The 144,179-nt window shown below is 43.8% G+C and overlaps 1 protein-coding gene across 2 annotated transcripts; it reads right to left on the bottom strand.

The window, feature by feature from the left end:
* Window positions 1-27,000: 27,000 nt before the first annotated feature.
* On the bottom strand, window positions 27,001-97,770 carry LOC147443508 (Molecular chaperone Hsp40/DnaJ family protein). Of its 2 annotated transcripts, none has more exons than XM_086526318.1 (11): window positions 97,187-97,767; window positions 63,776-63,844; window positions 30,893-30,988; window positions 30,671-30,804; window positions 30,391-30,586; window positions 30,134-30,309; window positions 29,862-29,991; window positions 29,121-29,281; window positions 28,878-28,975; window positions 28,687-28,798; window positions 27,001-27,319 (listed from the first exon to the last, which is right to left on the bottom strand). In XM_086526318.1, the coding sequence occupies exons 1-11, from the start codon at window positions 97,583-97,585 to the stop codon at window positions 27,274-27,276; spliced, it is 1,617 nt and encodes a 538-aa protein (XP_086382444.1). In that variant the 5' UTR covers window positions 97,586-97,767; the 3' UTR covers window positions 27,001-27,273. The 2 variants fall into 2 exon arrangements, with proteins under 2 accessions (XP_086382444.1, XP_086382443.1); XM_086526317.1 differs by lacking the exon at window positions 27,001-27,319 and adding an exon at window positions 27,336-27,628 and having other exon boundaries at window positions 97,187-97,770.
* Window positions 97,771-144,179: the final 46,409 nt, after the last annotated feature.

The following is a 144,179-nucleotide window of genomic DNA, read 5'->3' as shown; positions in this document are numbered from 1 at the left end:
TACCCTCCATCACTCAAGTGATGAGGATCAAAGGTGTTTTATGGCATAGGTTTCTGTTTCACTGTACCAAATGTGACATGTGTAGGTCTGAGTCAATGTTTTGACTTTTATTGTGCATACTCGTTTGCGAATTGCTCTTGCTCTTTATTTTTTTGTTTTTTGTGAGTATAAAGCTTTATATGTACATTCCCTAAGATTGGAGATATAGAGGTCAGGGAAAAAGGTTGAGAGGGAAGCAAGTGAATGATGGATGTCCACAAACACTCCCCCCTTCCTTGGGTAGATCATACCGTTTGAAATGAGCTTGTCACCCTTTGAAACCAATTGTTCCAGTTGGTAATAGGTGAGGATTTTTGCCAGTAGTTTTCTATTACCCTAGGTGCCTTGTCAAGTTGCAACGGTGGTAAGGTACTCTCCCAGAATCGAACTTGAAGTGGTTCATTAGGTGATTCTTGAACACTCGGAGGTGTGGATTCTTTTGTAGCTTCATGGAGGTCCACTACTATAGATGGAGGCTGTGTAGAAGCTTTTACCTCTATGGATGTATTACATGAGGAGCTAGAATCTTCATGGGACTCCCCTCTTCCTGAGCTAGGTGGAACAAATCGTTCTTTCTTTGGTACCCAAACTAGCTCGGGAGCAGGTGTGTAGTATTCTGTGATTTTTTTCTTTCCACGATCATTGATTCGTTTTGGAGCTACGGGATTGGGCTCACTTGGGTCAGGTGATAGGTAAGAGCACAATCTACGTTTTGGCACCCAGATTTGATCATTTCCTTGATAGTAGCCTTGGGCTTCCAATAGTCGTTTAGGGATCCATCGCAACATTTTCTTACTTTTCTTGGAGCGAGTGGTACGTTTCTTACAAGGCTTCTGTCTTTTAGCACTAGCTATGGTCACTAAAGAAGCTTTAGGAACCCACTTGTATGTTTTCTTCGTTACATTAGGATGAGTCTTGTCGGAAGCGATATGCATTGCTTGTAGCATATTTAAGGGTATAGGCATTTCATCCCCCTCAGGTGTTACCCAGGTCGTCCCCCTATTTCCCCAAGTGTCTATGGTTGATGCTAGGTGGATCCAATCCACATTGTCTGATTACTTCATACCCGGTAACACATCCATGTAAGGAGAATCTTGGCCAATGTCTGTATCCTTCTTACAAGTGTAACAATATTGTAGTGGGGCCGAGTGAACTGTGGTGTCAGAGCGATGATCAATAATGGTTTTACTCCCTAAGGGGTGTACCTTACCAGTCACCAAATCCACTCTAAGGACAGAGTCTTGGAATTGCAAATAGACATGATTTTTAGACCAATCATGAACCATTTGTGCTTCCCTCATGAATGGTCGTCCTAAAATCATTTCATATGACATAAGGTGTTTAGAGAAATCCATTACAATGAACGTATGTCGTACCTTGTGTCCTAGAACTTTGATCTTAAGATCCTGGAGCATCCCCATAGGTTTGGCTATGGTACCATTTGCCATCTTTACCACAATGTTAGTAACACTGAGGCGGGGTTTTCCCATGGATTCCCAACAATCTTTTGTAACGATGCTAACTCCCGCACCACCATCAAGAATTCCCTTTATAGTTAATCCCTTGGTAGTGATGGGTAGGGTCGCATTAGACTCGTCGCCTTCAAAATACTGCCCTAATTCGTTAATGGGTACCTCGATCACAGACTCGTGTCCATCTAAGTCAAGTGATTGCACATGATTTTCCTCATCAATCATAATCGAGTCAGGCCTATTTGGTTGCGCAAACTGCGGTAATCCCGTTCGTAGCTCTCCGTTAAGGAATGCTCGAAGTGCAAGGAATAACTCAGGATCTCCATACAGCTTTGCTATGATCGTGGTTCGGACCTCAGAAGACATGAAGTCCACTAGTTTGGCAACATTCATTGGCATTTTGCAGGGTGTAGGTCCTTGACTAGGAACTGGTGAGGATGGAATCTCATATTCCTCAATGGGATCAGGTATTCCTTCGTTAAACATCCTTTCCAACAAGAAGGGTGTATGCTCACTTTCTGATGTCCTGTCCTCACTCCCTTCTTGGATGATACTAGATATGGCTAACGGTCTATGGTTCATGTGGGGTGGATGAACTTGCGTGGGAAACACTGTGTCATGAATTTTGACCTGCATGGGTTCTGGTTCTAGTTTCCTTTGAGTCTCCTCCACTAAACCTCTTAGATGTTTCACCTGCTTAATCTCGTCTACAGGGTTTGGGTACGTCCCAATCTTCTTTTTACGATTCTTCCCTTTTTGCCCCTGCGGTTTATCTTGGGGGTCTTGGATTGGATTTGGAAACACTTGTGGTGTTTTCAGAGGCTCTTTATGATTTTCTCTTATTCGGTTTTCATTTGGTTCCATGTTACGGTTTTCTTGTCGGTCTTTCCCTTTGTGGTATTGGTTCTAGTCTCCATTGTCTCGACTGAATCTGAATCATCCTCGAGGTCATTCATATACACGGGGTCATCTCCTGTTCCTATGTTTGTTTTGGAACTTGGCTTTGAATTTTCCGTATTCTGCGACTTCTTCCTTCGTGTCTTCTTTTTCTTTGCTTGGATAACTGACGCGGTATCTCTCTCTTCGAGGATATGTCCTGGCCCTTGAAGCATGGACCGTGTAATCGCATAAGCGGGTGCAACGGGTGGTATTGGCGATGTCACACTAGCAATTTCGACCAAATTCAGGGGTGTGATTTTAGGCGCATTTGGGTTATAGGGGCATTGGGCAATCAAGTGATCTATGCCACAACGATTACATGTGAGTATTGGCATTGCAGACGTGCTCCCTTGATTCATTTGCATCTGTGCAGCATTCTTTTGCAGCCTAATAGGGCACTCCGCTACTCGATGTGGTCCACCACACTCGTAGCATTGAAGAGGTGGCCTCCTAGCTGGGTGTTGATATTTTGACCTCTGGATGCGAGAGCAGCAGCTTGATAAACCGGCTTGACTTGTCCCCAACAATCTTCCATGTAGTATATAGGACACTCTTCCAATGTATCAAGTCCGTAGGCAATACTAGTGTCTATTTCCTCCTCACAGCCATCTGCATAAGCATTTGATGGCTCGCAACCCACTTGGTTCATAGGGGCGACTCTTGGATGCGGGGGCTGCGGTCCTAGCACAGGAGGTGGTAACGGTGTAGCTTGTACAACATTTTGAGATCTAGGGACCATGTGTTGCGGTAGTTGCTCAACAGGTGGAGTAGGCATCAATACAGGAGCTCGAGGCGCATCCGTCCAGGCTACAGGTGGTCTATTTGCCATCATACGTTTGATCATTAAACAATCCTTAGCTTGGTGACCATACCTACCACATGCGTTGCAAGTTCCATTAAATTTTACTCTAAACGTAGGGCACTCACTAGTGCTATGTGGACCTAAGCAAATGGAACACCATTGTTGCTCCCTTCTTGGATACATGTGACTATTTTGAGGGGGTCGATTATCCTTAAGAGACTCTTGGATTGCCTTGGTGAGGTCTGTCAAGAATGTCTCAAATACCTTTGGCTCATTGGCAATGGGCTTTGCAGTCATGGGTTCATACTCAATGGCTTGTGAGCTAGTGGATCTCGTGTCAGTAGACACCCTCATGCCTGCTATCATCAAGTTGTCCTCTAATTGGATTGCATTGGCAGTGACATCTTCCCAGGTTGTGATACCTCTAATCACTAGTCCATTATAGATTCCTTCATTCCTCAACCCTCGAATGAATCGATCAAGCAATTGGTTATTGTTGAAGCGCTCATTTACAGGGCAGCGAGAGTTTAAGTGCTTTAGACGACTAATGAAGTCCCTTACTGACTCTCCTTCCTTACGTTCGGCCTTCTGTAGCTGAGATGCTACACCCCAAAGCACACCTTCTCGTATGTACTCCTTTAGAAACAACCTTCGAAGGGTAGGGTAGATTGTTTTCTCGTCCACCCTTAGGGTCCTATACCAATCTCCAGCCTTCCCACTTAATGTCAAGCTTAAGGCATTGCACTTATGTAGTTCGTTGTGTTCCCCTAAGGAATCACATACTTGTTCAAACACTTCAATGTGTTTCCTAGCATCTTCGTCCCCATTGAATTTTTGCGTGAGTTTGGCAATTTGTACTGCCTTACTTCTAGGCTCTCTATCAGATGCGTGACGCATATTTTCCGCGATAGATCGACCTATGGTTTGAGCAAACGCTGCCAAGTCACCTATGTGAGGAGGTAGGGCCAGTGGAGGTACTCTTGGAATCATATGTGGGAGAGGAACGGGTACCGGTCTTGGCATATGTGTGGATGATGCAGGATATGGAACATAACCGGGCATAGGTCCACTCGGATAAGAGCTAGGGAGCGGCACTCGAGGAGCATAAGCAAGTGGTACTATTGGAGGTGTGGGGGCCATGTGTGCATAAGGGGCTAGAGGCACATACGGTCGAGGCCCCATATTAGGTACTACGACACTAGGTAGTGGCACTGCGCTAACCGTAGATGTCATCGGTACATTCTCTGTCAGGCTTATCCCTGGAGTGAGCACTGGGTTTTCCTTAATAGAGGGTTGAGCCAAGTTAGGGAAGCTAAAGTTTTCGCTCGGAGGCTCAGATTGCATAGAGACCCCAGGTGAAATGACGTAAGATGGGTCCATGGGGCTCATTAGAGGAGTCTCCATTTGAGATAGAGTAGGCTGTTGAGCCTTGCTCGTATCCAGAAATCTCATGGGGCCAGTTGAGAGTATATTTACCCCTCGGTTTTGCCTTTCTGATTGAATAATGCCATGGATAACATTACAGATCATTTTCTGTTGATCTTCGATGCTCGTGGCACTAGAGGTGGATTGTACAATCTCTATCCATCCTACATGGTAGGCGTGGCCAGAGTGTAGATCCGTCAACACCTCAGTGTGGAGGTCGTATGTCCAATGATCATTAATGAACAATCCTTCTAGAGTCGACGTGTTAACGGTTTCTTGTGAGGTAGAAGCAATGTTGCTCCCCGTGGTTTTACTTGCCACCAACGGTACTCTAAAGGGAACTTCTGAAGGAGGCAGCTCAACAGGGCCTTCTTGGTAAGAAGTTGGTAGGATATCCACATGGACACTCTTTGGGGGTGTGGGGTCCACGTGCGATGTGAAAGGAGATTCCACTTCCCCACCCCCTTCGCGTGCTTCATCTGCATTAGGTTCCGAGCGAGTAGCTCTACCTAATGTTTCCATGAAACGGCTAAACATACTAGTACTAGGCTGTGGAGCTTCGGGAGGTGCATGGCCTTCTCTCTCAGTGTTTTGGGTAGGGTATGCTTCCATGATTTCTGAGTCGGAGGAGGAATCACTAGCGGCTATTTTAGGGTCTTGGGTGGTGCTACCTTGTGTCCCCGCTGAGGGTCTAGAGCTTATCGTGGATGGGTAATGGGTGTCCGTATGAACAGAGGCACCCTCAATATGCTCGTGTTCTAGCACCCGCCCAGAGCGTAAGTGCATGTGCTTTTGATACCCTAAGGTGTCAAAAAGCTGCTCTAGGAGGCCTTGTGACTAGTTTTTAGCGTGTTTTTTGTTTGTTTTTTTGCTAGATTTTTTAGAGCGTGTCGTGGAATGGGCCGTGTGATAGCTCAAAACGAGCGTATCGGTCAGAGGGTCGTGCCGTGCTTTACAGCCCTCCGTTTGGTCACTCTATGCCCTCGGAATCCCTAAAACTGTCAATTTCCAGTAGGGAACTAGGCCCAAACTAGAAAGTCTAAGGGTGCAAGTGGGAAGAGAAAGGAGGAGAGTGGAGGACTTGTCCCACATGCTCTCATTCTCTCTTGAGGGAGTAGGGTATATATATAAGAGTGAGTCTAGTATATATCATAAGACTGGGGACTGAGGCCTGCGCCTGGGCTTGGGCTTGGGCTTGGGCTTGGGCCCAGGCTTGGGCTTGGGAAAACGATCCCGATCTATCTTTTATACAAAACGTGCCGTCCGTTTTAAGAGTCACGTTTTTTATTTTCGAAAAATATCGCCGCCCACTCGCGTTTTTTTATTTCCGAATTTTTATTTTCTTTTTTTTTTCAAATTTTCTTTTTTTTTATTTTTGGAGAAAAAATAAAAAACTTTTTTTTTTTTGTGCAGAAAATACAGAAATTGAAAACGCAGGTATGCAAAAAATGCAAAAATTGCAGAAATTGCAGGAAAAAACGCAGAAATTGCAGAAATTGCAAAAAAAACGCAGGAATTGCAGAAAATGCAAAAATTTAAAAAAACGCAGAAATGCAGAAAATTGCAGAAATTGAAAACGCCGAACTTGAAAATGCAGAAATTGCGGAAATTGAAAAACGCAGACAATAGCATAAATTGAAACTTGACAGCAATTGCAGAAAACGCAAAAAACAGAAATCTCCACACACTCCTTCCCTGCCTTTCCTATGATAGAAATTGCACCACAAGGAAGCGTAAAGTGCTAACCGAGCTTAGTGTAGGGCATATCCCCGGCAGCGGCGCCAAAAATGTGCGCTCCTTGCCGCACTGTCGAAGCAAGGGACTTTCCAATACACCGTATGCGAGCCACAAACGGCTCCAAGCACACAACAAGCCTAAACTAGCAAGCTCAAGAAAACAAAGGGTGTGTCACTCATTGCTCTACGCTCGCCTTCGTGGTGGATTCCTCGCCGCGATGAAGAAGAAGCTGCAGTCGTGCCGCGCTCAACCGCTTCGCCACCGTCGTGCCTTCGTAATGCTCGATCGCACACACACTCTCCCTCTCTCTCTCTCACACACACACACACACAAGGAGGTGAAGAAGAAGAAGATGGAGATGGAGCAAGAGCACTCTTCAATTGCACAAATGAGAGAATGAGTAAAAATTAGGTTTAGTTGGCTTTTATAGGAGCTCACCCCATTCACACTTGGGCGCCCATGCTTAACCAACTAATCCCTTGAATGTCCAAGTTAAAGTGCGCCTCTCATCGGCGATCACTCTACCTTTCCCTATTGGTCCGACAAGCCCGGTACCTGACTCTACCAAATACATAATACGCGTCCATCGTAGGTGATGGGTGTCCGTGTGCCGAGAGGGTTAACAGGTCAACTCTTATTCTCAATCATAGTCTTAAGGCATTAAATTTCTCCTAACCTTAGCAACTTATTGTTCACAAGTGAGTAAGGCCCACAATTAATAGTTTCGGAGTCCAAATGACATGCTGAAAAATCCTAGAGTGTGTTTTAGAAGTCAACAAACTTATTACTAAGATTAATAATCATGTATCTTAACGTCCCCATGCCGTAAATTATTATGGATTATTACAATGCCACTTTACGTTGTTAAGAAATAAGACATAGCTAAATAGATAATTGAGTAGATTACTTAATGGAGAGAGACAGATTTATATACACGAGATTATAGAGTAGAGAGAGAGAGAGAGAGAGAGAGAGAGAGAGAGAGAGAGAGAGAGTACACACGATATACGTGGTTCACCCAATGTGGGCTACGTCCACGGGAAAGCAGCCACTCAATGGCTTTAGTACTTCAAAACAAGAAGTAGTTTACAAAGGGATTATACCCTTAATGGAGCTCCCGCCTTGCTTCACTCTCACCACCTCACACTCACCTTGTTGCATCAACTTCACACTATGAAATGTGTGTAGAAATGGCCTCCTTTTATAGGCCAAAAGGGCTGCCCTCTCTTATGAAAGACAGCCATGTGTAGCCGCCCTTGTGCGAATAAGTCCAAATCGGACCCTCCAATCCGCCCATGTGTGGCCGCCCTTGAGAAGACAAGTCCCCTTTTGAATTCGGCCACCGGCCACCGGCCATTGGCCATTGACTACCGGCCACCGGCCAACCGACCGGTTGTTTTCCGACCACTTTCCGGCCGCCGTCCGGCCATAATATTCCGGCGAAAAGGGATATTCCGGCGAAAAAGTCTCGGGGGCCTCCGCCCCCGAGGCCTCTAAAGTTGCCCCTGATTCTTGTCCGTGAAAATTTTGGTTTCCGGTGATTGATTTTCCTTCACGCACGATGGCTTCTCTTCATAATGGGGGCCTTACAAATGTGCGCTTTTACCACAGAAAATTACAAGGGTAAATCAGGCTCCATACTTAACAATCTCCCACTTGGAGACTGATCTCCAAACCAAACCTGTGACTGCTTTCTATTCTGGCTTCTTATCCTTGAATGCCGATTGAAGATGAGCAAAAGCTCAACTTCTCCTTGTTGACCACCTTTGTGAACATGTCTGCAGGATTTTCACTTGTATACACCTTTCCTAGCTTTAGTTGTCCCTCTTCCAAAAGAGTGCGTATGAAGTGATATCTCACCTCAATGTGCTTTGTCCTTGAGTGAAAGGCTGAGTTCTTCGCAAGCTGGATAGCGCTTTGGTTATCACTGTACAAGACACAATTGTCTTGTTTGAATCCAAGCTCTTCTAAGAATCTGTGAAGCCACAGAATTTCTTTGCTTGCCTCCGTCATTGCTACATACTCTGCTTCCGTGGTAGAAAGTGAAACCACTTTCTGCAGCTTTGAAGCCCAGCTTACTACTATGCCTCCAACCGTGAACACATAGCCAGTAGTGCTCCTTCGAGTATCTTTGTCACCTGCCATATCTGCATCAGCATACCCTTCTAGAAAAATATCAGTTCCTCCAAAATACAAAGCATTTGTTGTTGTCCCTTTTAGATACCTAAGTATCCACTCCACAGCTTGCCAATGCTCTTTACCTGGGTTGTCCATGAACCTACTCACAACTCCCACTGCATGTGCAATGTCTGGCCTTGTCCAGACCATAGCATACATTAGAGAACCTACCGCTGCAGCATATGGAACTTTAGACATATAGGCTATCTCCTCTTGTGTCTTTGGACACATATCCTTCGTTAGTTTAAAATGACCAGCCAAAGGTGTAGAAACTGGTTTTGCATTTTGCATTGCAAACCTTTCTAGTACCTTCTTGATGTAATCTTCTTGACATAGCTTTATTGTCTTCTTCGTCCTGTCCCTTGATATTTTCATACCAAGTATCCTCTTTGCAGCACCTAAATCTTTCATTGAAAAAGATTTGGACAGCTCCTCTTTTAGGTCTTTGATGTCCTGCATGTTAGCACTTGCAATCAACATGTCATCAACATACAACATTAGGATGATGATTTTCCCATCTCCCAAATTCTCCGTGTAGACGCAGTGATCCGAGTTGCATCTCGTGAATCCATGATCCAACATCCATTGATCAAACTTCAAGTACCATTGCCTTGATGCTTGCTTTAAACCATACAAGCTCTTCTTTAATCTGCAAACCATTTTCTCCTTACCTTTTACTTCATACCCCTTTGGTTGAAGCATGTAGATTTCCTCCTCTAAGTCACCGTGAGGGAATGTCATATTTACATCCATTTGCTCGAGATTTAGATCATGAGCAGCCACAAGGCTTAAGACAAGCCTAATTGAGTTCATTTTTACAACAGGAGAAAATATTTCATTGAAGTCAATACCTTTCTTTTGAGAAAAACCTTTTACCACAAGCCTAGACTTGTACCTTTTCTTCCCACCTTCTTCTTCCTTTAGCTTGTACACCCATTTGTTTTGAAGTGCCCGCTTACCTTTAGGTAACTCAACCAACTCCCATGTTTGGTTGCGATGTAGTGAGTCCATCTCCACTTGCATGCTCTTCGTCCATTCTTCTTTGGATTCATGTTGCATAGCTTCTTCATATGATTCCGGCTCTCCAGAATCTGAGATCAAGAGATGGTTGAAGGAAGGAACAAATCTTTCTGGAGGTCTACTTGCTCTTGTAGATCTTCGGGGAATAGGTTGAGGCTCCTCATTTGGTTGACGTTATTGCACATTGTCACCGTTTGCAGTCCTTGAGTCTTCACCGTCCTCAAGCTCCATGTACTCATCACCTGTTTCTTTTGTTTGTTTTCTTTCCAAGTAATCTTTGTACATATTTTGTTCGTTAAAAATTACATCCCTACTCCTTAAGATTTTACCATCTTCAGGATTCCATAGGCGATACCCAAAGTCTCCTTCTCCATAGCCAATGAAGAAACACTTTTTGGACTTTGCATCTAACTTTGATCTTAGGCTTCTATCTATGTGCATGAAAGCCTCACACCCAAACACTTTGAGAAATGCATAATTCACCGCTTTACCTGTCCATGCCTCTTCTGGAAATCCCCCATCCAATGCCGTTGAGGGTGACCGATTGATTAAGTACACAGACGTACTTACAACTTCCGCCCAAAGCTCAAGCGGTAGGCCTGCATGTAGCCGCATGCTTCGTGCTCGTTCCATGATTGTCCCGTTCATCCTTTCCAAAATCCCATTTTGTTGAGGTGTCCTTGGGGTTTTCCTTTGCCTCCGAATGCCATTGCTAGCACAAAAGCTTTCAAAAGCTTGGCTACCATACACACAATCTTCACAGAACTCTAAGTCCACTTCTTTCAAACCTGGTAGAAGCTTCTTTGTTTGAAGGATTTGCATTCCTTTGGCACTCATATGCCCAAGTCGGTAGTGCCACACCGCACTGTCAACTTCTGTAGTTACTGCACAAGCTGAAGGTCGCGTGCTAACAATACACAAGTAAAGTGTACCGACTTTTTCACCCTTGGCAACCACCAAAGATCCCTTTGAGATCTTCCACCGTTTGTTTCCGAATGCAATGTTGTGACCTTCATCGTCCAATTGTCCTGTAGAGATCAAATTTTTGCGAAGAGAAGGAACATGCCTAACATCTTTAAGCTTCCATTCATTTCCGTTAGCAGTTTTGACAGAAACTGTACCTTTGCCGACAATCTCACAAGCTTCATCATCTCCCAAGTATACATACCCAAAATTACCTTTGGTGTAGTCTTGGAAATGTTGCTTGTGTGGTGTCGCATGGAATGAAGCCCCGGAATCTACTATCCAGGAATTAGACACATTGTCTAATGAGAGAATTAGAGCATCTTGCTCTACTTTACCTGCCACATTGGCCTCCGATGTTGGCTTGTTGTCTTGCGACTCTGTCTCCTTCTTCTTCTTGGACCAGCAATCCTTCTTGACGTGGCCCTTCTTGCCGCAGTTCCAACATTCAAGAACTGACTTTGTGCGTGACTTGCTCCGCCTTGAGCGATCACGACCCTTTTGGTTTTTAAACCTCTCCTTAAGCCTTCCTCTTGTTTCCACTGATAGTGCAGCACTTGATGATTCTCCTGTGCTTCTCCTTCGCATTTCCTCGCTTAGGAGAACACCCACAACATCATCAAACTTAAGAGTATTTGTGCCACAGATAGAATTACTTACAGCCATCACAAGGCTGTCCCAACTATCCGGTAGAGATGATAGTATAAGGAGAGCTTGCACTTCGTCATCGAAATTGATTTTCACTGATCGAAGTTGACTTATGTTTGTGTTAAAGTCATTTAGGTGTTCTGCAACTGAACCATTCTCTGCCATCTTTAGATTGAACAAGCGCTTCATAAGAAATACCTTATTGGATGCCGATGGTTTCTCGTAGAAGTCGTCAAGTGACTTCATCAAGTCCTCAGTGGTCTTCATCTCCGAAACATTGAAGGCCACCGTTCACGCCAAGCTTAACCGGATTTTTCCCAGTGCCTTTCGATCAAGGACAATCCATGCTTCATCTGCCATTGTTGCGGGCTTCTTCGCAAGACCGCCTAGTGGCAAATAGAGGTCCTTCTGGTAGAGATAGTCTTCAATCTGCATCTTCCAATGTTGGTAGTTTTTGCCGTTGAACTTCTCAATCTTGAGCTTTCCTTCCTCCGCCATAACTCCCACTCAATTCAAGGAATCCTTTCCTTGAGATAATTTAGCTACGAGCAAACCTTGCTCTGATACCAGTTGTTAGGAAATAAGACGTAGCTAAATAGATAATTGAGTAGATTACTTAATGGAGAGAGACAGATTTATATACACGAGATTATAGAGTAGAGAGAGAGAGAGAGAGAGAGAGTACACACGATATACGTGGTTCACCCAATGTGGGCTACGTCCACGGGAAAGCAGCCACTCAATGGCTTTAGTACTTCAAAACAAGAAGTAGTTTACAAAGGGATTATACCCTTAATGGAGCTCCCGCCTTGCTTCACTCTCACCACCTCACACTCACCTTGTTGCATCAACTTCACACTATGAAATGTGTGTAGAAATGGCCTCCTTTTATAGGCCAAAAGGGCTGCCCTCTCTTATGAGAGACAGCCATGTGTAGCCGCCCTTGTGCGAATAAGTCCAAATCGGACCCTCCAATCCGCCCATGTGTGGCCGCCCTTGAGAAGACAAGTCCGCTTTTGAATTCGGCCACCGGCCATTGAATTCGGCCACTGGCCACCGGCCATTGGCCATTGACTACCGGCCACCGGCCAACCGAACGGTTGTTTTCCGACCACTTTCCGACCGCCGTCCGGCCATAATATTCCGGCGAAAAGGGATATTCCGGTGAAAAAAGTCTCAGGGGCCTCCGTCCCCGAGGCCTCTAAAGTTGCCCCTGGTTCTTGTCCGTGAAAATTTTGGTTTCTGGTGAGTGATTTTCCTTCACGCACGATGGCTTCTCCTCATAATGGGGGCCTTACAAATGTGCGCTTTTACCACAGAAAATTACAAGGGTAAATCAGGCTCCATACTTAACATACCTAACCTTTGTCTAATCATAAAGATCTTGAATGAACGTTGATTTCTAATCCGATCATTCTGTTAGAACCTCTATAACTTAACAAAAATGCAAACCTCAAATACTTTTGCAAATCAACTGAAATATTTTTTTATTGATAAATCTTGGGTATGTTACAAACTCCCCAGTTTGGGGATTTGAGATGACCTCATCTCGAGAAAAAGTGAGGATAGTCCTTCTCAGGATGGCTTCATCTGTCCATGTTGCATCTTCTTCATGATAGTCCTACCACTGAACAAGATGTTCTCTCAGAATTCTATTCCAAAGGATGTTCTCTCGAGTCCCAAATTCTAAAGGGTTGGAGCTCCAAGATGTTTTGAGCGGGATGTTTTGGGGGATGTCAAGTGGCTAAAATTTACCAAGAAGTTTAACTCTCTCAGCCTTAATCCTTTGTCACGTTAAGCATTGGCAAACATAGCATAGCACACTGCCTTTTGCCCAACCCAATAGAAGCTTTTGCGTACCTCGTTGAGGGTCTTTTCATATCTTGGGTGTCTTGAGGTAGGACTATCATGGGCCTTGACCAAGATAGACTTTTTTAGGTTAGGATGCTTTCATACACATAAACTATCTCGGTAATAGAGACAAGGTTCATCATATGAGAAGTATTGCATTGAAGGTATATTCTTTGATTCTCTAGATCAAACGAGGCTAAGGTACCTTTGATACTCTGGATCAAATCTTCCTTAATCCTTTCAATGATTGGGTTGTTGGGTATACATATGAGGCTTAAAAAGGGTTTTTGATTGAGTGAACCTACAACCATGTTTTAGTTTCTGGGGCAATAGATAATGTCAAAGTCATACTCTTGCAAAAGTTCTATCCATTGTCTTTGTCGCATATTCAAGGCTGCTTGGGTGAAGATCCACTTTAAGCTCTTATGGTCGGTTATAAGTCAAAAATTCCTTCCCAATAAGTAATGTCTCCATAGTTTCAAAGTGTGAATGATTGCCATTAATACTTCTCCAAGTACTATACCAATAGCATCAGTGATGACGACTTCAAAAGCCTGGTTGAAATCTAGTAGCTTTAGGCACGGTGTTGTAGTCAATATTGCTTAAGTTTGTCAAATTTTCTTGGTTTAGTGGTTCCCAATTTATCTTCACCCCTTTCTTTAGAAGGTTGGTCAAGCGTGAAGCGATCAACGCATAATATTTTATAAATATTCTATACTAGCCCGTGATTCCCAAGAATCCTCTAAGCTTGCTTACATTAGAAGGCTCGGGCCATTTGACAATGTCTTGAACTTTTGCTAGGTCCATTGAGATTCCTTCATACAAAACAATAAATCCCAAATATTCAATCCTTGGAGAGAAGAATGAACACTTGCTCATTTTTTGCATACAGTTTGTGTTATCGAAGGATATCCAAGTCGCCTTTGTCATGTGGCCTTCATGTTCTTTTTCATCCCTTGAGTAGATTAGACTATCATAAAAAAAGACAAGGAAAAAATTGTCTGGGTAGGGTTTGAAGATATCCTACATCAATCTATTGAATGTAGCCAGAGCATTAGTTAGACCAAATGACATTACTATAAATTCAAAATTTCCATATCGGGTATTGAAAACTATCTTTGGGATATGTGATTCCTTTATTCTAATTTGATAGTAAACAGATCTAGATCTATCTTTGAGAAGATCTTGGATCCATGTAGCATGTCCAACAATCCATCGACTCATGGTATAGGATCGTTGTCCTTAACTATTACTTGGTTTAGTTCTTTGTAGTCAATGCAAAGTAATATAGTCCCATCTTTCTTCGTTTGGAAGAGTACTGGTGCTCCCCAACTTGATTTGCTTGGTCTAACAAATCCATGTTCTAGAGATTGATGAAGTTGCTCCTTCAATTCAATGGCCTCTAGTAGCACCATTTTATAAGGTCTCTCTCATACGGGTTCACTCCCTGGGAGAATCTCTATCTCATGATTAATCTCTTTATTCAAAGGAAGAGTGGTGAGGTCCTTTAGGAAAAACATCTGAATATTCATGAAGAAAAGAGAGTTTTGTATTTCTCGATTTTGGATTGATCTTATTTAGCTTGACCAAAAATCTTTGTTTTCCAGCTCTCATACCCTTGAGTAGGCGGTTTGCTTTAAATTATGAATCCTTGGAATTCCATTCTTCCCTTGCACTTCAACTTGCCTTGCCTGATTATCTCTAAAGCTCAAACTACCTTGGCCATAGTGGATACTAACCTAATTTCTAATTAGCCAATCCAGCCCAAGAATCACATCATACATCCCAATTGGGAGGGTTCTAAAGAAAGGTGACATAGCGTGCCCTCCTTGTTCAAATCCATAGTTCCCATAGAATGTCAGGATACTATGGTTTTTGCATTAGCCAATTCTATTGTCATATATTTAGCTTGTTTTCTATTCAAGTTCAACTCTTGCAAACATTTTGGGGATATAAAGAATGAGTATTGCCATAGTTGATGAGGAGATTAAAACATTTACCTTGATCGGTAACTAGTGTTTGAATAATAGCAAATTATCTTTAAGCTCTGAGGTTGTCAACAGATACATAAATAGTTTTTGTCTCTTATTCTACACCAAGGGTAGACTCTCCTATAGCTGCATGTGCATGGGCATTCCTACCTTGACCTCTTCCAAAGGCCCTGGCTGCTCTTCCTCACCCTCTACCTCGCCCACCGTTATGTCCAAAGGGGTGGTGTCTTTGGTCTACTTCAATTGCTAGTACTACTCTATTAGTTATATGTGGACATCTCTTTCGGTAATGTCTCGACTCTCCACATTCAAAGCATCAAACATCCAAGCGTGGAGGATTTTGGCCATTAGCGACATAGTCTCTTCGTGGTTATCTATCAATGGGAAATCTTCTTGGTTGCCTAGCACCATTAAAGCTCTGATTCTATTTGACTCTCCTTCTAATCCCCTGCTCCTTCATTAAGGTCTTAGCTCATACTAAGGCATCTTGTACAACTGTAGGTTTCATGGCTTCTAGTCATGAGATGGTTGGTTCCCTTAAGCCTTGATAGAAGCCAGCTACCTAATGTTCTATGGTCATTGCTGGTGCGTAATGTTCAAGATTTACAAACTTTAAGTAGTACTCTTCTAAGGATAAGATGTATTGTTTCAAGTTAAAGAACTCATTCATCTTTATTGCCTCATGGACAGGAGGTAAGTATATTTCCTTTAGTATTTGTTTAATTTTCCTCCAACTATGGGAGTTTTCCAATACTCCCATGTCACGACAATTTTTCTTCCACCATAATTTTGCTTTCCCTGAGAGACGAAACATTCTTAGCATCGCTTGGTTTGCAGGAGCAGCAGAGAAGTAATCATCCATAGATTCAATCCATACTTTTGCATCCTTCTCAATATCATCACCTTCTCCTTTAAAAGGACGTGGTTTCATTTGCTTGAGTAACAGCTTCTACACATGATTTATTGTGTATATATCATGGTTTTGAGGGTTTTCCAATATAGGAGTGATTTGAGAGTTCCCTTGACTGTATGCATATATTAACATATTATAATGACATCAATGTTTATAATAACTCAAGACATTAAGGTATTTTTTTCAAACTTAGGCTTATCTAGTCTACTAAAAGCTCAATCACATGACTTAACCAATCATGACTTATCTAGTCCACTAAAAGCTCAATGATTTAACCAATCATAACTTACCTAGTCTACCAAAAACTCAAACACATGACTTAACGAGTCAAATAAGTTTTTTGAAAAAACAACTTGATCTCATATTCATCAAATAGTCATTTAGGGTGGTTTACAGAGATCTCTCCATGAGTAATATATTAGAGGTTTCAACCATAACTCTGAAACATATTAGTTGGCATGTCATAATATTTCAGTGGGTCCGACCATGGGTATAGAAAATGATACACACGAGGAAGCTCGAAGTAGCCAATGAAAAAAAATTTCTTCAAGGTCAGTCAAGTATGATTGTCGATAATAATTCAATTGGCAGGGATCATTGATGTCACTTTGTTATAAAGCCATTGATTACGTATTGTGACTCCATCAGGAGCCATTACGATTAGTGGGGCTTCATAAAATTGGAAGTATTGAGTCAACTTCAAGTCTTCAGCCCATTTGATTTGGTGTAGGTCAATTTCCAAGTGTTCAATGTGATGTGCTCGGATGGAAAAGGTTGATCCACAAACCCAAATACTTATATATAACCATGTATTTGGTGGGTCAAAATTTATATGAGGTGCAAAAATCGTGTCAAGAATGAGGAACACGTTCTCTCGAAATTTGAAGCTCAGTGACTAGCAAACAGTGTGGTACATTGCACAAAAGACAGTTAAGAAATCAGTGTCCATAAATTTGTGCTACAACACAAACATGATAACAGTTTCAAGCTATGCCTTCATGCATTCAACCCCAAGAATATTGTAGACTATTGAGAATCCAAACTTTTAATCTAAGGCTTTAATACCAATTGTGAGGTATCCAACCAATTGATTAGGGTGACTTCATAGGCGGCCTTACTTTATTCTCAAGTTTCATTGAGGACACCCGACTCCAATTCAATGAATGAAGGAACAAGTAATAGAAGAGAGGAAGTCCTCTATCCATCATTTTTTGTAGATGTAAGGGTTTATGCACCACAAGCCAGGTCGATAAATCAAAGGATCATAGTGGGAGCTAGTTCCTGAATCATGAAGATACAATCTCATTGACATACCTAGGATCTCTAAACAATGCCTTTTTCTCCACGTTGAAGAGGCAAGGCTGCCATTCATAAAGTCCTAAATGTGATATCAGACTTATTCTTAAAACTAACAAGTATTATTATGAAAATAACCCGACTAATTGGGTCTATCCATCCATAGGCATAGCTCCGTTTGGATACTAGTCTCTCACTTTCCACACTGCACTCACCCATTCCTCATGTTTTTTATTACAGTGTTTTACGTGTACAAATAGGGTTCCTTTATTAATTCCAGGCACAAGTTCTTTCATATAGCCCTTCAAACATCACTCAGAAATTCTTTCTCAAACAAGGTCTAATGAGGACGGTTCTATATTTCAACAAAAAAGAATTATCCAATTTTCTTATGAGTTTGCCGCTACCTATAGAATTTCTTTGTCTAAACAATAGAGCCGTTGCAAAGGATTTACTTATTTGCTAACCACAAAATACGTAAACTTTTCCAATTGCTAACTACAAGGGACGTCTTGCTAATCGCAAGGCATCTCGCTAACTGCAAGGCAAAAAAGAGAGCTAATAACCTCAGCTTATTCTCCGCTAACCGCGGTATCATCTCGCTAATTGCGAGTTCCATCTAGACAAAAGATATTACTTCTCTCAACAATCATTCTCTTTAAGTGATTCTTCAAACATGATAAAACTCCCAATATCAAAGCAATTTATCAAACAATTCTTTTACTAATCTACAAAATTAAATGCTTGTTTCTTGTGATACAATCACATTTCTTGGATGGTTTAAGGGGATTCCTGGGCTTTGCTTATCAAGTCAGCATATATAATGATGCAAAACTATAAATTTAACTTATCAGACTAGCAATGTATTCGAATACCTTCCGCATTGGAGGCTGGACAACTTCAACCTTCTTTCGCATCCGATACCTCCACTTGAGCTACGATTGGAATAGTTGACACCTTCCTTTGTACCTTCTTTGGAGGTAGCACAACAAGAGCATCTTTGGATCTTCTTGTCACTCACTTTCTTCCTGTGAAAAGAAAAGTTATTGCATCCTTGATTCCCGAGAAGAAAGCGCTAAAAATAATGAAAAACAAGAAGATAAGTTCGCACGCGTTCATGGCTTTATAGGTATATACTTTTATTTATATTTATATTTGTGCACGATTCTCAATGTGGAATTAGAAGACTCTAATTTTAGGAGAAAGCTTGTCTATTTTTAGGAAAAAAAGAAAAGGAAAAGGAAGCTCTAATCTTATCTTACCTCTTTCAATTCATCCCAATTGTGTGCTTTGAGGCATCCTTGCTCTCAGAGTTTATTTGATAGACTGCTTAAGCTCTACATTCGAATTTAATTAAGTCCACTAATCACCCCCTCCAACTTTAGGTTTGTGTGTTTGACTTTTGTGTGTGTAAACACCTTGCTAGCCCAAGCATAAAGCTTGTTTTCCTTGAAAGCTTCACATCTGCAAGGACCTGCCTTGGTGGCTAGCTTAACTTGGATAAGCTATTCTTGGGCGGGCAAGTCATGTATTCAACATTGGCCAATTTTCGAATGAGCATCGGGACGGACTTCAAACTGGCGGTCAACTATGCTTCATAAGGGTTTCGACGGGTCCGGCCAAACGCTGCGAACCGAACATTTTTGCTACTAGTTCTTGCCTATTGGCCAGTGCCCGTGCTGTGGGTCATCTACGATCTGCCAATTGCCTATGGGTAAAGAACCACCGGCTGACCCCTTGACCAGTCTGCCTTGCAAGGGGCATTTTCCCCAAAACAACCTAAGCATTGAGGCTCTTTTTTTCTTAAAGAGAAGTCCCACGCTAGCCAAGCCTATCCAAGGGGCTTTTTCCATTGCATCCACACCGAGCACCATTCGTAATTACAAAGAGATCTATTCCCACAATATAGCTTCTACCCCATGCCTTAAGCCTATGGTAGAAATGTATGATACTTATGTGTATGAAGGCACAACACACACACACACACACACACACACACACACACACACACATACACACAATGTGCACCATTGTTGAAATGTATGCAATATTAGTGAGCAAAAGCATGATATGCACGGGACTAGACATTGCCATTTTATAGAGTAATACCTTCCCAACAACTATCACACACATTGGCTCACAGATGATGAGCACTACATTTGACATGTATGTGTACTTTGCACCATTACCATAAAAGTTGCACCCTCGATAAATCGGACCAATGAACGACATCAACAAAATGACATAACAAATGACAACATGAAGATGAAAAAGTCAAATGAATCCAACGACATGAAGATGAAGAAGATGACAACAATGAAAATTATTTTGAAGAGGAGACACACAAAAACCTCTTCACAAAAAATGAATGAATGAACAATATTACACTACCTATATGACTACTAGTGAACCTACTAAGTCTCACTTGTGAACCATAATGATAAATGTGGTAGAGAACTACTATGATGTATCATGGGACATTGAACCATGGTCGCTGAATTTGCTGATAATTGTCACGATGTATCCAATAAGAGTACACCATGACGTGACAAAAAAACACATGAAGTCTTTGTAAACCCCAAGTTTGGCTCAAGGGGTCGATTGTTAGGGTAAGCCCAACTTATGGCACCATATGGGAATACCGTCTAGCCACCTAGGAAGAGATGAATGATGACATGTCCAATAGCAAGAGGATGCAACCTCTCTAGCTACTGATTATAAAGCACTAAGCCTATACTAAAGGCTATTCTCTAATCAATCAATTTCAGTTTGAGCATTATCATTGTCTCTCTCTCTCTCTCTCTCTCTCTCTCTCTCACACACACACACACACACACACACACACACACACTTGTCATAGCCTAATTTTAACCTCAATATCCCTAACCCCAACCCTAACACCATGGTTAAGCTAAGGCTTCACCCTCCATAGCCTAATGCTAACCATTGGTAATTAGGCAGTATGCTTCCGCATCTAACCCAACATACATAAGAGCTCAAATCTACCTTAAAGCCAACTCCATAGAGTTTGATTAATGTGTAGCCGATCTTGAGGGCTCAAAGAGAGAAGAGAGACAAAGAGAAATGAAATGAACAAAAATGTTATATTAAAAGTCTTCAAAGGGCCAAAATAACTTATGAGACCCAAAAAGTTACATTTTGGGAGAATCTAATAGTGTCTAGAAAAAAAACAAGAGAAACTAAAATAGCTAAAATAGAATTGTAGAAAACTATCTAGGGGTGACTAAGAGCACTCTAGCCAAAACAAAGATACAATCTCACGAGAAATAAAGAGAGTAAAAACATCATTGATATCATAGTTTTTCGTGTCCCAAGATGTCCAGCATCGGTCGTTGGTGAATCTTGTTGATGTCCTCCATGGTAAGTACTTTGACGTAGCGTCTCCCATGCTATAGTAGTGTAGTTCTTGATCTTCTGCTATAATCTTTGTCGATGTTGTGATGCCCCTCGTAATCATGGGCATCTAGATATTTTGAGACAAGGATGACTTTATGCCAGACTATGTAAGGGGATTAGCCACTTCCATGACGCATGGTAAGTCCTTCCTCATGAGCCATCACATTATGCACACACACATACTTACAAAACAAGACATGTATGTGTACTTTACACTATTATCCAAGAAGGGTGCATCCTCAACACACCAAACCAACGACATGAAAATGAAGATGACGAATGACAACATGAAGACGAAAACTTATGAAGCCAACAAAATAAAGATGAAGATAACGACCAGCAACGACGACAAAGACATGAAGAAATTTTTTGGAGGGGATACACCTGATTACCCCTTCACCCAAAATGAATGAATGAAATTCCTTGTACTACCTAAGAGTGGTAGTGAACCTACTAAGTCTCCCTTGTGAACCATAGCGATGAATCCAATTGAGAGCCAATATGATGTAGCATGAGACATTGAACCAAGATGATGAATCAAATTGAACCGCCATGATGTATCAAGTAGATAAACCATGTTAGCCTAAAAGTACACCATGACAAGAATCCATGAACCAAAATACATGAAGTCTTTGTAAAACCCCAAGTTTGACTTAAGGGGGAGATTGTTAGGGTAAGCCCAACTTGTGGCACCTTGTGGGAAAGCCCTCTAGCCACCTCTAGGAAGAGATAATTGCTGACATGGTCCCATACCAAAAGGATGCAATCCATCCAACCAATGATTGTAAAGCACCAAGCCTATATAGAGGCTCAATTGCACTTTGAGCAGTATCATTGTGTCTATACTCTCTCTCTCTATGCTCTTGATATTGGCATAACCTAACCCTAATCAAAATCTCTCTAACCCTAACCCTAACACCATGGTTAAGCCAAGACTTCGCCCTCTATAGCCTAACGCTAATCATTGGTGATCAGAGAGTACGCTTTTGCATCGACTAACCCAACAATTAGTCGATATATGGCTTATCCTGGCAAGCATCATTGGATAGCAATGACACACATCCTCACATACTTGAAGGGTATAGCAAGTAGGTGTTTACCCTTTGGTCACAGCGATGCAACATTGGATAGCGATGAAACACATCCTCAGATACTTGAAGGGTACAAGGAGCATGTGTTTATGCTTTGGTAATAGCAATGCATCTAATGCTAGTTAGACGGATGCACGTTATGTGGAATGCAAAGATAGTAAGAGATCTACGTCTGGCTACATTTTCATGTTTACAAAAAAAGCCATGGGAGATAATCTCTCCAAGATTATATGTTGCATTGTCAGATGATGCTAGCAAGGAAGCTATATAATTGACATGTTTAGTGAGAGATTTAGACATTCAGTAGGTTTGAGTATTGCATTGTTATAGTGAAAGTGTCATTGCATCAACAAAGAATCGTGTTTCACTCTAAGTCCAAACAAATCGAGGCGCTCTATCATCTCATTCAAGATAATTGGCAGATAAGCGACTACAAATGACAACCCTGCGGATGCTCTTACTAGGAGCCTAGCTACAGAGAAGTTTGCACATTGCATCGAGTTGATGGGTGTAGGGTGAAGCTTTTGATGATTCATCGTTGTATATACTTAAATGTATCGACTCGCTTTAGTCCTAGCCACTTTGACCACTATTGCCTTAGATGGGAGATTCGGGGGTAAAGGTCAATGTGGCCACACTCATCACATTAACCCTATCTCTTGTTCATATACACTAAAACAAATAAGGCAATAGCTCATTAGTTAAGAGTTGACTCCATCCACTCTGTGTGCTCTCCTGCTTCTCCTTCCCGCACGAGGCACACGGCCTTACCGGGGGGAGGCAGCTAGCTCTACATAAATAATCTCTTGTGGTATTGAAGCTTTGGCTCTGATCATCCAAGATATCATAGAAAGCAACTACCTTTCCATACATCTCCATTCCTCAATCCTATGGGATACGGAATGCCCCCATATCTGCACTCCATAAAGCATAGGTGGAGTCACCAAAGTATTTAAAATACAAAGCTTCGTTCGACCTTCCTAGAGTTGAACCTACAAACTCATCCTCTCTAGTCTCCCCAAAGCTGCATATACTCTCTATCATTTGTATATTATACCATAATCTGACCATAGGTAAAGGTGGGTGCTAACCTCTTGGACCTGGTCTTGCCAAGGTCCACAAACAAGCCACTATCCTGAGCAAAAATGTGCAAGGCATTCAAGTCACGTTACATTTTCTTTGGGGAGTCACAAATCACCACAATATCATTGGCATAGCAACAATGGAATCCATGTCTCTACCAATTGTGCTCCTCTATCACCCTTCCTCTCTATGTAACCTAAAACCTCATCCACGGACATACCAAAAGGGTAGGGAGAAATGGGCAATCTTGTTTCACCCCAGTAGTGAAGTGAACCGGCTCAGATGTCCCCTCAAAGTGACTACTTGCCCCACTACTATTCTGTATAAAGCCATGACCCCCCAAATCAGTTATGTGGGCACTTCCATCTCATGTAGTATGTGCATCAATCTAGATGTGGGACTTGTTCAAAAGCTTTGCAAAATTCTACAAAGCTACAACAAGTCCTTCTCCCATGTGATCAGTGCTCCTCAATAATAGCTCTAAGTGTCGAAAACCCCTTCGTGAAACCTTCTTGTAATGGTGCTCGTATGCTCTCTCTCTCTCTCTCTCTCTCTCTCTCTCTCTCTCTCTCTCTCTCTCTCTCTCTCTCTCTCTCTCTCTCTGCCCATCTACTCAATTATTGCTCAAGAATGGATGCATACAACAACCTAACCACAATCATGTTAGTGTGATAGTTCCAAGGTTCCATAGGATCTCCTGCCTTGAAGATAAGCACAATAGCGGACCTACTCCAAGTGGAAAGGAGACGCTCGCATATGGCTCGATTGAGCATCACTGCTAAAATATTTTGCAAGCATATCTAGCACGTATAAAGTGCTCTCCCACCAAGCCCTCATGAGCATATGCCCTTTCAAACCTCATTCTCTCCATAGCTTTCTTTACCATCCCGGCAGTAAAGCAAGTGCGTGTTTGTGGGCATGAATTTGGACGATTTGGTAAAGGTGACTATTCCAATGCTGTGTACAGAGATGTTGCGTACTCATCCCAAGTCTCAGTGGAGATAATGGCTAGGATTGGAGAGTGCTCATGAAAATGTATATGTCCCTCATTTGTGTCAGTTGACTCAAAAAATAGCTAGTATAGGTACCGAGTATAGGTACCGCTCTAGTTGAGCAAGATAGGCCCTCTTCTTCCGTCACACTAAGCACCAAAAAGATACTTCGTGATTGAAGGTAGTTCGTGATTGTTTGTACCTAGTGACCTCCAAGAGTCCCTCCCTCTAAAGTCTTACTCTCGTCTCTCCACATTCCTCATCATACCTACTGTTTTGGGGCATGCTTCCAGAACATTGTCTATGCTTTGGCTGAGTGTGTGGGTATGCCTCTATTGTTGCATCACACAATGTCTCTATCAATATTTGGGTGAGCTCCTTTAGTGGTGGTCTTGGCTCCTCTATGCACAATCGTGTGTGAATTCCATCTGTGTAAAGGCAGTCAAACTCTAGAGTGAAGGTGTAGCCAATAGATTTAAACAATTTGTTTGCAATGTCATAGAATATTGTTTGTGAGTTGCCCGTCCTAGCATTTTAAGTCCCTCATAAGGATGATATTCCCTTGCTAGGAGAATTCCCATATGTCATCATCTAAAACCAAGAAAGGGGACTATCCTCTAGACATCACATATACTAAAATACTTAGAGCAAGATAGCATATAGCAACATAATATTTGCCAATCTTTGTCCTCAATCTCACCCACATGTATCTAACCTGCTCATGCCAGTGAACAATGCGCAAGAGTGGTTGTAGCTCCTCTCTGACCTTCCACCCTTCTTCTCGGACCCTTGACCAACTATAGTTCCTGTTTGGCATGTTGTTGCCCATCTCTTGCCCTCAAGTTTGCAAGACTCAAATCCAAACATTCAGGTTTAACAATCCCTGAAGTATGTTAAAGTTTCAAGGGATCAATGGGATTTTATCTCGACCGGCGACAAAGTCTCAAGAAAACCTTGACTTGTATAGTAAAGAGAAAATGGAATAGACTTCATCTATTTGGTCAATAGGGGTTACTTGCGCTCAGTAAGTCTTGAAGGTGACCCTGAACATGCCTTACTTCAACCAGCAGGTATACTCATTAGGACACCAGGTCTACGAGATAAGTGCTTTAAGAAGAAAAATCTAAGGGAAAATATTCAATAGGTAGCGTAGAACCTCGACATTTAAGCCCAAGGATTGAATTCGAAAGAGTACCTACTCTCACCTAAATGTGAAGCTGGCAAATCTATTTGGTGTACACTACTCCCACACCCATGTAATCAACCAAGCTTCTGCCAATGAACCAAAACAGTTATTATGGGTAATAAAGGCAGTCATTAAAAGGAAGACCGCCCAAAAGCAACCCAAGCTTTTATTGCAAAGTAGACGCATGTAGGCCTACACCCTCCAAGACATTACCGAGGGAACTTTCGGCCCCAACAATACCTCACTCGAGGACGAGAGTTTTCGGCGGGCGGAGGGAGAGGGGTGGGGGGGGGGGGGGGGGGGGGGGTTAGGCCTCGGTTGAGTCACGGCTCCGAGGTGACGGCGAACGTCCGATCTTGACAAACTGTGATGCAGGCGTACGATGGACCCAATAGAGCGACGCACAATGGGGCATAGTCCTGACCCTAACATTTCTCCTCAACTCATCGTATAGGTACTACGGATGCATGCTTGGGTTTGAGAGGACCCGGTAACAAGTGACCCCCTCCGTTCTTCAACGTGGAGGTAAACAAGGAGTCCACCTTGCACGGGGACTCTAGACCCAAGTGAGACAGGGCACCCAGCTTGCAAGCGGGGCTCTGTGAGGCCATCGACCAATCGTCAACGATTCTCATCGACAAGCGTCAGCAAGTACTTCACACGAAGGCCTCGATGTCCTATTTGAGATCAGCCATGCACACTCATGAACGCGCATGGAGGCCTTGATGGCCTCTCCAAGATCAACCATGCACATTCATGAACAAGCATCTGATACGCTCCTCGTTCGCAACCGACCGCTATCAACAAATTTCGGTCCGGCCAGCCCAAGGCGGTCAAGGGCATTTTCGTTGATTTTTCAAGTTGGTTTAGAGTGGCATAAGAGGCTTCCAGAGGGACATATACATATATATATATATATATATATATATATAATAGAGAGAGAGAGAGAGATTTTGTTAACATCTAAGGTTTCTCCTTTGTTTGCTCCTCCTCTCTTGCTGACAGCTTGGCATATGGGTAGGGGTGTGCTTCCGTGAGTGTGAGGGTGTTTTGAGTAGATATTGTGTGGGTGTGAGGGTTCTCTTGTATGTGTGAGCTTTTTTCTGCTTTGAACGAGGGGGGGGGGGGGGGGGGGGGGGGGGGGTAAACATCACCCAAGAGTTGTTGGGGTGTTGTTGCTTCGGGCGTACCTGACAACTAGGGGTTAGCTACCAATCCACCCTCGATTCTCATAGCCTCCACCCATGGCTATGAGTTGCAGCTATTGGTCTTAAAGCAAGTGTAGCTTTGGGGCTTGTTGTTGGCACTGGGTGACCGCCACCTCGCCTAGTCTTGGTGCCTCTCTGGACTTATCACTGATCTCAATACCTGTTCAACAGTTTTAAGCTTGTTGTGTGGCAGCAGACCTCTCTCTTCTTCTGCAGATGGCCAGGGCCTTCTTTATGAGAAATCTTTTTCCTGACCTTATGTTAGCTTTTATCACCTGCTCAGTCATAACAATTTTTAAATTTTTTCAGTTTATGACCATTGAGCGCAGTTGTATAACAGCTTTGTGTTGCCATGGCCCCTGCCACACAAAGCTTTTGCTACAAGACATTAGACATGGAAAATTGAGTGGTCTGCACAATGTATTTTCACAAAATTGATTCATCAAATAGGTTCTACCTACACTGCATCAAATAGGTGAAATCACAAAGAAAATAGCTTTCAATAAAAAGGTGAGTGTGCTGCATACGGATGTATCCTTGGATGTGCTCTTTACAAAGTGCAGGCAAGAGCCACTTCGCAGTCTGCTGGCGAACCCAATATCATGACATCCTCACACGAGGTACCAAATCTCGCAATTCAAGCTCACTTCATTAAAACAGACATTCATTTCAATACATCATCAAGTTTCATCATATTGGCATCAAAAAACGCTTTGCAAGCTAGACCTTACTGACACTAAAACTGTAAATCTGGGACCAACATTCACTGCTAAAAATGCAAAAAGATCTGTATTATACAAAAATGTATATGCTACAACCCTGAGTCTGACAAAGAGCTCAAGATTACTTAGCAAAGAATCTCAGATGTTACTCCACAGAAATCAGTATACTCAATCACTCATCTTACTCTGAACAAATTCTTTCCCATTGCTGGAGGCCGAACCCCTCTTCAGAGTTGAACGAGAGAACGCCGGACCTTACAGTCACAGAGCTTATTAGCTGCCTTCAACAAGTTGTTGTGTCTAAAGACTGTCCCTTAGCCACTTCAAAACCCCAGTTGCAGCCGATCTTTCGTAACCAACGTCCAAACATCCAAGGAAAACAAAAATCCAAAGGTTCAGACTTCTGTTGATTAATTCACTATCCTTCTTTGTGGAGCCAGCATACACTTTTACATCATTTTATCTCTCAAGCAAAAACCTTTTCCACACCCAAAAGAAAAACCTTGAGACAGCAAATAAAGCCATGGAACTAAGAACCGGCAGGAAATAGAAATAAATGAGATGAGAGGTTGAAAAGCTTGATGCAGGGCAAAAGTCTTCTTGTAAAACCAATGAGTGCATGCTGATGCATCCGAACTCAGCTCTTGATCCTCGCCTGGTAAGTTGCCATCAAGTCCATGCAAACAAAAAAAAATGGCAGGACGACCAATGGACATTGTTATCTAATGGAAAGGGGGCTTCACTTTGCAAACATATAAGCAAAAACTCATAAAACTTCCATAACATGGTACATAATACACATACTAACTGTGAAACACAAAAGCAGCTAATTCAGGGTCACCCATGACTAACAAGGGGATCACATCCAAAATAATATGCGCAGTTAAGCCTGGACTTGATATGCTCTACCCATCACTTGAATCAACTGCCAAACTAAGGGTGAAAAGTACAGCCAACCCTATATGGGACCCCCACAGACACTTAACCTGGCAACACCGTGTGGTTTCAAAAATAAAAACTTCATGTTCTTTCAAGCCTTGCAATGCTTTAATTCTGGAGGTCTAAAAAAGTTTACACAGAGTACTACAGCTGCATGAAGAGCAGACCTAACAGTAGTGTCTTTGCTAACTAGAGCTTGAAGAATTGAACTTTTAGTGGAGATTAAGAACGAATTAAAAGCTAATAGAGATCTTTGAACACACAAAAAAAACCTTGAAATTTAAAGAAAAAAGAAAATTTAGTAAATTCCTACAAATATATTAATTACTTGTTAGTGCTGAGCAATGAAACAACATGCTAAGAATATTGGCAAACATTTTACAAGAAATCTCAAACTTACAAAAAATCTCAAGAAAAGGCACTTATTCCTAGATGAATCCAGGATAAGCCCAGATTCACCCTTAGGGAAAGTGCAAGGTAGTCACCCACAAGACAATATAACCATCGGCTCCAGCATGCATAGTATTGACTAAATACCACGACATTCCTACTTACGTCGTCAGTGCCCAATAGTGGGTGTAGAAGTAGGTACTAACATATGCTCCCAAACACAGCACACACCACGCACACAAATACATGAGCATACATCAACACAAAGTTCAGCGCACTGAGTTTCTGTCATGACTCTGGAGATCCAAGGGCAGACTCAGCCATAATGAAGCCTAGCACTAAAAAGAACATTAAATCGGAAAAATCACAAGAAAAGGCACTTACCCTGCAAGCTTCTTGAGAGATCCCCAAAGCCCTTCGCCTTCAGTGTTGTCACCAACAGCTCCATTCTCAATTTCTTTTTTACCAGAACTTGAGTCAAAATCATTTGACATGCCTGTAAACATTGATCCCATTGAACGTTTAATTCAACAAGGCACAGGCAAGTCTAGCCAGTCATCCACAATTTCACTTACGTTGTACCCTGCTTGAACGAGTCTTTGAGCTGCTGACTCGAGTTGCATTGGCTTTGTAAAGCTCAGCAAGGTCCTCCACCAGTTCGCGCTGCGTGTCACTGCTCAAGAAAACAGAAACTTCTCGTGACTACCAACAGTAAAACCTTAATTGGAAATACCTGATAAGCTTTCAATCACTTGAAAGTAACCATCAGAGTTGAGTAGGTGGAACACACATCTAACAAAGGCCAGCAAGTTGCAAACCTGAGTCGCGTTGGGATAGACACTTTCACTGTGAAGAGATGGTCTCCTCTCACTGTAGGTTTGTTCAGTTTTGGCACACCCCTTTTTGACAAGACAAGGACATCTCCAGGTTGTGTTCCTGCTGGTATTTGAAGATCTGTCAAACCATCCACAGTTTTCACCTGTCATGGCAAAGGCAGAATTTGTCTGAAAAAAAAGCCTTGATTAAATGAGTGAATTTAAAACTACCCTTAAGTTGGCTATTGATGCAACTTTCATACTACAGACATTCTCTTAAACCATCCACAGTTTTCACCTGTCATGGCAAAGACAGAATTTGTCCGAATAAAAAGCCTTGGTTGAAATAAGTGAATTTAAAACTACTTGTAAGTTGGATACTGATGCAACTTCCATACTACAGACATTCTGTGTCCCAGCATTAGACAATACACCATTCATCCCCCTGTTTTTCTACAAATTTTGAAATATATTGCTCAAGAGCCCTCAATCCCTCTCCAGTTTGAGATTCTCTCTGCCTTTCATGCGAAGATGTTGCTCGATTCCCTGTTTTTCTTAGAAACGTTTCCTCCTGCTTTCCAGAATCAAACACATTGAACACACATTTCTTCACAAACTGAGAAGATATAACTCTTGGGGAATGAGGACCATTCAAAACTAATGGTGTAAGGTTCAAAAACACCACAAATCACAGATAAAATCATCATTTCCAAGTAAAGGATAAAGAAAGTCAAGGCAATTGACCTGCATAACCGCTCCAAGGATCGCATCTGTGAAATTTATTGCCACGCTCGAGTATAAATTGATGCCATCCCTTTGCATATTTGGCACTTCCTTCACATTCAGATATACATAAAGATCTCCTGGAGGACCTCTGCACAGCACATGATTATCTTCATCTAACTCCATCAGGAATGTCCGCAAAAAGACTCTCAGGCACCCATTTATATGCAGTGTGCACTCATGCCACCTTTTCCGTATGAAGGTAGCAAAATGTTATTGCAGAAAAGTCTTACCCTCTTAATCCAGCGTCTCCTTCTCCACGTACACGTAGAGTGCTACCACTGTTGACTCCAGGAGGCACCCTCACTTTAATTAATTTCTTGACCTTAATTCGACCTTCCCCTCCACATTTCTTACAATAACTTGTTATGACCTCACCTTCACCAGCACATGTAGGACATATGGAGACCTGTAGAGCATCATGGAACCTTGATTAATAGAGCCCTATATCAAACACCTGATCCAACCCAACTCGATGTTATGTCAACACCTGTGAAAACATTCCAAATGCAGTCCTACTGGTCTGCATTACTTGGCCCTGTCCTCCACAAGTTGTACATGTCTTCTGGCTGTTACTCGACTTTGCACCACTTCCGTTACACAATGCGCATGTCTCTAAATGCGATGCCTCCAAGCTTTTCTCCGTGCCAAAAATTGCCTCCTCAAACTCCAATGTTACATCAAATCTTAACAAATGACAATCCATGATTTAGGACACATTAAAAGAGACACATAAGGTGTATAGCATGTGCTTTAAACAGGATTCTAACCTCAAGTCCTCCCCCTGGGTCGGCATACCCCTGCTACTTGTTTGGAAGGATGATGGCCCCATGCCACCCATTCCGCTGAACCCGCCACCCATGCTAGTTCCAAATATTGATTCAAATAGATCAAAGGGATTTGTCTAGCATAAGCAGAAAAACGCCTATTATTTGAGGTTACTAAAGAGATGTTCTGTGTATCAATAGAATAACTCTAATTGAAGAGATTACTGTGTAAGTCCCTGCCCCATTGCCAGCAGCAGCTCCCTTGATCCCAGCTTCACCAAATCGATCATAAATTGACTTTTTGTCATCATCAGAGAGAACCTAAGATGGACAAACCAAAGAAAGCAGCCACAAGAAAAGTTTCTTATGAACGTTTTCTATAAAGAGCAAGCTCAACAATGTATATAGAAGTGTCCAAAAATGAAAGAGCAACACGGACTCAATAAATCAACCTCTCTCTCTCCCTCTCTCTCTCTCTCTCTCTCTCTCTCTCATTAACGTGAGGCATGGCGGCTCTTTCATGAGCACTCCCCCCCCCCCCCTACCATTACCTCTACAGAGGCCTGGGGCCAATACGCATCATCTCTATTGTCACATGACACATCCAACCCTATGTGTACATGGACAAGCTATAGCATGAACAAGGTTCAGTCAGTCAAGTCAGTCTAGAATACGAAGTGATCTGGCACTTTTGTGAGTCTGTTCGCAGACCGTGCATGTCCAGACACTTAGAGTAGATGCATATCCTCTGGTTGCACACAACATGATCATCAACATTACAATTAGATTCCAGTCAGAGCCCATCACTAGCATTTTTACAGTGCATAGACCTATTTTCCCTATTTTTAACATTTTTCACTTGTTATTTTTAAGCGACTTTTGTTGGAAAGTAGGTAGGGCAATTTGGCTAAGTTTGTATAAGTAGAAACCTAGCACTAGCACTTTTTGGCAGAAGAGGCAGCAGGAGCACTCGCTCAACAGGCAACTTTTCAGCAGAACCCCCAACAAGCCCTAGCGTTTTTGCATCACAGCAGAAGACTAGCGTTTTTGGACCAGATCAGCCAGTGTTTTTGCATTGGCAACAGCTTGGCATCAGCAAAAAGCAGAAGACTCCCAGCGTTAGCAGATTCTCCATAGCAAGACCATTTTCAGCCCTAGCGTTTTTGCATCTGCAAGACACTTCAGTGTTTTTGCAGATCTTCGCGACAGAATCCCCACAAGCATCAGCGTTTTCAGTTTTCAGCAGTTAGCACCCGCAGAAGAAGTCCCGAACCTCGTAGATCTCACCTTCCCGCAACACTTCCTCGCCGCACGGTGGGATCCATCAAAGTTTACAGTTTCAGCCCGGAAAACGCAGATTTCAGCATCGACATTTTCAGCGGATCGTCGTCGTACCGTCGTCATCGACATAGAGTCAGAATTCAGTAGATAAAGATTTGCAAATTTCAGCCATTAGCAGTCTCAGATTTCAGCCCGTCTCGTCGTCGTCCTCATCGTTGTCAACATCGTCGACAAGTCCAATTATTGTAGAGATTTGTGCAATCATAAGTAGACTGCTCTCGCCATAGAGAGTGGGGCCTTCGGAGGCGGGTTTGACAACATTTCTGGTGTCGTATTCTCTTCTCTCTCTATCTCTCAGTCTCAACACCTTCACTCACAGTGTCCATTCACTTTGTTTGTGTCCATTGCACTCTCTCGTTAAAGAACGGAAGGCTCTCCCTTCCGTAAGTAAAAGGAACCCTTGAGCACAATTCGGAGCACTCATCTTGAGCAAAGTTCAACATTCATTCCGTTGCACCTAACATTGGTATCAGAGCTTTGGCAGTGTTCTGTATCACTCAAGGAAAGAGCCACAAGAACCACATAATTTTTTTTGCTTGTTGAGGTCGCACGAACCCAAGTTCACTTAGGCGTGTCGATTCCTAGTCGTGTTTTTGAAGAGTGACCTGAAACCCAAGAAAGAAGGGCTTGTCCAGCCTCCCCTTGTGCCTCTTTTCACTCATTGAGAGCGGACCGTGCACTTAGCGGCCGGCCAATCGACGTAAGGTGGGAAAAAGCAACCTTGGTGTGAGCGCAAGGCCGCCAAGGGGTGCGCCTGCGGAAAAGAGTAGGACTTGGGTGAAGAGAAGATCCTTCTCTTACACAGATTGCAAGCTAAAGAAGAACCTTAAGAACCTCAAGACTCGCAAGAACCTCAAGAACTCAAGAACCAAGACTCCCAAGAACCCAAGTTCCTTGTGAACTTAACAACCCAAGACCACAAGCACCCACAAGAACCCAAGACTTCAGTGGATGGTCATCACTCGAAGCGGAATGGATACTTCACTTGGAGGTGGTGAGCATGGGAGTGGTGAAGAAGAATTTTTCTCATCGGGAGGTTTTTCCGACCCTTCCCCATCTACGACAAGGATTGCACTAACTCCTATGGAGGCTTTCGACAAGATGGTGATGGACATGAACTTAGAACGCGAAGCAAGAAATGCAGAAAGAAAAGCATGAATTGATCGTAAGTATGAAGAAAGAATGGCAGCCATAGCACGTGAACGCGACAAAAGAGAAGCAGAATTTAATCGCGTGAACAAAGCAAGACAAGCAATGAAGACCGACACATGAAAGAGATGTTGCGACTCTTTTCGCAAGTGCAGGCACAGATGCAAGAGATTCGGGAAAAGGAGACTCTCTCAGTCTCTTCTTCTCCAAAGCAAGACACACAGGAATTACATGATTTGCATGATGATAAGCATGATGAATTGTATGATGATGATGAGCATGATGATTTAAATGACAATGACGAGCATGATGATTTGCATGATGATCGCGATGTGATTTCTCACGAGCACAATGATTTGTATGATCAAGACGTGATTCTTCACAAGGATGATGGTTTAGTTGATGCTTTTTCTAGCGAACCTAACCTCGTTACAGATTCGATCAATCACGAAGAATCGATCTTGGCTTTCGAGTCAAGGTCTATAGCACTCCCACAGGCAGATTCGATCCCGAAGAACCAATCTTGGCTCTCGAGCCTAGTGAGACGTGCTCAACGTACAAGATGTCATGCCTAGGAAAAGGGATCACATAAAGACGCTGACTAAAATACAAGAAACGATCATGAATGAAACATTCGAACAATGCGTGCTGACTAATCATTCGAACACATAGTACTTCCTGTGGGGGTTCTTTGGACCTCATGAATGAGCACGGATGTATGCGGATTATTCATGAAAAGCTCAAAAGTATGCAATCAAGGAAGTCACATTTCATGTCTCTTCCTTGACACGACACAGTTGTAGAAAGAGCACATGAAAGTATGAGCACCAAGCATGGGCATTTCTGTTGTGAATTGCCACAGTGGATTGATTTAGATCAGAAAGAAAAGATTCGATCTCGTTGTTTGCATGTCTTGGATGAATGGGTTGGCACTCCATCTATTTGTTCATCTACATTGCATGCACAGTCTTTTGAGAAGACGAGATTTTTTCCAATCACTTTACATGGAATAGGTATGTTCAAGGTTTTGTGTTGGAAGTGGTTTCAGGAATTTTCAGCCATGGAGATTCTTAAAGAAGGTAGACGCATGACTCTAGACGATGTGGAAGTATTGAAGATGACTTTGTGTCGCTTTCGGCGTGGCCCAAAGAAGCAAGCGTTACAGACCTTTATGAAGTTCAAGTATCGCATGACCCACACATCAAAGTGGCCAGGCGAAGAGTCCTTTCCAAGATTCCGGATGTTATTGGCGATCTCCCTCGACGCCATAAAGTTCGGTACCAATACCTCACTTTGAAAAGGAGGGGATGTCACGTGACACATTCAACCCAATGTGTATGTGGACAAGCTACAGCATCAACAAGGTTCAGTCAGACAAGTCACTCTAGAATACGAAGTGATTTGGCACTTTTGTGAGTCTGTTCGCAAACCGCGCATGTCCAGACACTTAAGAGTAGATGCCTATCCTCTGGTTGACACAGCATGATCATCAGCATTATGATTAGATTCTAGTCAGATCCCATCACTAGCATTTTTCAGTGCATAGACCTATTTTTCCTATTTTTGACATTTTTCACTTATTATTTTTAAGTGACTTTTGTTGGAAAGTAGGTAGGGCAATTTTGCTAAGTTTGTATAAGTAGATGTCACGTGACACATCCAACCCTATGTGTCCATGGACAAGCTACACCACGATCAGGGTTCAGTCAGTCCAGTCAGTCTAGATTTAGCAGTGATCTGGCACTCTTGTGAGTCTATTCGTAGACTGTGCATGCCCAGTCACTTAGCATAGATGCATATCCTCTGGTTGCACACAGCATGATCATCAGTATTCCCTTCAGAATCATCAGATTCAGTCAGGGGAATTTTCCAGTGCATTTAGCCTATTTTCCCTATTTTTGACATTTTTCACTTATTATTTTTAAGTGACTTTCCAACAAAAGTAGGTAGGGCAATTTTGCTAAGTTTGTATATAAGCAAACCCAAGTTAGCACTAAAAGGCAGAAGAGGCAACAGGAGCTCCAGCTCAACAAACACCTTCTCAGCAAAAACCCTGGCGTTTGCAGATTCCCTTCACCGCCAGACATTTCCCTCTCTTGGCATTTTCAGCCTTGATTTTTCAGCCTTGATTGATCGCCATCCTCATCTAGCCCTAGCGTTTCCAGTTTGGCATCGCCACAGTACCCTACAGCCTAGCGTTTGCAGATCGCCATCAGCAGTACCAGATCCCCTAGCATTTTCCATTGCTGCCATCGCCAAAACTTCCCAGCTACCTAGCGTTTTTGCTAGCGTTTCTCAGATCTGCCAGCGTTTGATATTTTCAGTCAATCTGCAGCAAAAGAGGCAGCGTTTTCAGCAGTTAAGGACAGCAGCAGATTCAGCCCTAGTTGGCTGCAGAAGATAGCTATTTTCAGCCCATAAAAACGCAGCCAAAACAGTCATTTTCAGCCACCGAAACAGCCCCGAAATTCAGCAGTTAGAAGACCAAAGATTTCAGCCCTAAAGTTGTCCTCGCCATCCCCGTCGTCGTCACCGACATAGTCTCAGGTTGCATCAGTCCATTGCATCGTCATTGTACCACTTTGTGCAATCATAAGTAGACCACTCTCGTTGACGAGAGTGGGGCCTTCGGAGGAGGGTTTTACAACGTCTCTGATGTCGTATCTCTCTTCTCTCTCTATCTCTCAGTCTCATACACTTGCACGCACAGTGTCCATTCACCTTGTTTATGATCATAGCATTCTCTCACTAAGAACGGAAGGCTCTACCTTCCATAAGAACAAAAGGAACCTTGAGCACAGTTCGGAGCACTCATCTTGAGCAAAGCGCAAACAATCATTCCGCTGCACCTAACATTGGTATCAGAGCTTTGGCAGTGTTCTGTATCACTCAAGGAAAGAACCACAAGAATTTTTTTTTGCTTGTTGAGGTCGAACGAACCCAAGTTCTCTTGGGCGTGTCGATTCCTAATCGTGTTTTGTTGAAGAGTGACAAGAATCCCAAGAAAGAAGGGCTTGTCCAGCCTCCCCTTGTGTCTCTTTTCACTCATTAAGAGCGGACCGTGCACTTGGAAGCCGGCCAATCGACGTGAGGTGGGAAAAAGCAACCTTGGTGTGAGCACAAGGCCGCTAAGGGGTGCGCCCGCGGAAAAGAGTAGAACTCGGATGAAGGGAAGATCCTTCTCAAATGCGATTTGCAAGCGAAAGAAAACCTCAAGAACCTCAAGACCCTCAAGAACTCAAGAACCCAAGAACCCACGAGAACCACGACTTCAGAATGATCATCACTCGAAGCGGAATGGATACTTCGCTTGGAGGTGATGAGCATGAGAGAGACGAAGAAGAATTTTCCCCACCATGAGGTTTTTCCGACCCTCCCCCTTCCCCATCTACGACACTGATTGCACTAACTCCAATGGAGGAGTTGGAGCTGTTGTTTATGGAACAAAATTTACAACGCGAAGCAAGAAATGCCGCAAGAATGGCAGCCATAGCGCGCAAGCACACTTGGAAGCCAAAGAACGACAAGCCAAATTGGATCGTGAATTCAAAGAAAGAAAAGCAGAAATGGAACGCAGACACGCAGAAGACGAAGCAGAAAGACAAGCAGAGAACAAAGCAAGACAAGCAGAATTTGATCGCGAGATCAAAGCAAGAAGGGAAGAGCTCTTGCGACTCTTTTGTCAAGCTCACGCACAGATGCAACAGAATCAAGAAAAGGAGACTCTCTCAGTCTCTTCTTCTCCAAAGCATGACACACACGATTTGCATGATTGTGTGAAGCATGATGATGATTTGGATGACAAAGATAAGAATGATGATTTGAATGATATTGCTAAGCATGATGATTTGGATGATAAAGACCAGCATGATGATTTGCATGATCAAGATGTGATTTCTCACAAGCATGATGATTTGCATGATCAAGATGTGATTTCTCACAAGCATGATGAGTTGCATGAAGAAGATGTGATTGTTCACAAGGATTATGTGTTAGTGGATGCTTTTTCTAACGAAGCTAATCTCGTTGCAGAATTGATCAATCACGAAGAACCGATCTTGACTTTCAAGTCGAGGTCCACAGAAACCCCACAGGAAGATCCGATCAAACAAGAAGAACCAATCTTGGCTCTCGCACCTAGCTCCAAAGAACCCTCACAGGAAGTATTCTATGTTCGCATGATTGATACGCACACATTGTTCGAATGTTTCATTCGTCATCGTTTCCTGTATTTTAGTCTGCGTCTTTATGTGATCCCTTTTCCTAGGCATGACATATTGTATGTTGAACACGTTTCTCTCATGGATGAGCACCAATGTATGCGGATCTTTCATGAAAAGCTGAAAAGTATGTGTGTACATTCCATGTCTCTTCCTTGGCATGACACAATTTCCGAATGAGCACATGAAAGTATGAGCACCAAGCATGCGCATTTCCATTGTGTTTTGCCACAGTTGATTGCTCTAGATCAAAAGAGAGAGATTTGATCTCATTGTTTGCATATGTTTGGTGAACGGTTTGTCACTCCGTCTCTATATTCATCTACATTGCATACACAGTCTTTAGCGAAGACAATATTTTTTTCCACTCACTTTACATGGAATGGGTATGCTCATGTTTTTGTGTTGGAAGTGGTTTTAGGAATTTTCAGGCTCGGAGATGCAGAGTTACCCGGAACGCGGAACGGGAACGGGAACGGCGACGGGCCTCCCTGCGGAACGAGGGAACGGGAATGGGCCCGGAACGGGAACGGCAGGCTAAAAAAACACCCAAATATTATTTTTTTTAGTGTTATGTGTTTGAATACAAGTAGTATTAGAGTCCTTTGACTCTAATACCCACAAAATTGAAAAAACACGATTCGAAGACCATTTAACCTTATTATGACTTGATTGGGATGTGAGGCGCCTAGAGTACATAGCCAGATGAACAACAATGAGCAAACACAATGCCCATAGTACATACACAATGCTCTCAAATAATTGCAAGCGTAGTAGTCAGAGATAACACTTTGGAATTAATTATGGCTAACATAGTAACAAGCCTCAAGGGCCGCCAACGGCCAAGGTGCTACAAAAAAACCAAAGGGGGGCAAAGTTCAAACCAAACTTCAGTGACCACAATACCAAAAGACTGAAGGTGACAAATACCATAAAGATGCTAGTAGCTACAAATGGCAAAGAGGGCAAGGCTCAAGCAGCCATACAAAAAGGTGGATAAATGGCAAAGACTCAAGACTCAAGAGCCACTAGCCTGAGAGGCCTCCCAATCCGTAGTAGCCGGCTGTAAATCATGCACATCCTCCCATTCCTCATCATCGAGGTCTAGGTCCGGCTCGATCTCAGCCACAGATGAAGTACCTGGTGTTGGTGGATGTGCATCTCCACCCGCCTGAGAAGCCTCTTGCTCCATCTCCCACTGTGTAAAAGGATCTGTCTGTTTGTCTGTACTCTTGCAAAGCATTTTCAAATTTGCGCTGACGAAGACAAGATCATTAGCCTTCTCCACTCCAAGCCGATTTCTCTTCTTGGAAGCAATGTGGCTAAAGGTACTCCACAATTGCTCCAAGCATGAGGTACTAACTGACTAGCTGAGAATACGGATCGCCAATCTCTGGATCTCAGGGCCATCATAGCCATAGTCCTCCCACCAAAGCACTGAACCTATTTTCCTGCGATCAATCTGAGCATCTGGACTGCCAAATGACCCCCGCATCTCTCTGTACTGTCTCAGCTGATCTCTGACAATGCGTCGCTCATCTCTGTCTAGAACCATCTTGTTTAAGATCTCTGTAAATTGGTTCATGACTTCCCTATCTGTCTCTTGCCCTGCACCTTGGAACTCTGGATCCACCATGTACGCTGCCCCGTGTAAAGGAGAGGCATATGAATTCCACCTCGAGCTGCAAAGCGCATGGATCTCCTCATATCGCTCTGCGTTCGGCTCAAGCTGTGCAAGCTGCTCAATCATGCGGTCCATTGTCTCATAAATCTTGCCAATGCAAGGATCCATGCCATCCAGAACTCGAAGCAAATGAACCACCGGTTTTACCTGTGCATCTAGACTCTTGAGCTCCTTCCAGAACTCAAGATCCTCTGCCTTATCCTTGCACAAAATCCCTGCAACTGTCTTTGCATAGGGGGAGGTGGTGAACTCATCACTGATGAAGACCTGTCAGACCGCATTTTGACATTCAGACAGCCTGCGTACAAGAAGAAAGTTGAATGCGAAGCGGGTATCTGAATACTTTAGAAGCACTTTGCCGCCCAATCTCTTGAGGTACTCACTCCGAACCAAGTTGTGATTGTTGATGAAAGTAACCATCTTCACTACATCAGCAATGACTGGAGCAATCCAGTCTAGCTTGCCAATGTCTTTTAGAAGGTTGTTCAAGCAGTGTGCCATGCAAAAGCACACTGTCACATGCGGATAGTGGCCCTCTATGATAGCTGCTGCTACCCTGTTTGATGCCTCCCCATCTGTGACAAAGGCCACCACGTGTTGCTCACCGATGGTTTCTATGGCCGCTGTCCACTCTGCAGAGAAGACATCGGCGGACTTGCCACTCTCAGTGGCATCATGAGAGTGCACAAAGTACATCTCTCCACTGGAGTATGCGACGAGACCATGGATAGATCTCTTCCTTGTATCGCTCCACCCGTCAGCAATGAGGGAAACACCATGTTTTGCCCAAAGACGCTGAATGTTGAGAGTTTCTTGCTCCACGATAGCCTTCTCTGATCGAGCAAGGTGGTTCGGAGAGCCTCTGAAGATGGCGGCACATAGCCGGTGCCATACTCTCCTATCCGTTGCACCATGACTTTCCAATACTCCGACCTATTTCGATCAAACATAGAAGAGGTTAGTATCAAAAAAGTGGAAACGACGATAACGGAAGAAATGAGAGAGAAGATTGATGAATCATAAAACAATGAACATACCTCGCTGCGACAAATGGGATATGGTTGTGATAGAAGAATCGGGCCACGGCCGCATCCACCTCTTCCTTCTTCTTTGGGTCCCAAGAGGTGGCAAGGGTCTTTTGGCGACGAATTGGACCTTTTGAAGATGCACCAACACCTACACCGGGTAGAGAGGAAGAAGGGAAAATGAGGGTCTTTGGATCAATACCTTTGCGTGCCGGCTTGGCTTTATGGTTGAATTGCCGATCCTTTTCCTCGAGCTCCTTCCTCTTCTCGATGGTTACGTTGGCACAAAATTTCACCTCATGTCCCGGCACTCGAAGAAAGTGTGCCCTCACTTTGTCATGCCCCCCTTTCCGCGTGTAAGAGCATAGCTTGCATCCCCATGCACGAGAACCTCCCGCCGCCGACAAGGTGCCCTCAGAGGTCACTTCATCCCACCACGACCATTCCTTCGCCTTTTGAGTGTTGCACGCATGAACGGAGGGGGTTGAACGAGAAGAAGAGGCCATGGATGATGGATTATCCGTGAAGGAGAGAGCTTGATCTTGAACTTTGAGAGAGAGAGAGGGATTGAGAGAGAGAGGCTTGCCGCTTGATTCCGTGAGAGCTTGAGCCTTGAGCCTTGAAAGTTGAGGGTTAGAACTTAGAAGTTAGCCCAAGAGAGAGAGAGGTTGAGAGCTTGAGCCTTGAGGCATGCCGCGGCGCCACACTATGGCTTGAGAGTTGAGAGCAAGCTAGGGAGAATGAGCTTGGCTTGAGAGTTGAGAGCAAGGCTCAAGCAAGGGAGAATGGGCCTTGAGGCTTGATGAGTGTGTGAAGAATGGGGGAGGAGGGGGGCATTATATACTTTTTTCACTGCTGAAAATGGCCGTTGGCTGCCCAACAGTCATTTTTTTAAATTTCAAAAACTGCCGTTGGGGCCGTTCCGGCCTGTTCCAGTGGTCCTGTTCCGGTGACAGCTTTCAGCCGGAACGCCATTCCGTTCCGACGCGTTCCAGAAACCTCCAGGCGGCCGGAACGCCGTTCCGGCGTTCCAAGGCCCTAAAATGCCATTCCCCGGTAACTCTGCGGAGATTCTTGAAGAAGGTGGACCTACGTCCATAGAAGAAGTGGAAGCATTGAAGGAGACTCAGAAGACTTTGTGTCTCTTTCGGCGCGGCCCAAAGAAGCAAGCGTTGCAGACCTTTATGAAGTTCAAGTACCGCACGACCCACACATCAGAGTGGGCCGGCGAAGAGTCCCTTCCAGGACTCCGGATGCTATTGGCGATCTCCCTCGACGCCATACACTTCGGTACCAGTACCTTACTTTGAAAAGGAGGGGATGTCACGTGACACATCCAACCCTATGTGTCCGTGGACAAGCTACAGCACGATCGGGCTTCAGTCAGTCCACTCAGTCTAGATTTAGCAGTGATATGATACTTTGTGAGTCTATTCGTAGACCGTGCATGCCCAATCACTTAGCATAGATGCATATCCTCTGGTTGCACACAGCATGATCATCAGTATTCCCTTCAGAATCCATCAGATTCAGTCAGGGGAATTTTCCAGTGCATTTAGCCTATTTTCCCTATTTTTGATATTTTTTACTTATTATTTTTAAGTGACTTTCCAACAAAAGTAGGTAGGGCAATTTTGCTAAGTTTGTATATAAGCAAACCCAAGTTAGCACTAAAAGGCAGAAGAGGCAATAGGAGCTCCCGCTCAACAGGCACCTTCGCAGCAAGAACCCCATCAGAACCCTGGCGTTTGCAGATTCCCTTCATCGCCAGACATTTCCCTCTCTTGGCGTTTTCTGCCTTGATTGATCCCCATCCACATCAGCCCTAGCGTTTCCAGTTTGGCATCACCACACTACCCTACAACCTAGCGTTTGCAGATCGCCATCAGCAGTACCAGATCCCCTAGCATTTTCCATTGCTGCCATCGCCGGAACTTCCCAGCTACCTAGCGTTTTTCAGATCTGCCAGCATTTTGTATTTTCAGCCAATCTGCAGCAGAAGAGGAAGCGTTTTCAGCAGTTAAGGACGGCAGCACATTCAGCCCTAGTTGGTTGCAGAAGATAGCTATTTTCAGCCCATAAAAACGCAGCCAAAACAGTCATTTTCAGCCACCGAAACAGCCCCGAAATTCAGCAGTTAGAAGACCAAAGATTTCAGCCCTAAAGTCGTCGTCATCACCGACATAGTCTCAGGTTGCATTAGTCCATTGCATCGTCATTGTACCACTTTGTGCAATCATAAGTAGACCACTCTCGCCGACGAGAGTGGGGCCTTCAGAGGAGGGTTTTACAACGTCTCTGGTGTCGTATCTCTCTTCTCTCTCTATCTCTCGGTCTCATACACTTGCACACACAATGTCCATTCACTTTGTTTATGATCATAGCATTCTCTCACTAAGAACGGAAGGCTCTACCTTCCATAAGAACAAAAGGAACCTTGAGCACAGTTCGGAGCACTCATCTTGAGCAAAGCGCAAACAATCATTCCGCTGCACCTAACAGTAGAAACCTAGCGCTAGCACTTTCTAGCAGAAGAGGCAGCAGGAGCACTCGCTCAACAGGCAACTTCTCAGCAGAACCCCCAACAAGCCCTAGCGTTTTTGCATCACAGCAGAAGGCTACTGGTTTTGGACCAGATCAGCCAACGTTTTTGCACTGGCAGCAGCTTGGCGTCAGCAAGAAGCAGAAGACTCCCAACGTTAGCAGATTCTCCACAGCAAGACCATTTTCAGCCCTAGCGTTCTTGCAAATCTTCGCAACGAAATCCCCGCATCAGCGTTTTCAGTTTTCAGCAGTTAGCACCCGCAGAAGAAGTCCCGAACCTTGTAGATCTCACCTTCCCGCAGAAGTTCCTCGCCGCACGGTGGGATCCATCGAAGTTTACAGTTTCAGCCCGGCAAACGCAGATTTCAGCATCGACGTTTTCGACGCGTCCTCGTCGTACCGTCGTCATCTACATCGTCATCGACATAGAGTCAGAATTCAGCAGATAAAGATTTGCAGATTTCAGCCATTAGCAATCTCAGATTTCAGCCCATCTCGTCGCTGTCCTCATCGTCGTCGACATCGTCAGCAAGTCCAAGCATTGTAGAGATTTGTGCAATCAATAGTAGACCGCTCTCGCCATAGAGAGTGGGGCCTTCGGAGGAGGGTTTGACAATTTGTCTGGTGTCGTATTCTTCTCTCTCTATCTCTCAATCTCAATACGTTCATCCACAGTGCTCAGCACTTTGTTTGTGTCCATTGCACTCTCTCACTATAGGAACGGAAGGCTCTCCCTTCCATATGTCACAAGACGGGCACAACGTGCCAATAGAAAAGAACAGACTGAACAGACTTTTAGCACTTCAATAAAAACACAGAGAGAGAGAGAGAGAGAGAGAGAGAGAGAGAGAGAGAGAGAGAGAGAGAGAGAGAGAGAGAGACGACACTTGACATGGAGTGGCGGAATTCCACCCCAGAGAGTATTGGCCCCAAACCTTGGCGCCCCTTTCGGTATTTCTTTATATTGCATCAACACAGTACAAGCCGGTACTCCAAACTCTGCACCTTCTCTAGGAAGCATGCCAAAGAATGAGCGCTAACCTCTTATTTAAAGGCCCTTGGCCTGAGAAGCAGTAGTGAAAAGCCTTCAAACTTTAAAGCATCTACTCCAAAAGCAAAGCCAAAAAGCTGTCAGCGTAAATCACGGAAATCCGTACAGCTGCCACATCATCAGCGAGCGCAAAACACGAAAATCCGTACAACCTGCCACGTCATCATGGCAACGCAATTTTTGGAAAACTGCCATGTCATCAGTAAGCGGGTCCTGCTTTATTTTAATCTTTATGTCACTTGGGGTCCCATCGGACGGGGTCCCCATAAGTTGGTAGGATTTCTTCTTCTTAGGGTTTAGGCCCCTCGGCCGACATCTGCAAGTTGATTCCCTTCTTCAAGGCTCTGACACGTCAACAGTTTGTGACATTTGCCCTTCTTGAAAGAGAGTAATCGTCCACGATTACAGCATATCTGCAAAACAACTCAAGTTAGCTCAAAAATTTCCAAGGGTCATTCCGAGGGACAATCAGTTTGCTCTTTTTGTTAAGGAGTTAGCTTCTTCTTTCGGCTCTTTTGATGAAGGAGTTAGCTTCTCCTTTCAGCTCTTTTGATCAAGGAGTTAGCTTCTCCTTTCGTCCAGATCGGAACTCTTGATAATCCGGCGTAGTAAAATTAGCCATCACACCCACCCCGTACTGATCTTCCACGGGTGTCTTGATACACTAAAATTACATACCTGGGCAATCTCATCCAATTAGGAATATTCAGTGGTTGGCACATCACAATGCAACACAAATGCCCACATATGCATGTTACAAGACATAGAAACATAAAGCTGCCGATGAACACTCCTCCCGCATAACCTAACAAGGTCCGGGCTGGGAGATATTCAACAACTCCCTCATCACTCCTCCCGCATAACCTAAAAAGGTTCGGGCCGGGAGATATAAAGGCCTTTTACAACCAAATGCCCCCCAAACCGCAGCCTGCATCGTTTGGAGGTGCTGAGAGTAACCACTGCTCATACTTCTTAATACTCCTCCCGCATAACCATCCAAGTCCAGGCCGAGAGTCACAACAACAATCATTTTACAAGCATACAACCAAACGCTTCCCAGCCATCGGCCTGCGTCGTTCGGAGGTTCAAACAATAGCAAAACAACATTTCTCACTACTCCATCCGGAAGTAAAATCACCAATCATTGAAACCAGTATTAAAACCAGAGTCAAACATTTCAAATCGGCACCAAGACAAGTTCAAAACAGATACCATCCATTTCAAACAAATTCCAAACAGGATCACCAAACAAGTTCTCAAACAGAACTCAAAAACAATCTCGACATCAGCCGAGCTCGCAAAAGTCAACTGACTTTCCATCCTGAAACCTGCAACAAAAAAATTAGGGTTAGGTTCCTTGCATAAGGTCGTAGCCGACGACAGCATGGTCCATCAGCTCTTGGACAGACAATGTTCCTCTCGTGATGATGGTAGTCCTAAGATAGCAATCGCACTGGACCTCCAAGGTAATCTGCTCGTGAAGAGACATCTACTGAGAGATGTCAAGAAAGTTCAAGTTATAATCTGCTAGGGTTTCATGGCAAGCATTTCAAGATACCCCACTCTGCCAGAAGTTGCACTCCGAAGGAAGATGTCAAAAACCATATAACTTCGGACAAAAGTTTTCTTGAAAGCTTGCCAAGTCCTTGGAAGTGTGCGGCTTGGTAGCTGTAGACATCAACATCTGTATGGCACTCTCTCTGAGAAAACGGCAGCTCGAAACAAATATTGGATCCTTCTGTTGCAAGTGATCTTAATGGCTTATGTCCTGTAAGACATGAGCAGTTAAGACGGGAGCACGCATGATGCGCAATGAAGTAAGGGTGGGAGTGGCTGATAGGTCCGGGTTGGAGGGCGAAGATACCTCGGATAAATTCCAAAAGTCTCTGGTTTGCTCTAATGGCTCTTTTGTGGGACCGGTATGCTTTCAAAAAAAGCACACGCCTGACGCTCTGATATTACTGTCACAAGATGGGCACCACATGCCAATAGAAAAGAACAGACTGAACAGACTTTTAGCACTTCAATAAAAACAGAACTAAGAGAGAGAGACGACATGCGACACGGAGTGGCGGAATTTCACCCAAGAGAGTATTGGCCTCAAACCTTGGCGCCCCTTTCGGTATTTCTTTATATTGTATCAACACAGTACAAGCCGGTACTCCAGACTCTGCCCCTTCTCCAGGAAGCATGCAAGAGAATGAGCCCTAACCTCTTATTTAAAGGCCCTTGGCCTGAAAAGCAGTTATAGTGAAAAGCCTTCAAACTCAAAAGCATCTAGTCCAAAAGCAAAGCCAAAAAGCTGCCAGCATAAATCACGGAAATCCGTACAGCTACCACATCATCAGCCGATGCAAGACACGAAAATCCGTACAACCTGCCACGTCATCATGTCAACACAATTTTCGCAAAACTGCCATGTCATCAGTTTGCGGGTCTTGCTTTATTTTCATCTTTATGTCACTTGGGGCCCCATCGGACAGGATCCGCATAAGTTGGTAGGACTTCTTCTTCTGTTACTTGTTCTTCTTAGGGCTTAGGCCCCTTGGCCGACATCTGCAAGTTGATTCCCTTCTTCAAGGCTTTGACACGTCAACAGTTTGTGACACCGTAAGTAAAAGGAACCCTTGAGCACAGTTCGGAGCACTCATCTTTAGCAAAGTTCAACATTCACTTCCGCTGCACCTTAGAATGGGAGTGGCGAAGAAGAGTTTTCCCCACTAGGAGGTTTTTCCGAACCTCCCCCTTCCCCATCTACGCAAAAGATTACACCAGATCCTATGGCAGCTTTCATGATGATGGACAGGAAGATAGAAAGCGACGAAAGAATAGCAGCCCTAGCGCGCAAATATGAAGAAAGAATGGCAACCATAGCGCGTGAGCACGAGCAAGCACGCTTGGAAGCCAAAGTAAGAAAAGCCAAATTGGATCGTGAGTTCGAAGAAAGACAAGTAAAATTGGATCGTGAGAACAAAGAAAGACAAGCAGAATTTGATTGTGAGAACAAAGAAAAACAAGCAGAATTTGATCGCGAGATCAAAGCAAGAAAAGAGATGAGCGACCAACACATGAGAGAGTTCTTGCGACTTTTTCCTATTACGTAGGCGCTAACTCAACAGAATCAAGAGAAGGAGACTCTCTCGGTCTCTTCTTTTCCAAAGTGTGACACACATGATTTGAATGATAATGATAAGCATGATGAATTGGATAATAATGACGAGCATGATGATTTGCAGGATCAAGATGTGATTACTCACAAGAATGATGATTTGCAGGATAAAGATGTGATTGTTCATAAGGATGATGGTTTAGTTGATACTTTGTCTAGTGAAACTAACCGCATTGCAGATTCGATCGATCACGAAGAACCGACCTTGGCTCTCAAGTCGAGTTCCAAAGAACCCCCACAGGAAGTATTATGTATGCGCATGATTAGTCACTACGCATTGTTCGAGTGTTTCATTCGTGATGCTTTCCTGTATTTTAGTCACCGTCCTTATGTGATCCCTTTTCATAGGCATGACATATTGCACGATGAACACGATTCACTCATCAATGAGCACGGATGTATACAGATTACTCATGAAAAGATGAAATGTTTGCACCCAAGGAATCCACATTCCATGTCTCTTCCTTGGCACGACCCACACATCAGAGTGGGCAGGCGAAGAGTCCTTTCCAGGATAAACGCACCACCCACACATCAGAGTGGGCTGGCGAAGAGTCCTTTCAAGGATTCATGCTGACGCTGTTGGCGATCTCCCTGGACGCCATACAATTCGGTACCACTACCTCACTTTGAAAAGGAGGGGATGTCACGTGTACATCTAACCCTACGTATACGTGGACAAGCTACTTCATGACTAGGGTTCGGTTCGGTTCGGTTCAGTTCAGTTCAGTTCAGTTAGCTTAGGAAGTGTTCTGACACTTTTGTGAGTCTGTTCGTAGACCGTGCATGTTCAAACACTTAGATTAGATGCATCTCCTCTGGTTGCACACAGCATGATCATCAAATTTCCATCAGGAGCATTTTTACAGTGCATAGACCTATTTTCCCTATTTTTGACATTTTTCACTTATTATTTTTAAGTGACTTCTATTGGGAACTGGGTAGGGCAAATTCACTAAGCCTATAAGCAAACCTAGCGCTAGCACTTTCTAGCAGAAAAGGTAGCAGGAACAGGACGTTCAACAGGCACCTTCTCAGCAAGACTTTCCCCCGCGACAACCTTAGCGTTTTCAACCTTCAGAAGACACTAGCGTTTTTGCATCAAGATCAGCCCCTGGCATTTTGCATTGTAGATCAGCCCCGGCAACCGCAAGACACAGCAGATCAGCCGTAGCGTTTTTTATCAGCAAGAGGCCTAGCGTTTCGCACATCTTTCATGACAGGAACCCAGAAGAACACAAGCGTTTTCAGTTTTCGGCATAGACTCACAGCAGAGCAAGTCCCAAACCTCGCAAATCTCACCTTCCTACAGCAGATCCTCGCCGCACGGTCAGATTCCGCGTAGTTTGCAGATATAGCCCGGAAAACACAGATTTCAGCATCTGTGTTTTCAGCGCGTCGTCATCGCATCATCACCATCGACATCGTCATCGACATAGAGTCAGAATTCAGCAGATAAAGATTTGCAGATTTCAGCCATTAGCGTTTTCAGATTTCAGCCCGTCTCGTCGTCGACATCGTCGGCAAGTCCAAAGCATTGTAGAGATATGTGCAATCAATAGTAGACCGCTCTCGCCATAGAGAGTGGGGCCTTCGGAGGAGGGTTTGACAACTTGTCAGGTGTCGTATTCTTCTCTCTCTATCTCTCAATCTCATCACCTTTGTTCACCACTTTAAATGAACGGAAGGCTCTCCCTTCCGTAAGTAAAAGGAACCCTTGAGCACAGTTCGGAGCACTCACTTGAGCGAAGTTCAACATTCACTTCCGCTGCACCTTACAAGATGTATTCACAGGTTCAGTTTCAGGAGCCTCAGACGAAGCTCTGGCTCTTTGACACTTTGGTGGCTTCTGCATTGCTCTATGGAGCTGAGATATGGGGACCTTCATTGGATCATCACGGGAGGACGGGTCGCACTGATGGATGGGGAGACATGGAGAAACCTCTGATCTCTATGATCTCGCGGCTCATTAGAGCCAAGGCTTCAATACCACGTGCCATTATCCGAGCAGAGCTACCAACCCCCCCACTAGTGGTTGAGGCACTCACCAGATCTGTCTCCATACACCGCATGTGGGAACTTCCCAGAGACAGATATGCCCGCCTTGCACTTGAGTCCTCTCGACAGTTTGCCATGTAGGGAGATACAGCATGCTGGTATGGGGAGATGACATCATGGTTTCATGCGCATGGGTTCAACATAGACAGATTTCCCCCTTCCAATACTCACTGGATGCACCCTCTCTGACTCTTACATAGTCCGAGATCACCAGGCTCAACGCCAGGACTTGACTCAGCTAGACACCAGGAGGACATGGATACAGCCAGTACAGGAGCTGGGCACGAAGATAGATTTCTACAGACAGCATCTTCTCCAGCTTACAAAGGACAGTTTTGTGACTAGGCCCAGATACATGGACACCCACTTGTCTCGTGGGATATGATGTGCTATTGAAAAAAACGCACATCTTTTCATTAGCTAAGGATCAAGACTGGGAGATACAGCGGAGTACCAGACGAGGCCAAGACATGCCCCCTGTGTGACATGGAGCCTGAGACAGAGTTGCACTACACATGCCACTGCCCTGTCTACTACGAGATACGAGGCCGCTTCCACTGCTTGTTCAGAGAGGGATTTGGACCACTCTCCAGAGTCATGCTGTACGAGGATCAGAGATGCATGGGTTTCTTTTTGCTCGAGCTGTGCAGACACAGAGAGAGCCTGATGAGAGGACAGGCTAGGCAGTCTCAGAGACAGATCACAGACTTCTTTAGAGCAGACATTGGACACCTCGAGGAGCTACCACCACAGTAGAGCTCGTCGCCTTACACGAGAGGCACACTGATCGATTGAGTGACCGAGATGGGGAGATCCAGACACCCACGACTGCGGAGGACTACACAACATCAACGGAGGCTGCATCAGAGGATCCGGATCACTTTGGCCCGTCATGCACCACGCCTGGTCAGACTACTGACCATGCAGGAGATTGATGAGATCCGCCAACGGACCGATGCTCGATCTCTTGTGATTTAGCTATCCCAGCTAGCTGCTTAGTTCACACCTAGCAGTTTAGGATTCCATAGCATAGTATTTTTATTTTGTCATTTTGTTACTTTTGTTACTCTGACTTTGTATCAGATCCACCACATTGTAACTTTTTGGTCTCATAGGTCACTTTGGCCTTTTGAAGACGTTAATATAACATTTCATTTTATTTCTCTCTCTTGCCGGGCTTTAAAACATCATCTTTCAGCTAGAAGGAGATCTGTGCCGGATACGCCTTGTTGAGCTTGGATTATAGAATCTCTCTCTCTCTCTCTCTCTCTCTCTCTCTCTCTCTCTCTCTCTCTCTCTCTCTCTCTCTCTCTCTCTCTCTCTCTCTCTCTCTCTCTCTCTCTATACTGGTGTTCCCAGGGAGGAGCGAGTCTGCAGAGCCTGCACAGAGGAGGTGGAGAGTGAGGAGCACTTTGTATGTAGATGCAGAGCATACACTGAGATCAGAGGCAGGTATGAGGCCTTATTCAGAGGACAGCCCACTCTCCGAGAGATCATGGACTCTCGAGATAAGAGACAGCTCGGACGTTTCTTACTAGAGATACAGAGCCTTCGGGACACACTACTACAGCCACACACAGCTACACAGACAGAGGGGAGACAGTCGCAGCTCACACACTTCTTTCAGAGGATTGCCGCCCCTCCCTCACCAGACACTCAGAGGGGAGTGACACTCCCACAGGCGGAGGTGAGCCGAGCTAGACGACGACCACGAGTCACAGGCTACAAGGGCGCGAGCTCCCACCACCGACAGATCGAGGAGATCCGAGCCCGGGAGCGCCGTGCCACTGAGGAGCGAGTGGCTCAGATGAGGGCCGACCCGATAGCTTTCATCCGGGTAGCCTTGGCACCAGACCCGCCCATGTACCACATCTTACATCCCCCCATTAGTACAGGATGGAGCTAGATAGCTTGATGCATTCTCATGATTCTACTACCTTGAGCATATAGACATGCATATACCCCTAGAGATAGAGCTCCATCCCTCCTCAGATACTCCACTACCTACATTCAGTTCAGTTTTGTATCAATTTTGTTTCATTTGTCTTTCCGATAGACAGATGACATACACACCATGTACATTTGATTTGTCTCATAGGCCGATTTCGGCCTGACATAGACGTTAAAAATCTTTCTTTCTCTCTCTCTCTCTCTCTCTCTCTCTCTCTCTCTCTCTCTCTCTCTTTCTCTCTCTCTCTCTCTCTCTCTCTCTTTTTTTGTGGAAAAAGTCAGGGCTGTATATTACTGAGTACAAAATAATCCCAGCGGATGCCAAAATAGCCTATCACGTGGGGTGTACAAGTTGAATGTAAGGAGGAGAGCCACTATAGTGACTACTCGACTAGAACAATCTCATGGTGGTCGGTGTGAGGAGTGGAGGAGAAACCACTGAGGAGGGGTATAATGCCAAGTAATCTAACCACCTGTCAGTGTGAAGAAGAGTGGGGATCTTGCCCAACGCCAAAGGAAGGCAAATCGACGAGCCTCGACTGCTCTAGATGTACCGGAGGACGAATCCCACTGCCAAATCAGGGTGTGAATGGTGTCCAGCCAAATGGCAGTGAGGATGTCCTGAAGGAGCTGTGGAGCCGCACTGAGAATGTGAAGACATCGAGCTCTCCAAATATTCCATAGTGTAATACTAGTGATGACTGAGAAAACTGCATCACGTGTCTGCGTATCTCCCTGCCAAGCAATCTGTGGTAGCATAGCCAAAGTCCCTCGCCAATAACCAGTCGAGTTAAGCATGAAGGCTGGATCTGTGGCTCAGCCCTCGTAGAAAAGATGCGGCCCGGGCATCAACATCAACCATGAGACAGATCCCCAAGTAAGAAATCCATGTTGAACACCTGTTCTGCTGAGTAGAGAGCAAACTGCAAGCCACACTACATGGGAAGCTGAGCATGACCAAAGACAGTGGGCAGGTGACTCAAGTTGGCGCAAAGGGCAGCGAGTACATAACGGATCATGACCCATAGTAGCTAGCCAAGTCCCAACTGGTAGTCCCGCATGAGCAATCATCCACATGAAAAAGGAAATACGACGAGCAACATGTAAATCCCAGACCGCGAACCAAAACTGTTGCAGATAGGCATGGGAGAGGACTGAATGTAACCAGAAACGCATACGAGTGGGTTGCTGTGGTTGTTGTCTCATCAATGCTAATCTTCCAATCCTGACAGTGTACTCAAAGAAGGATACAGGTGCACCTGTGGGATCTGAGTGAGGCCAATGCCACTCTCCTGGGTCCCAATAAAGCTGCGATAGGGCACGGCCCTCCCACACCCAAAGCCTCCAAAGTGCAGCATCAGCGAAAGCAAAACGGGGGTCAACACAACGACGCTTCCCGCGTGAGCCAACTACTCGTATGGCCTCCCATCGAGCGTCGGGGGAGATAAGTAGTGGAGAAGTGGCAGCATATGTCCATCTAGCATGAATCCCCTGAGAGTTGCCAGTATCAACTGTGAATAGCATGGTGTCCAAACGAACTAATAAGAGAGTGCTCTAGTCAAAGAGGCCTTTCCAGCCACAATGAGGGGGCATCTGAACTCTGCCGCGCATGACTGCATCCCACTGTGAAGGAACGGCAGAATCAATCTCAAGCAGTCTATCTGGCACCCCGCGACCAATGTCATAATGTTTTGCCACAAAATCTGCATCCAGCATACGTCTCTCTCTCTCTCTCTCTCTCTCTCTCTCTCTCTCTCTCTCTCTCTCTCTCTCTCTCTCTCTCTCTCTCTCTCTCTCTCTCTCTCTCTCTCTCTCTCTCTCTCTCTCTCTCTCTCTCTCCAACCCCGCCCCCTCGTGTTCCCTCTGTAGCCCTCACGCTGCCCCGCCCCCCGCGCTCCCTCTGCAACCTTCGCAGCGCGTCGTCGTTGCATCGTCGTCATCAACATTGTCACCGACATAGAGTCAGAATTCAGCAGATAAAGATTTGCAAATTTCAGCCCTTCGCATTCTCAGTTTTCAGCCCGTCTCGTCGTCGTCCTCATCGTCGGCAAATCCAAGCATTGTAGAGATTTGTACAATCAATAGTAGACCACTCTCGCCATAGACAGTGGGGCCCTTGGAGGAGGGTTTGACAACATTTTGGTGTCATATTCTTCTCTCTCTATCTCTCAGTCTCATGCACCTTCATTCACAGTGTTCATCACTTTGTTTGTGTCCATTGTACTCTCTCACTAAAGGAACGGAAGGCTCTCCCTTCCGTAAGTAAAAGGAACCCTTGAGCACAGTTCGGAGCACTCATCTTGAGCAAAGTTCAACATTCACTTCCACTGCACCTGACAGCCTGTAGACAAGAGACACGATCAGAGCGCAGAGGGCGGGGCTCAGGAGGAGTGGCAGTGTTATTGAGGGAGGAGTTGCAACCATTGATACATATAGCCCGCAGGGATGAGCAAGCTAGGTACACGTGGGTGAGATTGAGAGCAGAGACAGACAGATATCTTTACATTGCTATTTTCTAATTTCCCCCTAGTACCTCAGTATATGCACCTCCCAGAGGACAATCTCCCTTCTCTATATTGGATGATGACATATGGGAGTTCTCTAGAGATGGTGACCTTATCATTCTAGGGGATTTCAATGCTAGGACTGCCCTTCATCAAACAGTATTTTATGATACTTCAAAGGAGATGCTGAGAGAGTTGGATGTTGGAGAGACAGGCCTATCCAGGCTATCATAGAATGGGGAGCATATTGAGTATGGATGGCACTTGATAGACATGGAGACTTCACATGGATTGGCCATCTTGAATGGCCTACAAAGACTTCCCACTGCGGGAGGTTTCACATGCTTTCTACACAGACATGGAGCCAGCACAGTGGATATGTCATGGCACAGCTGTAAGGTGCAGCGGAATGAATGTTGTATTTTCTCAAGATTAGTGATCTTTATTGCTCAAGGTTCCTTTTAGTTCTTAGGGAAAGAGAGAGCTTTCCGTCTGTAGAGTGTTGTGGTCACGAACAAAGTGAGTGGATATTGTGCGTGCAAGTGAATGAGACTGAGAGAGGGAGAGAGAAGAGATACGACACCCGAGAGGTTGTAAAACCCTCCTCCGAAGGCCCCACTCTCGTCGGCGAGAGTGGTCTATTCTTTGATTGCACAAAGGTGTACAATGCGAATGAAATTGGACTGATGCAATGGGACTATGCTGATGACGACGGCGACTTGGGCTGAAATCTAAGATCTTCTAGATGCTGAATTTCTTGGACTGTTTCAAGACTGAAAATGGACTGTTTTGGCTGCGTTTTTATGGGCTAACTTGGGGGATCATCTGCAACTGAATGGGGGAAATCTGCTAATGTTCTGCTGCTGAAAACTTGCGTTTTCCAATGGCTGAAAACTGTGGATCTGCTGGCGTTTTTGATGGGCTGAAAAACGCTGAGAAATGCTGAAGTTTGCTAGCGTTTTTGGATGAAAAATGCTGGGCCGAGGGTGCTTGGGCGATCATGCAAGGGAAGGAAAGCGGGGGAAGCCGCTGTGGTAGGAATCGCCAAGAGAGGGATGGGGATGGAGAGGATCTACTGCTGGGGGGAGGGGGGGTTTGGTTTTCTGCTGAGAAGTTGCCTGTTGAGCGGGAAACTCCTGCTGCCTCTTCTGCCAGAAAGTGCTAACTTGGGTTTGCTTATATATTAACTTAGCAAAATTGCCCTACCTACTTTTGTTGGAAAGTCACTTAAAAATAATAAGTGAAAATAACCAATAAATAGGAAAATAGGCTAAATGCACTGGAAAATTCCCCTAACTGAAGCTAATGGATTCTGATGGGAATTCCGATGATCATGTTGTGTGCAACCGGAAGATATGCATCTATGCTAAGTGACTGGGCATGCACGGTCAACGCATAGACTCACAAAAGTGCCAGATCACTGCTAATCTAGACTTGACTGAACCCTGCTATGGTGTAGCTTGTCCACGGACACATAGGGTTGGGATGTGTCACGTGACATCCCCTCCTTTTCAAAGTGAGGTACTGGTACCGAACTTTATGGCGTCGAGGGAGATCGCCAACAGCATCCGGAATCCTGGAAGGGACTCTTCGCCGGCCCACTCTGCTGTGTGGGTCGAGCGGTACTTGAACTTCATAAAGGTCTGTAACGCTTGCTTCTTTGGGCCGCGCCGAAAGCGACTCAAAGTCTTCTGAATCTCCTTTCTTGCTTCTACTTCGTCTAGAGTCCTGCTTCTTTCGTCTTCAAGAATCTCCATGACTGAAAATTCCTGAAACCATCTCCAACACAAAACCATGAACATACCCATTCCATGTAAAGTGAAGGAAAAAAATCTTGTCTTCTCTAAAGACTGTGTATGCAATGTAGATGAACATAGAGACGGAGTGACAACCCGTTCATCCAACACATGCAAACAATGCTATCGAATCTTTTCTATTTGATCAAAATCAATCAACTGTGGCAAATCCCAATGGAAATGCCCATGCTTGGTGCTCATACAATCACGTGCTCTTTCGGAAACTGTGTCATGCCAAGGAAGAGACATGGAATGTGACTTCCTTACATAAATACCTTTCAGCTTTTCATGAACAATCCGCATACATTCGTGCTCATCCATGAGAGAAACGTGCTCAACATACAATATGTCATGCCTAGGAAAAGGGATCACATAACAATGCTGACTAAAATACAGGAAACCTTCACGAATGAAACACTCGAACAATGCGTGCGTATCAATCATGCGAACACATAATACTTCCTGTGATGGTTCCTTGGACCAAGGCTCGAGAGCCAAGATCGGTTCTTCGGGATCTATCGAATCTTCTTGTGGGGGATCTGTGGACCTTGACTCGAAAGCCAAGATCGATTCTTGGTGATTGATCAAATCTACAACGAGGTTAGCTTCGCTAGAAAAAGCATCAACTAACACATCATCCTTGTGAACAATCACATCTTGTTCATGCAATTCATCATGCTTGTCTTTATCATCCAAATCCTCATGCAAATCATGGTCAATCAAATCATCATCAAGCTTCACACAATCATGCAACTCCTGTGTGTCATGCTGTGGAGAAAGAGAGACTGAGAGAATCTCCGTATCCCGAATCCTTTCAATCTTGTCCTACATATTAGCAATGAGAGATGGAGAAGGAGCAATGTCCTCTCCCTGAATGACAATAGGAGAATCACTTTTGGCATTGAGAGTTATAGTGTTAGTCAGAAAATCCATGAGAGCGTCATTATCACGAAACCATCGAATGTCTAAAATCATATCACATCCTGAGAGAGGAGAAACAACAAATCTTCTAGTGAAGGCAGTTTGTTTAATTGCAAACAACACATCAAGGCATTCCTCGGTGATGAGAGCGTCAATACCAGGACGAAAGCCAAAGACCTCGATAGGAGATCTCGGACTAACTTTGAGGCGGGCTTTCTCAACAAGAGAGGAACTGATCACATCATGCATACTACCTGGATCAAACAATATAACAAAACGGTGCCCCGACGTACGACCATAACATTTAATGAGCGAATCATCAATGGGAGGGTCCTAAGAAACTTTGGGCACAATCGTGTTATCATTCATTGCATTGACAGATGTAGTGGGTGCTGTGGGTTCTTTAGATTCGTTCGATTCAAGCTTAGGACATGTTCGTTTTATGTGACCCTTAATGTGACAAGGAAAACAACGACCTTCTTTAGAATAAGTGCTTTATTCTTCCGAAGTGATGTAACTTCCTACAATTCCTTGTGCTACCTTTTCATCTGGAGTAAGCTTAGGTTTAGCCGTTGTGTGAGCCTTACCCTTAGATTCATTAGAAGAATTCTTTGATGAGATACTGTTGGAAGATTGGTGAGAAGAGTTATCGTGCTTACCATTCTTACCGTTCTGAGAAGTCTATGAGGTACTTGTGGAAGTCTTGTTCTCCTTAGGCTTTCCCTTGTTGTGCTTCATCTCCTGTGCGAGAGCAATCGCTACCGCCTTGTTGAGATCGATTGGATCGAATACCTCGACATCGTACTTGATATACTCGTCCAATCCAAAGAGAAAAGCCTCTTTGCGCTCATCATCCGACATGTGTAATTGGGTACCTAGCTGCAAAACACAATTAGAAAAAGACATAACCAACATACCATTTTGCTTGAGAGCGCGCCAATCGTCTTAAAACCGTGCGAGGTACTGAGGTGGCATAAACCGCGCCTTGAGCTTGTCTTGGAAATCAACCCAACTAAAAGATAGGGGCGTAAAGTCGTCGGCTGCCTCTAGGTGCGCGACTAGCTGTGCCTCTTGCCATGCGTAGTACCAATTAATGGCATCACCGGCAAGGTACATAGCTGCCGTCAAAACTTTGCTATTGCTTGTCTTCTTAGTTGTCGCAAAATAAGCATTAAATTGATGCAACCAAGAATGAATAACAGTAGCATCCATCTTACCATCATACTTACTGAAAATCAACTTTTCTGTAACTGGATGGTTGGAAACCGCATCGTGGCTTGCGCCACTTGACGAACTCCCACGATCTTTGAGTGGTTCAGTCTTCGAGGCTAGGACTTGGGCAATCAATTCTTGAGTGTGTAGCTCTCGTCGAGCCTCACGCTCGGCCTCCAAGGCCAATCTATGAGTGGCACGATCGGCCTCCAATGCTGCGTTTCGTGCTGCCGCTTCTTCATTCCTTAGTTCTTTTCTTTCTTTTCTTGCGTCGCGCTCGCGTTCTAAAGCAAGGCGCTTGTCTTCCTATCTATCCATCATGGCCATCATTTGCTTCATCATTGCCTCCATAGGGTCATGCGTAGATGGCGAAGGGGGAGAGTTGGAAAAACCTCCTGGTGGGGAGAATCCTTCGTCGCCTCTCTCATGCTCATCACCTGAATGCAAAGTATCCATGCCGCTTCGGGTGACGACCATGCACTATGATCTTGGGGTCTTAAGCTCGCGAGGAACTTGGTTCTTGAGGGTCTTGAGGTTCTTGAGGTCCTTGACTCGTGAGAATCTTGGGTTCTTGAGGTTCTTGAGTCTTGAGGGTGTTGGGTTCTTGGGGTTCTTGAGGTTTCCTTTCGCTTGCAAATCGCGTTGAAGAAGGATCTTCTCTTCACCCTAGTTCTACTCCTTTCTGCGGGCGCACCCCTTGGCGGCCTTGCGCTCACACCAAGGTTGCTTTTTCCCACCTCACGTCGATTGGCCGGCCGCTAAGTGCACGGTCCGCTCTCAATGAGTGAAAAGAGACACAAGGGGAGACTGGACAAGCCCTTTTTTCTTGGAATTCATGTCACTCTTCAACAAAACACGATTAGGAATCGGCACGCCCAAGGAAACTTGGGTTCGTGCGATTGCAACAAGCAAAAAGATTTCTTTCTTTCCTTGAGTAATGCAGAACACTTCCAAAGCTCTGATACCAATGTAAGGTGCAGCGGAATGAATGTTGTATTTTCTCAAGATTAGTGATCTTTATTGCTCAAGGTTCCTTTTAGTTCTTAGGGAAAGAGAGAGCTTTCCGTCTTGTAGAGTGTTGTGGTCACGAACAAAGTGAGTGGATATTGTGCGTGCAAGTGAATGAGACTGAGAGAGGGAGAGAGAAGAGATACGACACCCGAGAGGTTGTAAAACCCTCCTCCGAAGGCCCCACTCTCGTCGGCGAGAGTGGTCTATTCTTTGATTGCACAAAGGTGTACAATGCGAATGCAATTGGACTGATGCAATGGGACTATGTCGATGACGACGACGGTGATGACGATGGCGACTTGGGCTGAAATCTGAGATCTTCTAGATGCTGAATTTCTTGGACTGTTTCAAGGCTGAAAATGGACTGTTTTGGCTGCGTGTTTATGGCTAACTTGGGGGATCATCTGCAACTGAATGGGGGAAATCTGCTAATGTTCTGCTGCTGAAAACCTGCGTTTTCCAATGGCTGAAAACTGTGGATCTGCTGGCGTTTTTGATGGGCTGAAAAACGCTGAGAAATGCTGAAGTTTGCTGGCGTTTTTGGATGAAAAACGCTGGCTGAAGGGCTGGCGTTTTTGCACTGAAAACGCTGGGCCGAGGGTGCTTGGGCGATCATGCAAGGGAAGGAAAGCGGGGGAAGCTGCTGTGGTAGGAATCGCCAAGAGAGGGATGGGGATGGAGAGGATCTACTGCTGGGGGGAGGGGGGGGGTGGTTTCTGCTGAGAAGTTGCATGTTGAGCGAGAAGCTCCTACTGCCTCTTCTGCCAGAAAGTGCTAACTTGGGTTTGCTTATATATTAGCTTAGCAAAATTGCCCTACCTACTTTTGTTGGAAAGTCACTTAAAAATAATAAGTGAAAATAACCAATAAATAGGAAAATAGGCTAAATGCACTGGAAAATTCCCCTAATTGATGCTAATGGATTCTGATGGGAATTCCGATGATCATGCTGTGTGCAACCGGAGGATATGCATCTATGCTAAGTGACTCGGCATGCACGGTCAACGAATAGACTCACAAAAGTGCCAAATCACTGCTAATCTAGACTTGACTGAACCCTGCTATGGTGTAGCTTGTCCACGGACACATAGGGTTGGGATGTGTCACGTGACAACATCCGAGTCTCATCTTTAGTATCCAGGATCTCACAGTTGGGCACAAACCTGTTGGGGTGGAAGTGGATCATGCTCTTGTGTCGTTGACCATCTCTTTCCAGTTCAATGTAGCACATAGGCCACGGGTCGCAGCCGCTACTCGCTACACCTTCACGCAGGAGACCGATTCTGTATACATAGACGGAATCTACAGACGTCTATGCACTGAGGAGCCAGGGCGACCTCTGGAGGAGCTTACTACGATACTGACACAGACATTACATGATTCAACAGCAGAGCCTAGAGGCATACCCACACACCCAGTCTGAGCAGAGATGTCGTTCAGGGAGCATGCCTTAGAACAGTTGGTATGATGAGGAATGCCACCAGACTAGAGTTGGACTTCAGAGGGAGGTGCTTTTGGGGGACATCACTCACAGACAGTCACAGATTGATTTCTAACGCCTAGTGCGGCGGAAGAAGAGGGCATGTTTTGCTCGACTAGAGCAGGATCTATACCATCTATTCTTGAGTCAAGACTCGCGTGAGGCATGGTGGCTCTATCATGAGCCACAACCCCCCCGCCATTACCTCTACAGAGACCTGGGGTCAGTACGCATCATCTTTGTACACAGTTTCTCGACAGCCACAACCCCCCCCCCCCCCCCCCCCCCCCCCGATCCATGCCCACACACGTGTGCTTTTTTCACCGCTGAGATGGTGAAGAAGGCCATTGACAGGATGAGGACTGGGAGAGCATATGATCATGATGGCTTAGTGGCTGAGCATTTCATGCATGCCACAGATCTACTAGCAGAGCTTCTAGCAGTTATGTTTAACCGTGCCATGTGTGAGGGCTTGTACTTAGAGCCTATCTACGATTGTACCTATCTTCAAGTCAGGAGACCCTATGGAGCCTGGGAATTATCGCACTATCATGATTGCACACACATTGGCACGGTTGTACGCATCCATTCTTGAGCAGCAGCTGAGTAGATGGGCAGAGGGGGAGGGAATGCGTGCAGCTGGGCAGGCAGGGTTCAGGAGAGGTTTTTCTACTCTTGACCATATCTTGACACTCACGGCCATCATTGAGGAGGGCAGATCCCATGGGAGACGGATCTATTGTAGCTTTGAGGACTTCCGCAAAGCCTTTGACATAGTACCCAGAGCTAGATTGATGCGCAGATTACAGGAGATGGGAATACCCACAGAGCTCATTTGGGGGATCATGGCATTGTACAGATCAGTAATTAGGGCATGTACGCACCTCTGAGGGTCTATCTACACCGGTTCACTCCACTATTGGGGTGAAGCAAGGCTGCCCGCTCTCTCCTACTCTATTTGGTATGTATGTGGATGAGGTTTTCTGACTACACTGAGAGAGACGGTGATAGAGGTGCACCGCTGGCAAGGACATGGATTCCGCTATTGTTATATGCTGATAATATTGTGTTGATCTCCGACTCTCAGGAGGGGATGCAATGACACTTGGATGCTTTGCATAGGTTTCCCCATGAGAGCGGTTTGTCTATCAACCTTGGTAAAACCAAGGTCATGGTGTATAATACCACCCCACAGAGGATCAGGATGTCAAGGCCCGCATTCACATACGGCCAAGAGACAGTGGAGTATACAGATGCCTACACTTAGCTTGGAGTGGTTTTTAGTGGACCAACATTTTCATTGAGAGAGCAGCAAAGACTAGATTGACCAGAGTCCATGCGGCATTGGGTAGATTGGAGAGGATGTGTTCACACGTTCAGTTTCACGAGCCTCGGACGGCTCTTGACACTCTGGTGGCTTCTGCATTGCTCTATGGAGCTGAGATATGGGGGCCTTCATTGGATCATCAAGGGAGGACAGGTCGCACTGATGGATGGGGGGACATGGAGAAGCCTCTGGTCTCTATGATCTCCCGGCTCATTAGAGCCAAGGCTTCAATACCATGTGCCATTATCCGAGCAGAGCTAGGTGCCCTCCCACTAGTGGTTGAGGCACTCACCAGATGAGTTTCCTTCATACACCGCATGTGGGAACTTCCTAGAGACAAATACGCCCGCCTTGCACTTGAGTCCTCTCGACAGTTAGCCATGCAGGGAGATATAGTGTGTTGGTATGGGGAGATGACATCATGGTTTCAAAGGCATGGATTCAACATAGACAGATTGCCCCCCTTCCAGTACTAGAGACATTTGAATGAATTGCACACTTTTGCCAATGATAGCGGCTTGTCAATGAACCTTGGCAAGGCCAAAGTTATGGTGTGTCCAACACCACAGCAAAATGAGTCGGGCGATGTGCACCGACCTGGAAAATTGAAAGGATGAATCAGACATTGGAAGACATGTTGAGAGCTTATGTCTCTCGCAGGAAGTCTCATTGGGAAAGATACCTTTCACAATGAGTTTGCCTACAATAGTAGCAAGCAATCTGCTACTGGATTAGCCCATTCATGCTCATGTATTGCTATTGGCTTAGAGAAAGTCAAAGATTGACAAGCTCGAGATTTTTTGTATGATATGCAGGAAATGCTCGAATTGGCTAAGGATAGTATAAGGACAGCTCGTGATCGAGTTACTACTTATGCTAATCAAAAGACTCTAGACTCTAAAGATACCCAAGGATTCCAAGACCATGCGGACTGGAAAGCATTATAAGCTTTCATCTAGATTTTGTGGTCTTGTAGCGCGGATAGTGTGTCGTGCTCTCTACAGTGGGTGCTCCTCAGTGCTATGTGCGTGACATCTCACTCAAAACAGAATGAAAACACAGGAAACAATAGATAACCGCTAATCAACACAAAGACATAGCAATAGACCAAAACATATGGGCTCGACTATCTCAAGAACCGATACAAACTCTGGCGTGGCAACACACTCAGCTCCAACCCAGAACTCACGGATACAATATGGGGGTGTCGAGGCTCAGATGTGCAGGGATGGTGCAGACGTGCTGTGCAGGGATGGTGCAGACTCGCTGCTCCAGACGACAACGTTGGACCATATATGAAAACAATGACAATCCTGACCCCATAGCTACTACTCACATGTATAGCAACTACGGTACGGGACGGGACGTTTAATACGCGGTGTACAATACACGTACTAGACGTATTTCTGAGAGTCAAAAATTAAATACGTCAACCTTTTTAGATATGATACTTTAATAAGAACAAATGAAGCGGTTCATGGACCTCCTCAATGACTCTTCAATATTTAACCATAGCATACATAAACAAGCACCATGAAGCTCTAAAACACGATTGATCAACTAGAAAAAGACATACGTTTTGAGCAAAAAAATGTTAGAATAGAAAACATTATGAGACGTATTGTACATTTCAATACGGGATGTCGTGTATTCTAAATATTTTAGCTGCTATGCTCACATGTACCACCATAAAGAGCAACCGACGGCTCATAAATGTAAGCCATCTAAGTCTATCGCTAAGCTGAGTGGTGATGGTGACCTGGCCACGATGTCCAATAGACCACGGTTCGTATCCCTGCCACGTGTCACTGCCCAGCCCAGAGAGTCCAGTGTGAACCAAACCAGACCAACTGTACTAACTGTGTGTCCTGTGAAAGTGACACTGTAGCCTGCTACAGGTCCATTCTTGATCACAAAGAAAATTGGCCAAGTTGGCTATAAACTAGCTCTTCCTTTGGATGTTACTGTACATCCAGTGTTTTATGTCAGCCGCCTTAAAGAAAAATTAGGTGAAGCTGGCATTGTTGCACCTCGAGGAATATGTATGGGAAGATATCCAAACTGAGTATATTCCTCGAGAACCAAAGACTGTTTTAGATCATTGTACCCGCCATTCGCGCCGAACAGCTTATGATGAGTACTTGATTAGGGTCAATCTAAAAAGTTTGCTACTTGGGCATCAGTTAGAGCTTTGAAAGCCAGTATCCCCACTTCATTGATGAGGACATCAATGGTTCTTAAGGGGGGAAGTACGTTATGTCCCACTTACAAGAGATGCTACGATGAAATTCACCTCCACACAAAGCAAGGGACAAAGAACCACAGATATACGACACAACAAAAGAATAACTTGCACTTCTCTATGCACATATAAGTGCACGAACCCATAAGCAACCAACAAAACCCACACAATGACCATGATGAAATAAAATGGAATGCACAAAAGTTGCAACTAAAGTAGCCATACAAAATGTTGATAGTGCTTTTATTAGAAGCAGCAAAGGATGACTCTAAAAACACGCCCTTTACAGAGAACACCATTAAGCACATGCTTGTAAAATGAACCTTATTAATGAACTTCTCCTCTGCCTCTGCCTCCTAAAAATTCAGTAAAATAGAATAGAAATGGCCACATCATCACTTTCACAGAAAAAAAAGAGTCTAACCTCATATGCAGCACTGATTTCTTTGAACTTGTCTTCAGCCCCTGCCTCCTTATTCACATCTGGGTGATACTGAAAAGCAACAGAGGAGACCCTGCTTAGCCACACTTTGAAAGACAGAGCCAGCTAGCTAAAAATGAAAATAAAGCAGGCAGTCTTGAATTGTTGGAATTGTTGCAATCTGTCAGAAACACAAACTGATAAAGGATTTTCAGAATGCAGAAGTATGAAATAAACATAATGCCAAAGAACTTTACAAATCGAGAATCCTGAGCTGGCTCTCTGTCATCAAGCAGTTAAGTATACTTTTGACTTATAGCCTTCCTTAAAATAGCTCCTTACTGGCTCAGAGCGTTTAAAGTTCAAAAGATCACATAGTACCTAAAGAAAACATAACTTCTGTTTCGTCATTTAATTTCAGTAATTGCGCCAGTGTTATGCGTACCAGTGAAGATTTTTTTCTTGATATGGCATACCAATAAGAAAGCAACACACAAAGCATTTACACAGCCGCATGTCAACCCAGCAACACTTCAAAACCTACCTGAGAAAGTCTTACAGATAGCACCATTCCACGCACCACCAGACAAATGCACAGGCACATTGCAGACAACAAATAGAGCATGGCACATAGATTTAAAATTCATCTAAAAATTACAGCATGCTTTAATGCATGAGATTGGGCGAGTGTGTAACCGGCTTGGCACTGACAAGATGGCAATCTCACAACAACACACGAACAGAACTGGAAAACTTTAACACTTGAACTCCAAAACTCAAAGGAGTCGCAACACAAAGTACCTCAAACTGCCCCAAACATGTCCCCCACACAGCCCCAGATCTTCCCACAAATGCCTACTCTTTTGCCCCACATGCCTCACATTCCGCCCCATTCCCCCCGTTCCAGAACTCCATTCCGGTTACACCCCGTTCCAGAACGGCGTTCCGTTCCCGGCTCCGTTTCGGGAATGGGACTTGTCCGAATTTCAGAACGTTTGGGCTGCGTTCCGCCCGTTCCCCGTTACACTGACCGATACAAAAAGCTGGCCCTAACCCAAAAGCAATGACTCAAAAATAGGGCGCCCAACTTTGCTTTCCGTTGCTAATATTAGCTGGCTAGTGCCACACAAGCACCGAGAATTCCACCGTATATTCTGCCACGATTTGCGGGCTGCCACATCATCAATCGTACCGACTGCCTTGTCATCACTTGCACATCTCTCTCTCTCTCTCTCGTTGAGCAAGCGGGTAGCATGCCATGCATCACTTTTGTGAGATACCACCCACACACACACACACCCCCACACACACAAAAGAAGAGTAATCGGCCTCGCTTATGCCTGAAAAACAAATAGTGGACAGAAAAATAGCTCAATAGACACTGACTCCATGCTTACATGCATTTGACCAATTCAAAACATGCACTTGTTACAAAGACACAAGTCACTAAACAATCATAATCACATACACATTACTATTCCCATCGGGACCTTAGACATGAACCGTGATCATTATGACTTATTTAAGCATCAAATCTGGACCGCACTGATCTCTCACAGATGTCTTGATGCAGTAAATAGCGTCACTCAAGATTCACATCACCAGGACACATTTCTACAATCATTTTATCTTTCACACATACTCAAACTCAAACAAAAACAACAAATGAAGGAGTACATTATTTATTCAATTCTTAAGGAATTCCCAATGACAAATGTGCTATAAAACCTGGGCCACATAGCTACATGTTGCTTACGTTTACCTGCTACCCCAAACTGAGGCCCCTATTCAGCAAGCAGGTAGCATGCCATGTCATCACTTTTGTGGACATAGTGAGGAATCATGAGAAGAAGAAGAAGAGAATTTTAACATCGTAGGAAACAATCCCAAGAGACCTTAAAGATCTATCCGACAGAGTGAACTCAAGACCTGTTATGAGAGAGAGAGAGAGAGAGAGAGAAGGGGGGGGGGGGGGGGGGGGGGGGGGGGGGGAGGGGGCGCTGATCAGCCTCTCGTAACCATCTACAACCGCAAGCCCTAGTGAGGGTGGCAAATCTAGTGTTTGAAAGTGTGCCCACAGCCCTTGCCGATATAACAGGCCAAGGCTGGGATGGGCAAGCATCACAAAAACCCAACTGCCTCATACTTATGGGAGGTGTAATAGCCTTGAACACTCCAAAGCAAAGATTTACTGCAACATATGTGAGATACTACACACAACTGTATTGAACTGCAACAGGGGAGAGGGGGAGAGAGAGAGAGAGAGAGAGAGAGAGAGAGGAGAGCCGACACGGCCTAATGGTGTTCTGAGCAAAGACGCACTGGCCCCAAAGATTGGTGTCTCCAATATTTCTTTTTTGTTCCTTCACAGAAGTACAATGTCAAAGGGTCCTCTCTCTTACGATGCTCCCAAGCTAATCCGCCAAGTGTGAGACCCTGGAAACTTATTAAAAAGTCCCTAACCAAAAGTATACAATGAAAAGCTCTATTGTAAAAGCACTAGGGACAAGTTAGCGCCCCCAGGGCAATTTCCGTAAAACACGAAAGTCCTTTACTGCCATGCAAGCAGTTAGCGCAAAATGTGGGGCTATCATACAACGCTGCCACGTGTCACTTCTACGCGATTTGGGTCCCTACTTTTATTTTCGAAGGGCTTAGGCCTCTTGGCCGGGTTCTGTCAATTGGGTAGGGTTAAGTTTTTAGCCCTAACCCCCTTTGGGCCTCTCGGTCATAATCTACAAGTTGTTTGGGGTTAGGTTTTTAACCCTAACCCCCAAGTGTCCTATCAATCAAACATCCTGCAGTTTGGGCATGCCAAGTTATTAGTTTGTGAAATACCCCCCTCTTGAAAGAATAGTAATTGCCCTCGATGTTACAAACTGCTAACATATCAAGCCACTGAAGACCTGGCGGGTTAGGGTTTCCCAGACCCAACCCTAGCCGACTTGTAGATCCCGGCCGAGGGGCCTAAACCCTAGAAGCAATAGAAGAAGAAGAAGTTCTTACTGATTTGCATATCCCAACCAAGGGGCTTAAACCCTAAAAGCAACAGAAGAAGAAGAAGTTCTCATTAACTTACAAATCCTCGCTAAGTACGCGAATAAAGACATCCCAACTTTTAGGACCCCGTCCAATGGAGCCTAAAATAATGAAGACCCACACACATAAAACTACCTAAGCGTAAACACTGATGGCGTGGATATTATACGTGTGAGGATTAGTGGCGCTAATCCTATAATTAAGACTAAAACTTCATACTTAAGATGAAACTGAGACTCAAGAGAGATGAGAACATTCATATTTGATTGATTGAATGAATGCTTGAAAATTGAGTACAATAGGCTCCTTATATAGGAGACGAAGACACATCCTTTAAACAAAGAGCTGCAACCATTAGTTGAAGGGGTGTGACCAGTCGGAAGGGATGTCGTAGACTGAGACAGAGTAGTGTTTGGAGGTATATCCATCTATAAAGATTTATCGATAGAACAAGTTGTGTCCAAAGATTCAATTGCAGCGACTGAAGTCGTGCTGCAAGAGTCTGCATCTGATTTATCCTTTGCACTGCTGAAGGTACGGACTAGTATCTTCAAGTTTGAAAAATTATCATTCACCACTACATTTGTTCAGAGACAAAGACACGACTAAGGGTACTCGCCATCTTGTTATCCGGCCATCTTGTGATCGAAAGCAACTGTTTCTAATACTTCGAGAGCGGGAACTAATACTTCTGGAACGGGTACCACCTTTAGAAGAGGCTCCAACTTTGGGGTAGAAGAATCTGGGATAATTATTACTTATGGCTCTGAGCAGGAGAATCTGGAATCGCAATCATTTTGTGTGTAAGGGAATTCTCCGGCGAGATTCGTCGGGACTTACTATAACTTCGTTTGCAAAAGGGGGTTTTCCGGCAAGAGTTCCTCTGGAACTTCGTCTATATACGATAGTTGGGCGCAGGAGGAAGTGCTTCTTTTGCCATGGCCGGGGAAGGGGAAACACAGGCAAGAGATTCGTCGCACGCCATAGAGAAATGAGGGGGGCAAATTCTTGCACAAGCGCTGGCTGAAAGGATTCACTGGTTACGGCAATCCTCATTCCTTTGCAGACAGATGGGCAATCTGAGATAGCCAATGCAATGGTTTTGGATTTATTGAAGTCTTACATTTCGGATCAGAAGACTCAATGGGAAAAGTACTTTGCCTTTGGTGGAATTTGCCTACAATAACACGGTTCACTCTTCGAAGGGGAAGGTGCAATTTGAGGTAGTCGAAGGTGCTAAAAAGGTCCCTCCATTTCTAAGCACCAAGGACAAGATTTTTGAAGCAGATCAGTACACGAGGGATTTGGACACCGCTTTTGCCAAGGTTCGCGAGGCTCTGGAAAAGTCTCAAGCACGGCACAAGAAGGCAGCAGATAAACATAGACGCAACTTGAAGTTGAAGGAAGATGATTGGGTGCTCTTACGTTTTGAGAAGGCACACCTAAGGAAACGAAAGGGAAAGGAACGGCTTTTTCCAAAGCTCAGCAAGAGGTGTTATGGCCCTTTCCAGATCCAAAAAAAGATAAATAATGATCCTCCAGACTCAAGTTGCCTCACACTTGGAAGATTCACAATGCTTTTCATGTAAGTCTCTTGAAATCTTTTAAGGGTGAGGTGCCAGTTGACAGAGAGCCAAATGAGCAACTTGAAGTGGAAGAGAGCCTCGTTCCAAAACAAAGGAAAGTGAAAGGTAAAGTGATTCGGCGGTTCTTAGTAAAATTCAAGAACTATTTGGCATTGGATGCGAAGTGGATGGAGGAGCAGGACCTAGCAGATACTCCTCAGATATTGAAAATTTACCTTGAGGCTTTTTGGCTTAGCTGCATCTATTCCAAAAGATCCCGCAGAGCAGTAGGGTTGAACTTATAGAGTCTCGTCCGATGGGGCCCTAGGAACACTAGAAAGGTTAAAAAGGACTGGCGAACAGCAATACGAACGCCGCAATTTACGCTAGCTGACGTGGCAGACCATACAGAAGCTCCATGTTTTATGGGGTTGTACGGACAGCAGTAAGGAAGTTCCGCGTTTCGTACTGCCAGCTTTTGGGAGATGTTGCTTTTGAGTTTGAAAGCTTTTCATGTAACTGTTTTTCCATAGCCAAGGGCCTTTAAATAAGACCCCGGGCCACTCTTTGGCTCAGAAGTGCTGACGAGCCTTGAAACAGAGAGGACCCGCAAGCAACTGTACTTTGCTCAAACGTTAATATAAAAAGAAAAACCGAAAGGGGCGCTAGCCTTTAAGGCCAATCTCTCTAAGCACATAACTACGTCGGGCCGTGTTGACTCAATTGCACTGTGATTTCAGTGTCAAGTATTTTGAAGTGATTCTCTCTCGTGTGTCGTGCCAGATTCTCAACTTGGGGTGCCCAAGTCTGATACAAGAAACATGGCCAAAAACGCAGTTGATAATTTGCACCTATGTCTAGATAGGAGTGTCTAGGATCCTAGGAGGATTACTACCAGTGTGCTAATCACATCATGCATACTACCAGAATCAAAGAAGACCAAAATGCGTTGACCATTCACATAACCATAACGATGCATGAGAGATGCATTGGCATGATCGTGAGAAACTTGGGACACATTAGTGTGCTCTCTAATTGCATTAATAGAAGATGTGAATTCTGTGGGTTCCTTTGTGGGTTCTTTAGGTTCGTTCTTAAGACAATCTCGTCTTATGTGACCCTTAGCGAGACATTGATAACATCGACCTTCCTTAGAATAAATGACTTGTTCTTTTGACGTAATGTATCCTCCTACAATTCCTTGCGCGGCTTTTTCATATGGGGTGAGCTTAGGTTTAGCAGGTATGTTAGCTTTACCCTTAGATTCATTTTTGAGAGTTCTTTTCCGAAAGATGAAAGGAAGATTGGCTAGAAGAGTTACCGTTCTTACCGTTCTATGGGTTCTGAGGAGTCTGAGAGGTACTGTGAGAAGACTTGTTCTCCTTCGGCTTTCCTTTGTTGTGCTTCATCTCCTGTGCGAGAGCAATTGCAACCGCCTTGTTGAGATCTATTGGATCGAGTACTTCCACATCATACTTGATATACTCGTCCAAGCCATAAAAGAATGCCTCTTTGTACTCATCATCCGATTTGCGTAATTGGGTGCCGAGCTGCAAAACACAATTAGAGAAAGACATAACTGGCATTCCATTTTGCTTGAGACTGTGTCAATCGTCTTTCAACCGTGCTAGGTACTGAGGTGGCATAAACCGCGCCTTGAGCTTGTCTTGGAGGTCTGCCTAATTGAAGGAAAGGAGCACGCCTTCTTCGGCTTCCTCTAGGTGCACGGTCAAGTGCGCCTCTTCGCATGCGTGATATCAATTAATGGCATCACCGGTAAGGTACATGGTTGCCGTCAAAACCTTGCTATTTCCTGTTTTCTTAGTTGTCGCAAAGTAAGCATTAAATTGATGCAACCAGAATGAATAACATTAGCATCCATCTTACCGTCAACTTATTGAACGTCAACTTCTCAGTGACGGGATTGTTGGAATCCGCTTCTCTACTTGTGCTACCTAATAATTCTTTGAGTGGCGCGGACTTCGAGGTGAGTACATGTAGGACCAACTCTTGCATGCGTTGGTCTCTCTGCGCCTCACGTTCTAATTCCAAGGCCGCTATATATTGGGCTTCGCGTGCTTGCTCACGCTCGAGCTCAATAGCTGTCTTTCTTTCCTCGGTCGCCAAGCGCGCTTGCTCACGCTCACGCTTACACTCCAAGGCTACCCTTCTTTCTTCGGCCGCCAAGCGCTCTTGCTCGCACTCGCGATCAAAGGTTGGCGTAGATGGGAAAGGGGGAGGGTCGGAAAAACCACCTGGTGCGGAAAATTCTTCTTCACCACCTCCATGCTCATCACCTTCACACAAAGTATCCATTCCGCTTCGGGTGATGACCATACACTGAGATCTTGGGTACTTAAGTTCACGAGGAACTTGGGTTCTTGAGGTTCTTGGGTTCTTGAGTTCTTGAGGTTCTTAAGTGCTTGAGGTTCTTGAGTTCTTTAGCTTGCAATCTGTGTTAGAGAAGGCTTTTCTCTTACTCGAGCTCGACTCTTCCCTACGGGCGCACCCCTTGGCGACCTTGCGCTCACGCCAAGGTTGCTCTTTCCCACCTTACGTCGATTGGCCGGCCACTAAGTGCACGGTCCGCTCGCAATGAGTGAAAAGAGGAACAAGGGGAGGCCAGTGGGTTACGTGCGACCGCAACAAGCAAAAAATTTCTTGTGGTTCTTGAGTGATACAGAACACTGCCAAAGCTCTGATACCAATGTAAGGTGCAACGGAAGTGAATGTTGAACTTTGCTCAAGATGAGTGCTCCGAACTGTGCTTAAGGGTTCCTTTTACTTACGGAAGGGAGAGCCTTCCATTCCTTTAGTGAGAGAGTGCAATGATCAGAAACAAAGTGAATGACATTGTGAATGAAGGTGCTGAGAGAGAGAGAGAGAGAGAGAGAAGAATACGACACCAGACGGTTCTCAAACCCTCCTCCAAGGGCCCCCCTCTCTATGGCGAGAGAGGTATATGCTATTGATTGCACAAAACTGGTACAATGGTCTAGATGCAATGGACTTGCCAACGATGTCGATGACAATGATGACGATGGCCAGGACGGGCTGAAATCTGAAAACGCTAGGGACTGAAATCTGCAAATCTGCTAACTGTTGAATTCTGACGTTGTGTCGGTGAGGACAGCGATGGTGACGACGCGACGACGATGCGCTGAAAACACAGATGCTGAAATCTGCGAACAACAGGCTGAATCTGAAAATGCTCGCTGATCTGACGGTACGACGAGGATCTCCTGCGGGTAGGTGAGATCTGCGAGGCTAGGGGCTGAGCTTGCGTTGTCCAAGTGCTGAAAACTGAAAACGTTGATGCTAGGGCTGATCTGACGCCGGAAATCTGCAAAACGCTAGGTGAAGTGCTACACCTGAAAACGCCACTGGATGTGTGGCAAAAACGCCATGGCTGATCTAGTCACTGCTAACGCCAAGGCTGATCTGGTACTGCTGAAAACACTAGGCTGAAACTGTAGCCAAAACGCCGGTCTTGATCTTCTATTGGTTGGAAACACTAGGCCTCTTGCTGGTCTTGCTAAGAAGGTGCACTGTAAGTTGGTGGACTTTTGTTGCCTCTTCTGCCAGATAGTGCTAGCACTAGGTTTCTTTTACAGAACTTAGCAAACTTGCCCTACCCAGTTTCTCAACAAATTCACTTATTAATAATAAGTGAAAAATGGATAGATAGGGAAAATGCGTTTTGTGCACTATAAAATGCTCATGATGGGTATTGATTGTCATGCTAATGACCATGATGTGTGCAACCAGAGAATATGCAACTACTCTTAATTGCTTGGACATGCACGGCCTGCGCACAGGCTCACAAAGGTGCCAGAACACTTCCTAAGCTGACCAAAACCCTAGACCTGAGATAGCTTGTCCACATGCACATAGGGTTAGATGTGCACATGAAAGGAAGAGAGCATCACGGCGAGGAGGTGAAGAGGAACGGCACTTGGAAACGCTCAAACGGTTAGCGTTTTGAAAGGCAGGCCGACAAGGTAGTGCAGCTTCTTGACCCTCTGGGCAACGTTGACGGCGTTGTAAAACGCTAGCCAACTTGGGCACCAACAATCGTTGTCGACAACGAGAAAGGAGGGCAATCCCTGTATCACGCGTTCTATAACGCTAGGGGAATTGCAGCCGGAGCCGTGGAGGTGATCAGCGTTCTGAGACGCACGGCTTACGAGGCCAGAATGGACAACATTTTGACAACGTTCTAAAATGCGACAGCAAGGCTTCCCCCTAGCGATGGCAAAAGGTGGCGCCCCCCTTTGCGCGGAGTGTTTTGAAACGCTACTCCCAGAACTACTTGACAACAATGACAACCTAGATTGTCGGCCACAGCCTCTTGATGACGCAGTGTTTTAAAACGCCATGAGCAGAGGTCATTGGGCAGCATAGGGCAACAAGGTTGTACATTGGATCGCAAAAGCCTAAGAAAAGATCGGGAGTTAGCAAGCTTGGAACTCTTTGAAGCCTATCTTGAAAAGTGGTTTGAACCGCTAGCACCCCTTGGGACTTGGAACGATACGGGCTTGGGAAGGACTCTTGAATAAGCTGGAAGGTGTGCAAAGGCCCTAAGAGGGCTTGTACAAAGGCCTCTTGAATAAGCTGGAAGGTGTGCAAAGGCCCTAAGAGCGCCAGCAACAACCACCACCAAAACCAACTATTGGCTATGGATAGTAGATCGACCATCCAGCTAGCGGCCTATGCTCGACAAAAGTTCTCAAGGAAACCGGCAGATTGTTTGGCTCAAGATTGTGAAGCCAAAAGCAAATGGACGAGTGCACTAGAGGACATAGGTCTAAATGTGACATGACGCTTTGTTTGGCTCGGGAGTTTGAAGCCAAAGGCAAAAGCAGGAACTCACAGATAGAAAAAGACACAGGCAAGCTGAACAGAGATGACAGTAATAAAGATTTGACAGAAGAGATCGGCATGCGGCATGGCGCACGTGACAGTGGCCACAACACCAGATTTCTAGTCAAAGGGCAGTTGCTACCACTAGCTTCAGCCAAAGAGAGGCTTGTGAGTGGCAGAGAGAGGCAAACAGTGCTCCTTATAATTAATTTCGACCCTTGTGTTGTAGTTCAAGTTATCGGTGTTTGAATCCGTAGGTCGGAGTTCAAGGCACAAGCATCTAGCAGGGAACCCATCAGACGTATGTAAAACACTATAGATGAGTGCACCAATCCATTGTTGTTGGTCGGATTATCGACAGGATCTGTTTCAAAGTTCATTATATCGAAAGTATTTTTGAACATGATGTGTTCACAGTTCCCGAATGGGGATTCTTGGACATAGTGTGGTCTATAGTTCAATTTTCTATAAGGCAACCGATGCTCAAGGGATTCTCTTTGGTTCCAACTCAACTTTGGGGACCAAGATGGCAATTTCTAAGGTACAAAGTTGAGGATTAGCAAATCCGAGGTGTATCCACTAATCTACAACTACTCGGGTGTCCATGGTAGCTTCTTCATCGACTTGGTCTCACTATTGATGTCTACTGTGAGCTGCAGAGAGTTTTAGCATCTCAAATTAATTGCCCAATGTGATCCCATTATTTAGTTTGGCTTTTAGGTATTTATTTACTTATTTGTCACAGTCAAGGTGTGGCAATTTACTAAGATTGCTATATAAGTTGCCATTGTCAGCACCCCTTGTGACGAGGATGTGGCAACTGCTAACCTTAGTTGTTGGTTTCTTTCCGATGATTTTATTTAACTTTTGGGACCCTCTTTTTGAAGTTGCAAATGGTCGCACATTGTATGGCCACAGTGAAACGGCCGACAGCCGAGAGTTTCACCCACAAACAGGAAAGCCTCATCGCCACGAGTTGGTCGGGCCACCCGCCACTGGAATCCGAGTAGTAAAAGGGTGTCTAGGCTCAGTTCAAAGTCATTTAGGGGCCCTCGCTACACTTATAAGTCGGTGTGTACTAGAAATTAAGTCTAAAGAGGAAAATTGAACACATGGTGGCTCCAGAGCAACTCTCCCAGCCTGCATGAAGAGGGGGCACCCATTTCAAGAGGGGAGGCTGATTTTGGCTCAAAAAGTGTGCTACAGTGTGTGTGTGTGTGAGTACTAAGTAGTGGGTGCAGGTGATCACAACTTTAATGGAGAGCTTGCCTTCTCCCTTGATCTATGTAGCGCGACGATTTGCTCTCGCGCATCTTTCTCTCCCCTTTGCACATATGGTAATGCCCCACTAGTTGGGCTTCTCAAATGACCATGTACAGTTCTGGGGATTTTGTGCGTGTTTGCCAAGGCAAGAGCCTTCTGTACAGGAACGAGATTAGCTAATTGCTAATCCCCTTCAGCTACGCACAGTTTCGTTGCAAAGGAATGTGAAAACAGAGAGTTTTCTCGCGTGAAAACTCGTCCGATTTGCAGGGGAACTATCCCATTGCGTGCGGGAGCGTCTGACACACGCATAGACGTGTTCGCTCCGCCCAAAAAACAGGAAAATACAGCCTGCTGTGTTTTTTTGCAGGTTAAGGGTTTCACACCTAAACTACGGACATTGCCAAGGGAGCCTCGGAAAAGCCGTAGAATGCTTAAAAAGGGCTTTAAACACCTGACAATGACAAAACAGGGATTACAGCATGCTGAAATTGACTTGTAGCTCATTGGAAAGCTTTCATACCGCAAGGGAAAGTCTCCTTGACATGTACTTTTAACCTACAGGCATTTTTTGCGCCGTTATGCTGATGAAATTGGGTAAAAAACCTGCAATTACAGGTTTGGGACAGCTTGCCGAGGGTTAGGTGAAAGCAGTCGGATCGTTTATTTGCCAGGGGAGCCTCGGGAAAGCATTGGGTGCTTGTACAAGACAATTTGGAGAGATTTCCCGCAAGGAATCTCGTCTAATTCAAGGGGCAAGTGACCCTATAGGTCCAAGAGCTCGAGGGCTATCCACAAAAGTCATCGACACGCGAATCGGAGCGCAAAACGGAGAATTCAGCGTGCTGTAATTTCTCGCCAAGTTTTGTAAAGTGCGTGGAAAGTCACTATGTACTTCGGATTTTGTCCGTGGAGACTTCTATTGTGTTTATGTTGCCGAAATCGGGTTAAAGTGAAGGAATTTCAGCCCGATAAAAGTGGGAAGGCCGAGAGTTTCACCCACAGACGGGAAAGCCTTGTCGCCACGATTTGGTCGGGCCAACCGACATTGGAATCCGAGCAATAAAAAGGTGTCTAGGCTCAGTTCATAGTCATTTAGGCCCCCTCACTACACATATAAGTCAATGGGTACTAGGAATTAACTCTAAAGAGGCAAACTGGACACATGGCGGCTCCAAAGCAACTTTCCCAACCTGCATGAAGAGAGGGCACCCATTTCAAGAGGGGAGGCTGATTTTCATAGTCACATGGGGACGGGGACGTGTCGGGTCCCGGGGACGGGGACGGGGCAAAACAGGGGACGGGGGCCAGGCCAAGGGACGCGTCTTGGAAAACCCTTGTTCTATACTAGCTAACACTAAGAGCACAAGATTGCAAAGAAAAAGTGGGTTTTGCACTCATAAATACCAAAATATGACATGCGGTAAGGACGCCGCGAGCATGCGCCACACACGTTGACGTGATGATCAATCAGCATACACAAAGGGAACAAAGTAATGATGTACAAGTGAAGAGTGGATTAGTAGAGTCTAGTGGGCAACATTGGCATATAGCTCAAGACTCATAAAAGCCTAGAGAAAAGGTGTGGGGTCCCCTGTTCGCGTCCCCCCGTGCATGTGTCACCAGGGAACCGCGTCCTGAGACGCGTACCCTCTACGTCCCATGTGAGGGACCCCTCTGCGTCTCGTCCCGCGTCTCCTGTCCAATCCCAACCAATTAGGGCCACGTCCTCAGGTCCCCTGTTTCTATGCTGATTTTGGCTCAAAAAGTGTGCTACAGTGTCTGTGCAAGTAATGGATACAGGAGATCACAGCTTTAATAGAAACCTTGCCTTCTCCCTTGCTCTATGTAGCGCGACCATTTGCTCTCGCGCATCTCTCTCTCTCCTTTGCACATATGATAATGCCCCACTAGTTGGGCTTCTAAAATGACCGTGTACAATTCTGGGGGTTTTATGCACGTTTGCCAAGGCAAGAGCCTTCTGTAGAAGAATCGGATTAGCTAATTGCTAATCCCCTTCAAGTACACACAGTTCCATCGCGAATGATGGTGAAAACGGAGTTTTCTCGCGTGAAAACTCGTCCGATTTACAAGGGAACTGTCCCATTGCGTGCGGGAGCGTCTAACAAACGTCTAGACGAGTTCGCTCCGCCCAAAATGATCCAAAACAGGAAAATACAGCCTGTCACAAGACACATCCAACCCTATGTGTCCGTGGACAAGCTACAACAAGACCAGGGTTCAGTTCAGTCAAGTCGGTCTAGAATAGGAAGTGATATGGCACCTTTGTGAGTCTGTTCGCAGACCGTGCATGTCCAGACACTTAGAGTAGATGCATATCCTCTAGTTGCACACAGCATGACCATCAAATTTCAATCAAAACCCATCAGGAGCATTTTTACAATGCATAGATCTATTTTCCCTATTTTTGACATTTTTCACTTATTAAAGTGACTTTTGTTGGGAACTAGGTAGGGTAATATATATACCTTCATAAGTTCAGAATAGTCTGAACTCACGAATTATAAGAGGGAATAAAGGACTCATAAAACTATAAAAGCAAGGGACACATGAAAAGAAAAGAAAAAAAAAAAACAAACAAACAAACTAAATCACTTTGTTTGCTACGAAACAAAACGAGATAAAACAAAACATTATTAACTTAAAAATGTTTTTTAGAAAAGGCATGTGTAAAATAAGTTGACGCGACTTACTTGGCTTAAAACAAGTACTCAACTTTAAGCAAAAAAAAGGATAAGACATCTTAAAAACTTAATCCTAGAAATCAAACTTCACACAACAACTTATAACGGAACACGTTCTTAAGTCCTCACGTAAGCTAAATATGAAATCGAAAAATGAATACTACTACAAACCTACGAAGAGCAAAGAACCAAACTTGACAATATGTGATCTCAACTTCACTACTTGTCCAAACAGGAAGAATAAGATTATCACCTTTATCATGCATAGCTTGGACAAGAGCTATGACATCCCTACTCACGCCGTCAGTGCCCAAGAGTAGGTGCAGGTAATTTTGTTAAGCAAGTATATCAAGAAACCTAGCGCTGACACTTTCTGGCAGAAGAGGCAGCAGGAACCCGGTGTTCATCAGGCAACTTCTCAGCAAGACTCCCCCCCGCGACAACTCTAGCGTTTTCACTCACCAAAAGGCCTAGCATTTTTTGCAAGCAGAACCTCCAACGTTTTTGCACTTGCAGATTCCTAGTGACAGTAGAACAACAAATCAGCCTAGCATTTTGCATTTGCAAGACAACTGGCGACAGCAGAACCAGCAAAAGCCCTAGCGGTTTTGCGAGGAGACAATTTTCAGCCCTAGCATTTTTGCATCAGCATAACACTTCAGCGTTTTGCAGATTAACCGCAACGGAACCCCAAGAAGCATCAGCGTTTTCAGTTTTCAATAGTCAGACTTCACAGTGGAACCCCCGAACCTCGCAGATCTCACCTTCCCGTAGCAGATCCTCGCCGCACGGTTAGATCCATCGAAGTTTGCAGATTCAACCCGGAAAACGCAGATTTCAGCATCTGCGTTTTCAGCGCGTCGTCGTCGTATCGTCGTCATCGACATCGTCACCGATGTAGAGTCAGAATTCAATAGATAAAGATTTGCCGATTTCAATCATTAGCATTTTCAGATTCCAACCCGTCTCGTCGTCGTCGACACAGTCGGCAAGTCCAAAGCATTGTAGAGATTGTGCAATCAATAGTAGACCGCTCTCGCTATAGAGAGTGGGGCCTTCGGAGGAGGGTTTTGACAACATTCTGGTGTCGTATATTCTTCTCCCTCTATCTCTCAGTCTCAGTACCTTCATTCACAGTGTTCACCACTTTGTTTGTGTCCGTTGCACTCTCTCACTAAAGGAACGGAAGGCTCTCCCTTCCTTAAGTAAAAGGAACCTTGAGCATAGTTCGGAGCACTCATCTTGAGCAAAGTTCGACATTCACTTCCGTTGCACCTTACATTGGTATCAGAGCTTTGGCAGTGTTCTGTATCACTCAAGGAAAGAACCACAGATTTTTTTTTTGCTTGTTGCGGTCACACGTAACCCATGTTCTCTTGGGCGTGTCGATTCCTAATCATGTTTTTGAAGAGTGATAGGAAACCCAAGAAAAAAGGGCTTGTCCAGCCTCCCCTTGTGCCTCTTTTCACTCATTGAGAGCGGACCGTGCACTTAGCGACCGGCCAATCGACGTGAGGTGGTAAAAAGCAACCTTGGTGTGAGCGCAAGGCTGCCAAGGGGTGCGCCCGCGGGAAAGAGAAGAGCTCGGGTGAAGAGAAGATCCTTCTCAAACACAAATTGCAAGCTAAAGAAGAACCTCGGGAACTGCAAGAACCTCAGGAACCTCCAGAACCTCGAGAACCTCAAGAACTCAAGAACCCAAGAACCAAGACCCACAAGAACCCAAGTTCCTAGTGAACTTAAGAACCCAAGACTTCAATGGACGGTCATCACCCGAAGCGGAATGGATACTTCGCATGGAGGTGGCGAAGAAGAGTTTTCCCCACCAGGAGGTTTTTCCGACCCTCCCCCTTCCCCATCTATGGAAAGGATTGCACTAACTCCTATGGAGGAGTTGGAGCAGATGTTTATGGACAGCAAGTTAGAACGCGAAGCAAGAAAGTTAGAACGCGAAGCAAGAAAGTTAGAACGAGAAGCGCAACGCGTCACCTTGGAGCGCGAGCGCAAAGCAAGAACAGCAGAAAGAAGGGCAGCCATAGACTGTGAATACAAAGAAAGAATGGCAGCCATAGACTGTGAATACAAAGAAAGAATGGCAGCCATAGCGCGTGAGCGCGAAGAAAGAGAAGCAGAATTTGATCGCGAGAACAAAGCAAGACAAGCAATGAATGACCGACACATGAAAGAGATGTTGCGACTCTTTTCTCACGTGCAGGCACAGATGCACGAGATTCAGGAAAAGGAGACTCCCTCCGTCTCTTCTTCTCCCAAGCATGACACATAGGATTTGCATGATGATAAGCATGATGATTTGAATGATAATGATGAGCATGATGATTTGAATGACACTGACAAGCATGATGATTTGCAGGACGATGATCTGATTATTCACGAGCATGATGGTTTGTATGATCAAGACGTGATTGTTCACAAGGATGATGGTTTAGTTGATGCTTTTTCTAGCGAAGCTAACCTCGTTGCAGATTCGATCAATCACGAAGAATCGATCTTGGCTTTCGAGTCGAGGTCCACAACACCCCCACAGGCAGATTCGATCGATCACGAAGAACCGATCTTGGCTCTCGAGCATAGGTCCAGAGAACCCTCACAGGAAGTATTATGTGTACAAATGATTAATGAGCACGCAGTACGAGAGTTTCATTCGTGATCGTTTCCTGTATTTTAGTCAACGTCTTTATGTGATCCCTTTTCCTAGGCATGACATATTGTACGTTGAGCATGATTCACTCATGAATGACCACGGATGTATGCGGATTTCTCATGAAAAGCTGAAAAGTATGCATTCAAGGAAGTCACATTCCAAGTCTCTTCCTTGGCATGACACAATCGTAGAAAGAGCACAAGAAGGATTGAGCATCAAGCATTGGCATTTCCATTATGATTTGCCACAGTTGATTGATTTAGATCGTAAACACAAAATTCGATCTCATTGTTTGCGTGTGTGTGGTGAATGGGTTGGCACTCCGTCTATTTGTTCATCTACATTGCATGCACAGTTTTTTCGAAGAAATAGTATTTTTCCAGTCACTTTACATGGAATGGGTATGTTCATGTTTTTGTGTTGGAAGTGGTTTCAGGAATTTTCAGCCTCGAAGATTCTTGAAGAAGGTAGACGCATGACTATCGACGAAGTTGAAGCATTGAAGGAGCCACAGAAGACTTTGTGTCGCTTTCAGCGCGGCCCAAAGAAGAAGGCATTACAGACCTTTATGAAGTTCAAGTATCGCACGACCCATGCATTAGAGTGGGCTGGCGAAGAGTCCTTTCCAAGATTCCGGATGCTATTGGCGATCTCCCTCGAGGCCATACAGTTCGGTACCAGTACCTCACATTGAAAAGGAGGGGATGTCACGTGACACATCCAACCCTATGTGTCCGTGGCCAAGCTACAGCATGACCACGGTTCAGTTCAGTCAAGTCAATCTAGAATAGGAAGTGATCTGGCACTTTTCTGAGTCTATTCACAGACCGTGCATGTCGAGACACTTAGAGTAGATGCATATCCTCTGGTTGCACACAGCATGACCATCAGATTTCAATCAGAACCCATCAGGAGCATTTTTACAATGCATAGACCTATTTTCCCTATTTTTGACATTTTCACTTAGTATTTTAAGTGACTTTTGTTGGGAACTAGGTAGGGCAATTTTGCTAAGCAAGTATATCAAGAAACCTAGCGCTAGCACTTTCTGGCAGAAGAGGCAGCAGGAACCCGGTGTTCATCAGGCAACTTCTCAGCAAGACTCCCCCCCGCGATAACTCTAGCGTTTTCACTCACCAGAAGGCCTAGCGTTTTTTGCAAGCAGAACCTCCAGCGTTTTTGCACTTGCAGATTCCCGGCGACAGTAGAACAACAGATCAGCCTAGCATTTTGCATTTGCAAGACAACCGGCGACAATAGAACCAACAAAAGCCCTAGCATTTTTGCAAGGAGACAGTTTTCGGCCCTAGCGTTTTTGCATCAGCATAACACTTCAGCGTTTTGCAGATTCACCGCGACGGAACCCCAAGAAGCATCAGCGTTTTCAATTTTCAGTAGTCAGACTTCGCAGTAGAACCCCCGAACCTCGCAGATCTCACCTTCCCGCAGTAGATCCTCGCCGCACGGTTAGATCCATCATAGTTTGCAGATTCAGTCTGGAAAACGCAGATTTCAGCATCTGCGTTTTCAGCGCGTCGTCGTCGTATCGTCGTGGTATCGACATCGTCACCAACATAGAGTCAGAATTCAGTAGATAAAGATTTGCAGATTTCAGCCATTAGCATTTTCAGATTCCAGCCCGTCTCGTCGTCGTCCTCATCGTCGTCGACATCGTCGGCAAGTCCAAAGCATTGTAGAGATTGTGCAATCAATAGTAGACCGCTCTTGCCATAGAGAGTGGGGCCTTCGGAGGAGGGTTTTGACAACATTTTGGTGTCGTATATTCTTCTCTTTCTATCTCTCAGTCTCAGTACCTTCATTCATAGTGTTCACCACTTTGTTTGTGTCCGTTGCACTCTCTCACTAAAGAAACGGAAGGCTCTCCCTTCTGTAAGTAAAAGGAACCTTGAGCACAGTTCGGAGCACTCATCTTGAGCAAAGTTCAACATTCACTTCCGCATACCTTACACAGCCTGCTGTGTTTTTCTGCAGGTTAAGGGTTTCGTACCTAAACTGCAGGACCTCGGGAAAGTCGTGGAATGCTTAAACAGGGCTTTGGGCACTTGACAGTGACAAAACAGGGAATTACACCATACTGAAATTGACCTGCAGCTCACTAGAAAGCTTCCATACCGCAAGGGAAAGTTTTCTTGATGTGTACTTTTGACCTACAGGGATTTTTTGCGCCGTTATGCTGGCGAAATTGGGTCAAAAACCTGCAATTACAGCTACGGACAGGTTTGGACAGCTTGGTGAGGGTTAGGTGAAAGCGTTCGGACCAATTATCTGCCAAGGGAGCCTCGGGAAAGCATTGGGTGCTTGTACAGTAGAATTTGAAGAGATTTCCCGCGAGGAATCTCGTCTAATTCAAGGGGCACGTGTCCATACAGGTGTGAAAGCTAGAGGGATATCCACAGAAGTGATCGGCGCGCGAATCGGAGCGCAAAACAGAGAATTCAGCGTGCTGTAATTTCTCGACAGGTTTTGTAAAGTGCGTGGAAAGTCATCATATACTTGGGATTTTGTCCCTGGAGACTTCTATTGTGGTTATGTTGCCGAAATCGGGCCTCCAAGGTGTCACTATCTGCTTGGTAGCGCTCTAGCTGCCACACCGTGTTTTGTTCTGAGGTATTGAATTCCTGTCACACAGGCTTATTCGTGAAGCTCCTTTGTGTCCTACAGTCTAAAGTAATGATCGGGTAAAAGCCAAAGTCTACCGCTCTACGAGTCAGTTTCGTGCTTCCATCGACAAAATCACTTTTTCCTGAAGAAGTGAGCCTCGGTTGGTTTGCGGCGAAGACACAGCGTACAGAAACTTGGAATTACACTACGGCTGACAGGACCAACGACGCCAGGGAAGAGGGTTCCTCTTCACAGGACAAACAGGCTATTCCTCCGGTGTTCCAGGTTGGCGAGAGTTCACGGCCATCCCTGTCTGTACCTTTTGTTGATTTGAATTCTCCACGAGGTCAAGGGTTTATGACTGGGCAACTAGACGAGGATGCATTCAGGGCACAGTTGGTTGTTGCTGTGAATGTGTTCTCTTGGTTGGTACAGAATCCTAGGTTTATGGAATATTTGCAAGCGCCGCCAATGCAATAGCAGACAAGGCAACCGTCTCATGCAGTAGAGGCTTAAGCCCAGGTCCCTTGTGCGTCCCAGTAGGGCGGGGAGCACTCACATGTTACGGAGTCACATGGAACCCCCAGACAAGTTCCTTTTGTCCATGAACCAGTTTACAAGCTATACAACAGGTTTTTCCACCACCTACGGTACATCCTGGGTATTCTGGGGTGGATCAGTGTTTCAAAGCATGGCTGGTTATGCGTCTGGAAACCAACAATATATGCCAGGAATAGTCTTTGGGGGTATGCAAGGCATGATGCCGAACCCCATGTATGGTAGTATTGGCATGCAGCAAGGGTTTCAATGCAATCAGGACCAGTTTGGGGTGCCACAGGGCAATTTTGGCATGGCTTGTTTCTCTAGACAACAACCAGATATGGCACCTACGACGCAAAATGTCAATGGCCAAGGGGTGCCGATGATCCTATTACAGTGCCCATATTGCAGACACTTCCCTACAACAATTTGGGAGTATTGGAAAAGCCAAAGCCATACAAAGAAGGTGATGCAGCGGTAAAGTTTTATACCTTCAGTGGTTTCGAGGACAAGACGAAGGCTCGTACTTCCTCCAGCAGTTTGATACAGCTTATGCACTGGGGAATTTTACAGAGGCCTCTAAGGTCAAGAAACCTGCCACTTTCTTGAAAGGAAATGCGCTTACATGGTGGACGACATTGTTGATGCAAGGACAGGCACCCGCCACATGGGTATACTTCAAGCAAATGTTTGCATCTGCGTGGCTGTCAAATGAATTTGAGGCCGATGTCATGACGGATTGGCACCAACTCACTGCGGCTACTTGCAAGAGCCTACACGAGTACAATCGAAGGTTTTGTAAAGCGTTGCTCTCAGTAGCCTCCTACAGGTTTGTGCCAATGACAAAGCAAACTGAGAAGTATTGTTGTGGGCTGCCTAACGGGCTTCGAAATTAGTGTACAAAGAACAGTGGCTACCCTCACTCAGCTTATCGAAGTTGCCAACATTGGTCATGCCTTGTTAAAGGGAGAAGACAGTGGGTTCCAGGGCAACGTGAAAGGGGGTAGGTCAAAGAAAAGACAAGCAAAGAGGTCCTTTGCAAAAGTGGCTCCTGAAGCTTCCCAGGAGTCAAAAAAAGAAGAGAAAGTTAAAGATTCAGCCGAGTCTTTTCGAGCACAAGCCAAAAGAAAGAAAAGTTAAGGGATAGGTTGCAAGACGCTATTTGGTGAAGTTCAGGAACTCTCCACCTATGGATGCAAAGTGGATGGAAGAGTGTGAACTGCTACAGTCATTGAATGTATTGCAACTTTACCTTGGGGTTGCAGCCTGATTTGAATGCTCCACAAGGTCAAGGATTTATGATTGGGCAACTAGACAAGGATGCGTTCAGGACACAGTTGGTTGCTGCTGTGAATGTGTTCTCTCGGTTGGTGCAGAATCCTAGGTTTATGGAATATCTGCAAGCGCCGCCTATGCCATAGGAGACAAGGCAACCTCTCATGCAGTAGAGCCTGTTGAGGCTCAAGCCCAGGTCCCTTGTGCGTCCCAACAGGGCGGGGAGCACTCACATGTTGCAGAGTCACGTGGAACCCCGGACAAGTTCCTTTTGTCCATGAACAGGTGGTTAGGACGCCTATTCCACAAGCTTTGCCAGTTCAGCCCCCGCCACCTTTCAGAGTCCGCATGTTGCATTGAATGGACAAGGAACCAGTTTCCAGGCTATGCAATAGGTTTTTCCACCACCTACGGTACATCCTCGATATTTCGGGGGTGGATCACTGTTTAAGAGCATGGCTGGTTATGCGTCTGGAAACCAACAATATATGCCAGGAACAGTCTTTGGGGGTATGCAAGGCATGATGCCAAACCCCATGTATGGTAGTATTGGCATGCAGCAAGGGTTTCAATGCAATCAAGGCCAATTTGGGGTGGTGCCACAGGGCAGTTTTGGCATAGCTGGTTTTTCTGGACAGCAGCCTGATATGGCACCTACGACACAAAATGTCAATGGCCAAGGGGTGCCGATGATCCCTATTACAGTGCCCATGTTGCAGACACTTCCCTACAACAATTTGGGAGTATTGGAAAATCCAAAGCCATACAAAGAAGGTGCTGTAGCGGTAAAGTTTGATACCTTCAGTGGTTTCGAGAACAAGACGAAGGCTCTTACTTTCCTCCAGCAGTTTGATACGGCTTATGCAGGGGGAATTTTACAAAGGCCTCTAAGGTCAAGAAACCTGCCGCTTTCTTGAAAGAAAATGTGCTTACATGGGGGACGACATTGTTCATGCAAGGACAGGCACCCGCCACATGGGTATACTTCAAGCAAATGTTTGCATCTGTGTGGCTGTCAAAAGAATTTGAAGCCGATGTCATGACGGATTGGCACCAACTCACGGCGGCTACTTGCAAGAGCCTACAGGAGTACAATCGGAGGTTTTGTAAAGCGTTTCTCTCAGTAGCCTCCTATAGGTTTGTGCCACTCACAAAGCAGACTAAGAAGTATTGTTATGAACTGCCTAAAGGGCTTCGAGATTACTGTACAAAGAACAAAGTGGCTACCCTCACTCAGCTTATGGAAGTTGCGAACACTGGTCATGCCTTGTTATAGGGAGAAGACAGTGGGTTCCAAGGCAAAGTGAAAGGGGGTAGGTCAAAGAAAAGACCAGCAAACTTCAAAGAGGTCCTTTGCAAAAGCGGATCCTGAAGCTTCCCAGGAGTCAGAAAAAGAAGAGAAAGTTAAAGATTCAGCCGAGTCTTTTGGAGCACAATCCAAAAAAAAGAAAAGTTAAGGGATAGGTTGCAAGACGCTATTTGGTGAAGTTCAGGAACTATCCACCTATGGATGCAAAGTGGATGGAAGAGTGTGAACTGCTACAGTCACCGAATGTATTGCAACTTTACCTTGAGGTTGCAGCCTACGTATGCCACAACTCAATGTGTTTAAAGGAGGGGTAATGATGGAGCTAGCACATGAAATGTACATATGGATTCAGTGCAATAGAAGTGTGCATCGCTCTTCAAGTGTTAAAGGTATTATGCTCGCTTTTATCATAGATAAAAATGACAAAAGTATGAGGGTCTCATTAAGTCATTTGTATCTATGTGTAAGGACCTTTCTTGCGGGTACATGCGATTATAAAAGCGTGCTAACAACACAAGATCATCAATGGCATGTATATATGGCATGAAATTGCGGACGTTCGCTTTTTCAAGAGGGGGGTATGTCACGAGGACGTGGCAATTGCTAACCATAATTGTTGGTTTCTTTCCGATGATTTTTGTTTAATTTTTGGGACCCTCTTTTTGAAGTTGCACATGACCGGACATTGTATGGCGAATGTGAAACGGCCGACGGCCAAGAGTTTCACCCGCAGATGGGAAAGCCTTGTCGCCACGAGTTGGTCGGATTGACCAACATTGGAATCCGAGTAGTAAAAGGGTGTCGAGGCTGATTTCAATATCATTTAGGCCCCTTCGCTACACTTATAAGTCGGTGGGTACTCGGAATTAACTCTAAAGAGGCAAACCGGACACATGGCGGCTCCAGAGCAACTTTCCCAGCCTGCATGAAGAGGGGGCACCCATTTCAAGAGGGGAGGCTGATTTTGGCTCAAAAAGTGTGCTACAGTGTGTGTGTGAGTAGTGGGTGTAGGAGATCACAGCTTTCATGGAAAGCTTGCCTTCTCCCTTGCTCTATGTAATGCGACGATTTGCTCTCGCGCATCTCACTCTCCCCTTTGCACATATGGTAATGCCCCACTAGTTGGGCTTCTCAAATGACCATGTACAGTTCTGAGGGTTTTATGCTCATTTGCCAAGGCAAGAGCCTTCGGTACGGAAACCGGATTAGCTAATTGCTAATCCCCTAAGGTACGCACAGTTCCGTCGCGAACGAATGTGAAGACAGAGAGTTTTCTCGCGTGAAAACTCGTCCGATTTACAGGGGAACTATCCCATTGCGCGCGGGGGGCGTCTGACACAGGCGCAGATGAGTTCGCTCCGCCCAAAACGATCCAAAATAGAAAAATACAAGACAATGTGGAGAGATTGCCCACGAGGAATCTCGCCTAATCTCGCCTAATTCAAGGGGCAAGTGACCCTACAGGTGCAAGAGCTCGAGGGCTATTGACAGAAGTGATCGGCACGCGAATCGGAGCGCAAAACAGAGAATTCAGCGTGCTGTAATTTCTCAACAGATTTTGTAAAGTGCTCTAAAGTGTGTGGATGGGATTTTGTTCGTGGAGACTTCTATTGTGGTTATGTTGTCGAAATTGGGTTAGAGTAGAGGAATTTCAACTAGATAAAAGTGGGACAGCTTGTAGAAGGTTACAGGTTTTTCTCAAGTTTAATAAGAATAAAGAAATACCGAAAGGGCACAAGTCTTTGGGGCCTCTAGGGTGTCACTGTCTGCTTGGTAGCGCTCTAGCTGCCACACCGTGTTTTGTTCTGGACTGTTGAATTCTAGTCACAGGCTTATTCGTGAAGCTCCTCTCAGTCCTACAGTCTAAAGTAATGATCGGGTGAAAGCCAAAGTGTACCGCCCTACGGGCCGGTTTTGTGGTTCCGTCACCGAGACAAAATCACTTTTTCTTGAAGAAGTGAGCCCCAGTTGGTTTGCGGCGAAGACACAACGTACAGGAACTTGGAATTACACTATGGTTGAAAAGACAAACGACGCCAGGAAATAGGGTTTCTCTTCACAAGACAGACAGGCTATTGCTCCACCGTTCAAGGTTGGCGATAGTTCACGACCACCCCTGTCTATACCTTTTGTTGATTTGAATGCTCCACAAGGTCAAGGGTTTATGACTGGGCAACTAGACGAGGACGTCTATAAACAAGTGGTTAGGACGCCTATTCCACAGCCTTTGCCAGTTCAGCCCGCCACCTTTCAGAGTCCGCATGTTGCATGAAATGGACCACGAACCAATTTCCAGGCTATGCAACAAGTTTTTCCACCACCTACGCTACATCCTGGGTATTTCGGGGGTGCATCAGTGTTCATACAAAGAAGGTGGTGCAACGGTAAAGTTTGATACCTTCAGTGGTTTCGAGGACAAGATGAAGGCTCTTACTTTCCTCCAGCAGTTTGATACAGCTTATGCAGGGGGAATTTTACAAAGGCCTCTAAGGTCAAGAAACCTGCCACTTTCTTGAAAGGAAATGCGCTTACATGGTGGACGACATTATTGATGTAAGGACAGGCACCCGCCACATGGGTATACTTCAAGCAAATGTTTGCATCTGTGTGGCTGTCAAATGAATTTGAAGCCGATGTCATGACGGATTGGCACCAACTCACTATGGCTACTTGCAAGAGCCTACAGGAGTACAATCGAAGGTTTTGTAAAGCGTTGCTCTCAGTAGCCTCCTACAGCTTTGTGCCAGTGACAGAGCAGGGCTGCCTAAAGGACTTCGAGATTATTGTACAAAGAACAGAGTGGCTACCCTCACTCAGCTTATGGAAGTTGCCAACACTTGTCATGCCTTGTTAAAGGAAGAAGACAGTGGGTTCCAAGGCAACGTGAAAGGGGGTATGTCAAAGAAAGGACCAGCAAAGAGATCCTTTGCAAAAGCGGCTCCTAAAGCTTCCCAGGAGTCAGAAAAAGAAGAGAAAGCTGAAGATTTAGCCGAGTCTTTTGGAGCACAATCCAAAAAAAGAAAGTTAAGGGATAGGTTGCAAGACGCTATTTGGTAAAGTTCAGGAACTATCCACCTATGGATGCAAAGTGGATGGGAGAGTGTGAACTCCTACAGTCACCGAATGTATTGCAACTTTACCTTGAGATTACAGCCTATATATGCCCCAACTCAACGTGTTTAAAGGAGGGGTAATGATGGAGCTAGCACATCAAATGTACATAAGGATTCAATGCAATAGAAGTGTGCATCGCTCTCAAAGTGTTGGAAGATATTATGCTCGCTTCTATCATAGATGAAAACGAGAAAAGTATGAAGGTCTCACTAAGTCATTTGTATCTATGTATAATGACCTTTCTTGCAGGTACATGTGATGATAAAAGCGTGCTAACAACACAAGATCATCAATGGCATGTATACAGCGTAACCGCGAAACGTTTCAGTCCCGAAACGTTTCACCCCAAAACGTGGCGTTTCTGTAAGGTGCAGCGGAATGAATGTTGTATTTTCTCAAGATTAGTGATCTTTATTGCTCAAGGTTCCCTTTAGTTCTTAGGGAAAGAGAGAGCTTTCCGTCTTATGGAGAGTGCTATGATCACGAACAAAGTGAGTGGAATTTGTGCGTGCAAGTGAATGAGACTGAGAGAAGGAGAGAGAAGAGATACGACACCGAGAGGCTGTAAAACCCTCCTCCGAAGGCCCCACTCTCGTCGGCGAGAGTGGTCTACTTGATTGCACAAATGCGTACAATGCAGATGCAATGGACAGATGCAATGGGACTGTCACAAAAATACGGAAGTGTAAACTGACGTTTAATTGCACTTCAAATACTCAAGAGAATTAGAGGGAGAGAAAACTTGACACTCCATTGGGGACCAAAAGATGGGCTGGTCCCCCCCCATAAAGAGAATATCTTTATTACTAAGGGAGAATCTTTACAAGCACAGGAACGGGGCATACGCCCGTCCTCTATTCTTTCTTCTGTTCTGTTCTGATTACTGATTGAGAAAGTGTTTCCACTTTCTTTTTGCTTAGGGGATTTCCCTCTTCTGCGAGACTGGTTGGAAGCTCTCGAAAAGAGAGTCTATCTTCCAAAACAGCTCATCGGAAGCTCTCACAGAGGAGAGTCCATCTTCCCTTATGTGTTGCCTTCATGCTCATTCATTCATGCATCGAACACAAAAGAGAAACAAGCAAAATGCACACGCACATGCTTGCTGTAATTTTCTGCACATAACCTGAAATTCTTACCTGTGCACACCCCTACGCCGAAACAGAGGTCTTCTTCGCGATGGAATCGTGCCAAACTTGATGTAGACTTAGGATAAGGAGAGAGAAGAGAATTTCTATGGCTGATCTGCTGAAAACAGCCCTAATCAAGGTGATTAGGGGCTGAAAACAGAGAATTACAGCAGCCGCACTCTTCTAAGAGAGCGTCTACGGCAGCTTCTCGCAATGAAACTTCACCAAAAGGTGTCTATGACTGTGAGATCCCTTGTTCTTGACAATGGGAGCACAAGGCTACCACATATGTCGCAAGGGGCTGCTCTCAAGCTTCAATGGAGGGCTCCACCGCGTAGAGCACGCTCACATTAGGGGGGGTAGGTGCACTGCCAGCCCTGAAAATGGGGGAGGGGGGCTCCTAAATAGCCATCAGGGAGAGGGGGCGCTAGGAAGAGAGAGAGGGTGAGAGTGAGAGTGAGAGAGAGTTAGTTTCCATTGGTAAGTGTGCCACTTGGCACACTTACTTTAAAAACTTAAAAACCATTCAACTTTTGACTTTAAAAACTTCTAGCTCATTAATTAAAAATGTGCAACTAACTAACAAATGCTACCAATGATTCTTTTATGAGAACACCAAAGGTCTGCCGGCGCAATGCCGCACTTGCACTGCACCGCCTTTACCTGTTCACACTTGTCCGGCCGCCTGCCCGGGCACGGACCGTTAAATTTAATTTAACGAAACTTACCCTAAGGCTTTATTAGCTTTATTAGCCTTAGGGTCACTGTTCTAAGGACCCCATCTCATTCATGTGCTTGTACTGACACGCGTATTTTTCCTGAGCCTAAAATCTGAGGCTACTGCTTACCCCTTTCTGAAGACCCGATTTCCCAATCACTAGGGCTTCAGGGTAATTTCTGCTAAGGTCCCTCTGAGGTGTTGTGGCCCGCATTTAGGCTCACCTGAGGCCTTAGAACTGCTAGGTCTATTCTGGTGTGCACACAACTAATTAGATAATTCTTTTCTCGTAAATAAATTAATTATTTACAAAGTCTGACTTAGTTACAGGGACTATGCCGATGACGACGACGGTGATGACGACGGCGATTAGATGGCTGAAATCTGAGTCCTTCTATTCGCTGAATTTCGGGATTGTTTTGGTGGCTGAAAATGACTGTTTTGGCTGCGTTTTTATGGCTGAAAATGAGGGATCATCTGCAACCAATCTGGGGGGAATCTGCTACTTTGCTTACTGCTGAAAACCTGTGGTCTAAAGTGGTTTAGGACTGAAAACACAAAACGCTGGCTGAATCTGGCTTTCACCAAAAACGCTAGGCTGATTGTATCTGCAAACACAAAACGCTCATGGATCTGGTGCATGCGAGGCTGATCCGACTCTGCAAAGAAAAAACGTTGGATCTGCAAAGTGGGCTGGCGTTTTTGTGAAGAAAATGTTGACTGAATCTGTAGTGTTTTTGCAAGCAAAAACGCTAGGTCTTGGGCTGATCTGCCGGGGGATTATCGCCAGAAGGGGGAAGCTTCAACCGATGACTAATCTGTGAAAACGCCAAGGTAGTGGGAGGTATGGCGATGGTTCTGTTGGGAATCCCCACGAAGAAGGAGGTCCAAAAACGCTGGGGGGTTCTGGGGGGGTATTGCTGAGAAGTTGACTGTTGAGCGGGAAGCTCCTGCTGCCTCTTCTGCCATTTAGTGCTAACTTGGGTTTGCTTATATAGAAACTTAGCAAAATTGCCCTTACTACTTTTGTAGGAAAGTCACTTAAAAATAATAAGTGAAAATCCCAATAAATAGGAAAATAGGCTAAATGCACTGGAAAATTCCCTTAACCGATGCTAATGGATTCTGATGGGAATTCCGATGATCATGTTGTGTGCAACCGGAGGATATGCATCTATGCTAAGTGACTGGCCATGCACGGTCTACGAATAGACTCACAAAAGTGCCAGATCCCTGTTAATCTAACTTGATGGACTGACTGAACCCTGCTGTGGTGTAGCTTGTCCACGGACACATAGGGTTGGGATGTGTCACGTGACAGTTTCACCCCGAAACGTTTCACTCTAGGCTAAGGCCTCACTGAAACATTTGACCGAAACGCCAGTTTTGTGTATATATAGAGTTATGTACTGACAAAATAGGTGTTCATAGTGCAGTGAGTAGAAACACATGCTATGTTAACCTTCAAATAGCATATACATAATAAATAAATAACTATTTAATGGCCAAATTCTCTAAAGGAAATTTTTTATTTCAAGCGTTTCACCTTGCAGGTGTAACGTTCCGACCGTTTCACCCATTTCGCGTTTCAGGCCTGCTGAAACGCGTTTCACGGTTACGCTGCATGTATATACAACATGCAATCGAGGACGTTTGCGATTTCAAGAGGGGGGTATGTTACGAGGACGTGGCAACTGCTAACCTTAGTTGTTGGTTTCTTTATTTAATTTTTGGGACCCTCTTTTTGAAGTTGCAAATGGCCGGACATTGTATGGCCAGTGTGAAACAATCGACGGCGGAGAGTTTCACCCGCAGACGGTGGGTATTAGGAATTAGCTCTAAAGAGGCAAACTAGACACATGGCGGCTCCAGAGCAACTTTCCCAACCTGCACGAAGAGGGGGCGCCCATTTCAAGAGGGGAGCTTGATTTAGGCTCAAAAAGTGTGCTACAGTGTGTGTGTGAGTAGTGATCACAGCTTTAATGGAAAGCTTGCCTTCTCCCTTGCTCTACGTAGCGCGACGATTTGCTCTCGCGCATCTCTCTCCCCCCTTTGCCCTTATGGTATGCTCCACTAGTTAGGCTTCCCAAATGACCATGTTCAGTTCTGGGGGGTTTATGCGCGTTTGCCAAGGCAAGAGCCTTCTGTACAGGAACCGGAGTAGCTAATTGATAATCCCCTTCAGGTACGCACAGTTCCATCGTGAAGGAATGCGAAAACAGAGAGTTTTCTCGCGTGAAAACTCGTCCGATTTACAGGGAACTGTCCCATTGCGTGCGGGAGCAGTCTGACACACGCGTAGACGTGTTCGCTCCGCCCAAAACGATCCAAAACACGAAAATACAGCCTGCTATGTTTCTCTACAAGTTGGTTTTGCACCTAAACTGCAGGACATTGCCAAGGGAGCCTCACGAAAGCCGTGGAATGCTTAAACAGGGCTTTGGGCACCTGACAGTGACAAAACAGGGAATTACACCATGCTGAAATTGACCTGCAGCTCACTAAAAAGCTTCCATACCGCAAGGGAAAGTGTCCTTGACGTGTACTTTCGACGTGTAGGAATTTTTGGCGCTGTTATGCTGGCGAAATTGGGTCAAAAACCTGCAATTACAGCTATGGACAGGTTTGGACAGCTTGGTGAGGGTTAGGTGGAAGCGTTCGGATCGTTTATTTGCCAGGGGAGCCTCGGGAAAGCATTGGGTGCTTGTACCGAGCAATTTGGAGAGATTTCCCGCGAGAAATCTCGCCTAATTCAAGGGGCAAGGACCCTACACCATAGGAACAAGAAATGGCCAGTTTTAGGTCTCCGTTCCCCGTTCCCATCCCAATTTCCCGTTCCAGATTTCCGTTCCGTGTTTCAAACGTGAGTATTCAAAACAGGGAATGGCATTTCATGCATGTTGCCGTTCCCCGTTCTCCGTTCCGATTTCCCGTTCCGGGTAACTATGCCCTACACGTGCGAGAGCTCGAGGGCTATCCACAAAAGTGATCGGCACGCGAATCGGAGCGCGAAACAGAGAATTCAGCGAGCTGTAATTTCTCGCCAGGTTTTGTAAAGTGCGTAGAAAGTCACTGTGTACTTGGGATTTTGTCCGTGGAGACCTCTATTGTGGTAATGTTGCTGAAATCGGGTTAAAGTTGGGGAATTTCAGCCCGATAAAAGTGGGACAGCTTGTAGAAGTTTACAGGTTTTTCTCAAGTTCAATAAGAATAAAGAAATACCGAACGGGGCGCCAATCTTTGGGGCCTATAGGGTGTCGTTGTCTACTTGGTAGCGCTCTAGCTGCTAGGCTGTGTTTTGTTCTAAGTATTGAATTCCAATCACAGGCTTATTCATGAAGTTCTTCTGTGTCCTACAGTCTAAAGTAATGATTGGGTGAAAGCCAAAGTCTACCGCCCTACGGGCCGGTTTCACCCCCATTCGCGTATTTCTTTTAACCTCTTCTCATACAAGGAGTCGGAGGGCTAAAGTTCAAGAGTAGGTGTGTTGATGCACTCATGTGCACTCAGTCTGCAAAATGTATGCGTGCAAGTGCTGTCTTAGAGGGTTGCTTTTATAGGCCAGAGGACCTATGACAATAGCAAGTTCCCCCAAAAAGCAGGGCACTCGAAAACACCCTCCCCTTCTGTTTTTCCCCCTAGCACTAGCAAATTTCTAAAACGAGAGAGGGCACACATTTTTGATGCTATATAAATTCAGGTTTAGAGAGAGAAAACTCATTTTAGACGAAGGAAAATTTGCACCATTTAAATAGTGAATGAAAAAATTCTAGAGAGAAAATTAGAAACTCGAGTCAACTCTCTAGAGAGAGCAGACGATCTAGAGAGAGCAGACGATCTAGAGAGAGTCAATGCGGGCGGGATTGAAATGGACCACCTTGAGAGAGAGAGAGAGAGAGAGAGAGAGAGAGAGAGAGAGAGAGAGAGAGAGAAGAAAAAGAAGAAAAAGATAATTCTACCGTCGTAGGAAACTATCCGAAGAGACCTCAAAGATCTATCCGACGAGAGTTGAACTCAAGACCAATGGCATAACCAATCTACCGCACTTGGGTGATAGAAAGATTATACCATTTTCCTCTTTTTATTAACACACACACACACACACACACACACACACACAGGAAGAAGAGAATTTTAACGTAGTAGGAAACTATCCCAAGAGACCTCAAAGATCTTACCGACGAGAGTTGAACTCCAGACCTATTATTCAAGAGGGAAATGGCATGAGAGAGAGAGAGAGAGAGAGAGTTTGTACATGGCCAAAGAAACACAATGATCAGTTGCATCTATGACCTCGCCGCAGAAACCCTAACCCTAAAACTCATCACAAAGAGCCTTTGAGATGAGAGGTGCCAAAACCAACATGTGTGAGCCATAATGCTTGTTTCTCTTCCCTCCAATCCTCCAGTGTCAGCTACAGCACGATCCACTCCAACGGTGCCACCAAACCGCATCTCTCGATTTGCATGAGCTGGGAAAGAACATCTGCCCAGATCGAGGCATAAGTCTACTATGAGGTTATCGAGGTTGAGCATATGCAACTCTGAAGTAAGCAATCCAATAGATCACGAGAGTAGTAGAGCAGCAACAAGGCCAACCAAGACACAATCTCGAGGCAGCTCTGGGTGTAGCCAAAGAGAGAGTCTACGACTGGCTGAAAATATGCAACAATCAATTGCATCTCCGGTCTAGGCGCAAGAACCCTAACCCTAAAACCATCACATACCACCCACTAAAATCAAGGCAATCATCCTCAATTGTGAAAATAAAGCAATAGAAAGAGAGCCACCCAATGTTAAACAAAGAAAACATGTGTGTTCCTCATGATGCTCTTTTCATTGTCAACTCAAAGAGCTATGAATAACCAAAAATCTGCACTATAATAAGGTACAATCCAAAGCTTAAAAGGAAAGCAAGTCACGAGGGCCCTCTCCGCCTTACTGCTCCTGATTTTTAGAATATAAATGGGCAAATCTTACCATAGAACTTAATTGTAGATGATTCTCCATGATCGTACACATGTTTACATGCGTATTGGTGTTGGTCAATTGTCAATCAACAGATGGTAAACGCTGATGAACCTTGGTCATGCCTATCAAATTTAAGTGAAAATGGTTCTCTTGCTTTCTTTCATCATCTTCTATCATGCGCACATCGGAAACGGCACCTTCTTTACTCAATTCTTCAATTTCTTTGAGCTATTTGTCACTCCTCTTTAGTATCGATTCTCTTGAGTGAGGCAAAAGAAAAATATGTTGCTTCTCCTTAGTCTTGGCACTATGCTCCAAAGCCACGGTAGTTCACTAGAAGGCCAGGGTTCAAGTAGCACAAGGCCAAGGGAGGAGCTGAGCTTTGATACTACTATAACCACTTCCGACAAGACAATCAAATCTGCAAGACTTAACAAAACTTTGATGCTTCAAAACAACTGAACGAACTGAATTGTACATGAGAGTGAAGGGAGATGGAGAAGGATGCTCCTACGCAAGAGAGTCCGTGACCCTGAGCCGCCATTGTCGGCACCCACGGTTAAGTAATTCTTTCAATATTGAGTTTGAGTACAGCATATGGCAAGAATTAGCAAGTCCTCTTGAGCCGTCAACCTTCAAACTCGATGCATCAAAGTACCTACTCTCCGTTATAGACGTTCTTCCCTCAAAAATCTAAAAAGCAATTTCCTTAAAGCCTTGGGGCCTAGACAGTAGGACAAACGTGATCCCTTGATGCTTACAGCCAACCAAAGCCAGCAATCAGCTTCACAAGGTCCAAAAACGTTGCACAAAATAGCAACCAGTACCTCCTCTTTCAATCAAGGAGTGTCACCCAGATTGTAGTTGCATCTCCTTCTCTAAAATAGTTCATCTCCCTCAAGGCCCTCTCAGAAAAACGCCACCTCCTGGTCAGAATGCACAAGAGGAAGCCTACCGGCAATGGGATATAATAGACATGTTTCTTGAAGAAAGTTGATTCCTGTAACAGAGAAGTGGCTCTTGCAATAAGATCTACTCAATCAAAGGGAAAATCTGCTATAGAAATTTGCAAGGTCTTCATTGGGTGGTTGCCAATTGAGACATATTGCCTAAGTGATTAGCCTCATAAGAGCATACTAGCTTCGAGGCACACAAATAAACTTTGAAGAAAAACTTTGCAGTACTTTTCTTTGTGCACCTTTCTCCAATTCATCCGGAATCTCTTGTGAAAGCCTAATTTTACGAATAAAATATTCTCAGAAACCACTGCAAATCAACAACTGTACAACATAAGTGCAGAGTCACATGCAATTTTACTACACGTGACTGCATTTCCACAATCCAGACTTTCATGAATGTGAGGCCCTCGTAAGCCCCTTTACACAGGACCTAGCTTTACAAACCAAATGCTACATTCAAGCATCTACAAACTTAGATTTCTACATAAAAGGGAGACGGTACTGCAGTCTCCTGAACAAAGTCTTCGTGCGATAGCAGATGGTTTGGCATTGACATGTAAGCTGGATATTAATATGCATACCCACCAGATCACTTTCCCCATTTCCACTGTAGTGCTTTACCAGTGGGATAAAATATGGACCTAAATGTTTCACTTTTAAATATGGCAGGATGAGAAGCAAACCTGTCGTGCCAATCTCCTGTAGGCTCCCTTGATATCTTGCTTGGATGCAGACTTCGAAACTCCAAGGACCGCATAGTAATCAGTGGCCATTCCTATGACATCCGGGCGGGGCTGCTGCTTCCTTTTGGAGCGTGTATCAAATGCATGGGCCTTGGGGGATGTGAAAAGCCTGCGAACTCCATTCCCAGAGAAGAAGCTAGAACGGGAGTCCGGCATAGAAACTCGCTGGGCCCTGCCCTGAAAACTTGGCATTTGCTCTGCAGTTCTGTAGGAATCGCATAATGCTGCTGAGTGTGCTCGTCCTCGAAAAGAGGAGGAGGCAGATGAAGCAGGTGTCATCGGAGTTGATGCGCTGCTTGTGGCAGCACTAGAATTGGCCATAGAAAGAGAGGCTGCCATCTCTCTCCCCACACACTTTCCTTCGTTAGCTACTTCTACGTAGGTAGCTCCTTGTTTCTGCTTCTGCCTGTCTAGCTGGTAAGAGTACCGAAGGAATCACGATGGCGACAAGGCCATCGCCATCGCTGAGGTGCTGCTAGCGCTCCTGGTTTGTAATGCTTTCCCATCATTGGCTCCAGCATCCCGTTGCCCCTCTATAAACCACAAGTAGGCAATGTAGAGAGTTCCTCATGATCCATAGGGGCCCCTACCATTTTCAAACCTTTTTTTAAAAGAATTCTTGATATTCTCCTCCAAGTTCTTTAGGGCCCAGGCCACGTGCTCAACTCCCACCTTCACCTCATCTAGTTTCATAAAAGTGTTGGACTGCTACGACCATCCCCCACTAGCTTCCCTCGTCTATAATTGCCACAGGTGGAGTCGAGGGATTGACGGTGGAGAATTGATTGACCGTTGATCAAAACAGGTCAAGCAAAAAATTAGGGTTTCCCCTGCGTCGAGAGCTGCTCTCGAATCCTTAATATCCGCAATTCAGTCCTCCACCCTTACCAATTGAGCTAGCGCAACTCGCTGAGGGAGGAGTGACCCCGTGTGTATAAAAGCCTTGCCCCCCCCCCCCCCCCCCCCCCCCCCCCCCTCCCTCTGTTGCAAAGATCCAATGGCCCAAAGCGTGTGATCCCACCGATCACACGCCCCCGCTGTCGATCCCTTGAGTCCCCTCTCGTGGCATTGATGGACGAGGCAAGGCTTCCCCGTTTTGTCTGTATGTGTAGACTAAAGGGTTTACACATGAGGCAACCCTCACTCTATTAAGCTCCAACCCTTAAACTTTGGACATTGCCGCCACAATCCTCGAACGCACATGAAATGCAATTGGAACCACACACAAGCACACAAACATTGCGAGAATTCTGTAGACACGGCGGCTAACTGTGTGCCCTACTTTGACAGATTAGCCGTGGTGGTGGAACCTTTGGAGCCAAGTGAGCCTTTGTGGACGCTGCGGCTCATTTTCGAATGCATGTGTGTTCGTGCGCGCACATGGGCGCACACACAACACACAGAGAGATGTTGCATGCATCTAATTAAGAGAGAAAGAGAAGACGAGAGAGAGAGAGAGAGAGAGAGAGAGAGAGAGAGAGAGAGAGAGAGAGAGAGAAGAAGAAGAAGAAGAGAATCATGACTTGTAGGAACGAGAGAGAGAGAGAGAGAGAGAGAGAGAGAGAGAGAGAGGAAGAAGAAGAGAATTTTAATGTCGTAGGAAACTATCCCAAGAGACCTTAAAGATCTATCTGATGAGAGAGAGAGAGAGAGGGGGGGGGGGGGGGGGGGGGGGGGGGAGATTAGGGCCAAAACAAAGAGAAAGGGACATTATAGGGGAAAGAAGAAGGATAGAAGAGTAAATTGCCTTTGGGATGCATAACATAGGCTTTGGCTAGAGGTAGGTCAGAAAGCCAGTGACGTGGCTTTTCAAATTGAAGCCTCAAGCCTTAGCTAAGTGGTCTACTCTACACTCACCTTCCCACCTGCTCACTCGCCTTGCTCATCATCCTCTCCTTCCCGCCCTACATGCCATGGTTGTGAGGCTTGCAGTGTAAGGGTAAGCCCAACTTGTGGCACCATGTGGAAAACCCCTCTAACCACCTAGGAAGCGATAATTGATGACATGGTCCAATATGAAGAGGGTGCAAGCTCTCTAGCCAATGATTGCAAAGCACCAAGTCTATATTAGAGGCTACTTTCTATTGAAACAATTGCACTTTGAGCATTATCATTGTGTCAATACTCTCTCTCTCTCTCTCTCTCTCTCTCTCTCTCTCTCTACCTCTACGTTTACTCTTGGCATAATCTAACCCTAATCACCATCTCTCTAACCCTAATCCTAACACCATGGTTAAGTTAAGGCTTCACCCTTCATAGCCTAACGCTAATCATTGGTGATTAGGGAGTACGCTCCCACATCAACTAACCCATCAAGTGGTATCATAGTCGACGGTTTTGTACCTAGGTCTATCTCTTCAGTAATCTCTATTTACATTAGCTCAATAATCTCAATCCCCAATCACCACTTGGGCATGAGCATGCTCCACTATTCTTTGGTGATTAGGTTAGGAGAAATTCGCATTTAGTAGTGTGTATGCGTGCGTGATTTTGGTGTGCTTTTGTGTTCATTTTTAGCTTGCTTTACTGAACTATTACTCCCACCATAGGCATAATTGACTTGTGAAACTAGTGTGTGTGTGCTAAGCTATTGCCGAGAGCAATCAGTCAAGTATCTATTTGCTTTTATCGGGCCGCATATGCTCAATTGATTGGCCGATCAATTCGTGCATGATTAGTGTTTTTTCAATTTCTTGAATTTTTCAAATATATAACATCTCAATTGTGTGTGTGTGTGTGTGTGTGTGTGAGTTTGTAGCTGTTTTATCATGATTAATAAGACATAATTGAACTTTTACATTCAAAAGACAGCAGGCTCCAGAATAAAGGAAATGATAAGTACAAAAACAACTTAGTCTTACAATTATCTTTGTACAATGTTTGTAAGAATGAATCCTCTTTCCAATATACAGATAACCGAAGTACTTTCCTTGCAGTAGGTGTATGTGTAATCTTGTCTTTGGACAACTGCTAAAAGCCAAAAAAAACTTTCCAAGATAAGATAGAGTCCTTACCTGCATCCATCCAAACAAGACAACAAATATGTTAGCCTTGGTTGTGTTTACAAGTATCAATGGACTATACCAGTTGTTATCCATGTCCATCTTACAAACTTTTTTTTAACTTACAAGCTTAGTCCATAGTATTTATGTAAAAAATATATTTTTTAATAATAAAAAAACCCAAAGTTTCTAGCAAAAAAATATTATTTTGGTTAGAAGGCCATCACCCCTTCTAATCCAAGTGTCTGAATCCCCCATCAATATTTTTATCAGTTTATAAGTTATCTTTCTAGATTAATGAAACTCCACCTCATGAAGCTATAAAAGAAGCTTTTAGAAAATTCCATTTTTAGTTCTAAAAAGTATCAAGTTCGTTTATGTTTGTTTCATGTCAGATACAGTTTATGCACGTCATGGTACATGGAATCCAAAACATCCCCAATTTGTATATGACTTACCTTATACATCTCTTTAGCAAACCAAGTGGCAAGGAACCCTTGCGGTATCAAGCCAGACCTCAAGTCCAACCATGAAGTTAAAGGAATAAATGCCATTATGTTTTTTGTTTCCAATATTACTTGTCATTGTGAATGTAAAAAAGTATTGTAATACCTTAACAAGATGACCAGTAACAAAATACGCCCAGTAACTGTAAGCATTCGGGCCAGAAAAAACCATCAAATATCCGTATGCAGCCGGGCCAAGCCCCAATTTACCATAAGCCAAAACAGTGCGCGCGATGTATCCAGTACCGAGGCTAAAACCAAGAAGTCCCACGGTGTATACCCACCCTCAATAGTAGAGGTTCCTTTGAAAGAATATGGTGTTTTAAGCACCAAGAAGTGCCACGGTGTATACCCACCCTCAATAGTAGAGGTTCCTTTGAAAGAATATGGTGTTTTAAGCAACAGGGGCATCCACAAAAAACGCCAACTATTGTTAAGAAACTACACCTGCCAAGTGAATGCAGCAAATGTATTGCTCTATCTCATCCAAACTACCAAGTTAATGAATCAATACAACATTGGTATGCAACTGGGGCAAACACCCCCACAAACGATAGCAAAAATATGCAACAACAGTGCATAGTAGGTCGAAAGAACTCTTTATATTCACTTAGCCAACCCACCCGATGGGCTTTACCAGGCATTTATGTGGCAGTGATCCATATGCCATGCTTAAGCAACAGTATCAAGTCAATCCTAAAGCATTCTTTTTTTAAAAAAAAACTACACATGCCCATGTGAATGCAAATATTGCATTATCTCATCCAAAAAACCAAGTAATGAACCAATATAGCATCGGTAAGCACCCGGGGCAAAACACCCCTACAGACCCTAGAAAAAAACCACTAACATCCATGCGCAGTAGGTTTTAAAAAAACCCCTTTTTTTAATATAAACACATAGCCAACCCAAACGGTAGGCCTTACCAGGCATATGTGACAGTGGTCAATGTATCATTCTTAATTAGCAGTACCAAGTTAATCCCAAAGCTATTTTATGAACAATAAGCACCTTCAGCCTGTCAGGTCTTTAACGACAGATTACTGCCTTGCCGAGCCAAGCGGCAGCAACCCCAAATTTTTCCAAAAATTAACGTAGAACAAAAAAGACTCTAAGTTTAAGTGGCAATAACTAAGATGCCATACCCCAAATTGCTAGATACCACCTATAATCAAAACCATAGGACTCTATGCTGAGCTTAAAGAAAAATTGGAACCCAGTGGTGGGGTCTAAGCTTTGCCAAAAAAAACATCAACCATAAGCTATGTAATTTATCGACCAACCAACGTTGAACAAGTATTGCTATGCTGAGTGAAAAAACCTCACAATGTGCCATATCATCAAACTGATAGAGCAACACCATACTAGTTCTACTGCCATAAACAATAGGTTTGCATCGAAAAAATATGATAATTGTTAACCCTCGTGGCTCACGGACACCCTATCGCCTACGACGGACACCGTAACCGTATTATTTATTTAAGTAGAGTCAGGCACCGGGCTTGTCGGTCCAATAGGGAAAGGTAGAGTGATCGCCGATGAGAGGCGCACTCTAACACGAACATGCTAGGGTTAGTTGGCTAAGCATGGGCGCCCAAGTGTGAATGGGGTGAGCTCACATAAAAGCCAATTAAACCTAAAATTGAGTCATTCTCTCATTGTGCAATAGAAGCTGCTCTTGCTCCATCTCCACCTTCTCCTTCACCATCTCCTTGTGTGTGTGTGCGTGTGAGAGAGAGAGAGAGAGAGAGAGAGAGAGAGAGAGAGAGAGAGAGAGAGAGAGAGTGAGAGTGTGTGTGCGATCGAGCGTTGCGGCGGCACGACGGCGGCGAGGCGGTTGAGCGCGGCGTAGCGGCGTCTCCCTCTTCTTCGCGGCGCGGGAATCCTTCATTCGCAACTACGCAGGAAGGTGAGTGACACACCGTTCTTCCTTGTGAGCTTGTCTGTTGTATGACTGTGTGCTAGGAGCCTTTGTGGCTCGCACACGGCGCGTAGCAAGTCCCTAGCCTTGACATTTTTGGCGCCGTTGCCGGGGAGCTGCTGCGCGTGAAGCTCCAATGGCGACCTGTAAATTGTATTGAAGTTATTTTTTATGCAGGAAAGGCTCGGCTTAAGTTTGATTATTGTTGTTTGCATTCAAGTTTTCTGTGTTCTGTTAAGGTCTGTTTTGCTAGTTCTATTAAGTTCAGATTTCAGCTTACACAGTTAGCATTTCTTGCGTTTTTGCATTTTCTGCATTTTCTGTGTTTTCACTGCACAGTTCTGTCAAGTTTCATTTTCTGTGTTTTCTGTGTTTTCTGGTTTGTGCACAGTTAGGCGCACAATTAGTTAATTAAGCAGGTTAGTAATTAGGTGAACCACTGATTAGCAGGTCAGTAGGTAGGTGGGACAGTAAATAGTTAGGTGAGGTCAACGCGCACCAAAACGCGTACCAAATAATATCTCAAAAAAAAAAATATTTTTGAAAAAAAAATCAAAAAATAAAAACGTGAGCGAGGGGGAGGTTGATTTTCGAAAATAAAAAACGTGAGTTATAAAAACGGACGGGTTGGTTTGTATAAAAGTTAGATCGGGATCGGGATCATTTCCCCAAGCCCAAGCCCAGGCCCAGGCCTCAGTCCTATGATATATACTAGACTCACTCTTATATATATACCCTACCTCCTCAAGAGGGAATGAGAGCATGTGGGACAAGTCCTCCACTCTCCTCCCTTCTCTTCCCACTTGCACCCTTAGACTTGCTATTTGGAGCCTAGTTCCCCAGCTACGAAAAGACTGTTTTGGGCTTTTCTGGAGCAAAATAGAACCAAACGGTGGGCTGTAAAGCACAGCGCGTCCCTTCTAGCGATACGCTCGTTTCGAGCTATCACACGGCCCATTCCACGACACGCTCTAAAAAATATAGCAAAAAAACAAACAAAAAACACGCTAAAAACTAGTCACAAGGCCTCCTAGAGCAGCTTTTTGACACCTTAGGGTATCAAAAGCACATGCACTTACGCTCTGGGCGGGTGCTAGAACACGGGCATATTGAGGGTGCCTCTGTTCATACGGACACCCATTACCCATCCACGATAGGCTCTAGACCCTCAGCGGGGACACAAGGTAGCACCACCCAAGACCCTAAAATAGCTGCTAGTGATTCCTCCTCCGACTCAGAAATCATGGAAGCATACCCTACCCAAAACATTGAGAGAGAAGGCCATGCACCTCCCGAAGCTCCACAGCCTAGTACTAGTATGTTTAGCCATTTCATGGAAACATTAGGTAGAGCTACTCGCTCGGAACCTGATGCAAATGAAGCACACGAAGGGGGTGGGGAAGTGGACTCTCCTTTCACATCGCACGTGAACCCCACACCCCCAAAGAGTGTCCATGTGGATATCCTGCCAACTTCTTACCAAGAAGGCCCTGTTGAGCTGCCTCCTTCAGAAGTTCCCTCTAGAGTACCGTTGGTGACAAGTAAAACCACGGGGAGCAACATTGCTTCTACCTCACAAGAAACCGTTAACACGTCGACTCTAGAAGGATTGTTCATTAATGATCATTGGACATACGACCTCCACACTGAGGTGTTGACGGATCTACACTCTGGCCACGCCTACCATGTAGGATGGATAGAGATTGTACAATCCACCTCTAGTGCCACGAGCATCGAAGATCAACAGAAAATGATCTGTAATGTTATCCATGGCATTATTCAATCGAAAAGGCAAAATCGAGGGGTAAATATACTCTCAACTGGCCCCATGAGATTTCTGGATACGAGCAAGGCTCAACAGCCTACTCTATCACAAATGGAGACTCCTCTAATGAGCCCCATGGACCCATCTTACATCATTTCACCTGGGGTCTCTATGCAATCTGAGCCTCCGAGCGACAACTTTAGCTTCCCTAACTTGGCTCAACCCTCTATTAAGGAAAACACAGTGCTCACTCCAGGGATAAGCCTGACAGAGAATGTACCGATGACATCTACGGTTAGCGCAGTGCCACTCCCTAGTGTCGTAGTACCTAATATGGGGCCTCGACCGTATGTGCCTCTAGCCCCTTATGCACACATGGCCCCCACACCTCCAATTGTACCACTTGTTTATGCTCCTTGAGTGCCGCTCCCTAGCCCTTATCCGACTGGACCTGTGCCCGGTTATGTTCCATATCCTGCATCATCCACACATATGCCAAGACCGGTACCCGTCCCTCTCCCACATATGATTCCAAGAGTACCTCCACCGGCCCTGCCTCCTCACATAGGTGACTTGGCAGTGTTTGCTCAAACCATAGGTCGATCTATCGCGGAAAATATGCGTCATGCATCTGATAACGAGCCTAGAAGTAAGGCAGTACAAATTGCCAAACTCACGCAAAAATTCAATGGGGACGAAGATGCTAGAAAACACATTGAAGTGTTTGAACAAGTATGTGATTCCTTAGGGGAACGCAACGAACTACATAAGTGCAATGCCTTAAGCTTGACATTAAGCGGGAAGGCTGGAGATTGGTATAGAACCCTAAGGGTGGACGAGAAAACAATCTACCCTACCCTTCGAAGGTTGTTTCTAAAGGAGTACATACGAGAAGGTGTGCTTTGGGGTGTAGCATCTCAGCTACAGAAGGCCGAACGTAAGGAAGGAGAGTCAGTAAGGGACTTCATTAGTCGTCTAAAGCACTTAAACTCTCGCTGCCCTGTAAATGAGCGCTTCAACAATAACCAACTGCTTGATCGATTCATTCGAGGGTTGAGGAATGAAGGAATCTATAATGGACTAGTGATTAGAGGTATCACAACCTGGGAAGATGTCACTGCCAATGCAATCCAATTAGAGGACAACTTGATGATAGCAGGCATGAGGGTGTCTACTGACACGAGATCCACTAGCTCACAAGCCATTGAGTATGAACCCATGACTGCAAAGCCCATTGCCAATGAGCCAAAGGTATTTGAGACATTCTTGACAGACCTCACCAAGGCAATCCAAGAGTCTCTTAAGGATAATCGACCCCCTCAAAATAGTCACATGTATCCAAGAAGGGAGCAACAATGGTGTTCCATTTGCTTAGGTCCACATAGCACTAGTGAGTGCCCTACGTTTAGAGTAAAATTTAATGGAACTTGCAACGCATGTGGTAGGTATGGTCACCAAGCTAAGGATTGTTTAATGATCAAACGTATGATGGCAAATAGACCACCTGTAGCCTGGACGGATGCACCTCGAGCTCCTGTATTGATGCCTGCTCCACCTGTTGAGCACCTACCGCAACACATGGTCCCTAGATCTCAAAATGTTGTACAAGCTACACCGCTACCACCTCCTGTGCTAGGACCACAGCCCCCGCATCCAAGAGTCGCCCCTATGAACCAAGTGGGTTGCGAGCCATCTAATGCTTATGCAGATGGCTGTGAGGAGGAAATAGACACTAGTATTGCCTACGGACTTGATACATTGGAAGAGTGTCCTATATACTACATGGAATATTGTTGGGGGCAGTCAAGCCGATTTATCAAGTTGCTGCTCTCGCATCCAGAGGTCAAAATATCAACACCCAGGCTAGGAGGCTACCTCTTCAATGCTACGAGTGTGGTGGACCACATCGGGGAGCGGAGTGCCCTATTAGGTTGCAAAAGAATGCTGCACAGATGCAAATGAATCAAGGGAGCACGTCTGCAATGCCAATACTCACATGTAATCGTTGTGGCATAGATCACTTGATTGCCCAATGCCCCTATAACCCAAATGCGCCTAAAATCACACCCCTAAATTTGGTTGAAATTTCTAGTGTGACATCGCCAATACCACCCATCGCACCCGATAATGCGATTACACGATCCATGCTTCAAGGGCCAGGCCATATCCTCGAAGAGAGAGATACCGCATCAGTTATCCAAGCAAAGAAAAAGAAGACACGAAGGAAGAGGTCGCAGAATACGGGAAATTCAAAGCCAAGTTCCAAAACAAACATAGGAACAGGAGATGACCCCGTGTATATGAATGACCTCGAGGATGATTCAGATTCAGTCGAGACAATGGAGACTAGAACCAATACCACAAAGGGAAAGACCGACAAAGAAAACCGTAACATGGAACCAAATGAAAACCGAATAAGAGAAAACCATAAAGAGCCTCTGAAAACACCACAAGTGTTTCCAAATCCAATCCAAGACCCCCAAGATAAACCGCAGGGGCAAAAAGGGAAGAATCGTAAAAAGAAGATTGGGACGTACCCAAACCCAGTAGACGAGATTGAGCAGGTGAAACATCTAAGAGGTTTAGTGGAGGAGACTCAAGGGAACTAGAACCAGAACCCATGCATGTCAAAATTCATGACACAGTGTTTCCCACGCAAGTTCATCCACCCCACATGAACCATAGACCGTTAGCCATATCTAGTATCATCCAAGAAGGGAGTGAGGACGGGACATCAAAAGTGAGCATACACCTTTTTGTTGGAAAGGATGTTTAACGAAGGAATACCCGATCCCATTGAGGAATATGAGATTCCATCCTCACCAGTTCCTAGTCAAGGACCTACACCCTGCAAAATGCCAATGAATGTTGCCAAACTAGTGGACTTCATGTCTTCTGAGGTCCGAACCACGATCATAGCAAAGCTGTATGGAGATCCTGAGTTATTCCTTGCACTTCGAGCATTCCTTAACGGAGAGCTACGAACGGGATTACCACAGTTTGCGCAACCAAATAGGCCTGACTCGATTATGATTGATGAGGAAAATCATGTGCAATCACTTGACTTAGATGGACACGAGTCTGTGATCGAGGTACCCATTAACGAATTAGGGCAGTATTTTGAAGGCGACGAGTCTAATGCGACCCTACCCATCACTACCAAGGGATTAACTATAAAGGCAATTCTTGATGGTGGTGCGGGAGTTAGCATCGTTACAAAAGATTGTTGGGAATCCATGGGAAAACCCCGCCTCAGTGTTACTAACATTGTGGTAAAGATGGCAAATGGTACCATAGCCAAACCTATGGGGATGCTCAAGGATCGTAAGATCAAAGTTCTAGGACACAAGGTAATGGATTTCTCTAAACACCTTATGTCATATGAAATGATTTTAGGACGACCATTCATGAGGGAAGCACAAATGGTTCACGATTGGTCTAAAAATCATGTCTATTTGCAATTCCAAGACTCTGTCCTTAGAGTGGATTTGGTGACTGGTAAGGTACACCCCTTAGGGAGTAAAACCATTATTGATCATCGCTTTGACACCACAGTTCACTCGGCCCCACTACAATATTGTTACACTTGTAAGAAGGATACAGACATTGGCCAAGATTCTCCTTACATGGATGTGTTACTGGGTATGATGGAATCAGACAACGTAGACTGGGTACACCTAGCTGCAACCATAGATACCTGGGGAAATAGAGGAACCACTTGGGTCACACCAGAGGGGGAAGAGGTACCACAAATTGCACCTCTGAACATGATAAGTGCCATACATGCATCTTCTAAGGGCAAGGCAATTGTGGACCAATCTGACAGTGACACCGATAGCTCAATAGAAGACTTTAACCAACACGACTCAGACACTGACTTCCAAAGTGAAACGGATTTGGAATCTTATGAATTAAAGAGTGGAGCAAGTTCAGAGTCAAAACATTCGGAAGGACCGAGCACATCAACCCATGATAGCTCCTCCGAGAGTGAAGAGGACACCAACGAGGACTCCTTTAGTGAGCCAGATCTAAATGCAAATCAAAAGCAGGTCTCAAATAAGAAAAAGAAAAACCTTAAGAGGCGTCGATATCGATCCAATGTACGTGCTAGGATAAAAAAGAAGAGATCCTCAACAGAATGGCTCAGTTATATAGGAGCATGTGATGCTCATCGAAAATTGGTAGACAATTGGGGTGAATATCTCCAAAATTTTATGTGGTGTAGACCACGACCCCATGACATAGCCCAATTAGAGATCATAGACAAGCCAAAGTTGAGCCGCACTGCAAGGAGGCGTCAAAACCAAGAGTTAGCTCGACAACACAAGAAAGCAGAAATGGAAGCACAAACCAAAGCACAACCAAAATCCACAGACTTGCATCCTGCACCAGAACATTTCAAATCTTACACCACAGGGGAAGCAAAGGTTGTGTACACAAAAGCCCAAAGAATACCTATCGATGGGAATAATGGAATCTATGATGGTCCGGCAATAGTTAAAGAAATAGAATTAGCCGACCCCGGTGAAGAATCAAAACCTGTTTTTATTGCCCAAGACCTCACAGAAGTTGAAGAGGCGGTCCTCAAAGAGCTTCTCAAGGAATTCAAGGACATATTCGCTTGGACATACCATGATATGAAAGGTGTTCCACCTTCTGTGGTCCAACATACAATCCCTATGATTAGCACTGCGAAGCCCGTACAACAAAGACCCTACCCGATGAATCCTAAGTACGCAAAGATCATTCAAGAAGAACTAGAAAAGCTTATCAAATGTGGGTTCATATATCCTATTGAACACTCTGAATGGGTGTCTCCAATAGTTATCATGCCAAAAAAGAATGGGAAACTCAGGGTGTGCGTGGACCTCAAAAAAGTTAATGCAGCTACTAGAAGAGACCATTACCCCCTGCCATATTCCGAACATGTACTCGAAAGAGTTGCAGGCAAGGAAGCTTATAGCTTTCTAGATGGGTACTCAGGCTACAACCAAATCACGATAGCGCTAGAGGACCAAGCTAAAACTGCCTTCATCACGGAATTTGGCGTGTTTGCATTTCGTGTGATGGCTTTTGGCTTAACAAATGCCCCTGCTACATTCCAACGATTAACAAACACTGCTTTTAAAGAATATTTGAGAGAGTTTTGTGAAGCTTTCTTAGACGACCTTTGTGTTTACTCTTCTTGGAAAGAACATCTATCATGTTTGCGGAAGGTGTTTGAAAAGTGTAGGTTATATCGTATCTCATTGAACCCGTTCAAATGCCAATTTTGGGTCAAGCATGGAGTTATTTTAGGGCATATAGTATCCAAGAATGGTATCTCAACCGATGAGAGCAAAATTAAAGTGATTCTAGAGTTACCACCACCAACCAATTACAAGGGAGTTCAAAGGTTCATGGGACACGTGGGTTATTATCGACGGTTTATTTTATTTTTCGCTGAGATAGCACGTCCTTTGTACAAGCTTCTCATTGAATTTAAATGGACTGAAGAGTGTGACCAGGCCTATGAACAATTGAAGAAAACACTAGCAAGTGCTCCGATTTGAAGGACACCTAACTGGGATGTCATTTTCCATGTGCATATTGATGCATCAAACTTTGCTATTGGGTGTGTTCTCACTCAACCAGGAGAACATAAATTGGACTATCCCATTAGCTTTGCAAGCCGTCAATTGAACGATGCTGAAAGGAACTACACCACTACAGAGCGAGAAGGTTTGGCAATGGTTTATGCAATAAAGAAATTTCGCTACTACCTTCTGGCAAACAAGTTTGTATTTTATGTGGATCATCAAGCGTTGTTGTATTTGGTAAACAAGCCATGCTCCACAGGAAGAATCACACGATGGTTGTTAATTCTTCTGGAGTTTGATTTCACGATTATAGTGAGACCCGGTAAAAGGCACGTCATGGCTGATCATTTGTCTTGCATACCCAATGGTGAAGCCCCTACAGGAGTTGATGATGAATTACCCGATACTTCCCTATTCATAGTTGAGACTATGCCTGAATGGAGTGAGAACATTGTTAACTTTTTAGTTAATGGTTTTCCACCCAAGGAACTTCGTAAGGATATCGCTCGAAGGCTAGTAAAAGAATGTGAACCCTATTGTTTGATTGCCGGAACTCTGTATAGATTAGGCAAGGACGATATTCTTAGGCGTTGTGCCCGCGAGGATGAATATTTGTATATCTTGCAAGAAGCACATATGGGCATAGCAGGAGGACATTTTTCAGGAGACCTGACTGCTAGAAAGGTGCTGCAATCAGGCTATTGGTGGCCAACTTTATTTAAGGATGCATCACTTTTTACAAAAGGGTGTGATGAGTGCCAACATTACAAGACCACACAGCGCAAAGACAGAATGCCCTTACATCCTATTAAAGTAACCCAACCATTTGAAAAATGGGGCTTAGACTTTGTAGGTCCAATTAGTCTCGCAGCTCGCAACACTCAATCTCGATATATTCTAGTTGCTACGGACTATGTAACAAAGTGGGCTGAAGCTAAGGCTTCACAAAAAGCTGATGCGAGGACAACAGCTAAGTTTCTTTTTGAGAACATTATCACAAGATTTGGTTGCCCTTTTGAAATTGTTAGTGATAATGGTACCCATTTTATAAATGAGGTAATAAGAGAGCTTACCACGACCTTTATGATATCCCACCATAAGTCTACACCTTATTACCCGCAAGCTAATGGACAAGCCGAGAGCACCAACAAGACTCTAATCTCTATTTTAACCAAGACGGTAGAAGCTCATCGCACTGATTGGGATTTGAAGTTGACATCTGCTCTATGGGCTTATCGTACTGCTTATAAAGTGGCTATTAATTGTACGCCATTCAAAATGGTATACGGCCAAGAAGCGGTTATGCCTTGGGAGTTTGTCATTCCTAGTCTTAGGGTAGCTTCGCAAGAAGGATGGAATGGTGACCCCTTAACCGAGCGTTTGTATATCTTAGAAAAACTAGACGAAGAGAGACAGTTGGCTATGCAAAATGCTCTTGTGGAAAAGGATAGGAGAAAGAAGTGGTTTGATCGCCATGTGAAGGACAAGGACATCAAAAGTTGGTGATAAAGTCCTTATGTATGGAGTACGTAAAGAGAAGAAAAAGTTGAAATATGCTGGTAAAGGACCATATAGAGTATGTGAAATTGCCCCACAAGGTACCCTTCGTGTGGAAACTCTTGATGGAGTTGAAACCATTGGATTCCTCAATGGGAGTAAATTCAAAAGATATTATGATCCTTTAAGCCAAGAAGAACTACGGGCCGTTCATCGAAAGAAGACCGCCAAAGCACAAACCGAGTTAAACAAGATACAAGCTCAAGCTGAGGCTAAGGAGCGACAACAACGTATAAGACAAAAACGAGAGGCTAACCTTGGAGTCACAAATGCATTCCACGTGGAAATCGAAGAGGATGGGTTGGACTCTGACACACCTCTACGATACCCTATTGAGTTAAATAGTGCCTATGGAAAAGTGCTATATAACGCCTTATTGGACACGGGTGCTAAATATAATCTGCTATCCTATGGGGTGTGGTGTCAGTTAGGGAAGCCACCTCTATCTGAGAGTATTATCCAAGTCAAGGGTGTCAACAAGAAAAAAACTACGGTTTTTGGAATCTGGCACACTTCTGTCAGTTATGACAATGGAATTGTAGCTCAAGACTTTTTGGTCATGCCTACTGGAACTATGGAGGGTAATATAAACCTAGGCCGCACGTGGATGATAGCCACCAAATGCACTATTGATTGGGGGACTGGGGGTGTTACAACGCAAAAACCAACTCTTAGCCCTACCACTCAAGCCATAGTCCCTGAGATATTGCCTAAGGAAATAAAACCCAAGACATTGCATGCCCAGGAGGTTGAACCATACGTCCCCATAGCCCAACTCTCTAGAGCTTCAACTGATGTAGTTGAAAGAAAGCTTGAGACACACAAGAACCATCCTAATATAACAGAGAAAACATACAAGTGGGTCCCTAAAGCCTCTGTAGTGAGCATGGTTGATGCAAAAAAACGAAAACCTCGTAAGAACCGTCCCACTCACTCCAAGAAATGTAAAGAAACGTTGCGTTGGATTCCTAAACGTTATTGGAAGCCCAAGGATACTATGAAGGAAATGATCAAATCTGGGTGCCCAAACGTAAAGTGTACTCTTACCTGTCACCTGGCCCATGTAAACCCAATCCTGTGGCTCCAAAACAAATTGAAATCGCTGAAAGGAAAAAATCATGGAATGTTACACACCCGCTCTAGAGCTAGTTTGGGTACCAAAGAAAGAACGATTTGCTCCACCTAGCTCAGGAACAGGGAAATCAAATGAAGCTTCTTGCTCTTCATGTAGTTCCTATACGCAAATAGAAGCTTTGACACAACCTCCACCTACCACTGTACATATCCATACAAGCACGAAAGAGTTTGCACCTCCCGGGGTAAGTTCACCACCTACAACAACGTTGCAAATAAAATCATGGGAGAGTAACTTACCACCCTTGCAACTAGATGAAACGCATAGGGCGGTTGAAAACTATTGGTTAAAACCTTCACCCATAACAACTTGGAACAATTGGTTTCAAAAGGTGACGACCTCATTCCAAAAGTTATGATCTACCCAAGGAAGGGGGGAGTGTTTGCTAACATCAATCATTCACTCGCTCCCCTCTCAACCTTCCTCCCTGACCTCTCAATTCCAATCTTAGGGAATGTATATATATAGCCTTATACTCACAAAAAACAAAAATAGTAAAGATCAAGAGCGACTAGCAACGAGAGAGCACCCTATCAGATCTTACATATAAGTCCAAATTCACCGTGTCAATTCAAGCAACACACAAAAACAACTCTTATGTTTTAAAGGCCTAACCAAATCTATCTGTCTTGTCAGAAATGGCTACTTCACCAGAGGCATGCACTTCTATTTTTGATGAAAGGTACCCTTTGTCTTTTCCTCAAGTGTTCTACGTATGCTACCCTATACTTTCTTGCGAATGGGATTTGATAGAGAGCCTTGCATGTGAGAGAAATTTTGAGGAGTTAGAATGGCTGATACGTCTATGGCTAACTAGTGATCCCTACCCAGTAGCGAATGTGTCTCCAATGGCACATGCTTATTCTTTTGCACAAGATGAGTATCCACGCATCGCGAGGTTCTTGATTAGCATGCTTGCACAAGAGGATGATGAAGAGGAACTAATAGAGACCGAGGAAGACTATGGCCTCACGGACAACGATTTTATTTATCTAGATGATGAGGATAGAGGCCTAGCCTTAGGGTGGCCACCCGGTTTATATAATATCCTCTTTCCTTGATTCTATAAGGGGTGACAGATGGGTAGGTTAGGGGTCTAGATTGTGTTTTGAGTTTGTTTTTTAGGAGTTTTAATTTTTCACACTGACATGCCTCCTAGAGGTATAGTGCCTGTTTTTGGATGTGTTAGGTAGGACTTATATGGATCTCCATCCACATGGCTGAGGACATCTGCTTCAACGAAATGAGCCACTCCATACCTCCAGGTGTACTACTTTCCATGATTCATGTTGGTGGATATGTGTAATTGCTAATAATGATTTTTCATTCTTTGTTTGAGTGCAATAGTTATGATTGTTATCTGCCATTATAGATGTATAAATTTGTCTTTGCTTAAGTTGATTGAACTCCAGTTTAATCTTATGGATGAGCCTGGAGATTAGGAGACCGTGACTTTAGGTTAACTCATTTACTAGACCACTAGGCCTAGCTAATAAAATTATCCGAGTATTTGAGACCTTAGGAATGTTTTAGGCAGAGAAAGGCTTGCTCACTTAAACAACAAAAAACACTAGTGCGAATACCAAGGAAATGGAAGCAAAAAAAAAAAAAAAAAAAAAAACCCATAAGTGCCACAAATGAAAAATCTTACGCTGGAAGAGAAATCCTGGCTGGAATTGGTACTTCACTCACATGTATTGTCTATGGTACTAGAGCCCTAGAGGTTCCCAGTGTGGGCGCTTTTCCTTGAGAAGCAAAAAACCCCGGACATACAAAATAAGCACACACGTCACATGATTGTGACCCAAAGTAAAAAAGTAGTAAAAAAAAAAGAAAAAAAGAAAAAGAAAAATTAAAAGACTTCCATTGAGCTTATAGTTAACATTTCAAGCTTTTGTTTGCAGTTGTGAGAGCGAGTTGGCTAATCAAAGCTGAAAAGCATAATTAGGGAATCTTGCATTTAGATAATCTTCTTAGCTTAGCTAGTACTAGAGTAGTTGTTTTAACCTTAGTCATAGCTAACTAATTGATAGACTCACCCATAAGCTCAAAACTCTTGATTAATTAATTTACTCAAAGTGAAATTTATTTGTCCTTAATGGCAGTTTAACATTTCATAAATCTTGCATTTACTCATTTCCACATGTACTTTACATTCCCCTCATGATTTATGGCAATATAATTCCGCTTGCTAAAACAGTGACTTTGCCTTGCAGATTCAAATCTAGATGCTCTACAACATGGACATACCAAGCTTCAACTCAATAGCTTCCGAGGACGGAATCTACATCAGGAAGGGGGGCAATGTTAACCCTCGTGGCTCACGGACACCCTATCGCCTACGACGGACACCGTAACCGTATTATTTATTTAAGTAGAGTTAGGCACCGGGCTTGTCGGTCCAATAGGGAAAGGTAGAGTGATCGCCGATGAGAGGCGCACTCTAACACGAACATGCTAGGGTTAGTTGGCTAAGCATGGGCGCCCAAGTGTGAATGGGGTGAGCTCACATAAAAGCCAATTAAACCTAAAATTGAGTCATTCTCTCATTGTGCAATAGAAGCTGCTCTTGCTCCATCTCCACCTTCTCCTTCACCATCTCCTTGTGTGTGTGTGCGTGTGAGAGAGAGAGAGAGAGAGAGAGAGAGAGAGAGAGAGAGAGAGAGAGAGAGAGAGTGTGAGAGTGTGTGTGCGATCGAGCGTTGCGGCGGCACGACGGCGGCGAGGCGGTTGAGCGCGGCGTAGCGGCGTCTCCCTCTTCTTCGCGGCGCGGGAATCCTTCATTCGCAACTACGCAGGAAGGTGAGTGACACACCGTTCTTCCTTGTGAGCTTGTCTGTTGTATGACTGTGTGCTAGGAGCCTTTGTGGCTCGCACACGGCGCGTAGCAAGTCCCTAGCCTTGACAATAATAAAGTAGAGTAGCCAATCAGCGTAGTTTGTGTTGCAAGCTCCATATTTTGGTGTAGTATAGAAAAACACAGTCCCTTACGATTTATGCAAGCGAAAACACATACAAAGCTAAGTGAGGGGCAGGAGATGCGCCCTCACCTCTTTGATAGAAGGAGGATGAAGGCCGCCATCCCTGTGTAGCATGCAGAGTAATGAGTGGAGCGATCCCGTCCTGGGGATCGGAAACAGTGAGGCCGCCTGTGATGCGGAATGCCAAGAAAAAACCCCAGCACCTTCACGGCCAGTTTACAAAAGGCAGTAAACCAGTTTATTAGGCTTTTAGTACCACTTATGATTTATAAGGGCCATATCCCATGGTGGATATATAGTAAAACTAGGAAGCGTGTTTAGTAGAATCCGAGATGTTAATGATGCTAGAAAATCTTATATGCAAGTAATACTATGTGTGTGTGTTTGTGTTTGTGTGTGTGTGTGTGTGTGTGTGTGTGTATGTGTGTGTGTACCCGCCCTGTCCCAGGCACCAAACACAAAGGGTCGATAGTAGGCCCAATTTGAATGGGCCTACTACCTTATTAGAGTGATGAGAATCTTATGGTTAAAGTGTAACCCATGCCAATCATGTTGGGTAAGAGATTGTAGAATTTTATTGATTGTTTTGTTTCTATTAAAGCCACTAAGGCAATACTTCTTTATTAATACCTTAATGTCCTCCCAGGCAAAGAGGTAAGTGGAGAAAAAGTAGATAATCAAGTAAAGTAGGCTGATACAAGTGCTAAGAGCCGCTTTGTGAGGCCTATTACTATTTCTTTTAATGAACTCAAAAAGGTGGCAGTTTAAGAAGATATCTTTTCCATACAAACTTTTGGTCATATCCTCCTACACATGGTATATGAAGCGAAATAGAAAAGGTAAGGAATTGTACTGAAGTGCAAAAAACTCAATTAGGTATTACGAACTCTTGTAAAGAAGTTGGTTCAATTTTTAGGCAGTTAGGATATATACGACAGATTTCTTCTAAAAAGGCTTTATTGTTGATGCTTAGTAAGACATCCATATATCTGTAAGTGTGTTCAAACAGTGAAAGTTTGTTATTTTTACTTTTTATGGCACTGAGACACCATTTGTATTTGAAGAAGTCAAGGTATATATCACACATAAGTGGAGAGCAGGAGAACCCCATGGGGATGCCCAGGCTTTGGTTAAAACGTTGTCCTCCAGAGATGATAGTACAGTTATCAAGTAACCATGATATGTAAAGACATAGCTTTTCTTGATTGAAGTGTAAGGGGTGTAAGGAGTATGTCTTTTTTATCTATCTAGGTTTTTTAGAAAGGGATATGTAGAAACGACTCTTCTCTCTAGCATTGGCAAAATCCATTTTAATAAGCTTTGCTAGTACAATTTTAAGGCCAAGATCACCTTCTAAGAGAATGTTTTCATAACGTTGAGTAACATTTGCTGAAAAGATATGGAAGATTTGTTTAGGGAGGTTAAGAGAAACCTCAGTAGAGTTTTTTGCTATCCAGAAGGGGTTGTTATGTATTTGTAAAAAGTCGTGGCATATCTTTTGTTTAGAGGCATAAATAAGTTCAAACAGCTAATATCAAGTCAAGACATAAAGTGATATCCTTGGTGATATCAATAAAGATACCGTTAGAAGCATCAGATATCCATCTGAATTTATGTTTATGTATTTTATAGGTGGGAAAAAGTACTGGTAGTTTAGTGTCCTGTAGAGTATAGCTTAGATTTTCTAAGTGTCTAGAGGTGTTATTCGTAATTGTTTGTAGGGAAGTGTTAATTCTAGTGAATTCCCTCCGAGAAACCCAAAACTGAGCAACTTTCCAAGCTAGGTTCTTGCATATAAGAGTGGGACAATTAGAGCTTTTATCCAGCCCAACTATGGACCATTTTTTAGCCAAATTGTGAAAATCATGAGCAAGTTGTGGTGTTAACCAAGGTTTATCAGTTGATAACCATTTTCTAGGTATTTGTGAGATTTTTTTAGAAAAACAACCTTCCACAATTTCTGTTAAGTCCAGTAGGACTGTCTTCTCCAGTTGGAGAGAATTGACAAGGTCAATTAAGCAGCCAAGTAAAGCTGATAGAGCGACATATGGGTTTTTGGGAAAGTTAGGTATGTGATTAAGCCCATTGGCCAATATTTTTTGTATTTTGGTATTTTCAATGATGCTAAGATCACAAGTACAAACATGCATACCATATGTATCAATTTTTTTGCAAAATGTGATAAACTGACTGCATGTACATTTGAGAACCGATTCATGCCGAAGAAAATCATTACTGTATACCGAGTTTTTAATGGGTTGTTGAAACCTCCAACCAATAAGTACATTATCGAATATTTTATGATTGCCAAAAAGTAGGTCAAACCACTCACAAAAAAATGCCTTAGGTTGTATCCAGACGAGAAGTAAATTATGGAAGAGACATTGTACGTAGATGAAGTCTCCGTTTGGAGCTTTTTTATTGAGAATCCATCTTCCAGAAGGGCTTGCAGCAACCTGCATGTTCATCAAGGACTACATATCAAGAAAATTCTTGATAGGGGAGTTTCTGCCTCTTCCTACGAGACTTCCCTCGGTTAGAGGAAGAGCTGGGTGTCAAAAAAGAAGTAAAGGAGTTGGGAGTAGTAAGAGAATTGGGTATTTTCAGAGAAGGGGAATCAGCCTCATCAATACATGGCTTGAGTAAACTAGTGATGATCTTTACACCTTTGTAATTAGCATAAGTGGTAAGATAGATCCCGGGTTCATCAGATTTTAGTTCCTTCAGATATCCAGCATTAGTCCCCAAAAGATGTCAAAGGCAATCTGAGCAATTACAATCTGTTTTGCTTGGCCGCCCAACCAGGTGCAAATAAGGGAGAGGTGAAAGTCCACGAGTTTTTCAGGCAAGAGTAGGTCAAGATGGTTGAGAATATACCAAATGGCATGATCAAACCACATGATGCTGGATTCACATGAGGCTTTTGGGTCAAGAAATTTGCAGGCACATTTTACATAGGGCCAAAAAACATTCCGAATGGATTCTGTGTAGACATCCGGGTTGCTTTTGGCAAACTCCGTGTTATTCTTTGTACGAATGTAGAGGCCAGTATTGAAAGGGTGTTTAGAATGGTCAATGAGATTCAGGTTGAAGGGGGCTGTTATGAGTTTCCCTTTGTCAAGGAACTGTCCACCTTTCAGAATCTTTAGTCTGCAGTCTTCGACAGTAGAGGCAGGGAGATTAGGAAGGTAAACCCAGGTTTCACTTAAAATAGGTGCTAAAAAAGCTTTGTTGGGTAAGACCCAAGGCTGATGGTCTACCCCAAAGGACTCAATTTCTATCTGCCTAACAGGTAAAGCAAATACTTTAGAGATTTTTGGTACCATTTCCAAGAGGTTAGAGTCATTGAGGGAGCAAAGATTACTCGGAAATTCTTTGACAGCTTCTAAAGTCGCACTATCCCTACAAAAGATACCACCATTTTGAGGGATAGTAGGGGTAGCTGGGGTACTAATAAAAGATGGATCGAGGCCGCATAGTTTTTTCAAAAAGTTAGACAGATCAGCCCTACAAGAAGAGAATAGGGCAAGCTCTTGTTGGTATTGTAAAGAGAGTATGCGAAACTGGGCTATGTACTGGGAGATCAAATTTACACCCTCCTTGGAATCCTTGTCTAAGGTAGCCAAAAACTTGACCCAATTATTAAAAGATAACATGTGTGTTATATGAGGTAAGAGTCGAGTCATATATTAGTCAAGATGCATCCAAACTGCTAATACATCTGAGGACGAGAGATGTAGCCACAGAGAGGGGTTCAGAGGTCAATTCCAATCCTTGCGAGAGAGCAAGGGTCTGCAATATATCAAAAAAGTTAGTGAGGTTGTGACTAATTTTTGTAGTAAGTAATAAATCCTTGGCCTTCCTAGCAAAGAAAGGTCGGGTTCTAACTGCCAAGGCATTTTCAGGTTTATGATCTTTAGGGTACAACTTAATCTGCTCAAGAATCTTTGTATGATTCTCATGTTTGTGTTTAACACTCATGCGAGCGGTCATTCTAGAATGTTTGTGGTCCTGAAAGGCAATATATAAACATCAATAGGATTAGTTACATTACATTGGGCCTGCAAACCTTAAACCAGCAAAGTCAAAGACTATAATAGCCGTGAGCAGGGAACCAAAAAAATAGTCTATGAAGGACCACCTAACACCAGTCAACCAATCAAGGGATTATAGACCGTGGGTCCATCCTAGAACTAAGTTTCAGAATAAGTTTCCAAAGCCAACATCCCGGTTTCTCCATAAAAATGGAAAAACTTTATGTTTAGGATGTGTGTGTAGCTGTTTTATCATAATTAATAAGACATAATTGAACTTTTACATTCAAAAGACAGTTGGCTCAAGAATAAAGGAAATGATAAGTACAAAAACAACTCAGTCTTAGAATTATCTTAGTACAATGTTTGTAAGAATGAAGCCTCATTCTAGTATATCGATAACCAAAGTACTTCCCTTGCAGTAGGTGTATGTGTAATCTTATATTTGGACAATTGCTAAAAGCCAAAAAAACTTTCCAAGGTAAGATAGAGTCCTTACCTGCATCCATCCAAACAAGACAACAAATATGCTATCCTTGGATGTGTTTTACAGGTATCAATGGACTATACCAGTTGTTATCCATGTCCATCTTACAAACTTTTTTTAAACGTACAAGCTTAGTCCATAATATTTATGTAAATTTCTTTTTTAATAATAAAAAACCCCCAAAGTTTCTAGCAAAAAATTATAATTTTGATTAGGCAGCCATTACCCCTTCTAATCCAAGTGTCTGAATCCCCCATCAATATTTTTATCAGTTTATAAGTTATCTTTCTAGATTAATGAAACTCCACCTCATGAAGCTATAAAAGAAGCTTTTAGAAAAATCCATTTATACTTCTAAAAAGTATCAAGTTCATTTATGTTTGTTTCAGGTCAGATACAGTTTATGCACATCATGGTACATGGAATCCAAAACATCCCCCAATTTGTATATGACTTATCTTATACATCTCTTTAGCAAACCAAGTGGTAAGGAACCCTTGCGGTATCAAGCCAGACCTCAAGTCCAACCATGAAGTTAAAGGAATAAATGCCATTCTGTTTTTGTTTCCAATTTTACTTGTCATTGTGAATGTAAAAAAGTACTGCAATACCTTAACAAGACGACCAATAACAAAATGCGCCCAGTAACTATAAGCACTTGGGCCAAAAAAAACCATATAATACCCATATGGACAAGCCCCAATTTACCATAAGCCAAAATAGTGCACATGCTGTATCCAGTACCAAGTCTAAAACCAAAAAGTCCCCCGGTGTATACCCACCCTCAGTAGTAGAGGTTCCTTTGAAATAATATGGTGTTCTAAGCAACAGGGGCATCCACAAAAAACCCCAACTATTGTTAAGAAACTACACCTGCCAAGTGAATGCAACAAATGTATTGCTCTATCTCATCCAACTACCAATTTAATGAATCAATACAATGTTGGTATGCAACCGGCCCCACGATTGTGGAGCCAATATCTACAAGCCCATGTCCTCCATTGTCTCACGCTAACTACTCACAACAATGATATCCATAACCTTACCACAAGTAGGTGGCTATGCTAAGAGATCTTGTCAATGTATGCAAGAGAATTCGTAAATGTAGAGATCTCATAATGTAAGAATCCAAGAGTCTTGCATAGGTAGAAGGTTCTGCATAGAAAGGTGGCCAAAAGGAATCTATAAGTGTGTGGATTGCAGATAAGAAGATAAAAGATGAAAACCTAGGGTGTGGGGGGGGGGGGAGAGAGAGAGAGAGAGAGAGAGGGAGAGAGAGGTAGACTATGCTCCCTAGAAAAAGAGTGGTGGTAACAGTAATGCAGCCACTTCTCATGGTTCTTCTGCGAGTATAAAATCACCTATTCCTAATGCATCTATTGGCAACAATTCCTCTTGAAATTCTGGTGATAAGGGAAAAAGGAAGACGCGTTGCCATTATTGTAAAGCTAATGACCACTTGATCAAGCAGTGTCCTAAGTTGAAGGCCAAAGAGGCTGGTTCCACTACTAATGCAGCTATTGTTGAGTCTTCTGTGAAACAGACTGTGATGTTGATGTTGATGCATAATGGGGTTTTAGTGTAGAGAGCACTTATAATCCTGTTGTCCATGATGCATGCATGTGAATTGCTGCAGATTCACATGTGTGGTATTTTGACAGTGGTGCTACAAAGCACATTACCTCACATCGTGATTTATTCACCTCGCTTGAGTGTGTCCCTCATCAGTTACTTGTGCCAACAATGCCTCTTATCCGGTTCAGGGAGTTGGAAAGATTGTGCTTACTACTACAAATGACAGTCCTTTCACACTTGTTGATGCACTTTATATACCTGGGATAAAAAATAACCTTTTGTCTGTATATGCACTTGCTTGACTTGGTCTTGTGGTCAAATTTGTGGATGAAAGATGTACAATACATGATCTGAGTTTTGGTGATGAAATTGTTGCATTTGGCATTTTATGCCGTGGGCTGTATAAGCTCACTTTGTATGACAAGTGTGGGCAAAATTTTGCAAATACAGTTTTGGATTCAAAGGCTATTTCACATGCAAAACTTTGGCATTCATGTTTTGAACATTTGAATTATGCTAGTCTGCTGTGTTTGCAAAAATCTGATATGGCTGCTTCTTTGCCGCCCCTTAAAGAACCTATCAAACATGTATGTGAAGGCTATACTTTGGGTAAGATGCAACATTCTAAGTTTCCAAAGGATGGTTCAGTTAGGGCCACATGCAAGTTGCAGCTTGTGCATAATGATGTTTGTGGGCCCATGCAAACTCCGTCCTTGGGCAATTACCTTTACTTTGTGACTTTTATTGATGATTACTCTAGGCAAAGGCAAAGTCCAAAGTGTTTATGTGCTTCAAAAAATTTCCGGCTATGGCTGAAAATGTCTCAAAATGTACTATGGGCACCCTCCGTTCTGATTGAGGGGGGGAGTATATATCTCATGAATTTAATGTATTTCTGGCTTGTTATGGGATAAAACACCGATGTACAATGCCTTATACGCCTCATCAAAATGGTGTTGCTCAAAGGAAAAACAGGTCACTTATGAAAATGGCACGATGTATGGCCAAAAGTCAAGCTTTGCCGCATTCGTTTTGGCTTGAGGCCATCATGTGTGCCACTTACGTACTTAATAGGTGTCCTACCTAGAGAGAGATACACACCTAAGAATTTGATTCTTACCCTTGGAGTAGAGGTCATCATTTATAAGGTGGTATTTTGTTGCCTTGCACACAAGAGAATGCTTTTGGCCCTTTGTAAGATCTTTAGGACACTCTCCTGTGTCCAAGAAACTCGTGATGTCAGACATAACATTGCTACCTTGGAAGAGAGGCAACTTCAACTTGATAGCACCCACCACTCAAACATCTTGTAGCTTCTCTCTAGCTAGAGCATCTGCTTCTTGATTTTTTGCTTGAGGGACGTGATGTAATTGTACAGCTTGAAACTTCCCTAAAAGTTTCTTAACTTGGTGCAAATGGCCGAGCAAGCTATGATTTTTACAAGCCCAAGTTCCTTGTATTTGTCTTATTAAAAACATGGCATCACCAAATACATTTAACCGTTGAATACCTTGTGTCACACACCACCCTAACCCAAGAGTTAAGGCTGCATATTCTGCCTCATTGTTGGAGCAGGAATCCAAGAGATGCCCACCGGAGAATACCTTATCCCCTTTTTCATTGAAGATGACAATGCCCGTTGTAGCTTTCTCCACTGTCCTCTTATAGGTTCCATCAAAGAAAAGAGATTGAGTGTCTCTATCTTAAGGACTTCCAACACAGGTGTTACTTTTTTGTCACTTGTCTTGATCTTCAGCTTCTTTTCATAATGTTGATGAGTGAGAATGCCTCCTAGACTGGCTGTTATGGAGCTCTCCACTTGCAAAATTTGAAAAGCGGCCCTTAACACCAGAATTGACTTTGGCAAGGTGTGGAGACTCCAATTGTGTGAAAAAAGTTGAAGTAGACCCCACAAATAGGTGTAGCAATCTTAGGCGCGCCTAAGATAAAACTGAGAAAAATTTCACATTTTTTGCATATAGGGTCTATTGGGCACTGGAAAAAGAAATTTACATATATTTTGTGACTTAGGATTGACAAATTGTGGAATCAGATAGACTTTAAGTGTTGTTGTGCAGGGAATTGCAACTTTAGTAAAGGACAGGAGATCAAACAACAAAAGCATTGCATTTGAAATCAAAGGCAACCTTCCAAGTTTGAAGTAACAGTTCAATTGAGTTGTGTAAGTCCATATATGAACCCAAGATCTGGTAGAGTTTTGGCAAACTCGATTGAGTTAGGAGAGAATAGGATCAGAGCGTCCACAGAAGAGAGCTCAAATCAAAGGAGACCATTAGAAATTATTGCGAAAGAAGTGCCATACACTTATTCCAATTCGAGCTCATATATGTCTTCTTTTTCAACTTAATCAGGAACGGGGACCTCTCTCAAGTTCAAGCACATCTTGACTTTTTTCAAGACCAACAAGTACAAAGCCCAAATTTATTTGGATCCAAATGATGAGTTTGCAGTGAGGATAGATGACCATACCATTGATTTTGAAGAGGAGGTTAGGGCAAACAAACAAGACGACCTTTATGTAAAACCAAAACGGAGTACAATATCGCAAGAAACAAGTCCTTGATTCTATGGATAAATGGGGATTAGGGATTGATACTCTAATACCAGATAAGACTGTAAAGGAGGGACCCCCGATGTTAGAATTAGAAGGGTATGAGTTGATAGATGATAAACCATTAAAACACATCCCTCCACTGATAACCCAAGACTTGGAGTTTATTGCTAGAAAGAAAACAATATTATGGATTTGGTATGGACTACCCATGCCAGATTAGGACAACTGACATCCTTGAAAATTGTGTATATTTTCAAGATCAAGGAAAAGGGATTAGCAAAACTTCCCGCTCATCTCTTAAGGGATTGTTACAACACTAATTTTTTCATGATGACTCCAAAAGAGATTGAACAAATCAAGTACCAGGGACACTAAATCCATGAAGTGATCATGGGAACCGTTCAGGAAAGCGATCGGATGTGGTTCCAAATGCTAGAACTTATGATAGCATGGCCAATCAAAAGAGGAAGCGCAGCAAGGAGTAGCCACCTCAATGATGCCAACAGGGAAGGAAAGGCAGAAACCACCTATAATAGGGGAGGAATGAGTGACATGAGGACGAGAAGAGGTCCACATGAGTCACCCTTACCAACTAGTTTGAGGAATTAATGGGAGAAACATCAGCCAGAAGGGAGAGAGCAGGTGCTAAACACAATTGTAGAGTCAGACCAACAAAATTTCTAAATGTGGGTAAAAACATTTAGTGGGATGGGGGATTTGTATGACCATTTGGCTAGATTCAGACCTGTTTTGAGAGCTGAGCGCATAACCAATTTCCGTACACAGTTTGAGGGATTTGGGATGACCTTCAAGGGCAAAGCTTTGACTTGGTTCTAGACCATACCTCTTGGATCAATAACAGACTTGCCGACTTTGGCCATGAGATTTGTTGCTACTTGTTCTAAAATGGGAATAAAGCATAGTACTGTGGCACATATCTATAGTTTCAAACAAAAACAAGGAGAAACCAGTAGAGATAGCGTGAGTCTAATGAGGCAGTACATAGAGAGATGCCCAGAGTTGGAGATTCCAACCGAGGAAAGACTAGTCTCACTGTTTCTAGAGGGGCTATTAAAAAAAGATTTGCATGCTATTTTGTATAACAAAAAACACATGACTTGGGAAGCGTGCAATCTCGATGCAATCGACTTGAATAATAATTGTGAGATCTTTAATGAGGAAAGCAAAGCTAACTATACACCAAGTGAAACACATCCACTGTGCCAACACATGTAGGATCAACTGCTACAGCTCCTGTCAATACTATGGAGGACATGCTTAAACGCATGAGCTATATGATGATCAACATGCAAAGGATGCTGATGCGAGGTCCTATGCAGGGACCAAATCAGGGACAACCTATGGGACAACAAAGGCAGTTAAAATGGTGTGCCATTGAAGAAAAATGGACAAAATCATGAGACAAATCAGTGCTACTACAAGTCTACATATGATGGAAATGTCCAGTATGTGCCAATGAGGTCACAAGTGCAACCCATGTATAGATACCCGCCAAATATGGTACCCATGCAAAGATCACCCATGAATGTGGAGCGACCACAAGCGGTATTGGTGGGTCAACAACCACCACTTCCAGGGAATATATCTATAGCGATCAAGTACAGGGAATAGGTGCTAGTACCCATTACTCCATATCCCGAGACTGCATAAAAGACAAGATAATTGGAAGGTATCTAAACGTAGAGCATGCAAAGAGACAAAGAAAAAAAACAAAACCAAAGTCGATTAAGCCTGATAAAATCAAAGGGAAAGAACCCCTGATGACAAAAAAGGAGCGGAAGGCAAAATACAAAGAACCGAAATGAACTTTGAAAGAAGTATGGACCACGTGAATGGAATTGGATAGTTACAAATCAGGAAAAATCAGTGTTCCAACTCATTATAAGAAATACACTTTGTAAGATCGTAGGATCATTGTAGAGCAACCCTTGTGACAACCAATAGAACCGAGGAAGTCCTATAAAGGACCGGAGAATGCCAAATGAATTGACCTTGTAGAGCTTGGAGAAGAGCCAAAACCTACATACATAGCTAAGGATCTATTGCAAGAAGAAGAGGAGATTGTCATAAGGACGTTAAAGGATTACAAGGATGTTTTTACATGGTCTTATAAAGATCTCAAAGGGGTGGAGCTTGCCATATGCCATCACACTATCCCTATAAGAGATGATGCTTAGCCAAGTAGACAAAGACCTTACACCTATAATGAGACCTTTGCCAAAAAAATCAAGGAAGAGATAAAGAAAATCAAGGAGGCTGATTTTATCTATGAAATACAACACACTGATTGGGTATCACCAATTGTAGTGGTGCCTAAAAATAATGGAAAACTTAGAGTGTGTGTAAATCTCAAAAAGGTAAACGTCACCACCATATGAGACAACTATCCTCTTCCCATTATTGATCACGTGCTAGATCGAGTAGATAGCAAGGAAGCTCATAGCTTTTTGGATGGCTTCTCTGGGTACAACCAATTGACTATCGATCCAAAGGACCAACATAAATGGCCTTCGCCACAGAGTGGGAAATTTTTGCTTATTGAGTAATGTCTTTTGGTTTGACCAATGCATCGGCAGGAGTAGTTTTGAAATTTCTTGAAAGTCTACATGGACGATCTTTGTGTGCACTGCACAAAATGAGAAAGTTATTTTGAGCATTTATGACATGTCTTTGAGAAATGCCGTATGTGTAGAGTTTGCTTAAATCCTAGAAAATGCATTTTTATGGTTAGACAAGGCAAAATTCTTGGACATATTGTGTCAAAAAATGGCATAGCCACAAACATGGAGAAGGTGGCAGTGATTGCAGAAATGCCTAGGCCAACAATAGTCAAAGAAGTGCAAGCATTTATGCGACATTGCGGTTGCTATCCTAGATTTATCTACATATATGTGATAATTGCTCGGCCCATATATAGCCTTGTCACTTACTTTAAATGGACTGAGGAATGTGAGGAATCCTTCCAAAAGCTTAAGCAAGCCTTGAGCTCAACACCAATACTAAAAGCTTTGGACTGGAACAAAGTGTTCCATGTACATGATGTTGATGCTTCAAGTTATTACATTGGGTGCATCATAGCCCAGCCAGGAGAGGGTACAATGGATTTTTCAATCTCCTATGCTAGTCAACAATTAAACCTGGCGGAAAAGAACTATACAACCGCAAAAAGAGAAGGTCTTGGTATGGTGTATTCAGTCAAGACATTTTGACATTACTTGTTAGCTAGCAAGTTCATCTTTTTTGTAGACCATCAAGACTTACTCTATTTGGTGAATAAACCATGCAGTAGAGGTAGGATAATAAGATGGTTTATCATCCTACTTGAATTTCACTTCATAGTTGTGATTAAAAAATGTACTACTCACCAACGGGCATACCACCTGTCAAGACTTACCATGGGGGAAGCACCTAAAGGGGTAGATGATGACTTACCCGATGCATATCTATTCTCTATGGAAATGATTCCAAGATGGTCAGAAGATCTTGTGCCCTTAATGACTATAGCACAAGTGGATTCTTAAATACCAATTCCTATTACACCACGATTGATGGAGCAATCAACCCTATATCAATGGCCGGAAGATTGTATCGCCAAAACAAGGATGGAATCCTGCTCTTATGCATTAATCTGAAGGACCAAGAAACCTATTTAAGTCAAGCTCATACCAGAATTGTAGGTCTATATTTTGCAAGAGATCGAACCCTTCAAATTTGGTGGCCAACTTTATTTGCCGGTGTGAAAGAATTTGTTTGATGGTGCGATGCATGTCAACGAGCAAAGATGCCAACAAGAATGTATAACATGCCACTACGACCTATGATGGGAGCACACGCATTTGCTAAATGGGGTATAGAATTTGTAGGTCCAATACAACCACCAGCTTACAAAACTTAGGCACAATATATTATTGTGGCAACAAAGTACTTAACCAAGTGGGTTGAGGCACGAGCCACCGAGAAGAATGATGCTTGAACCACTACTGCATTCCTGTACGAATGCATCTTTACTAGATACGGACTTCCTATTGAGCTTCTGAGTGATCGCAAATCTCATTTCCTTGATGAAGTGATAGAATATCTACTAGATGATTTCATGGTATTTCATAAAAAATTTGCACCCTATCACCCTCAAGAAAATGGTCAAGCAGATCCAAGCTGTACCACTCAGTACTCTTCACATTCAATCCTTAGCAGAGCAGGAGTTCGATATTGATGACGAGTGGCTGGATGGTCTTGATATGCAAATCAATGTGAATTTGAACAAGGATTGCAAAGTCAAAGCTTTAGCAGATACGGGGGCCCGAGTCAATGTGGTCAACTATTCCACTTATTGCAAAGCAACTACTCAACCACTTAAGTATTGTCGAGCCATTGTCAAGTGCTGCAACAAGAGCGTCACTCCAACTTTAGGGAAGATCAACTTGAGTATTAGTTCATGGATTCTCTTGCCCGCATACTTTCATATGTATAGCGGATGAACACATGAATGAGGACCTAATATTAGGTGGTATGGATGAGAACCTACAAAGCAATTTAGGATTGGGATGCCAAAATCTTGGAACTCACACTCAAAGGAGGACATCTAAAAATACCATTTGCATACATTAAAGAGGAATGGAAAGGAGCTCTTGGTGATTTCCACTCAAATAATCAAGAGTCGTCAACCACAATTACAACTACAACTCCATTAAAGACTTCTTCTACTCAACTAATGTAAGGAACCAGGCAAGTTTGGATATCCAAAAGTAAGATTGTCAACCAACCTCAGCAAATCTGGGTACCCAAAAGATTGCTATACACCTCCAACAACCCTGAGAAAGAAGCCATCATATCCACCTTCTCAACAAAAACCACCGCTACTAAAGATGAAATGGATATGGCAACCAAAGAAGAAATGTATAACTCAGAGTAGAAGACCAAGTGCCCAAAGCAGACAAATCGAACTATGGGTACCAAAGACCTCACTGCAACTCAAGCCAACCTTCATTAGGTACAAGTGGATACCTAAAGTCAAACCACGCACCGCAATTGAAACCATCGATTCCAGTCATTACACAGAAGACGATGCATATCACACCATAAAAGAACGCACTCAATTGCTACATGGCTTACTCTTCAAGAGAGCTCAATCACAACATACCTGGCCATTGGAAACCCTTGAGTGCAATACTCAAGACCCACCTCTTGCACAACATAGCCTGTTTAATTGCATTGACATCAATAGCATTGTAGGGAAAATCATGGCCATGCATATGCATGACTTTGTAAACTACACACTGCACAACGAGGGTACTCTGTTATCCTGGAGAATTGAAGCAAGGAGGGAGGAACACAATCTAAACATGGACAAAGCATATGAATCTGGAAAAGATAAGGGCAATGTTTTGAACTAATTGTGTGTTAAGGTACGATCTTTCTTGAATAAATTAGCCGATTGCTCTAATAATGAGATGAGTGAGCAATGCATTAGGATAGCCCCTGGGTGTGTGTGTATATGTACATTTTTGCCAAAAGCCATAAAATAGTGCGGTTTTTACTCATGTTGCGTGTTTTCTAGCCAAGATCATTATGAAAATGGAGCAATCCACAAAAATATGGCTAAATAATAAAATTAAAAGTGTTTTCTAAAGTATAGGATGGAATTTTTTGAGCATTTTGGTTAATTTTCCTTTAATTTTTGCTAATAAAACTAATAAAATCCAAATAAATAAAAAATGATAAACAAGTATGTTAGAATTGGATTTCAACTTCAAATTCCAAATCTCGAAGCTTAATGGAAAAGCGAAATTTTTTTGCGGACAATTCCAATCAAAAAACTCGACGGCCACTCTGACTCACTTATCAACAAATTGTGACAAAAAGGTCCATGGATGTCAGTTTTCAGAGATTTTTGATCCGGGAGTACATTAAGGCCTAATAAGCTCATTGGGTAGGCATTGGAAGGGGGTTGTCGAAAAGGTCCAGGTATGTATAGTCCCTTGGGCCATTTTCCCTCTCATTTACATTCTAGCCTTTAGAGAGAGAGCTCTGGGTTGTGGATTTTGGCGACCTCCCATGCTCTCCTACACCCCGTTTGTCAGCTCTTACTCACTCTAGCCATGAGGGGTAAGTTCCTAACTATGTCTAAAAGCATTTTGAATATCGCATCATCAACCATACGAGCTATAGGGGGCACGACAACACATACCAATATGAGAACTTTTGAGATAAGAACCCCTAACACAGACCACACCAGACATCCATATTGCACCAAAAGTGAACCATGGGCTCACCACTAGTAGGGAAACACATTGCTAGGGTCAAAGATGCATAACGTGTCAAAAAAGCTGACCTAATATCTTTGGCGCGCTGAAGATAGAGGACCCAGATCTGGACCAGATTTCACATATGTGTTGGGACCATCATGTTAGGTAACTGTGGAGAGTTAGGGGTGCATTAGAGGCCCAATCATCAATGTACAACAAAATGACCATATCCTTACGGCAAAGCGACATTTTGCACCACAATGCAAAATATTGATCCGTTTGACCTCAAACTCAAAGGGGGCACTCTATACCTTACATTGGAGCTTTACCAACCTTCACTAGACATACAACTAGCGATTAATGACTCCAAGTCAAGATCGGCTAAAAACATAACTCTCATCCTAATCGGACACAATATCAAGTGCAAGAAACACAACCAAGGGCTTCAACCTTCATAATTAACCTAGTAGAAGCTATATCAGACAAGATTAGGACCTAAACTACAATAATTTGTAAAAATTATCTTAGGCGATGTCGTGTTGTGATACGTATATAGTGGGAATGGATGCTACAAGATCTATCTTGCCACTTTTTAGATACATAAGTATATTTTCTATAATGTACATATGCATATCTAAGTATAATAATAAGCTTTCTATCTCATCTTATTATTTATCTCAAGGATAACATATTTTTACTTTACCGTTAGAAAGTACTATGGAAAAAAGCATCAATAGCTTCTTGGTGCAAAAAGAATTGGTTCTTTCTTTCTACTATCTCATTGTCATCTCACACCCTAGCTAGATCCTATATCTAGGGTAACTTCCAATATATATATATATTCTATGTATTTTTCATATATTTCTTTTTAATAGCTACTAGGAAGGAATTAAATCCTAGTGGGACACTAGCTTGCATGATTTTCAAAGATACACCTATTTTAATGCATTACTGCAAGCATAATTATAAAACTTTGTCAAGGAGCAATGTCATGCTTTCATATTGCATGAGCTGTCCATTGGAATCAAATGAAAGTCTAGGCTAAGGGGTCACAGAAAGACTTTTGCTGCCAGAGAAATGTACCCTATTTTGATGATTTTTTAACACAAGTTTCCAATCCGAATTGGAAAAAGTATAAAGAATAGGGATTGTAGCTTGTGAGCTGAATTTTTTTCCCCTATCTTTACTTTTTATTTGGAGCCACGGTTGAGGAGATAGGATCAAAATGGTGGACCCCAGTCTGCCCATATCATGCAGGGATAGCTCATTTCAAACTTTACAAGTTCCTGTTACATTGGCTCTTCTCTTTCTTGTGTAACGTTTGGACGTTCCGTTCACCTATAAAAGGGGACCTCTTCTTCCTTGAAAACCATTCAAGAGGGAGGGAGAGTAGTAATGCCTAATTGTATGTAGCCATAAACATAAGCCTAAGCCTACACTTACTCCTAGAGGAAGACTAGCCAACCTTGTAATCCATCCTTGAAAGATAAAATCTAATCAAAGAAGGACTTGAACTTGGTGCATCGATCAAGGCTTGAAGTCTTCCATCTTCTTCTCTCTCCATCAAAATGGTGATTAGCTCCCGAAGGGTTTGTCAAATAAGATGTGTTTTACTTTGATATTTTATTGATTTCTTGTTGTTTCTTTTTTCATCTCTAATCCAACATATATCTCTAATTTCATCTCCCTTTCTAACCAAACCTATATCTCTCTCACTCTTAGAAAGTCATTCTTACTCTACAAATTCTAGGTTCTCCTTGCTACAGGTACATGTCTCCCTGTAGTATCCTTATTGTCTACGGGCAAGAATAGGGCTTGCGAGGGAAATTCTCTTTTCTTCACTCCTCTCACATCTACATTTTGCACATACTAGAGTTATCCTAGATGATTAATCCACATGAAGAGAATTTCTAGCACTTCCACTCTGTGCGATCTATTTGCAATTAACATTTGGATTAGCCGTAAAATACACTTTCAACAACATATTGTGTTTCTCTTTGGCCCAAAAAGGCTCAAAGAAGCAGTTCTCTCACCAGATCCCATCATACTACCCCTTACAGACTATAAGTTTTCTTTTGACATAAGTGTAGTTATCTTGCTATGAACCAAGAGGATTTGTACACACAATTAATCTTAATCACTAGTCAAAACATATATATTATGGTAAGCACAAAATTACAATTCCAAAAAACAATTCATAGCCTGTTTGGTCGGCAAAGATTGAATTCCATTAACTCATCTATTAACCCTTTCATATTACCCATGACACGATATGACCATAGCCTTCATCTTTGTGTTGTTTTGATATTCTCTTTTGTGTTCTTTCTTTGTGTATGAGTGCAAGAGAGAAAGAGTGAGGCAACTTTGATTGTACTTCCTTCCAAAACCTAGACTTTATGGCATCTATGGTATAGCTCCTTCAAATAGTTTTTGGATTTCTCTCACAAACTCTCACAGCCAAAAGCTCGGTGCTTTCCCGGCAAGACCGCAAACTTCTCGACATACTTTTGGTGAACCCGACATGAAACTGCCAAGGTGAGAGTTTGTGGGTAATCATGGGTGATCACGTATAGCAACATTGCATGCATTTTGACCTAGCAACAATGCAAATTTTTCAAGCATTTGCAATGTTCATGCAACAACAACATGCCATTGAAAGAAAGCTACAAGAAGTGAAGGGAGGAAAGAAGTGGAGGGAGGAATGATGTAGCACCTTTGAGAGCACCACCAACACAAGGGGCACCTTCACCATAAGTGATCATGGAGGAATCTACAACAGGAAGAAAAAGGAGCCAACAAAAGGTAAGCCAAAAGGACCAGCTTACAAACTACAACTTGACATTGAGCTTTCTAGAGACTTGAAGAAAGTTCTAGAGGAGAGGATTTTGGATAGCAAGGTTGAATTTACTTTGGGGAGGTGCTTGGCATAGCCAAATGTGAATTCTATGAAGAAATTATCGACATCATCAAGAGAAAGAAGCAAACACTTGGAGAGTCTATTCGTCCACAAGCTGAAGCTGATACTGTGAAGACACAAGGAGTGTAGGTGCGTGCTAAAGAAGGTGATGAAGCTATGGTGGGATGGTACCGGTCTTCTTGGAATGTAAGGCAAGTGAAAATTTTTAATGATGGGGAAGAATATCAAAGTATTCCTAGGAGCCACTATTCTAGAAGCCATTGGGCACGGGGTACTACAGAGACATTAGTCAAGGTAGGTGACCTTGAAGGACCATTTGTTGCCTTTATTGACCATGGTTCTGAAATAAATATAATTTCAAAAAGTCTTTACAACAAATGTAAATGGCCAATGGACATAGAACATGGTTGGATGGTTAGAGTGGCAAACAATTCATCAGGTGAATTGCATGCAGCATGTCCAAGTGTAAAGGTGACAATAGGTGATGTAAAGGTTGAACACAACTTCTTTATACTGGACACATCTTCATATCATCTTATTCTTGGGCAACCCTACATCGTGGGAGTTTAATGGAAACAAAGGTAATGGATGATGGCTTATGCCAGGATTCGAAGCAAAGATGGTAAACATTCTATTCAATTTCTCACAGTTTGTGTAAACCATAAAAGAAATTGTAACAACCTCAGAGGTCATCCTCTACCAAAGGTGAGCAAAGAGTTTCATGACCATAGGAAAATTATGGGTTTTGGCCAAGTACCATTGTAAAGCGAGATTACAGTGGTACAGAAAGAAAAGGGTCTCGCTTGATCCAAAAATAGGTGAAAATTTCTGAACGGGCTCCTTGGTAGTAACAAGGAATGGATCAGTATGTTTTACAAAACTTGAAGATTTGAAGAGATGTGAGAGGCAATATGTACATAATGTACAAATAGGCATGAAAGAGAGTGGGTTGCTAGAGCCTACTAAAAATGTTTTGGGTTTGTGTGAGCAAGTTTCTTTTGTAGATACTATGGGTGAGCTTGATGCTATAATGGAGTCTAGTTTGCATCTTGAAAATGAAGTTGTGGAAGTATGCTCTATGGAAATGTATCAAGTCATAGAAGCCTTTAAAGAAAACAAATGTTTCAAGCAAACAGTCGGCCCAGAAGTTCAGGTTGAAACTAAATACAAGAGTGTAGCAAAGAAGGTGAAACCAATAGCTTCACCCTTACCACCCAACAACAGGGAAGAGATTGAACAAGATGCTTTGCAACCAAGCTTGAGGAATCCTTAAAAGATTGGGCACACCTTCACAAAGGAGTCTTTCCAAGGGTTGTACATTGGTTGCGACGAGTTTCTAACACAAGAGGAGACAAATTTCTTTAAAGAAATGCTTTCAAAGCATGGTAAGGCATTTGCATTTGAGCCACATGAGATAGGATGTGTTGATCCTTCTATTGTAGCTCCTATGGTAATTTTTACAATACCTCATGTACCTTAGAATCTACAGCCTATTCCGGTTTCAAAGCTTCATTTGCCAAAGTTAGTAGAGCTATTGTATGAAAAGATCAAAATGGGGATTTTAGAGCCTTTTTGTGCTCCATACTCAAATAGGTGGTTCACAGTTCTGAAGAAGAATGGTGATCTACGCTTCATCCAAGATATGCAACTAGTGAACAAGGTGACAATTAGAAATTTAGGTACATGTCCAATTGTGGATGAGTTTGCAGAGGTGTTTGCAGGGAGGGCAATCTACTTGATGGGGGATCTCTACTCAGGATATGATCAATTTCAGCTTGCAATTGAAAGCAGAGACTTGACAAACATGAGAACACCTTTGGGTTTGGTAAGGATGTGTACCTTGACGCATGGAGCAACCAACTCGGCTGCACATATGATGAATGGGATGAATAAGGTCTTACATGACTTTATTCCTCAAATCACAATGCCTTTCATTGATGATTTGCCTATCAAAGGATGTGAAGAATGTGGGGAAGATGAAGCTTTGGATATTAAGGGGTGCCGCAGGTTTGTGAAAAATCACATAAATGATCAAGGTGCCAGAAGCACAAAATCACCCCAAATCAATCATTCTTATCTTAGGTGCACCTAAGATAGAAATGCTAAAGAGGGGACATGACTTACAATTTGAGGACACAAATATGTCCACAATGGTCAAATAAAGCACCTTGACAAGCTTCATCAATTTTGGCACAATATAACTCTATCAGTCACCAAAAGCTCAGAAAGCCGTAAAGCGGGAACAAATTTGTGCACAACTCTCACCACAAGTGTCCAAAAGCTATCAAACTTTTTGCATATCACAAACAACCCATACACTTCCTATGCATTCACGCACCAATTTGCATGCACCTGCATCCATCTGTATCTTAGGCATGCCTAAGATAAATTTTGCCAAGATTGTGCGTTTTAGAGCTCATTTCTGACTTATTAGCTTTTCTACTTGGTTGGGACTTGCTAAACTTGGTCTGGCCAATGAATTGGATGGTGCCCTACTAGGTTCACTCTCATCTACCTCAGGAGCTCCAAAGAAGAAAACCATGAAGGAAATTTTTTTTGAGCTTCGACCATACCAGTTAGAGGAAGACTCCCTAAAAGAAGGAAATGTCACCTGTTTGGCAAAATGACAGCTAGAATTTTAGCATGTCACTGTTTACCATGGGTTATTCACAAGTGCTCAAGGATCCAAAGTTAGAATTTTAGCATGTCACTGTTTGCCATGGATCATTCACAAGCGCTCAAGGATTCAAAGTAGTAGTTCATATGTTGCCAAAGGAAGCTGAAGATCTTGTCAACACCCTTTTTAAAAAACCCCTATAATGGAGGGTGCCTACCTTGGACACACCTTCCCCATAGCTTGTTGAGTGAGGAGAGTTCGGTGGGAAGTTTGCAAGCAAGGCAAGCCAATTTTCAACATTGACAACATCAGAAATTTTGTGTGTCACATCATTTTTTTGATCTTGTTTCTCTCTTCCTCAACAAAGTTTGGTGCTCATTTAAGTTTGGCCATGCATAGCAAGGTTTTTGCTTCGCCGAATTTGACATGGGCAGTTTTAATGGGGTTTCAAAGTTTTGGCAGCAAGATTTTCGAATGGACGATGATGTCCGGCATTCGAGATCAACATTGGCACTTTATTACAAATTAACAATTTTGATTAATCGATTTGTTTTTTGGTTACTCATTGATGGTTCCTCTTTGGTTTTTTGAGACGTTTTTTGCCATAAGGTACTCATTTTCTCTCGCTAGCACAACATGGTTCACCATGGATTCAGATGTTGACATGCAACATACTTTTGATTTTGAGAATCCTACACTAGTTTAACTTGTTATTACCCCACAAATAACCACTCTCATGGAGGGTGCCCGTGCAACCATGGGGCTAGATGATAGCATCAAATTGCGTGACATCCAAGAGTTTAGTGCACTGCAAACACGCATGAGTGTTTTAGAGTCCAATTTTGTAGAGTTAAATGCAAACGTCACTAACATGTATGATTTGCTTGTGCAACTCATGTGATAATCAACCAAGGGCCAAGTTAATGAGCAAACTAGGTTTTTTGCGACCCTCGTGCTTGGCGAGAGTACCCTCGGTATGTAGGAGTAAGGCTCCAATCTGGAGGGTTTGCACCTTCTCTCTCAAAAAGAGGTGGATGACTTCTAAAGGATACCAAGCCATTGATCTTTTGAGGAGAGGAAAATGAGCACAAAAAAGATACCATGAGTATATTCTTGAGCAAATGGGATGGTATTTATTATCTTTAGATGCATTCAAGGCACTAGAAACAAGCCTAAGACTAGAGGGTAAGGCCATAAATGGTGGATGTCACTCAAGGATAAGGGCATCATATCATAGACTTGGGAAGCCTTTGAGAATGTGTTCAAAATGAAATTCTGCCCACAAATGAAGCGGACAAAAATTGGTGTACATGAGATAAGTGTCGTATGCATCAACATAAGAAACCGTTAAATGCATATCTCGCACTATCATGATGTGATTCTCAAGCTAGAGGGTCTAGACACATTTCAACAAGTTCTTAGGCTCATCCATGGGTTAGTACTAGAGATTAAGAAGCACCTTAAAACCCAAGACCTGAAGATGCTTGATGAAGCTATAGTGTAGGCACATATATATGATGATCCTGATGAAAAAGCATTGCATAACACACACATGACTGACACTGCACATGCAAATCCACAAACACCTCATGGACATAAGAGGAGAAATTTTTTAGTAGTTGCATCTAATGCATCCAAGAAACCCAAGGGGCCTAGGGGCCATTTGCATAGTAAAGAGTTTGAGAAACGAAAGAAGGAAAAGCTATGTTTTATCTGTTTAGGGAGTAGACATGGCAAAAAGGATTGTCCCAAGAGAAATTCTACCGCCCAAGGTAAAGAGAAAGCGGTGCACATGGTGCAATTTCTACCTCTCAAGTCCTCCTCTTGCTTTTGTGATGTGGAATTAATGCACATTGAAGCAGTTTATGAGTGCTCTATCATGGCCTCCATGTGGCAGCCGACCTTTGGTCCACATGAGCTGGTGCACATGCATGGGTTTATCCAAGGTCACAAGGTCAGAATCTTGGTAGATGATGATGGTTCATTGTGGGCGCGTGTCTAACCTCACTATCCTATCTTATTGCAGTTTTAGCGAGAACCACGATTAAATTGTCAATCCATGGGACGAAGCTGACTCGACTAGTGCATAGAGGCTACAAGAAGTTGTCAATCTCTCAAAACACAACTAACAACTCGCATCTAACTCAAGCTACACTCAAGTGACTGAAATCATTAAAAGCCAATCGCTCATCGACAAACAAACCACATCTATTACAGCATCAAATGACATCCAAACATAAAGAAACTTCTAGGAAAAGTTTATAAGACCTAAGCACACATGCTTATGGTCTCAAATGTCACTTTAGGTCAAGTGCCAAAATCGTGATTATTAACAGCAGTGGACCCAGAATGCACCTAAATGCTTAGCAATGATGTCCCAATACCCCGTCTATGCTTAGTCGTTTTCGACCCAGAATGCACCTAAATGCTTAGCAATGATGCCCCAATACCCTGCCTATGCTTAGTTTTTGATTTTGAAGTGTAAATTCATACTTATGATGAAATTAGGCCGCGGGTCGACAACGCCAAAAGCTACGAAATACTGTGATGTGTTTACGTCAAGGCATAGAGCTCTTACCTGTGGTTGCAATGCAACAAACATGACTGCAATGTAACAACCGGGGAGGGAGTAGGAAGAGCAAGAAGGAGAGAACTTACAAATAACTTACAAAAATTGGCTTTTATACCTTAGCCAAGTTTTTTGGTGGTCAAAACTAATAATCTGGGGGCTCTAACTAAAGATACGTAATGACAGGTTGATAGAATCTGCAAGCTTGTAGCCCCGGCTCATCAATTACAATGTTTATCCAAAAAATAGGAGTTACAATATTCCCAATTTATCAAAAATATTAATTATTTTTTATATGGGAGCTCCGAAAAATGGTATCCGTGTTAGCTTGCTGCTAACATTCCCCCTCCTTGCCTGTGTTGTCCCTTGACACAGCTTTATGAGCTAAAGTAGTCATGGTTGATAGCTGGCAAGGCGATCTTTAAGCGCATTTAGTGCCTTTTGGTATCTGATCTTCCTCTCTTTATCTGGCACTTGCAAGAACTACATGGAGACTTTGTTTTTCAGCTCCACTGCTGAGTAGTCTACAAAGCGTGATGTCAGGTTGCTGATCACTGGCCCAGATGTTTTCGTTCACCAAGTGAAGAACCCTGTGTAGGATGCTTCCTCGAATGCCAGCATATTGTGAGAAGGTAAAAACATGCATCTGGCATAGAAGCCATAGAGGGCTTCTTTGGAAGGTTGACCACTATGGTCGTAGCATAATCCTCTATTACCCTCAAGGAATGAAATCCACGGGGTGCCTGCTTGCTCTGGATCATGGAAGACTTTGATGCAAGTGAGCAGTATTCGATAGATTTTGTATCACATTGCACATGATAAATCTGGTAGACTTTTGAAGAAGGACATGGTGCCCGTTAGGGTTTTCACCATGTACACTTCCATTGGCGGTCCATTTGTTGGAGCAGGCAATTTGGGGTAATTTAGACAAGTTGGCCGCTTCTTTACTAGTGCCTCGTGTGCTTACCAAGTCCTTACTCGTGGTACAGGACAGAAGGTAGGATCCTTCTGCAGGGCCACGGGTGCTCTTGTGAACAGAATCAAGTACCTTGGATTCTTGTTCAACCAGCTTAGCCTCCACTTCGGGTGGTCTTGATCTGCACCCTCGACTTGCATGTCAATGTAAAGCCTTTCTTTCACTTGTAGAAGCTTCACTTTAATCAAAGGATAGGGTAGGGATTGTTGGTTCTATTGCGCATTGATTTGATTGGGAGTGAGTTGTGTAACGTTGACGGAGTGAAGAACTCTTAGCTCCCAATCCATTGCTACCTTCCACTGCTCATCTATCTCTTGTGTAATTTTTCCCTTCAGGGCATCTGCCTTAGCCTTTGAGAGCTGGACCATTGGCACTGTGTCTGATTCAGTTATGTGTATTAGAAACTCCTCCTCGCCACTTGGATCTTCAGCTGGCTGTGTCTCCATCTCAGCGAATGAAATAGAGGGGATCTCTACATGGGGCTGCTCTGAAGTGCCTACCTCCTCTTGGGTTTCCGGCCGTCCCTCTCTCAATAGCTGGTTGACTCTTTTAAGTTCTGCTATTTCCTTCATCAACTCATCTTCTCTTTGAACCCGCATCAAAGTTAGGTCTCTGCACTGAGACTGCTCCAACTTAAGCTCCAGCTTGAGGTCTTTATTTTTCTTCTCTAATGCCTTGTAGACCTTGTCTGTGCCTTTGATCGAGGCTACGACTAGAATTTCTCTGATTTGTTGTAGGAAAATTGCCTGATTATTTATTCTTTGTTTCAAGTACTGTAGGGAGGCATTGGCTACATCTAATTGAACCCGAATCTTTTGAACTGTTAGGGTTGTAGTTAGAAGTTCGTTTGTGACTTCTGTTAGCTATTCATCTTTTGATTTGCAAGCATCTGACAATTTTGTAAGCAAATCACCAAGCTCTTCCATTTCTTTCTGCTGCTTATCCCTTGCGAGCTGATGTTGTTCAGCTTCCACTTTCAACTCCTGCACTTGCCTTTGTGGATCAGTGATGATGTTCAGTCGGTCGTCTAACTCCCCTTGGAGTGCGTCAATCACCATCTCTAATTCTTTGGCCCTTGTGCTATGACTTAGTGCTGCCTGAGCGAAGTCGTTCAGTCATGTCTTGCATTTTCTTAGCATACTCATTAGCTTGTAGGATGACCTCGTTGTTTGATTGCCAGTCTTCATTTTGTGCTAGCCGACTTGATGTTTTTGCAGATTCTTGTGTGTCCTTTGATGGCGTCATCACTGCTGTTTGCTGTTGCCCTTGTGGCTGTGGCTGAGCTTCTGCCGTTTTTAAAGGAGTACGAGCGGAAGTGCGACACGAGAGAGAGATTGCGAGAAGAAGAACACGACGATATGGTGAACTCGCTCTACTGTAATGTGTAGAACATAGTAAGTTCTTATTAGGTTTATGCAAAAGAATATGTGTACATACTTGGCGGCCCGCCCACTTACCTGGGCGACCACATTGGGCTTTATACCCCAACAACCTCCCACTTAAAGTCCAATGTGGTACTTTAAGTGTGAGAGAAGCTACTATACAAGCTAATATACAAGAGATGTAGAGAAGTGATGTACTACCCTACACCTAACTGCTTGCGAAAATGCGCAAAGCTCTCTGAGGGAAGTCCTTTTGTAAGTAGATCAGCAGGATTTTCTGTGGTGTGAACTTTGACAAGCTGAAGTTGCTTATCCTCGAGCATTTCCCTGATGAAATGATACTTCACATCCACATGCTTTGTCTTTGAGTGATAAACTGGATTGCGAGCCAATTGTATAGCACTTTGACTATCACAATATAACACAGGCATCTCTTCTTTGATTCCCAAATCTGTTACTAGTCGATTAGGCCAAATTGATTCTTTGCATGACTCTGATGCTGCAACATATTCAGCCTCTGTAGTAGACTGAGTAACACAATCTTGTAATCTAGAACGCCATGATACTGCTCCACCAGCCAATGTAAAGACATACCCTGACGTAGACCTTGGGTTGTCTAAGTCACCTGCATAATCTGAGTCTGTAAAACCCTTTACACCTAGCTCCTGACTCCCATAGCATATGCGCATACTCTTTGTAGCTTTCAGGTATCTCAATATTCCTTTCACTGCCTCCCAATGTTTCTTTCCTGGGTTTGACATGTATAGACTTACTACTCCCACTGCAAATGCAATGTCTGGGCGAGTAGCAATCATTGCATACATCAAACTACCCACTGCAGACGCATATGGAATCTTATCCATTTCAGCCTGTTCTTCCTCAGACACATGACAATCTTGTTTGCTAAGTTTCACATATGGTGGCAATGGAACATTCAATGCCTTTCCCTTCTCCATATTGAAACGTTGCAAAACCTTGTCAATATACTCTGTTTGAGATAACCAAATCAACTTCTTTGATCTGTCTCTCTCAATGCGCATACCAAGTATATGACTTGCCTCACCCATGTCTTTCATGTCAAACGATTTTGCCATCTTTGACTTCAAAGCTGAAATTTCTTCCAAGTGCTTGCCAGCAATCAACATGTCATCCACATACAAAATAAGGATCAGCCAACTGCTATCCTTAGCCTTCTTTGTATATAGACAGTGATCGACCTCACTACGTTTGTAGCCTTGAGAAAGCATAAACTTGTGGAATTTATGGTACCATGCCCTCGGTGATTGTTTTAAGCCATAAAGACTCTTTAACAACTGGCATACCCAATCTTCCTTGCCTTTCTCAACAAACCCTTCTGGCTGCTGCATGTAAATTTCCACATCTAAATCACCATGCAAGAATGCTGTCTTGACATCCATTTGGTGCAACACCAAATCTAATATGGCAACCAATGCAAGAAAGCATCTCAATGTAGTCATCTTGACCACTGGAGAGAAGACTACATCAAAGTCAATGCCTTGTTCTTGCTTAAAGCCCTTGGCAACAAGCCTTGCTTTTGTACTTTGGCTGACTATCATGAGTGGTGATCTTATACCTGTAAACCCATTTACAGGGTAGAGCCTTTTTGCCCCGTGGTAATTTAACTAGCTTCCATGTCTGGTTTTTATGCAGAGCTGTCATCTCTGACTGCATGGCCAATTGCCAATTCCCGGAGTCCTTCATTTGCACTGCTTCCTTGTAACATGAAGGCTCATTGCAATCAGTCAACATGACATAGTTCATAGATGGAACAAACCTATCAAGAGGTCGCGTGACACGTCCAGATCTACGCACAATAGGTGGCTGAGGCTCAGCCACAACCTGTGGTTCCACTCTATCCTGTCCTTGCTCCTCTTGAGCCCTTACATTTTGTCTTGCACGTGCAGGTCCATCTTCTTGGAAGACAACTCTTCTAATCTCTGCTAGGAAATAAGACGTAGCTAAATAGATAATTGAGTAGATTACTTAATGGAGAGAGACAGATTTACATACACGAGATTATAGAGTAGAGAGAGAGAGAGAGAGAGAGAGTACACACGATATACGTGGTTCACCCAATGTGGGCTACGTCCACGGGAAAGTAGCCACTCAATGGCTTTAGTACTTCAAAACAAGAAGTAGTTTACAAAGGGATTATACCCTTAATGGAGCTCCCGCCTTGCTTCACTCTCACCACCTCACACTCACCTTGTTGCATCAACTTCACACTATGAAATGTGTGTAGAAATGGCCTCCTTTTATAGGCCAAAAGGGCTACCCTCTCTTATGAGAGACAGCCATGTGTAGCCACCCTTGTGCGAATAAGTCCAAATCGGACCCTCCAATCCGCCCATGTGTGGCCGCCCTTGAGAAGACAAGTCCGCTTTTGAATTCGGCCACCGGCCACCGACCATTGAATTCGGCCACCGGTCACCGGACATTGACTTCCGACCACAGGCCACCAGCCATTGACTTCCGACCACCGGCCATCGGCCATTGACTACTGGCCACTGGCCAACCGACCGGTTGTTTTTCGACCACTTTCCGGCCGCCGTCCGGCCATAATATTCCGGCGGAAAAAAGTCTCGGGGGCCTCCGCCCTCGAGGCCTCTAAAGTTGCCCCTGATTCTTGTCTTTGAAAATTTTGGTTTCCGGTGAGTGATTTTCCTTCACGCACGATGGCTTCTCCTCATAATGGGGGCCTTATAAATGTGCACTTTTACCACAGAAAATTACAAGGGTAAATCAGGCTCCATACTTAACAATCTCCCACTTGGAGACTGATCTCTAAACCAATCCTGTGACTGCTTTCCATTCTGGCTTCTTATCCTTGAATGCCGATTGAAGATGAGCAAAAGCTCAACTTCTCCTTGTTGACCACCTTTGTAAACATGTCTGCAGGATTTTCACTTGTATGCACCTTTCCTAGCTTGAGCTGTCCCTCTTCCAAAAGCGTGCGTAGAAAGTGATATCTCACCTCAATGTGCTTTGTCCTTGAATGAAAGGCTGAGTTCTTCGCAAGATGGATAGCGCCTTGGCTATCACTATACAAGACACAATTGTCTTGTTTG

Source organism: Adiantum capillus-veneris, chromosome 13, assembly GCF_014529385.1.
Source record: "Adiantum capillus-veneris isolate H3 chromosome 13, ASM1452938v2, whole genome shotgun sequence".
Classification (NCBI taxonomy): Eukaryota; Viridiplantae; Streptophyta; class Polypodiopsida; order Polypodiales; family Pteridaceae; genus Adiantum; species Adiantum capillus-veneris.
Note: the sequence above shows the minus strand (reverse complement) of the source record. Positions and strands in the feature narration are given on the sequence as shown.

Excerpts from the sequence above, each read along its gene's own strand:
- LOC147443508 (XM_086526317.1), bottom strand. The coding sequence starts at position 97,585 with ATGGCAGCCTCTCTTTCTATGGCCAATTCTAGTGCTGCCACAAGCAGC. Across the intron at positions 30,805-30,892 it reads ATGGGGCAGGGACTTACACA|ACAAATCCCTTTGATCTATT; the intron begins GTAATCTCTTCA and ends TGCTTATGCTAG. Across the intron at positions 28,799-28,877 it reads TCGTTCAAGCAGGGTACAAC|GCATGTCAAATGATTTTGAC; the intron begins GTAAGTGAAATT and ends CAATGTTTACAG.